Source organism: Xenopus tropicalis, chromosome 3 (assembly GCF_000004195.4).
Source record: "Xenopus tropicalis strain Nigerian chromosome 3, UCB_Xtro_10.0, whole genome shotgun sequence".
NCBI lineage: Eukaryota > Metazoa > Chordata > Amphibia > Anura > Pipidae > Xenopus > Xenopus tropicalis.
In genome coordinates this window covers 125,460,157-125,604,335 of record NC_030679.2, presented here as the reverse complement: position 1 = coordinate 125,604,335, position 144,179 = coordinate 125,460,157, and the positions used below count along the sequence as shown (strand labels likewise).

At 42.6% G+C, this 144,179-nt stretch overlaps 6 protein-coding genes across 17 annotated transcripts; 1 reads left to right on the top strand and 5 right to left on the bottom strand.

The window, feature by feature from the left end:
* Positions 1-36,813: 36,813 nt before the first annotated feature.
* Positions 36,814-59,905, bottom strand: sh2d6 (SH2 domain containing 6). Of its 2 annotated transcripts, none has more exons than XM_004912570.4 (14): positions 59,807-59,905; positions 54,529-54,554; positions 53,097-53,260; positions 52,605-52,621; positions 52,378-52,516; positions 52,104-52,162; positions 48,432-48,462; positions 47,777-47,914; positions 46,102-46,139; positions 45,420-45,447; positions 44,511-44,542; positions 43,674-43,757; positions 39,956-40,111; positions 36,814-37,585 (listed from the first exon to the last, which is right to left on the bottom strand). In XM_004912570.4, the coding sequence occupies exons 1-14, from the start codon at positions 59,822-59,824 to the stop codon at positions 37,469-37,471; spliced, it is 1,047 nt and encodes a 348-aa protein (XP_004912627.1). In that variant the 5' UTR covers positions 59,825-59,905; the 3' UTR covers positions 36,814-37,468. The 2 variants fall into 2 exon arrangements, with proteins under 2 accessions (XP_004912627.1, XP_004912626.1); XM_004912569.4 differs by lacking the exon at positions 59,807-59,905 and adding an exon at positions 54,888-55,411.
* Positions 59,485-87,719, top strand: polm (DNA polymerase mu). 10 transcript variants are annotated; one of them, XM_031897904.1, is made up of 14 exons: positions 59,485-59,608; positions 61,607-61,808; positions 62,575-62,767; positions 64,893-64,994; positions 65,216-65,386; positions 66,871-66,942; positions 67,078-67,198; positions 68,011-68,143; positions 68,621-68,723; positions 71,421-71,678; positions 73,443-73,526; positions 73,723-73,909; positions 76,223-80,184; positions 87,536-87,719. In XM_031897904.1, the coding sequence occupies exons 1-13, from the start codon at positions 59,500-59,502 to the stop codon at positions 76,261-76,263; spliced, it is 1,776 nt and encodes a 591-aa protein (XP_031753764.1). In that variant the 5' UTR covers positions 59,485-59,499; the 3' UTR covers positions 76,264-80,184; positions 87,536-87,719.
* h2az2 (H2A.Z variant histone 2) lies at positions 75,269-80,701 on the bottom strand. Its single transcript, NM_001016178.2, is given in 5 exon segments — positions 75,269-75,623; positions 75,954-76,083; positions 76,253-76,366; positions 76,462-76,539; positions 80,484-80,701. Coding segments are annotated over 5 exon segments (387 nt in total). The 5' UTR covers positions 80,487-80,701; the 3' UTR covers positions 75,269-75,561.
* A 10,765-nt stretch (positions 87,720-98,484) lies between the features above and the next one.
* purb (purine-rich element binding protein B) lies at positions 98,485-106,162 on the bottom strand. Its single transcript, XM_004912573.4, has one exon. The coding sequence runs from the start codon at positions 105,922-105,924 to the stop codon at positions 104,944-104,946; it is 981 nt and encodes a 326-aa protein (XP_004912630.1). The 5' UTR covers positions 105,925-106,162; the 3' UTR covers positions 98,485-104,943.
* Positions 106,163-125,853: 19,691 nt separating this feature from the next.
* On the bottom strand, positions 125,854-133,580 carry npy4r (neuropeptide Y receptor Y4). 2 transcript variants are annotated; one of them, XM_012958511.3, is made up of 2 exons: positions 131,942-133,580; positions 125,854-127,602 (listed from the first exon to the last, which is right to left on the bottom strand). In XM_012958511.3, the coding sequence occupies exon 2, from the start codon at positions 127,568-127,570 to the stop codon at positions 126,455-126,457; it is 1,116 nt and encodes a 371-aa protein (XP_012813965.1). In that variant the 5' UTR covers positions 127,571-127,602; positions 131,942-133,580; the 3' UTR covers positions 125,854-126,454.
* Positions 133,581-136,834: 3,254 nt separating this feature from the next.
* Positions 136,835-139,903, bottom strand: cox5b.1 (cytochrome c oxidase subunit Vb, gene 1). Its single transcript, NM_001016250.2, has 4 exons — positions 139,776-139,903; positions 138,321-138,391; positions 137,998-138,097; positions 136,835-137,054 (listed from the first exon to the last, which is right to left on the bottom strand). The coding sequence occupies exons 1-4, from the start codon at positions 139,870-139,872 to the stop codon at positions 136,942-136,944; spliced, it is 381 nt and encodes a 126-aa protein (NP_001016250.1). The 5' UTR covers positions 139,873-139,903; the 3' UTR covers positions 136,835-136,941.
* Between the last annotated feature and the right edge of the window lie 4,276 nt (positions 139,904-144,179).

Genomic DNA, 144,179 nt, shown 5'->3' with positions numbered 1-144,179 from the left:
CCTGACCAAAAGCATCCTGTGTGCACAATGGTGGCTTTAAGGGGGATCAGTAGCATAGAAAACACATGTATAGGGGGTAATTCACAATAATCTGATGGCTCAAGGTGGCTAGTACAAAGCTAGATCCTGGCTTTTAATCGTTGAGGGAATCATTTTGACAATGATTGTTCACACACAACTGCCATGCTGAGGTTGAAGCATTGGGGGGAAAGGTAGTCAGGTTGGTCAAAACTCTCAAAATTGGGTGATATAAAAGTGGTAGCTCATCTTAAAATAATTTTAGTTTGATGTACATTGCAATGCTCTATATCAATTTGCATTAAGTTTCATTTTTTTGTGGTTTTGGAGATATTTTCATGGCTTGGAGTTTGGACTGCTATGTAGGCTTTAGGGCTTTATTACCCAGCAACCAGGCAGCAGTTTGGAAGTCAGAATTCAAGAAAAGCCATAATGAAATCCACCCTGGTGTTATAAACTGGGAGAATGACTTCTACCAGTCTCTGTTTATAGTCTTGCACCCAGACATTGGCAAAGATGATCATTTTTGCTGCATCATGTATAAATAAACAGAGTAATGCTTCAGGACCATGGGGGTTGTTATCTGTAAACTCCCTGCAGTAAGATGACTAAAGCATAATTGTATTAATGTCTACTTGGGATGCTGCAATAGGTTCTGCAGTCTTTTAATGCTCTGCTGATATGTGGCATGCACATTTTGTGCTCTGCAAGTCACCCAGACCGGCATACTGCATTTTGCAGACTAGTCTGCTGGCTAATAGTGATCCGCAGACCTTTGTTAGACTTTCTGCCGTAGATCTGGGTGACCATGGGAAGAATCAATAGTGTATGCCCTTCAATGCTCACGGCTGGTGTACATGTAGATGCTTAATTCACACAGGAGGTTTTATAAGGGTTTTGCAAAGGGTTAATCAGTGCTTTTTTCTCTAGAAAGGTGTATGAGCTTTCCCCCTCCCGGCTCTGCGGATTTTCCTTTTGCAGAGTTGATGAAACAAAGAGCCGGCACGTGGTTCCAGAGGCAGACAGCGAGCAGTGACACTCTACACTGTATGTAACTGTGTCTGAGTCTTGCTTTCTTATGCTGCTGATGTAATTTTGATGCATATTGTGGCATACTGTGCTTGTGTATGTGTATACTATGAATTATAGGTATTTTTATTTGCCCTCAATCTGACAACACAGGCCAGGAACAAAGGGAGCCGGCATGAAGTCCTCGATATCATTTCTATAGATGCAATCGATATTTTATACCTTAGTATTTTGTGTCCACTCCATTCATAACCCTGTCCTATTAGCTATAATGGGCACATTGCCAATGCTGCTCTATAATAATCCCTTTTGCACCCAGGACTCACAGCATATGTATCCAGAAATGGTACCATTTTTCCTACACATTGATTGATCCATCTCTCAGTTCCACAGCATCAGCATACTGCAGTAAGTGTAGGTCATATTATACAGTGAATATTATCAATAACCTCTCGTAGTAATCGTCATTCGTTATTCAAACATTAAAAAAAAACAAAAGGCAATATGAATTCATGCAGCGTATTTACCATCAAGTACAAACTTCTGTTTTATTACATTTTAAAAAAAATCTGAATAATTTAATTAAAATGGACTTTATGGGAGATCGCCTCTCCATAAGCTTTCTGGATAATGGGTTTCCAGATAAAGGATTCCATACCTTTAGTACAAATGAAGGTTGCACCATTATAATCAGTAAACTGCTTTGGGTATTTTTCACAAATGCAGGCAGTGATTAAGAACGTTGGCCATTGTGCATTTGGTATATACAGTGCACATTAAGTTTTCTGCCCATAACAAAAGGTGCCACTCCTGGAGTCTTGGTACGTTAGTGCTGGCAACACTAAAATAGCATAAATTACATGACTTCTACTGGCTGCTTTGTAAATAACTACTGTGATACAGCATTTTTCAGTTCCTTACATTTCATGGTGACCATAACTTTGACTCATAGTACAGAGTCCTATAGCCCTACAGGGCACAGTAAAACAACACAGGTCCATGTAAGTCAGGAAAGACTGCCTTTATTTCATTGTCAGCAACTTTATATCTGACACTGGATGGGCTGGTGGGGGGCTGTTTGGTCCTCTTCGTGCCAGAGCCAATTTTGAATCCTAGTCTGGTCATGCCTAGAAGATAAATTGGTGTTCTATGGGGCTCAATGGCGTTCTATATCTAGTGGAAAGCCTTCCCAAAAACAGAAGCTACTAAAGCAACACAGGGTGGACTAGTTTCATAAAAATATGAAAATGATTTGGGTCATATATTGTATTTAAACTCCAAAACATGCTGAAAAATGTCAGTTTTTTGTTAGTAAAATAACAATGTACAATGTTTATAATTGAAGCTCATTCTGTACCTTAATCACACAATGTTTTGTCCCTATCTTTTCTTTCACCATTATACAATTTCTTATTCTGTATTTTTTACTTAGGTAAATGAAACAAATCTACAGTTCACTCTCAGTTTTTGAATTCATGTCCTTGTCGTGCCACTCATATCAGTATTAGGAACAGATACACGTTATCACTGTAACACATGGAAATATCGATGTTCAGAGTTCATTCCCACAAGGGGAATCTACCAAGGTCTGTATGATACTTTTTAAGAACTTAAAGGGGAAATGAATTAGTATTAGTAGGGTTCTGAAACTCCAAAATATTAAAGTATATAATAGCTGATAAATAATTTGTATATTTGTAGCCTCTGGGCCCCTACTAGCTGCTGATGGAATAGAACCCTTGGAAGATGTGGAAATTACAGTTGTGGGGTGCTGCAAACTAGCAGGGTAGTGATAACATAGGGACAGTGTTTTTGCAGCTGCTGCTACTTTGTATTACAGATTATAATTATTTCTGTCATAAAACTGGAGTTCAACAAGTTGGAAAAGAGAGCCACAATTAAGGCCTTCTTGCCAAAAACTAGTGTAAAGTGTAACTCAGGGCTCAACCATTTTCACTTTTTCTTACCATACTATGGTGCATTTCGGCCCTCGCCCCTCTGTGTTTAGGTTATTTGCATGGGGGGGGCATAGAGCTAGTGCAGAGAGTACAATAGTGCTCTCTGCACTATAAGAGCTAAAATTCCAATTTAAAAATAGTAATTTCAGTTCTTGAAGTTACCTGAATTAACTTTTTGTTTTCCACCAGATGTTGGACCATTGTTGGTGGGATTTGCTTCCATTCAGCCTTAACAGTGTAAGTGGGAATGAACAATGATCTTGTGGATCAGGCCTAGCTCACATATCTGATCCAATTCGTCCCACAGGTTTTCAGCTGGGTTAAGGTTGTTGCTTTGTGAAGGCCGGTTGTGTTCTTCCACTCCCATCACGGCAAACCCAATCGGCTTCCTATTGCCTTGACATAAGTGTGCATGAAAGTGCATTTCACTGACATCTGCCCCATCTCTGTAACATGGCCCTTAAATTTAAGGTGCCCTACTTAAACAACAACACACTAGGGCAGGGAGCTGAAATAGGCCCTGGCATTCCAAGCACAAAGAGGCCCAAACAGCCACCACAGGCCCAATAAATAGAGACTATCTAGGACATCTTGGCATTTGCCAGGATCCAAAGATTACCAATCTGGACCTGCACTAAGGTTAGTTTAATCAGTTTAACCTGCCTGTATGGTTTTGAAGGGACAAAATGAAGCCAGAGTACCAGTAGAAAAATCACACAGATACATGTTGCCTAAGTTAAGCTGGCCATACACACACTGATAATATCGTATAAAACCTTGTTTCGTACGATATTCGGTGCGTGTATGGCAATTCGGTGAGTCAACCGATATCGCAGGAAGCTGCTGATATCGGTCGACTCGCTGATCGGCCAGGTTAGAAGGTTTTGATCGGGCGCCATAGAAGGCGCCTGAGCAAAATCTGCCTTCAGAGCTGAAACGGCAGAAGGAGGTAGAAATACTATTGTTTCTACCTCCTTATCTGCTGTTTCAGCCCTGAATGTAAGTGGCCGATTGGTCGCACGAAAGATCGAAAATCACCATGTGTGTGGCCACCTTTAGAATTGAACTAAGGACCCCAACAGTGCAAACCACTAAGCCACCAGGAAGTCCTTTCATAGTGGCCTTTAGGCACATTTCTGCTTTGATGCCTTTAGTTTAGCTGAAGACTAATTGACAAAATCCTTAGGAATGCCTGGGTTCACCTAGAGCACTTACTGCAGATATTAGCATCTAGATTAGCGTAATAATTCAGTGCAGTGCAAAGAACTAGTGCACTTTCCTAAATCAAATACATGATAGCATTTAATTCCTCTTTCACAGGCCATTACCATTTTAGAAAATTGTCAAAAGGTGTAAACAATGGCTAGTGGAATGAATGGGCGTTGGGCTGTGTTTTGTTTACATGTGCACAAATACATCTGCATACAGAGCAAAAGTCATTCAATATTAGGGGTTGGGCTCGAAATAAAACTCTCCCAGAATGAATGATTTATTATCTTTCTTTATTTTATTAATAATCGGTTAGTAAATTAGAGTTTAATTATATAACAATAAGCTTCAGTGGTTGGAATCTTAATTAGTCATAGTGCAACCTTGCACCAGTGCAGGAATCTACATTAACCATGCAGAAATAGGCTTTAAAGGAATAGTTCAGTGTAAAAATTGAACTGAGTAAAATAAAAATGTTTTCAATATAGTTAGTTAGGCAAAAATGTAATCTATAAAGGCTGGAGTGGGCAGATGTCTAACATAGTAGCCAGAACACTACTTCCTGCTTTACAGCTAGGGCAAAACAATTGAATTAATCTGATATCGTCTACCTTAAGTGAGCATATCGGGCCAAACGAGCAGATCTTACCGTGTATGGTGCCACCTTAAAGCTGGCAATACACGCACCGATAATATCGTACGAAACCTCATTTCGTACAATATTCGGTGCGTGTATGGCAAGTCGGCGAGTCGACCAATATTGCAGTAGGCTGCTGATATCGGTCGACTTGATGGTCGGGCGCCATTGAAGGCACCCTAGCAAAATCTATGTTCAGAACTGAATTGGCAGAAGGAGGTAGAAATCCTATTGTTTCTACCTCCATATCTGCCGTTTCAGCCCTGAACGGTTAGTGGCTGATTGAACGATCTTTCGTTCGACCGATGGTCGCACGAAAGATCGGAAATTGCCACGTGTGGCCACCTTAAGTCTTTATTAGTAACTTGTCATTGATCACTTTCTCCTATAATCTCATTAGTTCTCTGTATTTGTTGCTACTCTCTTATTTTTTTGTTGTGGGGCTGGGGGATTATTATGCACAACAATGAATTCCACAAATAGATTTGGGATCACACATGGTATAAAACAAGTCAAACAGCTGCTTGTCACATTAGTCAAGAAAACCTTGTTTTGCGGGAAATGCAGATTAGCTGTCTATCAGCATAATTAGATGGGGTGGTAACACAACACCAACATAAAGGGAAACTAAAGGGAAAGTTGCTGCTAACATATGTTCATATTCTGCGGGGATGCAAGTAGATTTGTTTTCCTTATAAGAACTAAACATAGAGAGCAATAGAGGTGTGGTGTGTGCAGTGTGGTACTTATCATTTATGTACCAAAAGCCACACGGACAGGTCCAGACTTGGATTCCAAGTAGGCCCTGGCATCTCCAGTACACAGAAGCACACAAAGCCCCCCACCAGCTATGGTTGACACCTTTTTTGTTTTCTTAGAATACCGGCCTTTGGGTTTGGGGGCCGGGAAACGATCTCACTTGGGGGTGGACAATGACATCACAGGACAAGAAAATTGGCAGGCTAGAGGGGTGGAATGGACAAATGGTGTGGGGGCGGGTGGAGCAGGAAAATGGGCAGGGCAGACGCTGTCTATATTTAAAAGGGGACGAGCAGCAACAGAGAAAATCAGGGAAGGAAGGGATTTCTAGGTAGGGTTGCCAGCCTTACAAATTTACCAACAGGTACAGTATATTGGCGGTAAATTTGTAATACTGGCAACAGCCCTAGCTGGAGATTTGAATACATTTATTGAAGAATCTTGAACTGTTGCTATGGGCAATTTGCCAACATTGGCGCAACTGCACAGAATATTTACAATATCTGTCTGGAATCATTTCTGGTATTTGGTGTATGAGTGGCTTGTGTGCCATAATTGCTGAACTGCAGGAATTGACGCAGGGTGCTGAATGGACACCAGAGCTACCATCTGCTCCAGAGGTGGCAGTAGCTCCAGGGTTCCCATGCGTCAACAGGTGCAGCAGTGCTTAATTCGGAACAGAAGGCAGGAAGGACTGAGTGGTGCCGAACGCAACTATAAGGGAGTGCCAGGAGTGCATTTCGAGGCAAGTACCTTTAATGAAAGTGGTTTTACACACAACTGCGGGGAAATAGCAGGGACCTCAACTACACTTTTGGATGTACATGAACTCTAGAACCTTGAGTTGAAACCTACATACAATATTTTATTAATGGTTCAGTGAGATTACAACCAGTGTCGAACTGGCCCACAGGGATACCAGGAAGATATCCGGTGGGCCTAGGTGTCCTGCTTCTAGCCATTTGGCCTAATTCATGGTCATTACTTATTTTTATATGGGAACAAAGCAACTAAATATATAGAAGAATAAACTATAGCATGTAAAAATAAACAACTAGGAAAATATAGAGACTGAGTAAGAAGTAGATGAGAACTAGTTTGGAGAGTCGGCCCATGGTCTAAGGGCCAATTGAATTGTACCAGAGAGTCGGTGACCCATCTTGCCAAGTGCTTTACAGAGACTTTTTTGTGACCACGCCCATTTTTGTGACCACACACCCTGAATACCACTCTTTTACCAAACTTTTACAAAATTTGGCCAGTTATGTAAAGTTTTGGTTTTGTTCTATGTGTTATTAGAGTTTTGCTAATGAAGGTGAAAATGCCCTTTATAGGAGAAGGAAAGGTAAAAACTAAGTAAGCTTTATCAGAAAGGTCTATGTAAATACAGCCATAAGCACTCACAGAAAGGCTTCACTGAGTCCTCTATCAAAAGAAACACAGGATTTCTTTGTCTCCTGTTTTGGGAACATGTTCTTCAGTATCAGACTTCCTCTCTTTTAGGGCTTCAGGCTTGAGTCTGCTCAGTTCTCTCCTCCCTCTCCCCCTCCCTTCTCCTGTTCCCCCTCCTATAAGAATGCATAAGAACTCGCTTCCCCCACCCTTAGGAATGTGTGATCTGAGCTTCCAACAGCTATAACTGCAGCAGGAGGCTACCAAGACCAAGCTAAAATGGCAGCTTCTATCAGAGGGAGCTTCTAGGGCTCTTTACCCACCCATAAGAATTCATAAAACTCACGCCCGCAACCTTAGGAATGTGTAATCTGAGCTATAACGGCTAGAGCTGCAGCATGAAGCTATGAACACCAAGCTAAAATGGCAGCTGCTATCAGAGAAAGCTTTAAGGGGTTTTTACTCAGGTAGGATAAAACTTTCTGCTGAATAAATATAGTGTTCTAGGTGGCACTAATGTAGCAAATCTGTTGGCAGTAAAATGCCAAAATGACTTTCCTTCTCCGTTAGGGCTGTGACACACGGGGAGATTAGTCGCCATGCTACAAATCTGCCTTGTTGCGGGCAACTAATCTCGGTGCTGCATATGCCATCCCTTCGGCGATTTACATTTTAGCTTATCAGTTTTGTATCAAAGTGCAGTTCCGTATTCTGGGCTCTGCCAAAAGCTACTTATCTAATTAAGTTTGAGAGACTTTGTAGCTTTTTTGGCGTTCAGTGCAGATCAAAGGGGACCTTGAGGGCACTCCAGGACTGCAAGCTGAGATATTAAAATCAAGACTGTCCTGCGAAAATCGGGACAGTTGGGAAGTATGATCTAAGGTGCAGGGTGAATTTCATCAGGCACCAAGTAAGAAACATAATATTATGATATGTTTCTAAGGATCAAATCAACGTTAAGCCAACATTTACCAACTGCTTTGGAATAGCTTGGTTTTGGGGCATTGGTTTTCCTTTCAACATATTTTGAACAGGTTGCTCCTGCCTGACGTCGGAGACATTGTGTATATAAACAGACTGCCCCTAAGTTACACAATTCCTGTTGACAGTTCCAGGCCTGTGTGTTTGTGTGTAAAGCTATACTTGGTTTCATAATTCTATTAATTCCTCATTGGCCATGGTGCTTTCCTCCCCGACATAAGCTACATAAATTGGAAAATCTACCAATGAGGCTTGGGGGAGTGAACTCTCCTGCATTCTGATTGGTGGTGTTTGTCTCATAACTAGCACACCTACAAACATATCAATCAAAATATCACTTTCCCTGACATGCCAGGGCCAGCAGTAGGAATGGTACAAAGCACAGAAATTAACACTGCTACTATAGGCACCATCTCTCCCTACTATACCTGCTATCCCACAGCCACAGTCCCTTCCCAGAGGCTATTATCCCCCCACTGCTACTATAGGCACCATCTCTCCCTACTATACCTGCTATCCCACAGCCCCAGTCCCTTCCCAGAGGCTATTATCCCACTGCTACTATAGGCACCATCTCTCCCTACTATACCTGCTATCCCACAGCTACAGTCCCTTCCCAGAGGCTATTATCCCCCCACTGCTACTATAGGCACCATCTCTCCCTACTATACCTGCTATCCCACAGCCACAGTCCCTTCCCAGAGGCTATTATCCCACTGCTACTATAGGCACCATCTCTCCCTACTATACCTGCTATCCCACAGCCACAGTCCCTTCCCAGAGGCTATTATCCCCCCACTGCTACTATAGGCACCATCTCTCCCTACTATACCTGCTATCCCACAGTCCCTTCCCAGAGGCTATTATCCCACTGCTACTATAGGCACCATCTCTCCCTACTATACCTGCTATCCCACAGCCCCAGTCCCTTCCCAGAGGCTATTATCCCCCCACTCCTACTATAGGCACAATCTCTCCCTACTATACCTGCTATCCCACAGTCCCTTCCCAGAGGCTATTATCCCACTGCTACTATAGGCACCATCTCTCCCTACTATACCTGCTATCCCACAGCCACAGTCCCTTCCCAGAGGCTATTATCCCCCCACTCCTACTATAGGCACAATCTCTCCCTACTATACCTGCTATCCCACAGTCCCTTCCCAGAGGCTATTATCCCACTGCTACTATAGGCACCATCTCTCCCTACTATACCTGCTATCCCACAGCCCCAGTCCCTTTCCAGAGGCTATTATCCCCCTGCTACTATAGGCACCATCTCTCCCTACTATACCTGCTATCCCACAGCCACAGTTCCTTCCCAGAGGCTATTATCCCACTGCTACTATAGGCACCATCTCTCCCTACTATACCTGCTATGCCACAGCCCCAGTCCCTTTCCAGAGGCTATTATCCCCCTGCTACTATAGGCACCATCTCTCCCTACTATACCTTCTATCCCACAGCCACAGTTCCTTCCCAGAGGCTATTATCCCACTGCTACTATAGGCACCATCTCTTCCTACTATACCTGCTATCCCACAGCTACAGTCCCTTCCCAGAGGCTATTATCCCCCCACTGCTACTATAGGCACAATCTCTCCCTACTATACCTGCTATCCCACAGCCCCAGTCCCTTCCCAGAGGCTATTATCCCCCCACTGCTACTATAGGCACCATCTCTCCCTACTATACCTGCTATCTGCTGAAAATACCCAAAGTGCAAAGGATTGCATTATACTGTTTCTTATTCTGCTATTCCTGTGGAGGATGAAAAAATGTATACAACTAATTTTTCTAGACCATGTAACTCCAATTGTAATTTCTGTGGTCTTTCAAATGGGCAAAGCCCAGGTGAGCCTATGGAGACCATTTGATGCCCAAATGAGTTAGTGTATAGCAAATCAAGAAATATCATAATACTTTGGAATTAAAAGAATGTTACAAGCTAAGTGGGTCAGATAAGCTCTGTGGGTTTTTTAGAATTTTTCCTAGAGAGACAAACATACTTAAAAAAGAAATTAATCTTAGTTAAAGGAGACATATTGGATAAATGGGAAAACCCTAATTTTGTAGGCAATTATGAATAATATCCGGTGCTGGTTTCCCTTTGGGCTAAACATTAATCCTATCTGTAACAATGGCCCCTTTATTGGAGCTCCCTATAGATCAGGGATCCCCAACCTTTTATACTTGTGGGCCACATTTAAATGGAAAAAGTGTTGGGGAGCAACACAAGCATGAAAAAGTTTCCTGGGGGTGCAAATAAGAGCTATAATTGGCTATTTGGTAGCCCCTATGTGGACTGGCAGCCTATAAAAGGTTCTGTTTGGCATTAAACTTGGTTTTTATGCAACCAAAACTTGCTTTCTTACCAGAAATTCAAAAATGAGCACCTACTTTGAGGCCAACAAGGGGTTGGTGAGCAACATGTTGCCCCCGAGCCACTGGTTGGGGATCACTGCTATAGATCCTATCACTTCACTGTAGGAGTTTGAAATGGAGAGTGGGCGTGTCCTAATGGTCCCTGCCAGAAGCACAGTAGGAGGGCGATAGCCAATCACAGCCCTGCACTCACACAAGCAAAGACAGGCTTCAGTTCCCTATCAGGTCAGCCTAGCTGCTGATTGGTTCCTATCTTATAGTGCAGTGTAAGGAGGGACGCCGGCTCCCCAGCTCATTCAGAGTATTCAGCCAGCATGAAGTGGAACAGATGGGCGGGACTAGTGGGGTTTTTGTGGAATTTCTCAATAAATCAGTCTGAAATACAAATTTTTTAAGCACGATCCTTCTATATCTAGAGGAGTATAATTCACTGGCACATTCATCATTTTTATAGGATATGTCTCCTTTAAAAAGTGAACTCTGATTTGCAGTTTACTTACCCCTGAGTGTAACATAATAGCAGAATAATATATTTGAGAAGTGCTGATGGTGACTTTCCACCTTTATTCATACTTTCCCCTACACACAGTCTTGCACTAATGTAATGACTACTTACATATGAGTCTTGTACTTATGTTTGACTAATTGGAATTAATAGGGTTATCGTTACAAGTAGCCCAAGCACTGGGTGCACGCTGCTTCCGCAGATGGGTCTGCATGGGGCTACTATACGTTGTGATCATTAACAAAGGACTGTGTAGCTGAATCAGTATGGGACCCAAACACCTTGCCAGACATCACAATGACAGCTCTATCTTACCACCATATTAAAGGGGAACTCCTGAAATAAAATTTGTTAAAGAGTCCTACACAACACAGAAACCCCTAATATACCTATCACTGTAATCTCTTCCTTCAAAAAGTAGGAATAAATACAATTTTTACATGCTGAAATCCAGCTGCAAAACAATTATCGTTTTTCTGAATCATTTGAAATCCTGGCTGGGGAGGAGGGACTAAAACATTGACGTTACAAATTGTAAGAACGTCTTCACAGTTTACAGACAGCATGCTGTCTCAAAGTAGTCAGCCAGATCAGGAGAACAAGGGACCAGGCATAGGTAATTGTTCCAAATCGTATTATTACATTAATAATCACAAAAAGGCTGCACATTTTTCAATTGAGGTATATTGCAAAGTTACTTGAAATTATGTGTACTTTTCAAAAAGTTTAAGTTGTTTGGGTGGAGCTCATCTTTAAACAATCCCCACTGTTCATGGATGCAAATAAATTTGGACATCGCCTGAGTGAGTGAACAGATGGGCTGTGGTTTATTCCTTATAATTAAGGAGAAATATATTCAATTGGATATATTTTAGGCAATGGTGAAAATTTGTTTATTATAGAAAGAGTCTGCTTTGATTGTCCTGTTTCCAAAAGGGTTCAGGTCACGTAATAAAATGGTCAGAGTAGTAAAATAGAAAGGCAAATACATGCTGGGCCAGTGCCTGGAACTGAAACGTGATAGGCCTATGTGCCAAGTAACCTTTAGCCCATACAAATGATCCCTTGTTGGATTAGACTGTGGAAGCTACACAGCAGCTAGTTATAAATCCAAGACAAAAGGAAAATAATTGCTGTGGACTTTTGCCCCAGCTAAAAAATGTTCCCTTCCTGGGCAGAGCTATTGCCATATGTGATTCTGATGCTACTTATCTCTGCATTTTACTTTCTTACAATTCTCTCGGTCCAGCTCAGTGTTAATGGTTGGGGGCTGAGTTACTGGAAACTTTACTTGTTGGGAGAATTCCAAACAGAGGGTAGAACAGGGATGATAAACATGAAATGTTCTAGTTGTTTTGAGACTACATATCTCAGTATTCTCACCCAGCCAACAGTTGATTGTGGTTGGGTTTTCAGTGGTTTAGAATAGAGGGTTCTTAATTTTTTTTTCATCAAGGCATCCTATAGTCGCTGCCCAGGCTTCACCCACTTGAAATATCATCACTACCCTAACTACAGTGTTGCAGTGCATCAGAGGTATGGGATATGGGATCAGGAGCAACGAGCCCACCCACCTCTAGACCTGCAAGATGTGCCATTAATATACTGGCTTCACTTTCAAAAATAAAAGCAGCAATGACAACAAAATTGTAGTTTTACAGAGTAATAGGTCTTTTGGCTGCCAAGGTCAGTGACTCTCAGCAACCAGACAGCACTGTAGCAAAAAAAAAAAAAAATGGAAGGTTGTGCTCACAACCAGACAGCACTGTAATCTGCAAGCTGGAGAGTGGCAAAAATTGAATGACAAATCATTCAAGAACAATAAAACATGTAAAAACTGAAAATAAATGTTAAAAGTAGTATAATCTATAACATATTATCTATAGAAGGTTCTATAACATATTAAAAGTTATAATGCAGAGTGGGAGGCTCCCACGGTGGCTTGCGAGCGCTGCAAGGTATCAGTGGCAGGATTACGGGCAGAGTAAACCTGTTCTAGTATTCTGAGCCCGAATGATAAGTCCCTTCTCCTGACAGAGCTTTTCTTTTTTAAAACTCATTATCTGATGATGGACAGAAGTCATAATCCATGTCAAGGTACAGAATAACCAGCTGTGTCAGAGTTCTGTAGGGCACAGGGGAAGTGTGAGATCTTGTTCTACCTAGCAGTAGGGAGTCACGGGGGGCTCCTTCCAGTCAGGGTGTCTCCTCAGTATGGTCTTCGTACTTCATATTTCCTGGTTCTATGCGCTTCTCTGTGATATTATGTGAGAAACAAACATCCATTCATATTTCAGCTTCATGGAAAAAGCCACAAACTATTTGGAGTTTTGCATTTCTAATAGATATATTTCCTTTCTGGGAACCATCTTTGCAGAAGTCCAGAGATTCTAATGCTCTGGCCAAAAAATACACCAGAAACTCAAGACAGGAGAGCACATTGCTGCCTTGCTGACATCTTGAGTTTGGTTCAGAGCAATTACCAATGGTATAGAGTATGTAAGTTGTCCCATTGTGCTCACAGGATTTCCTCCAAGGATTCTAGTAAATAGGGAGTGTTTAGATGGTAAGCTCCACTGAGACAGGTACTAATATTATTAATGGAATACATAGTATACTATGGGGGCCAGATGTACAGCATGTGTACAATACTGCTTCTAATTATTGAAATTGAAATTTGCACATTAATTGTTGCCAACACAGGTGCCATACACTAACAATCTTGGAAATTCTGTGGTTCCTACTTTTTACAATCAGTTTGGGAAAGGCCCTTTCCTGTTTTAGCACAGTAATGCCCCCATTTACAAACCATGGACCATACAGACCATTGCAGAGATGAGAAGATGGAAGAACTTGACTGGCCTACATTGAGCCTGACATCTACCCAACTGAGCACCTGTGGAACCAGCTACAACACTGACTGTGAGCCAGGCCAGATCCCCAACACAGAGGCACAGAGCCACTACCCCACCGATAGTAATGAAAACCCATCCCTCCCACAATATTATGTGACAATCTTTGTATAAAAACTCCTCATCTGGCAGCCAGAAAATAGTGTATTAAATTACCAGCCTAAAAAAAAAACAGTTATGCACGCAGTGACATCAGCCTTTTGTGCGTGATAACATAGTGATGGCACTGTGTGCAGCTGATGCAATGAATACGTTATTTTACTTAGTCACATAGTGCTGTGGGCTGCCTACATTTTTATTAACATGGGGAGGAGGGATTTCAAGTCGGATGGGGGCCCCACAAGACCCAGGGACCCCCTACACCATGGGGTTTTCAGGGGCCTTTTTAATAAATGGGCATAAGAGTATTTGCCCAGTTCCCACCAGGACAGGGGGCTCATTAGCACACCTTTCATCTGGGATAACTTTTGGCAGAAGCATCCTACAGAGATGACGGAACCTTTTTTCTGGTGGCATCACCATTTTGTCATTTTTCTGCTCCCAGGGCTGTTGGTTCAGGGTGGCACACTCGGGCATCACGTCTGCTTCAGTAAGTGCAGACCATTTATTCACTGCCTGCATTACTGTATTGAATTTCACTTGCTTGAGGGTTATCCTATCACAAATTTTTTGGAACAGTGGGGGCCCACCAATGAATTTTGAAGGCCCTGAAGCCACTGCCCCAACATCAGTGCCCAAACTCAGTAAAGCTCTTATGACTGAATGAAGGCAAATCCCACCAACAATGATCCACCATCTAGTGAAAAGCCTTCCCAGTAAGAGCAGAGGCGGTTAGAGCAGCAAAGGGATTAATCTCATTGGTTTGGGAATGAGATATTGGGCAGCAGGTGCCACCGTACTTTTGACCTAATAGTGTATGATTGTGGTATATAAATAATATATGGTGATAGAACTTTTCTGTATATCTCTACACACTGTGTATCTTTGAAAAAGGAACAACATACAAAGTGCTGTACATAACTTCCAACAACTGTGTTAGATGATATCCCTGGTCCTATAATTCTTTTCCTCTCATACTGGAGTAAATTACCTTTCTGCTATACCCTAAAACCAGCTCTTCGCCTTTCAGAATATGTTTCCAATCACCTCTGAAAATGTCAGATGCGAATGAGATGAGAATAAAAGCAGAATGGGTTGGGGCTGGTTTGACCGATGTGACCAATGTCTTATGGTCAATGTCACCGGAGGCAAAGTCAAAATTACATTCTAAATCTGCAAACATGCCAGGTCAGATGCCCCTTGGACTTGCTGGCGTGTTTCCTTGGTTGGTACAACATTTCAGATGTACCTGTTAGTGAGTGGATGATTAGATTAGAGCGAGGAGGGAACAGGAGGTTTGTTTATGCCCAGAGCAAATTTCTAACATGATTTCTCTGTATCCTGAGTGGAGATAAGGGCGGTTGTGTTCTGTGCAGTCATACGCACTTACATCCAATGAGCCAAAGGGCAAATGCTCATCTCATGCTGCATATGGAAAACCAGTTACCATAATGGCAAAAAAGCCCTGAAAGTACACTCCATACAAATAATACCCACTATTTCACTGTACCTGGAAAAAACAGATAAATTCAACAGCTGTACAAGTAGGAGTCTTGAAAACAGTAATATTAAACACAGTACCATTCCTTTACTGACACTCATACTCTCTCTGTATCACACAGTACCATTCCTTTACTGACACTCATACTCTCTCTGTATCACACAGTACCATTCCTTTACTGACACTCATACTCTCTCTGTATCACACAGTACCATTGCTTTACTGACACTCATACTCTCTCTGTATCACACAGTACCATTGCTTTACTGACACTCATACTCTCTCTGTATCACACAGTACCATTCCTTTACTGACACTCATACTCTCTCTGTATCACACAGTACCATTCCTTTACTGACACTCATACTCTCTCTGTATCACACAGTACCATTCCTTTATGACACTCATACTCTCTCTGTATCACACAGTACCATTCCTTTACTGACACTCATACTCTCTCTGTATCACACAGTACCATTCCTTTACTGACACTCATACTCTCTCTGTATCACACAGTACCATTCCTTTACTGACACTCATACTCTCTCTGTATCACACAGTACCATTCCTTTACTGACACTCATACTCTCTCTGTATAACACAGTACCATTCCTTTATTGACACTCTTTACTCATGTGATTCTCAATGCTACAAGCATTTTCTCTTTTCCGTTTTATTTTTTTGGGGAGTGTCAGTTTGCTAACCAGAGTATTTTGTAGCTTGACCTTTACTTAGACACTCACAGGCAAACAGAAAAGTATTCTCTCTCCCCCCATGGCACAGAACTATTCCTTGGTACTCCCATTATATCTGATATCCTAATCCCACTGTCCTGAACACAAATCCAGTCACAGTTCAAAGCTCAGTGTCCACTCACAACAACAGCAGCTCGAGCTTCCCTCATGCACTATATTTTCTGGGACTAGAAAGCCAGATCAGTTCCCAGAGCCGCGTTGCTGTGCCAATACCTGAGGGTTTCTCCCTGTGCCCCATTTGTCCTGTCTGTCTTACTTAGCCACCATTACTGACAGGTACTTAATTACTTTTAACACTGCCAAATTCCTGGAAGAGATTTAAATGTAGGGGGCTTTCTTTCCCCAGGAATGCAAGTTCACTCCCCCTCCCATAAAGCAGGATCTGAGAGGCCCAGTGCCAAGAGAGGCCCCTCTCCCCCATAGTCCTGGCTGAACAGGCCTCACTTTGCCCCTTTCTGCTGCTGTAGTTTAAGACTGAGATCAGGAACAGCTGTTCCCTCATGAATATTGCTGAATAAGGAAACCTTTACTTTGACTATGAACTGGTGCAGAGATGTTCAACTGGTAATCTACTCCCTACATCCTCTGTATCAGTACCTCTGTTTCTGTACCATAGAAACACATCTTAGTCGTGGGGCTTATAATTCCAACAGGAGGTGGCGTAAAGCTGAGCTGTTTTGCAGCTGGTTAAAATGGCAGTCTGTAATTCCCAGTCCACTCTGTGCTTTATTGTGAGGAAAGGAGGGCCTTTTCAGCCACAGAGTAGATATTCAACAAATATTTGGAAGAAAAGGTAAGGGTACACAAATGAGGGTTGTAGTACCCCAAGCCCAAGTAAAATATATGTAAAGTATAATGAAAATATGGCTGATCTGGCTAAATTTACTGTAGTCACAGAGAAGGGATAGATCAGTGCATGTTTCCCTACCCCCTCTTTTAGTAATTTAGCCTTTGCAAAGGATCAATGACCATAAAAAGCTAAGCCACCATACCACATCAAGGCAAAACCCATATGGTGGTCCTCAGCAAGGAACCATTGATTAGCATTATTAGTGAATATGGGCTCCCTAGGTCACTACAACCTCTGAACCTCTAACCTCATGATTGTGGGGGTCCTGAATACAGGCCCCCATATTCCTTGTGTGCCAAAAGATGCAGATGAGACTGTGGGTCTGGCTCCCCTAGGGGGCTTAGAGTCCTGGCTAGATAGGCCAAGCCAAAAAGCTATTATTTACTGTCCTAAATACCCCGGGAAGCTCTTTTTATAGGTTCAGTATATAGCAATGGAGGTAAAATGACTGATAAAGCAATGTTTTATATATCTGTAAACTTGTTGTGAATAAAGAGGGGCTTGAGCAAATGTTGGGCCACCAAGAGAGGCCTGAAATGGAACCACTGGTGTAGTGATACCTTTATAAATTACATCACAGTCACTCCTGCATATTTAACCACAAATCTCACGCCTCATTTTTTCATAATTTGAAGGAATCTATGGATTAAATGTAAAATTCTCCATGTTTTTAAGTAGGGTTTACAACTTTATATTTATATTTACCCTAAGTGTGCAGTTAAAGATATTGCCATAAGCCTTATTTAATCATGAACAGGCCCGAGGTCCTGCTAAGGTAACCTTGGTGCTGCTGCCATGAAGCCCCCAAGGTTTCCAGGGGTGGCAAAAAGCAGCTCCTGGTAACTGTAATAGCCATATTTCTGTTTTTTCAAACCAGACATTTGACTCTGCTAGGGCAGAGAGCAATTCACTAGCAAAGTGGCCCCCCTGGACCCCCTCCAGCACAAGACAGTAGGCACTGGGGGCTAAGGGAGAGACGCATCACAGGAGCTGCCTTGGGGTGGAATTTTTGCAGAATCACATCTAATTCTCCATCAGTCTCATCTAAATTCACCATCTTTTGAAGCCAGTCATGCAATAAAGCTATAGGCCACTCGCAATGCTGCTGTGGTGTAAATGCTCATTGGTCATAGTTGAGATGGCATCACTGGCTCTAGCTCTGCCCACAACACTGGGTACAAGTGGGAATACTGTATTCTGATACATTCACTTCTATTAGTAACCTTGTAATATCACAAGCTGGTCAACATTGCTTGATACTGAGGGGTCCGGTAGTAGCCTCTAAACAGTTTGGGCATGTAGCTCTTGAGATTCGGAAGCTCTACAGTGAGATTCTGTATAAGGAACATACGTGTAAATGTAATTAAGCTGTTTATTGAGGAGCAGAACTCTTGATACTGTATTATAGTTGGTTTGTGCAAGGCATATTGGCGAAGGTTGGGAAGATTCTGTTTTACATACAACACGCAAGGAATTTATCTTGTTAGCATTGTAGAAGACACCTGCTTTAGTGAAGGAACTGGACTAAAGTGTTGGAAAGGACAAAAATCCAGCTGAATATGTAATACATCCATTTTTATCTGACTTCCACCACAAACTTCTCCTGCATCATAAGGTTAAGGACCCACAGAGCGAGTTAGTCGCCCGCAATAGATTGCTGCTACAGTGGGCGACTAACCGATCTGAAATGCATCACTTCGGCTATCAGAAGTCGCAGGAGGAACCTTACCACGACGACTCCTGTTGTTGCTGGTGGAAAGGCATTTCCGAGTGGTTAGTTGCCTGTGATAGCAGCAATCTATCATGGGCAATTAACTTGCTCAATGGGACCTTAGCCTAACAAGTATGTATGTAAATCTTTATTTATAAAACACTACTTATATATGCAGCGCTGTACAGTAGATAACTCCATTGCAATGGAAATCTGTTCTTCCTGTATTTATTGGTTCCCCCATTTAAAGATGGCTGCAGAACCCAAAGATGCATTAATCCTAAAGGTGTTTATAAGAGGACTGAGAAACTGTAAAGTATATTGGATGTTTTATCTCTGTGGAGCCTTAATCCTTACGTTTGCTTTTAATCAGGTGAGGCAAAGTAGGTTTTCAGACTCATGCTGAGTAATCCTTATCAAGCTCATAGGTCAGCGGTAACCTCGATAACTAAGGATGGACAAAGACTTGAATCTTGTGACTTGGTGACTTGCACTTGGGAAACGTATTATTTGCAACAGTGTGGGGCCCTCCTCCCACCTCCATTTAAATACAGACTTGGCATCGGTATAGTGTTAGGCCTAAAGTAGGCTGTTTCACATTTTTTTAAAAATTGTGGGATACATTATCATTATCCAGTTGCACTGGACCCTCACCTCCCAGCTATGCCATCAGATTTCCATTAGCAGATCTGCCGGCGGCTAGGGAGGGATTTTATTTTTAACTTTTGAACTTTATTGATTATATAGGCAACCAAGGGCCACCCCCCCAAGGCTTTCCGCATTAGGTACAGGCACCCAGGAGCATGTATATATAAATATGCCCTGTATTTGGTGTTATGGCAAATGCTATGTGTGTAGTATAAGGCATGTGAATACCTTCTGGTTCAAGGAGGCTTGCACGTCATTTGCTTTTTGGATCCATTGACCCGACTCACCCCAACCTTACTAAGGCTGGCCATACACGCACCGATAATATCGTACAAAACCTCGTTTCGTAAGATATTCGGTGCGTGTATGGCAAGTCAGTGAGTCGACCGATATCGCAGGAAGCTGCTGATATCAGTCGACTGGCCGATCGGGCCGGTTAAAAGATTTTGATCGGGCGCCATAGAAGGCGCCTGAGCAAAATCTGCCGTCAGGGCTGAATCGGCACAATTCCTATTGTTTCTACCTCCTTATCTGCCATTTCAGCCATGAACGGTTAGTGGCAGATTGACCATCGGTCGCAAAAGATCTAAAATCGCCACGTGTGTGGCCACCTTAACTCTTTATGTGCCAAACAGATAATGTTCCCTAATGTTTGGTGGATGAGTAGGAGATCCTAAATAGATTTTGATGTGAGACAATAAATTTATGGTTACTTTGCTGGATATATGTAATTATTTTAATTAATTATGCTCTTCAGCTTCACATAGGGTGACCTCCACATATGCAGGATACCTTGTCTAGCATTGGTCAGTCACCGAATCTGTTGCAGGCTTTTCAAATTATATTTAGGGGGCAGCCTACTGTACAGTTTTACCTTTGGCACGCCTAGCCCTATACCAGCACATATCTGGAAAGTTCTTTCACAATAACTTACTTTCTCTGGTATTTATTTATATTCAAACTGAAAGTTTCCTATTTTGATAACGTTCCTATGTTCAGTGCCAAGTTAAATCTTGGCTGTCTAAAGAGGCATTGTGTAAAGCTATTCCCAGAACTAGAGTTGTCACTTCTCCAGTTCAGAATTGAACAGTATGATTTTCCCTTCCTGTCATCTTAGCTTTCTTTTTACTATAAATAGTATTGACATTAAGCACCCATTTTATTATTGGGGCCAGTAAAATACCAACCAGGCGGCAACTGTATTTTATTGTATTCAGAAAACCAGACATGTCCAAATCTCAGCTATACCAACTACAACTTATTATGTCTAAACCCCACCATGGTATGTCCAAACCCCATCCCATTCCAGTTGAATATTTCTACCTATAAAGAAGCCATTTCAGCTGTTATGTTCTGCTCACTTCTTCCTACCTTGCATATCTGTTTTTCACAAGCCTTCCGCTGTTCCTAGAACTCTATGGAAATCAATGAAGTGATAATAATCAGCCTATCTCACTAATAACACAACATATATCTTTCCCCAGGCATGTCTTACCTAAACTACAGCTCCTGGAGACGTGTAATTCCAGCATGACAGAGATGAAGGTTGTCAGTGGCGCTATGGGTTGAAGTTCAATGGCAAGAGGGTCAGTTTAAAATAGCAATCACTGAGTCAGGAGTTAAGGTAAAGCATGGCTAAAGCTGGCCATACACGTGGCGATCCGACGATGTTTCGTACGACCATCGGTCGCACGAAACATCGTCAGATCCGCCACACACCATTCAGGGCTGAATCGGCAGGTAAGGAGGTAGAAACAATAGGATTTCTACCTCCTTCTGCCGATTCAGCTCTGAAGGGAGAATTTTGGTCAGGCGCCTTCTATGGCGCCCGATCAAAATTTTCTAACCTGGCCGATCGACGAGCCGACCGATTTCAGCAGCTTCCTGCGACATCGGTCGGCTCGCTGACATACCATACACGCACCGATTATCGTACGAAACGAGGTTTCGTACGATAATATCGGTGCGTGTATGGCCACCTTTACACATATATATCAGTGCCTGCTGCAACAGTCTTTAATATGTGTGGATATTCATTAAAGGAACCCCTGAACTTGATATTTATTTTGTATTTGTATATTGCTAATATTAAGAGGTGGCTATATAATGATGTTCCTCTTGCAAAGCTTTCCCTAGGAAGTTCCCCACTGGTGTTTTCCCATTAGGCTAATGGGCACTGCTGTATGTCTTCCATTACTCCTAATACTACTGAAAGCACTTTATCTGCCAGACACAAAGAGGTGACAGATGGAACTTGGTGCCAAAGTGCTGGTTTGAGCAATTAGGAGCCAATGTCCACATGCCGCCAGTTAGTGTGCATCCAGTTGGTCATTTTTTTTATTTCATTTTAGGAGCAGTGACAGTTGAAGAGAGTCATTTTGACTACCAATGTCCCATGTGCCATCCGTGTTATAAAACCTTTACTCCTTTCAAGACCCTTTGGTAAGTTTTTTTGGCTGCATTTTAAAATTTACCAGCTCCAAGATCAAGTATTGCTACTGCACAGAAAGCCAGGACTTGCTGAGAGTGGCATTTGGATGGCACCTAGTTGAGTAATTGTTTTGCCCAGTCTCTTAGGTCTGGACTGGGCTTCAAAACAGGCCCCCCACCCCCGCCCAATAAATAGTGAGTGTCTATGGCATCTTACAGCAGCCCCTCTGGCATTTGCCAGAACCCACAGATTACCAAGCCAGGTCTGGTGTCTCTATATTAATGCTTGTTGCTATAGCTTTTGTGGTCCCAGGTTGTACTCCAAATTTTTGGACTCCTGCCCTGCACAATGTCATACTTGTGCCTTTGAATAATGTACTAATAAAGTACTAATCTATTTTGGCTATTGTGATATCATATAGTTCAGTGCTGTCCAATTTCTGTTGTACCGAGGGCCGGAATTTTTCCGACCTACATGGTGGAGGGCCGATAATGGAAGCCAGTTTTGACCACTCCCCTTTTTGAAACCGCACCCACTTGAAACCACACCCATGTTATCACATGACCATACTCATATTAATGGTTGTAGTACAGCAAAAACCTTCCCTACCCTGCCTGTGTGTGCCATACTCTGCCTTCCCTACCCTGCCTGTGTGTGCCATACTCTGCCTTCCCTACCCTGCCTGTGTGTGCCATACTCTGCCTTCCCTACCCTGCCTGTGTGTGCCATACTCTGCCTTCCCTACCCTGCCTGTGTGTGCCATACTCTGCCTTCCCTACCCTGCCTGTGTGTGCCATACTCTGCCTTCCCTACCCTGCCTGTGTGTGCCATACTTTCACTGTGTTTGCCATTCTTGGCTGGTTTGTGCCATACTTGGCCTGTGTGTGCCATACTCTGCCTTCCCTACCCTGCCTGTGTGTGCCATACTCTGCTTGCCCTATGATGCCTGTGTGTATGGCACACACAGGCAGCCTACAGTGACACAATGCTGGCACTGCTCCTACAGTCTGCACAATAACTATATATTAAAAAACTTTTTAATTGCAGTACCACCTCAGTATATGTTCTTTTTGTAGTGTGCAGGGATTATTTGTGGGTTTCTACTGCTCCTGAGGTGTGAACAGGGGAACAATGGGGGTGATTACAGCCTGAGCCTGAGGTGTGAACACTGCAGGGGGTGAACAATGCAGAGATTAAAAGGTGTGAAAAACACAGGGAATTACATATTTAAACAATACAGAGGGATTACAGCCTGAATCTGAGGTGAGAACCATGCAGGGGGGGGCAGTTAATCACAGTACTGATACCATTTAATGCTTACACAAGAGTAAGCCATCAAAGCAGCCAGACAGGTGGGGGGCCACACAGAGGGGGGTCACGGGCTGCATGTGGCCCGCGGGCCGCCAGTTGGACAGCACTGATATAGTTGAATACTGCAGTTGAGGTTACAAGAAGAAAGTATATATACCTGTATATATGAAACCTTATCCCTGTAATAAATTTACCGGTGCGGCGGGGACGCCCGCCGCGCCGCTCGTCTTGCCGGCCTGCTGCTAGTGCGCGCGCCGCGCGTCTTCATCCTATTTAAAGGCGTAGGCACGCTGACGGATGACATCATGACGCATGGCGCATGACGTCAGCGCGCAATGGCGCCAAATTTGAAATATTTAAAGGGCCTTTCTTTTGCTACTCATTGCCCGTGATAGGTTTATTCCTGGTGCCTGTATTTGTGCTTAAAGCTTTTGTTTGTTCCTGTTTTTGACCCTGCCTGGCTTTGACGATTCTGATTATCTGTATCCTGATCCGTGCCTGTCTTTGACTACTGTTTCCGCCTCATCCTTCTGATTGATTACCCGGTTTGACCCTTTGCCTGCCTGACGATCCTAGTTATCTGCCCGCCTCGACCCAGCCTGTCTGACCACGTATTTGCCCACTCCTATCTGTACCGTGACCATTGGCCTTAAAACCTTTTACAGTCGTGCCCCATTGCTGGCCAGAACTCCTGCTCTGCACCTCTCGTATAAGTCCAGGTGGCATCCGAGTAGCTGAGGGCTCCTCCCAAAGCCAAAGGCGGTCACGCTACTGGTGAAGCACGAGCCGAGACCAGGGTGCTTGGCACTTGTTCTGGTATTGGGTGCCGACCGTGACAATCCCCCTCAAGCTGTGTGTGCCAAAGCTAAGGCTCTCCTGAGTGGGCCATGAACCCTAGGAACACAGCCAGTGACAGGAAAGTTCAACCTATTTTTATTCTGTGTTATATTTTGAGGGCATGGTGCAGAGTACATTATTTCTTACCAAGACCTATGGATGTGGTTTGTGCGTTTATGTGCATTAGTAGGGATGTAGCGAACATCGCCAAAAATGTTCGCGGACCCGTTCGCGGACTTTCGGCAAAACTCGCGAATATTCGCAAACTTTGCGAACCCCATAGACTTCAATAGGAAGGCGAACTTTAAAACCTAGAAAAGCCATTTCTGGCCAGAAAACTGATTTTAAAGTTGTTTAAAGGGTGCCACGACCTGGACAGTGACATGCAGGAGGGGGATCAAGCAAAAATTTCTCTGAAAAATACTTTGTAAAAAAAACGCCAAAAAAAAAACGCCAAAAAAAAAAACGCCAAAAAAATAACACCAAAAAAAAAAACGCCAAAAAAAACCGCAAAAAAATAAAGCCAAAAAAAAAACGCAAGCTATTCCTATGTATACGCAAAGGCGAAAAACCGAAGCGAAAAAACGCGGCAGAAAAAACCGAGGCGAAAAAACGCGGCGCAAAAAAAAACGCGGCGAACCCAAAATGGTGAACATCGCCAAAAGTTCACGAATTTCCGCGTTCGCGAACACCCGATGTTCGCCGGCGAACAGTTCGCTACATCTCTATGCATTAGTTATAGTTCCAAAACTCAACCTCAGTCTCACTGACATTCAGTCTGGGCTCTTTGCTATATCTAGAAAATTGCAATTCAGGTAGTGCATCTCCATTACTGCTCCAAGCCCTTCAGGGGGGGCAGCACCATAGTATGGGAACCACTAATGGAGAGAAGGAGAGCTCTAGATGTGTTTACCAAACTGTATCATTAGTCAACATAACAGAGTAACATTTTCAGTTAATTCATTAACCACAAAGAAAAATGAAATCACCAGACTGGCAAAGCACCGTGTGGCAAATTCCAGAACTCAGGGTTCAAACAACTACAGCAGAAAAGCTAAATAGACAAAGCAGCCTATGGTCTTTTCCGGAAACAGCTAACTGCACAGTGGGTGGAAACATACGCAAGGGCACTACTGGTGGCACAAAGCAACATGTCTCAGTATAACCAGCCATTGTGAAACCCCATTAAATCAGAGGTTGATATGAATAAAAATGTGACAATACATGTTAAGATTTTATAATCGGTCTAAAGGACTCAAATCAGCAGCTTAAATCTGCCTGTGTATGGCCACCTTTACCCCAGCCTGCGGCACACTAAGGCCTGGGCCCACCGGGAGATCTCTGGTACTCTAGGCAGTCTAACCCTGAATAAAGTTGTTTGACATGGACATGCACTCCCATGGTCTTCTTGTGGCCTGTAGGTATAAACATCACATGACTGACCATACACATGAATTGCCACAATCTATTGCTCCAATCAGCTGCTAGTGCATCCTCTATTGATGCACCCAGACATGGAACATCAGCAGATGAAATCTTCACTTGGGCCAGATTATCTATAATCTGCGTGGATTATCCTTTAAAATCTGTTAAGGGTTGCAGATAACATTTTATATATGTAAGTACTCTATTTATTTATTTTTTCTGTTGATAAACTCGTACTGTTGGCTTGAAACACTCAAACAAACATTGTGTCACACACAGGAAATAGTATTAATCAATATCACCCTCTAAACTAACAAATATTTACACTGGCAGAATTAGAAGCAAAATTACACTGGGTGACTTGGAAATATTAGATAAAGGACAAAAATATACAAGGTTGTTCCTAAAAAGAAGCATGATGAAACCAAAACATAGTAGTACAGAACATTACTAATTACATGGCGGAAGCCTGGGTTGTTCGACTCTTCCTCTCTTCATCTACTCATTTATGTTCAACCAATTCTTCTTCTCCTTATTTCATCTCATTAAATTCATCCTTGCAAATTCAGGGCCCTAAAGAGCAGTTTACTCAATTAGATGGGTACGAAGACCAGAATAAGACGAGCACACCAGTAAAGCATGTCACTTGTTAGCACATTACGTCCTGCTCTTCTATGTGAAACATGAGGGATGGCATGACAAGATATTCTTGCATTCTTGTGTGGCCTCTGAATTATCAACCCAATCATTTTTGTACCATGGAAATCAGTTGTTTGATCAATCGGCCAGGTTAGAAAATTTCGGTCAGCTAACAAAAAAATATGTGCATGTATTGTGTATCTGGCAATATCCTTGGGGGACCTACAATGGTAATCACTTTCGTACGATTGGTGTCTGCCAACTATTTCATGTTCAGAGCATCCTCCCATTTGTTACTTAGTACTTTAGCCTACAATTTCAGTCTGAATGTTAGTTTTAGATCGTTGCATTTAAATGTACGACTGATATCCCAACGTTCGTCAGAAGAAGACTAAAATCTGAACGTATATGGCCAGCTTAACATAGATACTGCATCTGTCCCTCACTAATCATCTAGTCATTTCTGCCCATCACCCTGTGCAGGTACACTAACAATAGCAGGTTAGGCTAGTAGGGTTGCCACCTCTTCTGGAAAACAAAATAACAGCCAATGTTTATCTTTCTGCCCTATTAATAACACTGACATGATGCAGCATTTTCTGGGGAAATACTGGCCAGGCAGCAACCCTGCTTACCAGTCAAGCATGTTCCTTTTCCCTGCAGTTTCTTAATAATCTGCCCTATTGTCTGTATGTACAGTGGTGTGAAAAACTATTTGCCCCCTTCCTGATTTCTTATTCTTTTGCATGTTTGTCACACAAAATGTTTCTGATCATCAAACACATTTAACTATTAGTCAAAGATAACACAAGTAAACACAAAATGCAGTTTTTAAATGAGGGTTTTTATTATTTAGGGAGGAAAAAAATCCAAACCTTCATGGCCCTGTGTGAAAAAGTAATTGCCCCCTGAACCTAATAACTGGTTGGGCCACCCTTAGCAGCAATAACTGCAATCAAGCGTTTGCGATAACTTGCAACGAGTCTTTTACAGCGCTCTGGAGGAATTTTGGCCCACTCATCTTTGCAGAATTGTTGTAATTCAGCTTTATTTGAGGGTTTTCTAGCATGAACCGCCTTTTTATGGTCATGCCACAACATCTCAATAGGATTCAGGTCAGGACTAGGCCACTCCAAAGTCTTCATTTTGTTTTTCTTCAGCCATTCAGAGGTGGATTTGCTGGTGTGTTTTGGGTCATTGTCCTGCTGCAGCACCCAAGATCGCTTCAGCTTGAGTTGACGAACAGATGGCCGGACATTCTCCGTCAGGATTTTTTGGTAGACAGTAGAATTCATGGTTCCATCTATCACAGCAAGCCTTCCAGGTCCTGAAGCAGCAAAACAACCCCAGACCATCACACTACCACCACCATATTTTACTGTTGGTATGATGTTCTTTTTCTGAAATGCTGTGTTACTTTTACGCCAGATGTAACGGGACACGCACCTTCCAAAAAGTTCAACTTTTGTCTCATCAGTCCCCAAGGTATTTTCCCAAAAGTCTTGGCAATTATTGAGATGTTTTTTAGCAAAATTGAGACGAGCCATAATGTTCTTTTTGCTTAAAAGTGGTTTGCGCCTTGGAAATCTGCCATGCAGGCCGTTTTTGTCCAGTCTCTTTCTTATGGTGGAGTCGTGAACACTGACCTTAATTGAGGCAAGTGAGGCCTGCAGTTCTTTAGATGTTGTCCTGGGGTCTTTTGTGGCCTCTCGGATGAGTTGTCTCTGCGCTCTTGGGGTAATTTTGGTCGGCCGGCCACTCCTGGGAAGGTTCACCACTGTTCCATGTTTTTGCCATTTGTGGATAATGGCTCTCACTGTGGTTCGCTGGAGTCCCAAAGCTTTAGAAATGGCTTTATAACCTTTACCAGACTGATAGATCTCAATTACTTTTGTTCTCATTTGTTCCTGAATTTCTTTGGATCTTGGCATGATGTCTAGCTTTTGAGGTGCTTTTGGGCTACTTCTCTGTGTCAGGTAGCTCCTATTTAAGTGATTTCTTGATTGAAACAGGTGTGGCAGTAATCAGGCCTGGGGGTGACTACAGAAATTGATATTGAAATTGAAAATTGAAATTGATAAACCACAGTTAAGTTATTTTTTAACAAGGGGGGCAATCACTTTTTCACACAGGGCCATGTAGATTTGGAGTTTTTTTTCTCCCTTAATAACGTAAACCTTCATTTAAAAACTGCATTTTGTGTTCAATTATGTTATCTTTGACTAATAGTTAACGGTTTTTGATGAGCAGAAACATTTAAGTGTGACAAACATGCAAAAGAATAAGAAATCAGGAAGGGGGCAAATAGTTTTTCACACCATTGTATGTATAACTTTATTTATAAAGTGCCACAAGGGTACGCAGCGCTGTACATCTTACAATATACAGAATTACACACAGGGAGGAAAAGTGTTATAATAAATACAATAAATTAGTATGAATACTCAGGGAGTAAAGGCCCCATACACCGGCCGATTCTAGCTGCCGATATCGGTCCCTTAGACCGATTCAGCAGGGGACTACCGACGGGCAGGTTAGAAAATCTAGTCGGATCGGGGACCGCATCTGCTCGTTGATGCAGTCCCCAAACCGACTGCCCCATTGCCGCCAATATAATTTGATTGTTTAGCCCCAGGGCCAAATGATCGAATTAGCCTACACGCTCCCCGATACCGCCCACCAGTAGGTGGGGGATATTGGGGGAAGATCTGCTCGCTTGGCGAGATCGCCAAGCGAGCAAATGTTAACGTGTATGGGCACCTTAAGTGCCATGAGACACAGTAGGAAGGAGGTCCCTGCCCCATAGAGCTTACAGACTAAGTGGTTGGGTAACATACAGGCACAAACTGGAAGGTAAGAGTGCCACTAGGTATGGGCATTTGCCCTTAAGCGCATGTGTATGTGTCACCTCAAAACAATCAATTTTTGGTTGATGAAACTCTGGAGCAATCACAATGGCCAATCACCGAACTTGGTCAGTTTGCTATTTGAGAATCTCCAGTCATCAGACACTGAAGGAATGAGGTATAGATGGAGGCTCCTGTACATGCAAGGCCTCTAGAATTCATTCCTTTTACACTTCATTTGATAAAGAAAGTTTTAAAAAGAATTAAGAGTAGGGTACTTTTTTATTTTATTTTATAGAGGAAATACGCCCCTACTTATTGCCTAGCTCTATAGCAGTGCACATAAACTTTATAATACTTCTACTTTTTTATTTCTTCTGCAATCCTGATCACTCCTTCTCCCAGAGGCCAATGGTTATGTCTTTTAACATGCTCACAAGATCTTACAATCAGGATCCTGTATGCATTCCATGCCCTCTGCAAACTCTCCCTTTTTCAATACTGCAACTCCCTGCGGCTGCAGGCAGAAAAGCGAAACCTGCTTGCTTTGTAAACAATACCATTAATGATAATACGTTCTTCTCCCCCCGTATGTGCATGGAAACATACTAATAGGATGAATTATAGATTTTGAAATAAACAATAGTTTCAAATAGCTTTTTATGACGATTAAAATAAATTATTGGAAGTTTAAAATTAAATTCAACGCTTTTAGATTGCGTCATTAATGACCTCCAAGGAAATGCAAAATTTTCAAAAACAGCAGTGCCTCCCCAGGTCTCTTGTGCTCAGTTTTGGGAAAAGCCGGCGCTGTGTTTGGAGCATTGCATTTATGAGCGACTGGTGGGGTGGGGGTGGAACAGGGGGCTCTTGCTCTCTTCTCCACAGTCTGTGGTAACTGATGTCTATGGTGTCCCTGAGATCCTGTGTACGTGTATGCTCTATGCTGGTATCTTTTTGCTTTTCCAGTTGCTACATTTTTGTGTTCCATTCAATATATGGCATTTAGTTTCAATTAAATTCTTGCCTGATGCCGATTGGCTCTAAATGAGGCCTCTGATCTGGTCAGCCACTCCCACAGGCAGCCTGCACTGGAATGCAGTTCGTCCTGCTCATTCAAATGGCCACTTACAGACATGGTTTTAAAGGAGACATCTACAGTGATAAGAGGAATGCACTGCATTATACTTTTGTGCTGTGCTTAAAAGTCTATATAAAAGATGACTAGGCAAATTAGGAAGCTAGTTATGCTGCTTGCGGTCTAACAGGCTCTCCAGCTATTGCTAAGCATGGGATTCCAGCATCTTAACCGGATGAATGGCCAACTTAAGAAGCTAGTTACACTGCTTGTGATCCAAAGATGGCCATACACTGTACGATCTGCTCATTTGGCGAGGTTGCTAAGCGAGTGGATCTTCTCCCCATAAGCCCACCTACAGGTTGGCGATATCCGGCTAATTCAATCGTTTGGCCCTAGGCCCAGTCTAAAGGACCAATATCGACAGCTGAAATTGACCCATGTACGGCCACCTTTACAGGCTCTCCAGCTATTGCTAAACTTGGGATCCCAACACTGTCACTGGATAACTGACCAATGTAAGAAGCTAGTTATGCTGCTGGTCTAAAAGGCTCTCCAGCTTTTGCTAAACTTGGGATACCAGCACCATCAGCAGCTGATGGAAAACACTGGAATTTGAGACTATCAGTAGCAATAGATCCAAATGCACTGTAAGCAAAACACATGTGTACCCTGATAAGAATAACCCACCATTCTACTTCTACTAGAAAAACTTATATAAATGTATATAAATTCTTGGGGCTGTGTAAAGTTTTGTTTGTAGTGATCATTGTGCTAAGTGTAGCTTTCTAATCTAATATTTCCAGGAATAGTTAGGATAGCAGTGTTCACCCTAAATGAAAGCCTTAACTGGCCTTCAGACTGGGCTTCCAAGAATGTCTAAGACAGCAAATTAGGATTCACTAGAAACTTGCTCTAATAAGCGTTCAAGCTAGGCCCCCACCCATTAACAGGAGGCCCATGAGTGGATAGGGCCCATATTTGCCATCTCACCCCTTTAAAATCAGCCACAGTACAGTTCCACATCTTTAATGGATAATTAGCCAGCCCAAAGTTTGGAAACCTAATCTCAACACTGGATATTGTTGTACAGGTTTGGGACCTGTTATCCAGAATGCTTGAGACCTGGGGTTTTCTGGATAAGGGGTCTTTCCACAATTTGCATCACCATACTTTGTCTACTAAAAAAATATTAAATAACCCAATAGGATTGTTTTGCCTCAGTAAGAATTGATTATATCTTAGTTGCAATCAAGTAGAAGGTATTATTTTATTATTACAAAGAAAAAGGAAGTAATTTATAAAATAATTATTTGATTAAAATGGGGTCTATGGGAGATGGCCTTTCCATAATTCGTAGCTTTCTGGATAATGGGTTTCCAGATACCATAACCCACACCTGTACCAGCTAAAGAACCAAAGGCAAAACATGGATATACCTGTGTAACCCATGCGTAGAACACATGGAGAAGAGAATATGGAGGCTGGGAAAGGGAAAGAATGTAACCTTGCAAAGGGCAGTTGCACATTAACATGTTCACAGTTTCCCAAATAATTCTGTACATGCCTCTTCTTGCTTTATTAAAGGCACAGCGTGTATGACATACCATAATCCTATTGTGAAAACCCTATGCTGCAGGGCTCTTTTAATTAGGGGTGTGCTCCGTGGAGCATTCACAGAGATATTTGGCAAAGGTTCCTACAACAAGGAAGCAAAATATTACCAGGCGGAACCTCACTGTGTAATCAAGCCTGGCTTGTTTATATCATGTGGTGTTTGAGGAGTTTGTGAGCCAACAGCTGATTTTATACGGTACGGCTGAGTTTATTTTTTATTTCACCCTGTGCATGTGATACTTGTACAGGGTTTTGTCGACTAGGCTTCATAGCCTCCAGTATTAGAATGAATAGGAGTAATACACTGGGATATACTCAATTATTATTATTGTGCCTATTATTTGTGAACATATAGACATTTATTTGGAGTTCTAGTGGTCAAACCACTCCCCAAAACAGTCCACTTATTTTTTGGACTGTCAGATAGCCAAACTGCATAGCTAATAATGGGTTGTTGTTGTATATAAGCCGGTGCCTAACGCAGCACACCTAGCCCCTGGCAGAGGCCCAGAGGGGAATAATTATTTTGAATCCATGGGGGCTAGGGTATGGCAAATAAGATGAACTGTTTATTTGTTAATGGGGAGAAGGCATTACCATATTTTAAAGCTCGGTTTTTGGCATAATTGATGTTATAACTGTATTTAAATAAATATGTGCAAAAATATAACATTTGACCAATTCTTCTGGGAAAGCAGAATTAATTTCCCTTTTTCTCCCTTATAGTAAACTGTGTTGTATTTTGGTGCCTCTATCGCTTTAATGTGAGTGTAAGTGGGATCTGTGCCCAGTCACCGTGACTCAGCAGTCAGCTCTTGTCTTTTCTCACAGAGCCGCATTATTGACCTGATCTACCCTGGGACTCCATTATTTATGTACAATGGGCGCTTACCAGTAAGCCATGCTCGCTGCACTGTTACTAGGAATAGGCCCATGGGCAATAATATCCTGCATGGCTGTAATGGCAGCTACATGGCTGTATGAGGGGGGCTTCTGATCAGATCCAGGTTACCTGTTTATTATCTGCAGCCAGAACAGGAAGGGTTAAGGAGTGACTGAGAGTATTAAACAAAGGCCTAGAGAGCAATCGGAGCGTCACAGTGTACATTCCCTCTGTGTCCTCCAGCAAGGATTAAACAGAGAAGGACGTGCCTGCCTTGGCTCCATATGTCTCACAATGACTCAGCCTTATCCTGAGCAGGACAAAAACACAGACCATTGACACTGACAGCACTGCGGCAGCGCCCAAATAATGGCCAAACACCATTAAATTCCCAACATTCCTGCAGATTTATCCGCTGTTGTTAGTGCTACTTTCACATCATATGGGGAAAATGCAAGCATTAATTGAAGATCTCCCCATCGTCTGTCTCCCTTTTTATTTAATTCTCTGATTGTCTCTTGCTGTCTACATAGAGACTGCTTTAGAGCAGTGGTTTTTGGACTTTTTCAGGTTATCCTTGAGAGGTCAATCATTTGTTCAGGCTCCCTTATCTTATACCAAGGTAACATATGCATGAAAATGTTGCAACAGCTTCTCATATAGAGTTCCTGGAATACCTAGGCCACCTAAGTTCAGCCTAACTGATCATCAGGGAGCTCTTCCGGGACATTGTAGGAAGCTTAGAACATTCTGTCCAAATCTCACCCTAACCAGGTTCCGTGCTGGTCCCCTAGCAAGGAAGCCCCACAAATTGGGAACCCATGCATAAGAGCCTCTACTGTAAGCTGTCCCAATTTAATTAGGCAGATTGGGTGATTTCAACCATCCTGACATGTTAACCCTGTGATTCTGGTGAATCCTGATGGACAATTTCCACTGCTCAGTTCAAAGGAAGTCTTGAGGAGCTGTTTTGACCCCTCATTCAGTTGGCCTGACCAAACAGAACAACACAGAGGTGGCCATACACGTGTATGGTGCCCACATTTGGTATAAATCCATTTGGCCTGAGGCTAATATGCGTTGGCCTGTGTGTAGGTCACCATTACAGTAACCTACTGTATATTGATTAGATCAGCTGCTAAAAGAATGGAACCATTAGAACAACGGTATTGGAGTCATTGTATCATTTAAAGGGACAGGTCACTTAAAGGGCGAAGACACACACGTCGATTAGTAGCCATGATACGTCTGCGGCAACGGACTTTTTTAAAAGTCGATACTAATCCGCCCATGTGTGTTCACCCTAAAACTGACTTATCAGTTCTGGGCTGTACAATTCTTTCCATACAGTGGGCCAATTATTTACTATACTCCATGTTTGGGGGCAAAATTGGAGAAAAGATCATAATGATGTCATTGACAGACATACAGTAAATGGAGTTCTTGAGCAGTCTGAGGGCCACACTGCTGTTGGAAAGCCCTGATATAAACTGTGGTATTTAAAGACAAGTTGAAAATGTCTGTTTTTGTAGCTGGTGAATTTTTGTTCTGCAGCTTTCCAGCTTGTAATTTAAGCCTCTTTGCTGTGGTGCCACTTGCCCTGGCAACCACCCAGCTGTTTGAATAAAGATGAATAGGACAAGGTATGAACAGATAGACAAGTAATACAAGATAACAGCTGGCTTCTGATAAAACTGACCCTAGCGTGTGCAAATGCTATAGGGACTCTAGGTTGTAAGCTCCACTGGGGCAGGGACTGATGGGAATGCTGTATAATCTCTGTAAAGCCCTGCCAGAAAGCACTGTCAGGACATTATAAATAAATTATATCAACAATAAAAGCAATCGGGCAGATTCACTTACTAAGGTGCAGTGAGCAAAGTGCTATTTTGTGTGCAATCACATTTTTTCTCCCCACATTATTGCAGACGCAATCACGCTGCATTTACCGATGTTGCGTCCAATTTGCCAATATGGTCACAACTGTGCATGCACTTCATTGCAAATCAGGCGCTATTGCACCAAATATTTTTGAAGTCCGTCTGGCATCATTTCTGGGGTTTGGTGTTAGAGTGACATGTGCGCCCTATCCTTTCATTGCAAGTGCGTTGCGCCTAGTGAACCCCTTCATCAAAAGGTGCAGCAATGCTTCATTTGAAATGGAAGGCAGGAGGGACTGAGCAGTGCTGAGTGTAACGATACAGAAGTGCAAGGAGCACATTTTGAAGTACCTTTTATGTGCAACTCACTGCAGGTAAAATCATACTGCCCACTGCGCTTGCTGTGCAAATGAGCCCTAATATCTGCTGGAACTACTTTCTCTAGCTCTGCTGCTAGTTCTTGCTTTATCAGAACACCCTGCCACAAAATAAATTCATCCACCTATTCTAAAGCATTGGTTATTTCCCCAGTTCTGTAGGAGAAAGAGAAATAATGATTGTAAAATAATTAAATCTCAGCTTATGACAGCAGTCAGTGAGAGGCATATGCTTGTGAGTGTGTAGGTAAGCACCGTGTTGTGCACTCAGCAGCCCCATCTAATTCCCTCTTTATCGCCCCTCTGTTCTCAGTCAGAGAGCGGAAAGTGGATTCTTCCACTGAGCCCCGTGCAAGGATGATGCAATAGAGTCTGATGCAAGAGCTGCCGGACGTTTCCAATGCGGCACAGCACACTTCCCATACAGGCTCAATGGGCTATTGGTACTTAAATGGGCAGTGTGAAAATACTTTACCATATCAATGTTTATATCTTATTAAACACATTTGAATATAATACATTCTCAATTTAGTGCTGTTGTATATTCATATATGAAACCCCATCCCCCCTTTCCTCATGATTAGAATTGCTTACCTGGTTCCCCAGGCTGGAAAACTGCACCAGCCCGAGGTACCACTATAGAAGCACCATACCGAGATAGTCTTCCACTTAATTAATGCTCAGTAGCATAAAAAGGCAATTTTTTGCTTTTAACTCTGGCTTTTCACTCTACTGCTTATGTTCTCCTGGCCCAGAACATAGAAGAAGGTTCTGAAGAAGAAGGTGGCAGTGTGGTGTGTTCCTGCAGAAGTACCCCAGGCCAGAGCACTTTTTAGCAAACAGGAGCACAAACCTGGGGTAACCAGTAAGCGATTATAATCACTTAGGGGTGCCTCCATGAAACACAAGTTAGAAATCAGAAGCAAAGATCTGATCGGTTGCTATGGGCAGCAACACCTGTTATATATTTTATCTTAATAAACACACCCCAGGCCTTTTTAAGACCTTATTTCATTTTATTGTTTAGTGTTAAGTCTAGCCTTAAAAAAATCCAGGACTGGGTCATTATTTCCCTCATGACATGGGGTTGGCTGACAGCTCTGAGAAACAGTATCTCGGGAAATGATGATGATGAAACAACAATCCATTGGCCGTTTCTTGCTGCTAATTTACAGATTTTCCATTCAAAATGCTGGTTGATGAGCAATAAGTGTGACATTTCTTCCCTGCCTTTATATTTGAAGGACTTTGCTAACCCGCGTTCTTAAGATTAAGGATGCCTCTCCATTTAAGCTCATTGAGATGAGGTTACACTAACAGTCAGGTAGGCGGGACGTCTGCCATGCTGATATGGGCATGTATTTATAAGGTGTAGTGCAATTGCTGATATTACATTTATTGACCATAATAGGCAGAAACACATGCAAAGGGGCTGAAATGAATTCTATAATTTAGTTCCAGACTCAGGTGTTCTAGGCACCTGGTTAAGGTTCCCTATGCTATTTCTTTAGGGCTTGTACACACAAGTGTTTCATCCTGTGCTTCCCTGCAGCGTCGTTTTCCCGCATTGCACCTCAGGGAAGCACAGGAAGAAATGCATTCCATTCTTTCTAATGGGGATGTACTAACACAGGCACATGTAAGTGCCAAACTCAGGGCACCTACGCTTGCAATGGGGTGCGTTTCTTCCCAGGACCTAAGCATTCCAGATAATAGATCCCATACCTTTATCTCTCATTCTGCCTGGCTACAGGTGTAATGCAACAATTAGTAACCGAGATAAACACCTCTCCTTATTATCTGTTATACAGACAGCAACAACCTTATTGTCTGGGATGATGGAGAATTACATTTCTTTTCTTCATGACACTAGAAAAAAATTGTGAATGATTTTATATGTTAACATGACCATTAATATAAACCAATGTTTGGCAAAAGAAACCCATCTGACTAGCAATGCACACTGTGTGCAGGTGTCAGTGGTTTTAGGGTGATAGTGCCCCTTTAAATGATGATGGGAATCCCACAATAAAATAGGCCTCATTCATCGGGTTAATTATAATGTAAGTGAGGATTTGCGACACAGCGTGGTTGTCGGGTGAATTACAGACCTTTGTGGGTTTCCTTTTTCTGCGTTAGACAAAGGTGAAGGCAATAGCACCGCTGCAGCCGACTGGCAGAAAACATAAGCAGACAATATGCCCCTCTGCCATTGCTCCTAATATAAATGAAAAGTGTTGCCGCTGGAGCAGGAACAGGCAGACAGCGGTATTTGAACTACTATTATTCTCTAAACCGAGAGCAGCGGTGGCCACCGCTTGTGCCCCTTATTGTAAGGAAAAAGGCGAAATATAGGCACAACTCTGCTGTCACTATGTGTTCTGAGCTTTTCTTAAATGGATTGATTCTATATTTTCACATTGTAAACCCTACAGCCCTTAGATATGGTGCTGAAAAGATATTCACTTTATAAAAGGGGCAAGAGAATACACCAAGAGGGTACAAACTGTATAATGAAAGGATAGGATATAACAATCTGCATGCGTTGTCCATACTTCCCAGGAAACCTTGAGATGGCCTCACACTCCTCATTCGGGTGGCTGTGAATATTGGGAAATGCAGTTTGAACTCAAGGATTTGAACTTGGTATTGATGATCTGACTGAGGCTGCTGGGAGTTGTAGTTTATGGCTGATGACCATGCGTATAATACTCCTGACACCCAGTGTCAAGTGACAGAAGTTTAATCTACACAAATTCCCATTCAGAGTAAAAGCAAAGGGGGGTAGTCAGAGCTTAAAGCATTGCCGGATACAGGAGACAGGTGGACTCCCTGCCTTTGGTCTGGCGGTTGATCAGGTAGAGTGGTTCCTGGTAGTAATTCTCAATCAGTTGAACAATGCTGGGAAATGTCTGCAGAGAGAGAGAAACGTGAGAGGCCCACGTGTGGTAAGGCAAGGAATTCATGGGGGGGGGAGTAGGAAGCAGAAGAAGGTGGGGATTGGTAGAAAGGGAGAAACGGAAGATAGAAATGGGAAGGGACAGGGGAGGAGAGAGGAGTGGGGCCATGTTAGGTACCGGATCAGTACATAGAACTTAGATTGTAAGCTCTACGGGGCAGGGACCTCCTTCCTACTGTGTCTCATACCACATGGCACTTATATATATATATATATGTATTTATTGTATTTATTTATTATATCACTTGTCCTCCCTGTGTGTAATTTTGTATTCTGTAAGATTGTACAGCGCTGCGTACCCTTGTGGTGCTTTATAAATAAAGTTATACATACATACATACATGTGCAGCCTCCTTAGGAAAAGCCTTGGGCTCTTGTCACATACCATTCACTATTACTTTAACACATGTTCATAAAACACCCATTTATTCCCTAGGAAAACAGATAATGACAGCGGGCAAAGGCCAATCTAATCCACCAATTAACCCCAATGACCTTTAACCTTGGGCCTGCCTGTGCTCAGTCCTGTGTTGCTCTGTGAGACCCAGGCCTGGCTGCATTGTATGTGTAGCCCCCAATACCTATAACTATAACCTGGCAATCTGTAGATTCTAGCAAATGCCAGAGGGGCTGCTGTAAGATGCCATAGACAGTCACTATTTATTGGGCTGGGGGGGGGCCAAATCCTGACATGGAGCCTATTATTCATTTAAATGGAAGCAGTTTGACACCAGTAGTGGCAGGCAGATTTTCTGTATATTTTCTGCCCAAAAGTGGTTTCCATTATAACAGGCCCCTCTGTAGGGCTTGGCAACGGATCAGAACACCCCATGTGACACTAGCCTGTGGCAAAATAATAAGCAGCCCCAGTGTGTAACATAGTAACATAGTAAGTTGGGTTGAAAAAAGACATATGTCCATCAAGTTCAACCATAATGCCTTATATATAACCTGCCTATCACTAATAAACAATGTATCATTTATACTGGAAACTGGTAGTAACTGTATAGAAGCTACTGACATGACAGTTCTGCTCAGAAAGGTGTATTTGCATATATATATGTGTGTGTGTGTGCCTAGTGGGAGCAGCTATGGTGGTACTGACAAGCTAGAAGCACAGACACAGAGACTGAAAAGTGCCCTCTAGTGGCCAGGCTATAAGGCAACATGTTAGAATGAGGAGCTGGCTTTAGCACTTTAGCATGCCTTCTGAATAATGCATTCTCAATGAAATAAGAGGGTGGAAAAAAATAAACTGTCACAGTGTAGGTCTTGTACACAGACAATTACAATAAAATGCCTTCTGCCAAAGTTTTTTTTTCAGAGGGTAGAAAATGACTGTTATAAATATATATATAAATATATATATATATATATGTGTGTGTGTGTAACAATCATTTATAATATAAATACAGGTATGGGATCCCTTATCCGGAAACCCGTTATCCAGAAAGTTCTGAATTACAGAAAGGCCATCTCCCATAGACTCCATTATAAGCAAATAATTCTAATTTCTAAAATTGATTTCCTTTTTCTCCGTAATAATTAAACAGTACCTTGTACTTGATCCCAACTAAGATATAATTGATCCTTATTGGAGGAAAAACAATCCTATTGGGTTTATTCAATATTTAAATAATTTTTAGCAGAGTTATGTTATGTTATGGAGATCCAAATTATGGATAGATCCCTTATATGGAAAACCCCAGATCCTGAGCATTCTGGATAACAGGTCCCATACTGTATATATATATATATATATATATATATAAAGAATGAGGGATCCTACAGGAACTGGCAGTAGAACTACAAGTGCAATTTTAACTAATTCCTGCCCAAGGCATCCAATCAGTAATCAGATTTCAACAATAGCAAAGCATCTATTGGCTGCTATGAGCAACATCACCGGTAATGCCTTACTCCACTTTTTACACATTGTGATAAATATATCCCTTAGTATCTTACTAAGTATATTAATAAAAAATTTGGCCAGTGACTTAGCCTGTGTTTTAGATTTCGGCCCCCTTATGTGATTGAGTTTGACACCCCTGGCCTAGAGACTGGAATGGAAAGCATGGAAGTGCAAAGACATTCTAAGCCATTTACCTGCACTTTCTTTCAACAGCACAAATCACCCACCAACAAAATCACTGTAAGCATCAGAACTTTCAGTGCTGGGTGGCTGCAAATCAGCTCATTTGTGACTTCACATTCTCACTTTCCCTTAGTCAGGACTTCACAAAGAGTTGAGCCTTAGCCCATGCTAACAAATGCCAATATATGGCCTACAGCTTTATCAAAATTAAGCATCCAGGCCACTAACCTCCTCATGGCGCTTGCCCTCCTTGCCCAGACAGTACCCACGAGGGCCCACTGACCGCACAGGGATGTTGTAGATGTGGTCTTTATATAGCACAGCCAGAGTATAGGGCTGCAGGTGGCTTTGTGCAAAACTCTGACGCACCAAGAAACAACCATCCTGGTAATACAAAGCAAAGGTCACATTGGAGGTGCAATAGGTGAGTTAATGGAACATACGCAATTTATACATGCAGATATGATACATAGATAGATAGATAGATAGATTGGGTCTCAATGGCGCAGCCCACTAGGTATGTGGCCAACTGGGCCTAGTGTCCCGCCGGCCCAGTCCGACCATGGCAGTATGCTTTTCATAAGCTTAAAACACACTGACAGCAAATTCCATACAGAGCAGCGATTATCTGTTATTTTTCCAAGTTATTTCAAATCTGCTAAGGATTTCTGCTTACCCTGACCTCATTATTATTACTGAGCAGAACTGCACTGATGTTAGTTGCCATTAACAGGGCAGAAATTGACTTTGTTCCCAAAAGTAAATGGCATACAGTTCTGTAAATACTTTTCACCAGTCAAGCCCAGGCATGCATGGGGAACCATGAAAGGGAACAATGAATGGGCTCAAAAGCAGCGATTTTCCAAGTAAATATACAGGCTGTTACATAACCAGAACCTGTGTACTGTATATCAGTAGTATAGGATAGGGATACCCTTCAGCAGCAGCGGCACCATCATTGCTGTATATAGCACCAGCAAGTCATACAGCACTTTATCAAACTGGGGTCTTAAATGAAAGGAACCCACATGGGTAATAGAATAAACCAGTAGGGTTACAGTTCTATTCTTTTGACAGGTAATCCTGATCCTGTGCCATTCTATCCACTGTATGATGTATTACAATGTGCCATGGCGTAACTAGAAGTTCATTACTTCCCCACAACCACTTGCTGCCCCAGTCACCTGTGTTATTAAATTTGACTGACTAGTTAATCTTGCCCCCTATATCCAGTCATATCCCACAAGCCCTCTGGATAGGGCATTTACTCTTTCCCATGTGACCCCCAATTATGTCAGAGCAAAAGTCATATACATGTAGTATTTAACCCTAAGAGAATGAACTGCAGAATAACTCAGAAAAATTAATGAGGAACAGGAGAGATGACTCAGATGAGTCAGAACAGCTTTCTAACTGGCCTAAATAAGATTTCTAGCAATAACAAAATGTGCTTAAAACCTCCCCAATTTTAAAGGGGTTGTAAACACAACTTCAACGCTGTCCCACTGCGCCCCCCTAGTTATCAACAGAAGTTGCAAAAAATGTAATTATAGATGCAATATAATTTACCAATGAGAAAAAAAAACATCATTATAAATGCAAAAGAAATGACCATTGAAAATGCACCATGTCAGCGACCTTGCAAGTAGAGATAATTGTCATTTGTAATGATGTAATTTGCTTCCAACTCCAGTTGCAGGAACATGGAGCCAGAATTACACAGATCAGCTGGGATTCTCATTGGAAGAATGTTTTCCCATTTTAAAGCAATCTCTTGCTGTGGAGATTTGGGGAAATGTTTGCGATAAGTTTTATTGTGCAGTATTGCTTTAAGAATACAAACCTGATGTTGCTACACTACAGCTCTCATCAAGCGTCAACCTTCATTACATATGACATTATTCTGAGATTTGTAGTCCAGCAACAAGTAAATAAAGTTTGGTTGAGCAGTGCAGAGCAGCAGTGTTTACAACCCCTTTGAGTGAAAGGGAATACCCTTTGTCCTGTCTCCCAAGATGCAACTAAATGCTAAAAATCTCCTCTTGTGCCATTTCCCTAAAGAGGAAGGAGCATGATGCTGATTTATATATATTGCTGTGCGAAAACTCGTACAGTGTTTTTATCCCCTTAGTTTTTGGGAACAGTAAGTACTGTACAGTAGTCAAGGTAGCGAGCCATCTATGATATGCTAAGCATGCTGTGGTACGTGACTTCTCCCTGGTCACAAGGAGTTGCCACTGGGATTCAACCCTGGTTCTCTAATTTTAGATCCAGTGTCTTAAGTATTACCCTTATCCTGTAAGCCAACCCCTACTCCTAAATCTGTCTAGGTCTCTGGGAAGGACTTCAGTTCAGTCGTCAGGCTGTGTTCTAAACCGTGTTTATTTTTTAAAGCTATATGGCAGGGCCGGAACTTAAGCTGGCCATACATGCACCGATAATATCATACGAAACCTCGTTTCGTACGATATTCAGTGTGTGTATGGCAAGTCAGCGAGTCGACCGATATCGCAGGAAGCTGCTGATATCGGTCGACTCGCCGATCGGGCAAGTTAAAAGATTTTGATCGGGCGCCATAGAAATCGCCTGACCAAAATCTGCCTTCAGCGCTGAATCGGCAGAAGGAGGTAGAAATCCTATTGTTTCTACCTCCTTATCTGCTGTTTCAACCCTGAACGGTTTGTGGCTGATTGTACGATCTTTCGTGCAACCTATGGTCGCACGAAAGATTGCAAATCGCCACATGTGTGGCCACCTTAAGGGTAGGAAGAGGCACCTGCCTAGGGCAATATGATGGGGGGGCGCCAGGCAGGTACCGCTCCTGCCTACCACTAGTCCACGCTCCCTTGCCATTGCCCCCACCATTTGTCATTGCATCGTGAGGGCAATGACCCCCTGTGATGGCACTGTGCATGCCACACACGCATTGGGGGGAGGATGCCTAGGGAGCCTGGTTGGCTTGGCCCGCCCAGTGTCAGACTGGCCCACCAGGATACCAGGAAAACTCTTGGTGGGCCCAGGTGTCTTACGTCTCGTAGGTTTCCACCAACAGCATAGCTAGAGGCTGTACTAAAGAACACTTGTGCCTCTGTGGCCAGAGTAACTGAATATCATATCTTCCAAGCCAAGACTGCAGCTAATGGATTTTCCTCTCTTGGACATAGCAGCCTGAGCCTGTAAATAGCAACCACAGGGCATTCCTTGTATTTGCGCCATCCCCTCTCTCTAGTAACAGTGCGGCCGGTGTGACATTTGGACAAGTATATTTTTACCCGTTCTCACACTCTCACTGGTTTCACTTTCCCAGAGTCAGATCTGTTCACGTGTTTCCTTCCTCAGGTCTTATCCTGTCCATAGACAGATGCCGAGCCTACTATAACTATATACATGGACTATGTTTCCCCTCTTTATATCCCATAGTGTATTTTATAGAATTTGGTTTCAAATTCAGCTTAAACTGGGAGATTATTCTGCCTTAGTCAGTTACTTTTATGGCTTAGGGCTGCTTTGCCACTTCCCATAGACAGACAATTGAGAAGCCTCAGTATAATAATCTGCTCCTTATTTCACAGCCTAACAGGCCACAGCTGGGGTTAGGGACAGGTTTATTTGGCATTATGTGGCATTATTTGGTGCAAAAAATGGCATTATGGATCATATGGTGCAATTAGGTTATTTAAAGATATTATTATATGGAACAATGTAAGGGGTTACTCTCAGGCCCGGACAGGCAACCTGTGGAATGGTCACTGTAAGATGCCATAGACAGTCAGTATTTATTGAGCTGGTGAGGGGCTGTTTGGGCCTCTGTATACTTGAAATACCAGGGCCTGTTTTGACTCTCGGTCCTGGTTACTGTAAGCAGGTTTAAAGCAGTGAAAGTTGCACTTGGGATAGAATGCAGCAGATCCTTATGGTAAGGGTGTGTGGAACAGTGAGAGGGTACCTTGTTCATTCTGCGCAGAGCTCCTTCTGCCTTTCTCCGTTCCATGTCCCCTGCATACCAGGGCTTGCCCAGCAGTACCGCATCCTGTAACAGTGCAGAATGTGTAAGTAGGGGGAGAGCTATTCACTATGATATTGTGCTGCCTGTGTATGGGGCCCTCTGACAGGCCTCCCTGACCAATATCTGGATGAAAATTGTCCAGATGTCATCTGAGCAGGCTTAATAATTCTGTTGGATTGAGGACTGCATTGGCTCATTGATGTGGTCCTTGCTCCAACTGCTCCTATCCCCTTCATTGTAATGTGATTGTTTGGCCCTAGGGTCAAACGATCACATTAGCACGATATTGCCCAGGGGAAAGATCAACTCGTTTGGCAACCTAGTGATTTTATAGGGCATGGCCACCTTTAACTGATAATGAATAAAAAAACCAATACCCCACTACAGCACACATTATATGCTGTGAGTCACTGACTGTTTTGTTGTTTTTTTTGTTTGTTTTTTTGTAGCATACAGATTCCAGCATGATTTGTCTGCAGCAGGAAACATTGCAGGTTGAGAGGACTCACAAATAAACCATTTATATCTAAAAAAATATTTTTGGTAATTAGATTTATTAATAATAACGATACGGATACCCCCAGAATATTCTTATTAATGTAAAACATGTGTCACTATATGTTCTCACGTTTCCAAATAACACTTTTCTGGGAGGTTCCGCACTCATAATATCTGTCTTAATAAACCACTCCTCAGTCTGACCCATGAGGGGTCTCTGAGACCTACAAGTCTGGCACACCCCAAAAATGATAAAACAGACCAAGCCAATATTCTCACCTCTAGCCCTCCCTTGTATTTGGCAAGGAAACCTGCAGGAAATCAAGAGAGAATGTAAGGAAATCATTTTACAAAGGAAACATTACATTTGAAAAGACAGTTCTCTGCTAATGCAGGGACTTTGCATTTACTATTTATTGGGCTGGTGGGGGGCTGTTTGGTTTTTTAAGTTCTTCAAATGGCAGGGCTTACTCCCAGTCTGGACCTGGTACACACACAGATGCTATTAGGGGCAGATCCAGGGGCTGTTGGGTCCCAGAATAGAGAGATCTATAGTAATCCACACTTTAAGTTTTACTATTGTAGGAGCCATAACAATTTCTCTCAAAAGGCAGCAACATTATAAAGGGCAACTGCTTGATGCACATTGGTAAATTTCCCAAACTATGACCAGTATAATCTATTTACACTTGAACGTGGACCACATTAACTCAGGCCTTTGAGCAGGACATTGGGAAGACCCCTATCTGCCTTGTGGCCCAACTGCAAGGCACATGTACAGTATGTCAGACAGCTGAATGGCTGGCAGCAGTTATCATGTTTGTAAGTATGTATATCTTTATTAATAAAGTGCTACTTATGTACGCAGAACTGTATTTATGTCTCAGCACTAAACTGCCCAATTGCTCCTTATGTTATAGACATGGAAACACTGACATTAAAAAAGGCTTTATAAACTTTTGTTGTGTAATATCTACATAAAAAATAATATCAACATTGGCAAAAGGCTGTTGTTCAACTGGCACCTGGGGCTGAATAAAGCTGGAGTCCTGGAGCCTAATAAGATTCTAGTTCATCTGTACTTCTGATTTATTTTAGTAAATCTGTCACCAGTCACCAGACACATGTTCCTATCTGTGCTAACAACCAGACCGAGCACCACAGTGGGTAGCGCAGAGATGTACTAACCTGGGCCAGTATCATCTTGTGAGCCAACCTAAAGAGAGAAGCAGAACCTGTGAGACATACACCATCTTCATGCTCTGACCTGAGCCTTTTATCAAGGTATCTTTGGGAAAAAGAGTCTCTTGCTTTTTGGACTACACTGCTGAGGTATCATCAAAAGCAAACCAGTCTTCCCCCATGTCTTTGATTATTGCAATTCATCATGACTTATTCATGGTTTTGTGTGTTGTTTTTAAATAAAAGTCTGTTGAGATTCTGTGCACTGCTGGCTTTGGCTACTGAAACAATGTAGCAGAAGCCATCTGATTGACAGGCAGATGAGGAAGCATGTAAGATACTGTGGGAAATTGAGTCTTGGCTGGAAGAGAGCTGACCCCTGCTACATTATTTCAAGAGACCAGGAGTGCAGAAAGGGATAGCCTGCTATAAATTGCAATCTTAAAGCCTAGAATAAATATTCCCTGATACTGAGTAAAGTGTAGAAAGATTTTTAGTAAGTGCAGCCCCCACAAAGAAGGTTCTTTCTCTCCAAGTTACTTTCAAGGTTCTTTCTTATAGTCAAACTCCCAGTTACTTGCATGCATTTCCTTATTATCCATTTGTTCCCCAGATCCTTGGTGACTACAAGACTGCAGGCCCATTTTGAGAAACATCAACACAGCATTATAGGCATGCAATGCATTACCTTTGTATCCATCATATCCAGGATGGTCACATAAAGATCTGCAAGAAGGGAAAATACTCTGAGAATGTCACATGTACCTCACATATCCAGTTTTTTGCTACTGTTTGATACAAAATTAACCAAAACATTTACCTGCTCCCTCATCAGTTTCCCCCCTAGATTATAGCAACTAATAATAAGATGACACCAATCCTGCAGCTTTATTTCTGCTGTGTCCCAATGCAAATCCAATCATCTCCTTTCAAATAAAATTCAGACTATTAACATTGGGTCCAGAAGAACTACTTTACTGTCGTGTTTAATTACCAAGAGAATGTAGCAAACACAGCTAAAGGCAGGCTCCAATGTCTGGCCCCTAAACAGTGCACACAGTAATTTCCCTAGTGAAGATTGCTTATTGCTGTGGAATAACGACAGCCCTATGTGTACCACCAGCTAGTGTCATATCTTTCCATAGCAACAGACAAGCAATGGAGGACAGTGATCATTCTACGGTGCAGTGCAATGCTGTTCCACTGGAGGCCTATGGGCCATACATGGCCTCCAGGAAACTTTTTTGGCCCTCAGCCTCCTCAAGAGTTCAGTCAACTTTCTTGTATGATATATTTTATTGTAATTCAGCACTTTAATATTCGTTATGACAAATATTTGGCCTGCTATGTGGAAAATTTGGGCAGCACTAGTTCGGACATTTCCTGGGAACCTCTTGAGACAGCAACAACTATGTTTCTGGGCTCATTAAAGGAGAAGGAAAGTCATTTTGGCATTTTACTGCCAATAGATTTGCCACATTAGTGCCACTTAGAACACTATATTTATTCTCCAGAAAGTTTTATCCTACCTGAGTAAAAACCCCTTAAAGCTTTCTCTGATAGCAGCTGCCATTTTAGCTTGGTGTTCATAGCTTCATGCTGCAGCTCTAGCCGTTATAGCTCAGATCATGTGTTTCTGTTGATAGAGGACTCAGTGCAGCGTTTCTGTGAGTGCTTATGGCTGTATTTACATAGACCTTTCTGATAAAGCTTACTTAGTTTTTACCTTTCCTTCTTTTTTAATCTGTTATATTTTGCAGGTACAGTTGGACCCAAAGAATACTACATCAGATATAGCCACTGTCTTCAAAAAATACCTCTCTTCCAACTTTGTTCTTGTCTCCAAATAGAATCCTTCAGCCAACCCAAACTCCGACTTCCCTTCTATACTCACAACCTTAACTCATACTTGAGGGTATGGATTCTTTAAAGCATCTTGCCTGTCTGGAATCCCCTGATATAGCCTGATTAGACTTTTCTCTCTTGTCTCTCTGGGCTCAAGAAATCTATCTGACACATCTTGCTTTGCCTGATGCCATTATATAATAGTAAATAATCACCACTTATTTAAGGAATACCTATTACCAATTACTCCCCTAGCCTTTATGTTGTAAGTTCTTGGGAACAGGAACGAAAATCCACCAGTTTCATTCTCTGACCTGTTTTTGTTATATTATTGTAAAGGGCAGTGCAACTTTCTGATGCTTTATGATTACTGTACATAATAAGGTATTTGATGTAGAAACACATATTGGAATGTCACTGCATGCCTGTATTTAGGCAATCTAGGTGGAACCCTTGTGTGGAGCAATAGTATTATAGAAGGTGGATGGAGAAGTGTTATGGACACCCAGCTATCTTACCATCCTCGCCTTGTGGGGATTCTGCGGCACCAGGTGGGGCTGAATGCAGAACAGGGCATGGAAGAGACATCCTGCGGTCAGCAGGGGGCAGCGGGGGAGCTCGTTTTGGCAGTACTGCAGGTCTGGGTGGGAACAGAGCTACAAAGAGTAAAACAGTTATCACAAATGTGCTTGTATGATAATTCCACGCAAAACATATCCTCTTCAAATTTACAATTTCTGGTGGAATTTCACCAGAAATTGGGGCCAAGCCCATCAAGTTGAGATCACATTTCAAAACACAAATCTTCTAGGATTGTTGAATATCAGGGCAATGGCACAGGTCATATTGACTGTTGCATTTCATTAAACAGAAATCACATGAAAAGTGAACATGTAAGGATTTTACAGGAGACGATTCTCACCTAAAAAATAAATCCTGTGTTTACGCTGATGAATGTTCTAATGTTGGGATCAAGTAACTGTGTGCCTCTGGTGATGGTGCACATGGAGACAGCTTGTTTGTGCACCGATAAAAGGACAGACATCCCCCCCCATTTAGTGACTTCTGTATTTACCAATTAGGTCCTGCGGGCTGCTCCCCTAAAGATCCAACTATACACGGGCCCTACATGGTAGACACGGCCCTGACGGCAGTCTGGAAGCGGTCACTTACCTCCATATTTTGCTCCTTGTGGCCAGGGGTTCTGAAAAAAGACAATAATATTTAAATAATTAAGATTCCTGTTTGGAAATTAGAGATACTGTGCAGCACTAGTGAATCCATTAATTCACACATTATGTCCTGAATGCAAAGCTATGCATTGGAAATGGTCCCATTAGGCAGATAAGCACTTTAGGTGCCTTATTACATGCTGGTTTCTATTTCACCTAATGCATTTAAGTGCTCTGATACATTCTAATCTTTTTTACCCATGAGCCACATTTAAATATATAAGTTGTTGGGGAGAAACACAAGCATAAAGGGCCCATTAAGGGCTGTGATTGGTTATTTGTTAGCCCCATGAGAACTGGCAACCTACAGAAGGCTAACTGGCAATACATCTGGTCTCTATGCCTCCAATACTCGTATCCAAGCCAGAAATTCAAAAATGGTCATCTGCATAGAGGTCACTGGGAGCAACATCCAAGGGGTTGGTGAGCAACATGTTGCCCCTGAGCCACTGGTTGGGGATCACTGGTCTAATGTATCCTCCACATTAACATCATTAGTACTGAAACACAGTATATGAAAATATACGTATAAAGCAGGCACAAAACAGGACATTCACGTAAAATTCCATTTTTAGCATTTTATATATGGAACTAATCTCTGCTGTTTTTAGCTAGTCTTTTATTTTTCTGAATTATTGGCATTTCTATTAAATAGTCAGCCATTAAAAGTTTATTGGTCTATTTCTATTGCTCTATCAATAGTTCTATTCTAAGGAAGAAAACAAATCCAGTTGTGGGCCTACAGTTCCCCTAGGGAGGCTCTGAGATACCAACACCCTTGTTTCCCAATCTGCTTGACAACGCATAAAAAGCAGTAATAATTTGGGATTATAACATCATGTCACACCCTTATTAGCCTCGTTACTTTACTCATTTCATAATGGCCTCACTTGTTTACCAGGTTTTAGTGACTCACCAATAAAGAATAAACTAAATAAAATTATCTTCCTGGCAAATATCAACTTCAAATTACGCATGATATGTGTGTGCTGATTAAGGGAGGCTGTTTGTTGCCAAAGTCATTCAACCAGATAAAAAATGTTTCTGTTTTTCCTCTATATTTTATGCACAAATTCAAAACAGGTCCTGGCATTTTTAAAGATACAGAGGCCCAAACAGCCCCCACCATCCCAATAAATAGTGACTGTCTATGGCATCTTACAGCAGCCCCTCTGGCATTTGCCAGCATCTACATATCGCCAGTTCGGGCTTTGATGAGAATCCTCAGTGACTTTTGGGAAAGGTTACTGTTGGGGCAGTTGCTACCCTGCTGACCCAACCTCTAGCTTGATAATATTTCATAAAGAACATTAGAAAATGCGTTGTTAGCCTGGAGGCCTAAGCAAGATGAAAGCACATGCAGTCAGCTGAGAATTTTGTAGAGATAAATTGGGAAAGGTTGTAATAATTGAGTTAGGTCAGACTGCCCAAATATTGCCTACTTCCAGTTGATAGCTTTACCCTGACTCTATTTTAATCCTTTTTTGATTTCTTGTAGGAAGCCCTTTCCTGTAATGCTAAGACCTTCAGTGTGCTTACTAGAATAGAAAAAAACAGCTGAGCCGCGCTGACATCTTACTTCATTTTGGTAATCAGTGCACTTCATAGGGTTATTCACCAAACCAGTATTCTAGGGTACACATTAGAACATTGTGTGGCTCCCTAATCAAATAAATCATTAGCCCAAGGGCACAACAACTGAAACAGCCTCTTCTGGCTTACCTGTTGGGTGGCCAAACCAAGCAATGATCCAGTCTAAAAAAGGTCTATGCATGGAGTGTATGCCCAGCTTTAGTATAAGAATAATGAATTCATGCTATCCTAGCATATTTCCAGCTACTGTGACTGAGGATAGGATATATTTCTCTATAGTACTATATAAACTATATAAAGTCGTATATAAAGTCATATAATATAAAGCTAATATGCATTGGCATTAAAAAATAAACAGGTTTCCTGCTGTGTTCTTCTGCTCAGGACAAAGCAGGTCTCCAACTACACAGAGCTGTCAACTGAAATTTTTCAGCGAAACCCGGAAGTGACATCAGGCGCGTCGCGGACACGTCCGGGAGTAACGCCACACACATGTGCAAAATTGCAGCTGAAGCCGAAAAAATTCTACCTGTGCATGCACAAATGCATCAAGTGATGTCAGCTTACTGCACATGCAATTCACCAGAGGAATTTGTTAAACTTTGGAAAAATTGTGAGAATGCTGCTGGCGGATGGGAGAGCAACCAAATCTGGGTAACTCCCAAAGAAATAGGGGGGCTGACAGCTCTGAACTATATTCTGGAGCTGGCTCCTTTAGCTAGAATGGTTGGCTCATAAGTTAACCTAAATGATTGGGTTCCAATGAAGAGTTTCCATCAAAGGAATTTGAAAACAGGACAATTTAGAGTACACCCTGTTCTGCTGGGGCCATTCACAGTTAGCCCTAGGCATGCCACAGTCCACCAAAAACCTTAGCCACGTTCTAAGGGTCGTGGCAGACGGGGAGATTAGTCGCCGCACAACAAATCTCCCTTGTTGTGGGCAACTAATCTCCCCGAAATGGCATTCCACCGGCAGCGGCGCCGCGTATGCCATCCCACTGGGGATTTACATTCTCGCAGGTGGGATGCCATTTCGGGGAGATTTGTCGCGCGGCGACTAATCTCCCCATCTGTCACGGCCCTAATATGTCTATTTCCTTTGTGAGGTCAGTGATTCTTATCAGTGGAAGGCTTCTGATAAGCCCCATAGTTGCAATATAAACACCTTGCCCCCCAAAACAATAATAGGCTTGGCATGAACCAAAAATTCTCTAACCCCTATTTTTGCTTGTAAAAAAAGCCACACACTAAAGGGGAACTCCGGCTTCTGAATCTGAATTTGTTAACAAGCCCTGCACAACACAAAAACCCCTAATATACCAATTATAGTAATCTGTTGCTTCAGAAAGTAAGAATAAATTCCATTTTTATATGCAGAAATCCATCTGCAAAACAGTTTCTCCCTTTCTGCATCATTTGAAATCCTGGCAGGGAAGGAGGCAGGAGGCTGACAAGCAGCGGTGATGCACAATAGGGCCCAGACTTAGGGGCAATTCCATAATATCATGTAATATACTGATAAAGTAGGAAGAAGAAAACTGTATGAAGCTTGCGTGATAGTGCCACTGAGTGGTCAAATGAAGGGAATGCAGTCAGCTGCGGCATATGCATCAGATCCCTCTTGCATGTTGGAAGTATATTATATATATGTACTCACTTTATAAGGGCAATTCACCTTACAATTAAACAGTATATTCTGAGATAAAAAAAACAATTCCTCACCCAATTTCAAACTAGAGAACTGTAGAACAAAATGTAAATTCATTTAAAAACATAGACCCCTGTCTACCTAGTAACCCTGTGGCTACTAGTGGCCATGTAGGGGGCTCATAATTGGCCTGTACAATGTAATTTCAGTATATCTTACAAAACCTTCCCTTATTAACTGCTTAGAGGCCCAGTAACTTCTAGTTATGTCATATAATAATGAATATAGGAAGCTTGATTTTAAAGTGAACTGTCATTTAAAATACAGTCCTGTATCAATAAACAGAAACACTAATATAAAAAAGTCTTACCTTTTGGGCTTGTTCTGGTTTGGGTGGAACTTGAGGTATGGATCCCCCAAAAGAACGATCTAGGTAGAGAATCCATCACCACACAGGTGATATTAACACTTTGTTAGAATGGGTTGTCACGATCCCACAATTATCAGATGATTAAAATGCATGGCTAATTAGCACTGTTCAGTGTACAACAGCTAATTTACAAATGATAAATAATTGCACAAAGAAAAAAATCCATGTTTTAGTGCCTGTCATGTTGCAATACAGTTTGCATTTACCCTCTTACCTGAATACACTCTATGTTGTCCTTGGGGCATCCATATTGGAGGAAGTTCTCTGCTTTGCAAATCACAGGGAGGGGGTTCATACAAGTCTGACTCTTCTTCTTCTATATCATCAATATCGTCATCAGAGTCTTCCTCCACCTAAAGGCAGCATAGGGTAAGTAAAAAGAGTGTGAAATGATTTCAGGTTTGGTATGTAGGGGTGGGCTATGACACTGAGCCAACATACCTCCTGCCCCTCACCACCTGCAAAAAGACAAAGAGAAGATTATAGCATGGTGCACATAATGGCAGTAATATATCCCTACATGAGCCAATCTTCCCTCCTCAGAGCTGAATGCATCATCAAAATTCCAAAATACTGTATATATCCTTATAGCAGTCAAGCTAAGCCAGAGACATTTACACACACTATGGTCAATTTAGTCAGAAGTCAATTGACCTGCCTGTATGTATTTGGAGTAAACCAGAGTACCTTGAGGAAACCCATTCAAACATGGGGAAAACATGCAAACTCCTTGCAGATAGTGCTCTGGTTGGGATTGAACTCAGGTCCCCAGCACTGCAAGGCAGAAGCGCTACGCTAGATTGTATAGATACAATCACTAGAAGCCTATATCTATGCAATTGGTTCTTATATGCATCTTAAAGGGTTATACTGTCCCTTACTGAGCATCCGATCTTTAATACGCTGAAACTGGCAGCAAGTAATGGTTTGTACCTCCAAATCCAGGTCCCTTTAATTTGAGGTTCTCCAACTGTTGCTGAACTACACCCTCCAGCATCTCCCGACTTCCTTTCAGATATAGAATTGGGTTTGTTAATGAAGTTGGCAATGATGTTGTCTTACATGGCTTGCTTGGGGGTAGAGGGGGTAGGCGAGACCTGAAATGATTTAAGAACAAGTAGGCAGGCCGTCACACTCCACAAGGCAGCACAGAAAAAACAGATCCATTAAATGTATGCTACTATAGGCACCATCTCTCCCTACTATACCTGCTATCCCACAGCCACAGTCCCTTCTCAGAGACTTTTATCTCCCCCCTCTGCTACTATAGGCACTGTCTCTCCCTACTATACCTGCTATCCCACAGCCACAGTCCCTTCCCAGAGACTTTTATCTCCCCCCTCTGCTACTATAGGCACTGTCTCTCCCTACTATACCTGCTATCCCACAGCCACAGTCCCTTCCCAGAGGCTATTATCCCCCCACTGCTACTATAGGCACCATCTCTTCCTACTATACCTGCTATCCCACAGCCCCAGTCCCTTCCCAGAGGCTATTATCCCCCACTGCTACTATAGGCACCATCTCTCCCTACTATACCTGCTATCCCACAGCCACAGTCCCTTCCCAGAGGCTATTATCCCCCCACTGCTACTATAGGCACTGTCTCTCCCTACTATACCTGCTATCCCACAGCCACAGTCCCTTCCCAGAGGCTATTATCCCCCCACTGCTACTATAGGCACCATCTCTCCCTACTATACCTGCTATCCCACAGCCACAGTCCCTTCCCAGAGGCTATTATCCCCCCACTGCTACTATAGGCACTGTCTCTCCCTACTATACCTGCTATCCCACAGCCACAGTCCCTTCCCAGAGGCTATTATCCCCCCACTGCTACTATAGGCACCATCTCTCCCTACTATACCTGCTATCCCACAGCCCCAGTCCCTTCCCAGAGGCTATTATACCACTGCTACTATAGGCACCATCTCTCCCTACTATACCTGCTATCCCACAGCCACAGTCCCTTCCCAGGGGCTATTATACTACTATACCTAGAGGAAAGATTTATCAACGTTCGAGTGTGGTTTTTATTCATGATTCAAGTTTTAAAGAGCTAAAACTCCCTCAAAATTTATTAAGATCAAAAAACCCGAAAACTTTGCGATCTGAAAACTTGCGAGTTTCTATTGATGAATAAGCCTATGGAAGTTAGCTAGCAACTAAACTGCCAAATTAATGCTCATGGTTCCCAGTGGCACACATGCAATGCAACAAATCAAGGAGACATACATTTTGACACACTACTTCTTTTGGAGCTACAACTCCTAGATTCAGCTGATTCCTTCATTTGGAAGTGTAACAACTGCCATCAGAGTTACCTATCCATGGAATAAAACAATGAAATGTGTATAATACTCACAGGTTTTTCCCATTACCAAATGTGCTCTAGAAAGGAAAAGTAGAAATCCATTACCATACTATATTCATTCCATATACTCTACCCAATACATGCACTATGGCAGCAGTAATCAAGACCTCACTTGCAAACCACTGCGAGCCACAGGGTTTCATGTAGTTAGGTATAAAACTACCTGCTATAAGTTCCTATTACATGCCATCTTACATGGCTCCTGTTGTTGGATTACTGTTACCAGCAGTCCCAGTTATTCATGGTCAAAGTATTGCCAAATTTAGGGGTATACCCCATAAGCCAAGTCATATTTCCAAAATGTATCGACCCCCCCCCCCCCCAATCCAAAGAGAAGGCCATTGTCTCACCTTAACCTCACTCTTTTCGCTCTGGCACAGGTTGGCGGTATAACACTGGCTGGATACGGCTATCTGAAGGTTCCTGCCGCTATCATATGTATAGGTGTGCTTGTAGGTCTGCGAGTCTTTATGCATGTCTGAACGTGTATGGTTGGGTCTGGATATATCTGTATCATTCCCTGCTACTAGGCTGTCAGTTTGCCTTTGTTTGTGTTTTTAAACAGCTAGCCAAATATATCCCCCTGAATTTGCTTGCTATTTGCATGTACCAGTAAAGGCAAAAGGGAAGCGGCGGGTGCAAGCAGACAATGTTTCTTTGTGTGATATTTAACTCTATCAGTCTGATAACTAAAATGTCGATTTGCTTCAGGATGTGCAGGGATAGTTTTCCATTAATTTAAAGGGATACTGACACTTATTTCTTATATATGTTGTGCCAGGGCTGAATTTCCTAGAGATGGCACATTGTTTTGTTCTGCAAAAAATAGTTGACCGGCACAACGAGTGTAATGCAAGCAGGGTTTAGCCCCTGTGTGTTTTAATAAACACTGAGAGGCCAAGCCCCACTTGCATTACACTCATTGTGCCGGTCAATTATTTTTTGCTGGACTGTGCTGGGAGAGCCGACTCTCTGGGCTGTGCACCGAGTAAGAGTTTTTGGAGGAGGTAAGGGTGTGCTGGGTAAACTTTCTTTGTTACATTGTTTTGTTCTAACAGCTAGATTTGGGGGTCTGCATTAGTTCTAAAATTAATCAACCAAGTATCTAACATGCCCTTTGGACAGTTGGGCTACTGTGTGCTCCTATAACTTAAACAAACTCTGGAATTCTAATTCTATAAATTTCTCAATAAGGAACACTCTGAACCTAGGGTTGCTCGTTTTTCCCAATGTGAGATTTCCGAGCAATGATCGCCACTTCATAGTCCCACCCTATCACATTTTCGCCCACATAGCGTCATTGTCCCACCCAGTCCAGAGTTATGGACAGGGAAATGTGGCAACCCTATCTGCACCCATTTACAAAAATACTCGGAACCTATCTTTTGGAGCTCTAGAACACTACCTGCCCAGTCCTGGAACTTAAAGGCAGATGCCCTTCTATTTGTGCCTGTATGTTGTCCACCCACTTAGATTGTAAGCCTAAGTACACAGCATGGAGACAAAAATTCCTAGGTGCTAAGCAGTCCCATAAAGTTTAACCCAGCCAAGTGCTGCGCATGTTTAGTTAGGAGGGGTGTACTGTTTCATTTTCCAGGGTAAAGTGTTCCCTGGCAGGTCTATATTTGGCCAGGGGTGTCAGGAATCCAGGGTTATAATCTTCTGCATGCACTGGGCATTGAGAAGAGGCGCTTAAGAGGTGACATGATAACTATGTATAAATATATAAGGGGATGATATAATAATCTCTTTAATGGAACCCACTCCGTTTAGAAGAAGGGAGGTTCCATTTAAATATTCTGAAAGGATTTTTTACTGTGAGAGCTGTGAAGTTGTGGAATTCCCTCCCGAATCAGTCGTGCTGGCTGATACATTATATAGCTTTAAGAAGGGGCTGGATGGATTCTTAGCAACTGAGGGAATTCATGGTTATGGGAGATAGCTCTTAGTACAAGTTGACTCAGGGACTGGTCCGATTGCCATCTTGGAGTCAGGAAGGAATTTTTTCCCCTCTGCGGCAAATTAGAGAGGCTTCAGATGGGGTGTTTTGCCTTCCTGTGGATCAACTAGCAGTTAGGCAGGTTATATATAGGCATTATGGTTGAACGTGATGGACGTACATCTTTTTTCAACCTAACTATGTTACTATGTAGAGGGCAGGACACATCAGTCATCCTCAGGCCCAGACTGACAATCTGTGGATTTTGGCAAATGCCAGAGGGGCTGCTCTAAGATGCCATAGTCAGTTGCTATTTAGTGGGCTGGTGGGGGGCATTTTGGGTCTTTATATACTTGGAACGCCAGGTCCTATTATGACTCCCAGTCCAGACCTGGTTATCCTAGTATGTGATGGATATATAATATGTCAGGGCTGGATGACAAAATTAACTGCATAGGGGCAGGAACAACCAAATACTGATGCACATAAACAAGCCAGCAGGAGAAATTTGAGCTGTGAAAGCTCAATAGACACTGGTGCACAGCAGCTAGGGCTAGTGACTATAATGCATAAATCCCTTACATACTCAGATTTAGACACCGAGGAATCCAACATTGAGGGTAAAAGAGACAAAGCACTTACAACATGTTCTGAGATGCTTTAAAGAATCATAGCAGGGGTACTGAAAAGGGCCTACCCTAATGGGGTAGAAAGGGTGTAAATAGGCTTAAAGCAGCATCAACAGGTGATACTTATGCATGCAACATATATGCTTTGAATAAGCACCTTAAGAAAAAAGTGTTAAGTAAAATTGTTGCAGGTAAATTTGTGGTTGTGTTTGATATAATAAAAGAAGCGTACAGCAAAAAAGATGGGAGGAAGGAAAGGGGAAAGAGAAATCCATATTTGATTGGCTGAAAGAGTTCATCATTTTGAGAGCAGTTATCTAGATCAACATCTTAAACATTGTGTAAATATGGTTAAACAAAAATATTGAGATGTTTTTGATTTAAGAAGGGTCAGCATGGGCACGGTATGTTCAGAAATTTAGGGAGAGATTAGTGGGAAACAACATAGAAGGATATGGAAATATCGATGTACTTGGCAGTACAACCCTTTAGATCAGAGGAATGGAACTTTAATTTGAAGCAGCGTAGGGGGAGGGCAGTGAGGTTGGGGAATGCCCTTCCTAGTGATGTTGTAATGGCAGATTCTGTTAATGCCTATAAGAGGGGCTTGGATGATAGTATAATAGCATAGTATTCAAGGCTATTATGATACTAAGGCTGATGGCAGACGAGGCGTAGGGCGGATATTTTCGGCAAGCGGAATGAGATACGCTTGGGTGACATGTAGGAGGCGTAGGGTGGAATTTTCAGCAATTGCTTTTCCGCTTGCCCAAAATATCTGCCCTATGCCTCGTCTGCCATCAGCCTAAAATCTACAGTTAGTATTGATGCTGATATATGTATAGTTTATGTATGTGAGTGTATGGATAGGTTGGTATGGGTCTATGTGTGTACTGGGTTTGCTTGGAAGGGTTGAACTTGATGGACTTTGGTCTTTTTTCACCCTAACTTAACTATGGCTATGCAGCGGCGTAACAATTCAGCACCAGGTTCCCCTGAGAAGACCATGGGCTCTGTTTTAGCTAAGCAGAGTTTGAGGTGGCGTTGGTTCATCCAATAGGAGATAGCTAGGAGGCAGTTAGCAATCTGGGTTTTAAAATCAGTGGGTTTGAACATCAGTGGTTAGTGAAGGGGTGAATCAGGATGTCTTCTGCGAATAAGTGATATTTAAAACCAAATGAAGAGAGAGTGTACAGGGAGAACAACAAAGGACCAATTACAGAACCCCGAGGTACTCCCACATTAAGCTGAACCAGAAAAGAGGATTTATTAGCAAAAGCAACAGAGAAGGAGCGGTTAGAAAGGTAGTAAGAGAACCAGAATGCTGCTTCAACCCGGGGAATAGAGAATTTGCATAAGGACAGAGTGGTCAACAGTATCAAAAGCAGAGGATAGGCCCAGGGGAATGAGAACAGAGTAGCGTCCTTTGGCTTTGGCAGTCTGGAGATCGCAACTCTGCATAAGGCTGTCTCATTAGTGCGCAGGCTGAAAACCAGACTGCATTGGGTCCAGCAGATTATGGGTGCAAAGAAAATTAGTGACACAAGAAAAGACAAGACATTCCAGGAGTTTAGAGAAAGAGAGAGACATGATTAGATAGACAGTCTGGGTCCAGTGTTTTCAAAATGGGCTTAATACAGGCTTGTTTGAATAGAAAGGTGTGGTGTAACTCATCTGTGAAACCCATTCCAGCACTGGTCTTCACTGCCCTTCTGGCCCTTGAATATTTAGCTGCGGAACTGACAGGGAACCTGCACACTTTGGAGTTAGGACAAGATTACTTTTGGTTAATTTCACCCATTGGCTTCTCCTAAATTAGCCCATGTTTGTCTCCAAGTTATGAAGACTTGGCCCTTGTTTGCACAAACTCTTTCCTTTTTTGATCATATTGAGAGAGGAGGCCCTCATGGCTGCAGGTATCGGTGGTTACCATGAAAGTAGAAATTGTGAGCATGACTTCCGATGAAAAGGCAGCTATTGGGCTATTGCCACCCTGCAAGTTGGCACAAGCAATGAGTTCCAGTGAGCAGAAACAGTTGAATTACTTAACATTGGTCAAGCATTGGCAGCAGAAATCGCTAGCAATAGCAACCAGCACAAAAAGCAAGAAAAAAACCCCGAAGTCTTCTCTTTCCTGACAAAAGTTGGAGCAACAAGCTCAGAAACTAAAAATGTATCTGGACACCCATGGCTTGCTCTACCCAATAGCCAATGACACTGGGGCAACTGTGTCATAGACACTCACTATTTGGTGGGACTAGTTAATTAAATTGCCAGAGCCCATTTTACTTTAAAGTCAAGCCCTGTTACCATGTTGCTACACCGCCCCGCCCAGCAACTGGGCCGCGTCACTTTCCCTTATATAAGGGTGCTGTGACGTCATAGTCTCGCGAGATGAGATCCGTGACGTTGCGCTGCTGTACGGAAGGAGTCGAGGAGCGAGAAGTTACCGCCGCTGCGGGACTTTTAAACAGTGCCCCGGGAAAAGAGAGACTATTGGGCGGTATGGAGTGAGAAATGGTGGGGAGGGTACATAGGGCGTGAGGGGAGAGATCAGTACATGTGCAGGGCTGAAAGGGAGGGGGTGATGCGTATGAGCGACCCTCGCAGGTGAAGCTCTGTCTGGAGGGGGGAGTTGGGCTGAGGGATTGGGGAGGTCGCGGAGAATTGGGAGAGGGCTGGTTAGGCGTGAGGGACTTACTGGTAAACGCTGGCACATGTGGGCAGGGATATGGAGAAAGGGAGTGGGATGAACTGGGAGTTGGGAAAAGAGCTGTGGGGGAGGGGGGCATTGGCTAGCTACGGGTGGGGGAGGGGGCATTGGCTAGCTACGGGTGGGGGAGGGGGCATTGGCTAGCTACGGGTGGGGGAGGGGGCATTGGCTAGCTACGGGTGGGGGAGGGGGGGCATTGGCTAGCTACGGGTGGGGGAGGGGGGCATTGGCTAGCTACGGGTGGGGGAGGGGGGGCATTGGCTAGCTACGGGTGGGGGAGGGGGGGGCATTGGCTAGCTACGGGTGGGGGAGGGGGGGCATTGGCTAGCTACGGGTGGGGGAGGGGGGGCATTGGCTAGCTACGGGTGGGGGAGGTGGGCTTGTGAATAGGAGGGTGAGGGGTAACTGGAAATGAGGCAGCTGTTAGAGAGGAGTATTGGGAAGTGGGGGAACTGATTCAGTGGGACAGTTGAGTATAAAGAATGGGAAGTTGGAAAAGAGAAATAGAGGAGGAGGGGTGAAGTCTGAATAAAAGTATTTGGGGGCACTGGGTAATAAAATTGGAGAAAACTTATAGGATGGAAGGGTGACAGGAGGTGAGAGGGCTGCCTGGAAGTGGGGAGAGGGACAAAATGTGAAGGATGGAATGAAAACGGATAGGGAGTTGAAATAGAGGAGGTTGGGGTGAAGGTTGAGCAAAGGTAATTGGCAGTGGGGGGGGGGGCACTAAGAAGAGAAGCTGGAGAAAGCTAATTAAATAGAGAGAGGGGCAAAAAGGATTCCTAGAAGTGCTGAGAGGATCAGTGGGTGTGGATGGAAAAAGAAAGTGGGATGATGGGGTTGGACATGGTGGTGGGGGGGAGGAAAGTAGCAAAGGTGAGGTATTGGTTAGAGAAGGGTGGGAGGGAGAGGAATTATATTAATGGAAGGGGGTTTTATTTAGAGGAGAGCGGAAGAAAGGAGGTAGGATGAAGGGCAATGGAAGAGATGGGTTATTGTCAGGAGAGGCTGTAGGTAGGGTGGTGTTAGTTGAAAGTGGAGAAGGGCAATAGATAGCAGGAGAACAGTTGGTGAAGGTGTAGAAAGGGTAACAAATGGGAGGAGTAGGGTTAGTGGGAGGCTAAAAGAGTAGTAGATTGAGTTTACAGTAAATGTTTAATGTGATATTGATACAACTCATGTTGCATTGTGTAATTTAGGTAAAATGGATTTTGAAAATGCATATAAAAAGAAAGTTGTGTTCCCTGGGATGATGGGAAGATTCAGCGGGGCTCATTACTACACAGTGGTCAGTTTTACAGCAGAGCAATAATCCATAGCAACTGGTTACATATTCATGGTTTTTACTCTTCCTGCAGCTGGCTGAAGTTTACTAATCACTGAATGGTGGCTGTGAGTTACTGTCCGGGTACTAATTTCCCAGTGTTAGTAAATGAGCCCTAGAGGGTTGAATAATAAAGTGCAGTATAAAGCAGGGAGTTGGTGAGGAGTGGTGTGCATTTCACTACAGGTATTTCTTAAAATATTTTCTATGCGTTTTTGATTCCCAAATAATGGGGATGCCATTAATGGACCTAGAAGTGTGACTGTAGGAAAGTGCCATTGCAGTAGCGCAGGAAGATACATACAAATGACTGAATGCTACCTTTGTGACACACAGGCCTTTTATTGCAATTGTTACCATGGCATCTGTGTGTTTGTAGATACTGACAGTAACATTGTCATGTCATTCTGATAGAATCATTTGCTTAGTGTTAACTGAATGCTCTGATGAATTTAACCCTTAAGGTTTTTGGAACAAAGCAATGTCGTTTATCCCTTTGAAAAGGAGGCGCGCGGGGCCTGTGTCTGAGGAGCCTTTAGATTCTCTTCAGAGTCTCTTTCCAGATGTCTGTCTGTTCCTTGTGGAGCGCAGAATGGGCTCAGCACGGAGGAAATTCTTGACAGGACTGGCACAGAAAAAGGGATTTTGTGTGACACCCCAATTCAGGTACAAGCACCGGTAGTAACACAGACAACTTTTATTCACACTGGGGCTCATTTATGAATATTGGGCAAATGTGCATCTGGGCAGTAACCCATAGTAACTAATCAAATGTTTGCTTTCATTGTTCTATCTACATCTTACTTAAAAATCACTGGTTGCTATAGGTTACTGCCGATGTGCTGGATTACAGGTAATATTGATATGAAACCACACACACATGACAGCAGCCATATAGAATTCATGCCTATAGTGTTTGATGTCATCCTTGTTCAGGAAATCTTCCAAGCCATGCATAGTGTTTGCTTAGCCAAAGTGTTCGCCTAAAGTGCAGCTTTAAAAGTATCAATAGTAATTTGTCCATCATGCACCCATAGCGTTTGGTTGTTAACCATGATCAGTAAACTATATTAACATTTTGCACCTTCTGGGAAACCCCTTGTATAATAATCTCCTGAGACACAGACAACAGTTGGGAGAAGGAGGGGCCAAGGGGCTCTTTAAAATAGGGGGTCATTTACTTTAGTCTGCAAGTTTGTTATAATTATAACTCATGTATAATGTCAGTTATCCTCATGAATATACCATTCTCTTAGCACACACAGGGATCAAAATTTAAACTGCATGTAAAATACTTTTTAACATTTGTTGGTTCTTGAACTTAAATATTGGCAAGGCAAGCAGTGCCAGAAAAGATCCAATTGGCTGCGTTATAAGTACACACAAAATACAATCCCTTTTTAGTATCTTTAATTGAATGTATTCATTGCAGTGACCAAGTGACACATGTGGTGTCAGAACAGAACTCGTGCTCTGAGGTTTTGTTATGGATTGAGAGACAGTCGGGTCAGAAGGTGCAGCCTGGTGGAGCAGAGATGACTCCCCATATTTTGGATATTACCTGGTTCACAGAGAGCATGAGCTTAGGCAAACCTGTAAAGGTGGAGCCCAGGCACTGTTTGGGGGTGAGTCATTGCATCATTGATGTACTATCTATTTCCAGGTATTTGAAAATAATTGCTTTATACGTTAGTGAAAATATAAAGTGTTTCTATGAAGGGTTCACATTCTTTCTTTTATAAATGTTCATATGCACTGTGGCAAAAGTTGTCTTAAGGAAAACTATACCTCCCAAACAATGTAGGTCTCTATAAAAATATATTGCATAAACAAGCTCATATGTAAAATCCAGCTTCATCTAAATAAACCTTTTTCATAAAAATACTTTATTAGTAGTATGTGCCATTGGGTAATCCTAAATAGAAAACTGCCATTTTAAGAAGTAAGGGCCGCCCCCTGGGATCATAGGATTCACAGTGCACACAAACAAGCCAAGGCACACATACATGCTAGGCCCCATCAGCCAATCAATGGGCAGAGTTCTGCCCTTTGCTTCCACACTACTTCCTGTGATAGAGTTGCATTATTTCCTGTCATGTGATCTCTAAAGGAAGCACACAGCCCATCACTAAATGGTGGCTCATGGGAAAGGATGTAAAGGGCAATATTTACTGATATATATATATTCCAGTTTGGCGAGATTATTTAATAGTTTATATCATATTAAGTGACCTATCTGTTGGTTAAGTATTCATTCTGGGGGTATCGTTTTCCTTTAATTATCTGCATATTTATGTTTATAATAAATTTGGGGATAGCATGTATAGTTTTCTTGTCAGAACGACTCGTCCATTGACTTCAAAGAAAGAGTGGCGTCTGGTGGGAAAGTTATTATGAATTGATGCTAACATGGCTTTTTAGGCTAATTCTTTTATACACCATTTCTCTAACCTGTGGTTCACTGGTTAATATGTTAAAGGGGGTGAGCTGTCATCCTGCTAAATTTAGGGACTGTTAGAATCCATGAAAAGATATATATAGAGTGATAGCCTCCGCTTCCCCTGGCACCTCAGACTGCCCTACCCCAGCCTTGCATAACACTGTAGGGCAGGGTGGAAATGGCAAACAATGGTTGCAATTTACCATGCATCCGGGACTTTGCACCCTGTCCTACAGGTATAAGAATTGTGGGATTCTGTTCTTTAAATTAGTACAGAGACCTGCATCCTCCCCAGGAATACAGCACTGCCTGTGTTTGCAACACTGTATAAACAAGAGATATCATTAGGATGCACAAGTTGAGGGAGCGCAGGCCGCAACGCAGTCCCGTACTTATTGCTGGCCCTGTTATAGGGCTGCCTTGCACCCACCAGAACTGCGCTCTGCAGATCTGCTCCCTTGTACATTTTAAAGATTCCATATAAGGTTTCTTAACGCTCCCTGCCTAACCTTTGTTAAAACCCCAGAGTTCTTAATTTTCCAAAAGGGTAGAATAGTCGCTGAAGTCAGTTGTACATTTGTTTGTGTCATTCTTCTAAAGGAAAGAGGCTTTTCAGACCCCACTCTTCAGATACTATGGTGGTGTTAGGGGGCAGTGTAATACTCCTCTCTTTAGCATAAGCTGAATGGATGTGCTTGGTGCTGAACATATTTTATGCCCATTATAATTTAAGATATATCTGAGGTTTGTGTCTTGCACTTAACAAGAAATTAAAACCACTTTCCATGTCCAACCTCCTGGTTTTGCAGAGCCACATTTTGAGCAGGAGTAGCTGGTAAAATAAATTACCAGTCAACAGATAATGTTTAAAAGGCTGCTGCTTAGGGAAGGGAGGGGTGTGTATATAAAGAGTTTTACATTTCTGTTAAAACAAATGAAACTATTTATATAAGGGGGGGTCGGGTAAACAATTGTGCTTTATAATAAATTTGGATAGGATTATGATACTATTACAAGAAGTCAAAAGGGTGTGGTCAGTTATAATGCTGCACTCTTCATAGAAGAAGTGCTTCCTAGGCTGTATCATACACATAACTGAGTGAAATCATTAAGCAAGCACATCGTAGGTGTTTCCAATCAATGAACACAATTCCACAGGAAATATTTGAGATTATTGTGGCCATTTTAAGGGGATTGTGAGGCAAAATGTAACATAGCAAGACTTCTCTTATTTGTGGGAGAGCTACAGTTACATCTGTGAGTGTATGCTCCCTTATATACTATGTTTCTAATAGTATCTCTGCTCATAGGTTTCTGACTCCTCAGTTTCACGTGACAAAGCCACACAGGAGATCCCTGCTTATGGCTGCCAGCGCCGGACACCACTACATCACCATAACAAGGAGATTACGGTACATGGATAAATCTTTTAAAGCAATAAATGTCCGTGTGTGTGCATAAGTACCTGAGCCATTGTACTGCATAGTGTAATGTCAGAGGTGCTGCACTTGCATCACTTTTTTTCATTTTTATTTGAACTGCTGATGTGTTAGGGTGATGACTGGATGTCTTGTATAACACTGCAATTTAATCTTGTGTACTGACATGTTAACAACTCTTGGTACATTCCCAGGATGCTCTTGAGATCCTTGCGCTGTCAGCTTCCTTCCAGGGCTCTGAGGCCCGCTTTCTTGGCTTCACTAGAGCATCTTCTGTGCTGAAATCCTTGCCTTTTAGGCTGCAGTCAGTAGAGGAGGTTAAGGATCTGCCGTGGTGTGGGGGTCACAGCCAAACAGTCATCCAGGTAATAAGGGGCCAGGACACTTGACATAGCCTTTTAGATTAAAAGTTACATAAATAGGAATGAAGTAGACTGAAAAGGTAATTTATGTACCTTGTGCGGAGCACTAATGGGCTGCAAGTGGACCCTCGGGTTTGCTAGTCTTAGGTGTGTTGAATATACAGGCACATTGACCCTACAAAAAGTTTTCCTGTTTAAAGGAACAGTAACACCAAAAAATAAAAATGTTTTTAAGTAATCATAATACAATGCACTGTTGCCCTGCACTGGTAAAATTTGCACATTTGCTTCAGAAATGCTTCTATAGTTTATATAAAAAGCTGCTGTGTAGCCATGGGGGCAGCCATTCAAGCTGGAAAAAAGGAGAAAAGGCACAGGTTACATAGCAGATAACAGATAAAACACCATTGTATTGTACAGAACTTATCTGTTATCTGCTATGTAACCTGTGCCTTTTCTCTTTTAAATGGCTGACCCCATGGCTACACAGCAGCTTCAGTTACTAAACTATAGTAATGTTTCTAAAGCAAATACACCAGTTGCACCAGTGCAGGGCAACAGTACATTATACTGTAGTTCCTTTTATACACTTGGATTTTTTGGTGTTACTGTTTCTTCTTTCAACTGTTTTTTGTTACAAGGAAGTACCCTATAAATATATGCTTAGGCTTTCTTGTACATTGGTATTTTAAAATAGAAAAAGCTGCCACTATGTATATTCTACCTATTGGCCTTTTTTTTTATTTTTTTTATTTAGTACATTTCACCAACTGAAATTGGGAATTTGTTTGCAGTATGGCAGTGGATTAATGCAACCTTTATCTGAGTTCTAAATAAACTGCCAGCCTTGTGGTGCTGCATCAAACAACTATCCACCCTGCACTTTGTGTTAAAATCATTTGCATGTGATCCTTTCCCTGCCAACAATACTGAATGTACATGGCTGGCAAGGAATCAGTGTCATCCATGTAGAATTGTACAATTCTGGGTTGTATTTAAAGGGGTTGTTTACCTTGAATTTAACTTTAAAGGGATATGGTCATGATTTTTATGGAGTACTTAAATTCTAGCTGTAATATTGGTGTGTAGGCGCCATCCCAGTGCATTGTGCCTGAGTCTGAGCTTTCAGAAGGAGCCAGCGCTACACATTAGAACTGCTTTCAGGTAACCTATTTCTCCTACTCCCATGTAATTGGAGGAGTCCTAAGCCAGACTTGGATTTCTTACTATTGAGTTCTATTCTGTTATCTACTAGGACCTGCTATCTTGCTCCTTTTCCATTGTTCTGCTGATCAGCTGCTGGGAGGGGGGGGATATCACTCCACCTTTCAGCGCAGCAGTAAAGTGTGACTGGAGTTTATCAGAGCACAGGTCACATGGCTATGGCTAAACCCCATGTGACATTTCAAAATTAAATATAAAAAAAAGCAAGTGATTTCGATTACCATTCTAATGGGGACATTTGTTGCTGTTTCTTAATTCTTCAGGAAATACTGGAAGATGGAGTGTGCAGGGAGGTTGAGACAGTGAAGAACAGTGAGCACTTTCAGAGTATGAAGGTGGGTTTTAAGGAAACTGTTTTATGTGAATTAGCCAAATAAATGCAAGGCATTCAGCCCGATCAGTGTTTTCATGCTGGGTGATAATCAGTGGCATATATTGTCACCCCAATATCACCATCTCCTTTCTTCTAGGCACTCACAAGTATCTTTGGTGTTGGAATACGCACTGCAGACAAATGGTATCGGGACGGAGTACGGAGCTTGAGTGATTTGAATAACCTTGGAGGGAAACTGACTGCAGAACAGAAAGCTGGTGAGAGAAAGCTTCATTTACTGTTGGATTGAATAGATGTTTTTTGTGATATAAGGTGTGGCCTTCAGCTCTCTGGCACAGACTTCCTTCTATTGTGTAAATCCTATTCAGAATCTGCACAGAATTCTTCTCAGCCTGTCATGTTCTTAAAGGAACAGTAACACCAAAAAATTAAAGTGTTCAAAAGTAATTGAAATATAATGTACTGTTGCCTGGCACTGGTAAAACTGAGGTGTTTGCTTCAGGAACACTATAGTTTTATATAAATAAGCTGCTGTGTAGCCATGGGGGCAGCCATTTAAGCTGGAAAAAAGGAGAAAAGGCACATAGCAGATAACAGATAAGACACCATTGTATTCTACAGGGTTTATCTGTTAGCTGCTATATAACCTGTGCCTTTTCGTCTTTTGAATGGCTGCCCCAATGGCTACACACAAGGGTTTATATAAACTCTAATAATGTTTCTGAAGCAAACAAACAACTTTTACCAGTGCAGGGCAGCAGTACATTATAGTTTAATTTCTTTAAAATATATAAATTTTTTGGTGTTACTGTTCCTTTAAGGAACAAAGAAGAGTTGCACAATAATGCTTGAGTTTGATTGGTTGACAAACGATTGTGGTAGATCCACAAATCCTGGCGGAGAATTTTGAGGGCTCATTATTTATACTATTTACAATGGGGGGTGGTGTTGGCCATATTGAAGAAACTTTGCCTCCTGTTGTGGTTGGCCCTGCAGTATCTAAGTCTGACTACACATTGCCCTCCTCCCAGAATTTAGACAGCACTGATGTAAGGTGTCTCTTTTGCAGGACTGCTACACTACACAGATCTACAGCAGTCAGTAACAAGAGAGGAAGCAGGAACAGTGGAGCAGCTTATTAAAGGAGCATTGCAGAGCTTTGTCCCTGATGTCCGGGTCACCATGACAGGCGGGTTCCGCAGGTACTAAATCGCAGCTTGCTTTGCTATAGTGGACATTATTGCATGCTAGGACATGATTATACTGTTAATTAACCCACAAGGCAAACTGAGATCTAGCAATCCTTGCATTTCCATGTTGTGAAAATCCACCATATGGCAAACACCAGTGTGGCACGCCAGGAACAGATTTATGATATAACCTGCTCCCCCATTACCAGATACTGGGCCAGAGCCATAAAAATGCTAGAAAATAATATTGTATTTACTGCTAGATTGTGTGTCTTGGAAGTTCAGTATGATTTAATAACTACAAATGTATCCAGAATAAGATGACATACATTGTGCTTTATGGCATTCATAGAGGAAGCAATTGGTCACTTCCACAATCCATATAAATATATTTATATTCATAATTATTTGTTTAGACAAAAAGTGCATAGTGCTCTAGATGCACTTTTATTTACTTACAGTCTAAAACTATTACTTCTTCCCTTGCAGGGGCAAGCAAGAGGGACATGATGTGGATTTCCTCATTACACATCCTGATGAAGAAGCATTGAATGGGCTTCTGAGAAAAGCTGTGGCGTGGCTTGACGGCAAGGTAAGGTGGCAGGATGTAATGTATTGAAAGATGGCAGAAACAATAAATGAGGCCTGGGCATTTACGTTGGGTGGTGTTGCCCTGATATAGATAGATACATCCAGTAACTGTTTGGTTCAAGGTACCTCAGTGTACCTGCAGCATTTGTCAGCAGATTAGTCTTAAAGAGCTTATCACAACTAAATATAGCTGAGATAAAAACTGCTTCTGTCGCCCCCATCTGTGTTAAGGCCAGTTTTCTAGATCTCACTGGACTGATATTGGTCTAATATTCAGTTAGGCCGCAACTGTGCTTGGCCAGATAGGTCAGACCGCATTTATAACTTTATCAACTTTGAGTACTGCCCATTTCATCTCTAGTGCAATTTTTTGTCATTGAAGGGGTTGATCGCCTTAAAATTACATTTTAGTATGATGTAGCGCAATGATCCCCAACCAGTGACTCAGGTGCAACATGTTGCTCACCAACCCCTTGGATGTTGCTTCCAGTGGCCTCAAAGCAGGTGCTTATTTTTGAATTCCTTGGGGGCAAGTTTTGGTTGCATAAAAACCAGGCTGCCAGTCCACATAGGGGCTGCCAAATAGAGAATAACTGTTCTTTTTGGCACCCCCAGGAACATTTTTCATGCTTGTGGTGTTCTACAACTCTTTTTATATTTGAATGTGGCTCACTGGAAAAAAAGGTTGCGGACCCGGATGTAGAGAGTGTTGTTGAGAGAGTTTTTGTCTAAAAACTATAAACTGTGTTCTATAGAATGTGAAACATCGTCTGCCAAAATTGTATTGGAATATCCTGTACAATTTTGTATCTTGTAAAATGTTTGTTCACACTTAAGGTAGCCATACACACTGATATTGTTAATCGGTGTCTGTATGGTGGGAGATGAGGTGACCAATATCAGTAAAAGCCTTGGACATCAGGTGTCCCGAACATTGTTATGTTAATGCTGAATCGACAGAGAATCGACAAAAGAATTCCTTTGTTTTTTACCTGCATATCTGACCATTCAGCTCTTAATGTTAGAAGAGTGGACACACAGTCTTTCTTACAACCAGTGGTATATGGCCACTTTTAAAAGCTTGTATTTAATTTGAGGTTTAATGGCCATTGTAATAGACATAGCTGCAAAGCAGAATTTCTTTGTTACACATGAAACAATCATTCTCCTCCAGGTTCTACATTTGAAACTGCTTTTACCCTGTTTGGAATGACCCTCTGTTTTCCAATGAAAATCTTTTGCATATCTGTACAGTGGATTGTGCAGAGGGCATTTACATTGGCTGTGTATCATTTCCTGTTTACCCTAGCACATTGTCATGCTTCATTAAATGCAGTATTAACATGTGTGTGTAATGCCACAAGAGATTCGTAGGTCTCAACCCCTCAGGTACCATACTACTGATCCAGGAGAAGTTACTTTGCATTTGTTCATACAGTATGCTAACGCATTGAGAGCTATGTGGCAAGCTTTCTTTTCTTTTATATAATATCTAGTTCAATCCCTCTTTCAACTAAATAACTGGGATTAAGGGAGGGATATCATTAGAGGGGTTGTTCACCTTTAAATTAACTTTAAGTATGACATAGACATTGATATTCTGAGACAATCTGCAATTTTTTTAAAAAAAAAGTTTTTTTCAGTTATTTAGCTTTAACTATTACTATTTTTCAAAAATAATTTGTAGCTTGTTTATGCATTGATTTGTGAGCTCTTATATAGCAACAACTAGCACACTCACGCTGCGTGTCACACATTTCACTTGACCTGATTTCAGCGTTATTTTTTCATTTTGCTTACTTTAAAGAAATGTTTATTTATAAAAATAAAAAAGCATTGGGCAAATACATTTAGTTTCATCTTGGTAATGCCACCCTATTTAACCAGAACCTCCCCAAGAGCACCCCCCCCCCCCCCCCCCCCCCATATCTCCTCATCCACATCCAAGATATTTCTTTCTCATCTTACATTTGCTTTAGTTGGAGGATTAGATTTTCATCCTGTGCAGAAGCAGGATAGGGCCTTACTAAGGTCTTGTAAATGTATATACATCAACTAATTCAATCGGCCTGCTAGGAAAATGGGTCTGCAAGGCATGTCTGAGTGGTACGATGTGCCCGTTGAAATTCTTCCCTCAAAGTATGAAATGATTTAGTATATATTATCTGCAGTGGGTCCGGGGCTGCCACCTCGAAAGCCCCCCACCCTGGCCACGGAGGCCCCCACCATCACAAGCCATTTTCCCCAACGCATAGCTCCAAGCTGCAATCCTTCTCTCTAGCACCTTCCTTCTCTCTACACCATATACTTCCTCTTCCTTGCTGCTACCTGCCTGTGGCCGCTACAACTTACTCTTCTCACAGGGCAAGAAGCATGTTGGGGTGTTGGGAGCCTGCGAAGGCTGGGGCTCACTGGGTTTTCTCATGGTGTCCCACTGACCCAGTGCAATGCTGACATGTTATGTCCTTCAGTAATTAGCGATGAACTCCTGAGACAGTTGTTTGCAGTAAACATATTAGGTTGAGCAAGCAGACTCATAACTCGTATCCTATTGGTGAGGAGTTCTTGTGCTCTATCCAAAAATGATTGGAGTGAAGAAAAGTAATGTTATGGGTGCAGTATTAAATTGTTCCCCCTTTTGTTGTCCGCTTAGAAACATTAAGGAGTATTAGTTTAACGGACTACTCTAACGTTTCAGGGTTCCGTTTTGTACTACCATGTAAGGGCACGGTCTCAGAACTTTTCAGGATCCAATACTATGGATGGCCATGAGACGTGTTACTCTATTATAGCCCTTCCAAACGTTTGTCCCGAGAAACCAAGTCCAGATGCAGAGAAGATTGAACCGGATCTGGATAAAAATTCCTTGCGTAATTGGAAAGCCGTCCGAGTGGATTTGGTAGTCTGTCCTTACTCAGAATATTTTTACGCCCTCCTGGGTTGGACTGGATCAAAGGTCAGTATGATTGTGGAGCTGAATGCGATTGAAAGGACAAGGAAAGTCTAAGTCACTTGGGGGTGCCAAAATGTTAGGCACCCCCAAGTGACTTAAATCGCTTACCTTGTACCCCGGGCTGGTGCCCCTGTTAGGAGAAAACAGCACCAGCCCGGGGTACCTGTAGCGAGCGCTTCCTCCTTCCTATTCGTGCTGCTGGCAAATGTCCGGGACAGGCGCATGCGCAGTAGAGTGAAAGGCCGACTTCTCTGTTCAAAGTTCGGCTTTTCACTCTACTGCGCATGCGTGCGCAGCGAACAAGGAAGAAAGAAGCGATCGCTGCAGCTACCCCGGGCTGGTGCTGTTCTCTTTGTACAGGGGCACCAGCCCGGGGTAAAAGGTAAGTGATTTAAGTCACTTGGGGGTGCCTAACATTTTGGCACCCCCAAGTGACTTACTTTCCTTCTCATTTAAGTCCATAAATCGGAGAAAAGAGGAATCTGGATCCTTCTAGGTGTATTTCAAGTATTTGTTTTTCTTTTGTTTAAACGAGTCCAGAATTCTACTAATTATTATTTACAGAAGTTCCGAGTTGTCAGATTGGCTGTAACTCCCCTTTTCTCTTGACTGCAGAACATCATGGGCATCTAGAATCTGGTGGGATTAACAGAGCCAGTGTTGTAAACTCAAAAATCACTATCACTATCCACCTATTCCTGACCCCTGCTCCTCCTGTTGTACAAATACTCGCCTGGGTTACTTTGGTTCAGAGTACACAGCTGCCATCTTTTTGTTCCAGGCATTCCCTCTGCAGTCCAGGGCAGGCACATACACAGTATAAAACTTAGGAACCTACTATACCAGGATGAATTGGCACAGGGCATACTTGAGAGCAGGCAACAAGATGTTGCAAAAATACCTGGGCTAGGGCATTTTAAGGAGGAGGTGCACCAGTCTGTGGTGCAATATTAGTTTTTTCACTAGGGGAATGCCTAACAAATTGCATCCCTAACAATTATTCTTTTTCTTGACGGAATGGAGAAAATGAGCTTCAATTGATGCAACAGTGTTGTACAGGCAGGTTCGGGCCGACATCTGCACATCAGAAGCAGGTCATAGAAGGTTCGGGCTTAGTGTTCATACCCTGCAGGGCAGCACTGTAGTAGGCTATAGGTTCAGGCCAAGCTCTTCCTGAATTCCTTGCCAGTGTCACATCATTCCCTTCCCATGGCGCTGGTGCAAGTTTTCTTGCGGGTGATGTGATGTTCCAACCTGTTTAAAGTTAGCTGTACACATAACAATAAAAAATGTTGGGTATGTGTGCCAGTGGGAGCAAAAATGTCACAGGATTCCCATCACTGTTGCAAGTTCTCTTGCGGGTGATGTGATGTCCCAACCTGTTTAAAGTTAGCTGTACACATAACAATAAAAAATGTCGGGTATGTGTGCCAGTGGCAGCAAAAAATCACGATTCCCATCGTTGGTGCAAACTCTCTTGCTGGTAGTCCAAACCTTTCTTAAGTTAGCCATGCGTGTACCAATAAAAAATGTTGGGCATGTGTGCTGTTGGAAGTAAAAGTGGACCCCCCCCCCCCAAAGAAAATGTGCTTTCCTTGTTCTTGTCACTACGTATGATACCTGTCTGAAAAATATGAGGCTTCCAGCTTAGTGTTTGTACCCAGCAGGCAGCATGGAGGCGTTCTACTCTGAGGGGTGCATACTTTGCACTTCTGCCCCAAGATATGTTAACTTTAATGTATCCATTTGTTCTCTCCCCTCCCACAGCACTTTGAGAGAGAGTTAAGGCGCTTCTCACTTCATGTCAAGAAAATGTCTCTAAACAGCCATGGACTCTTTGACATTCAGAAGGTGAGCCGATGCTTAATAATTGGGAGCAGTAAGCTGAATTTTATGACAAGGGGGTAGACTTTTTTTTTCCTTGTCAGACTAAAATATGTTACAGTAACTATTTCTATATAAATGTGTTTTTACACTAATACAGTTAAATCCTTGAGGCGTTACTCTTGCTCTCCACACTAAGGGACTGTCCACTTCTTTCTTCAGAAATGCCACCACCCTGCTACATCGGAGGAGGAGATATTTGCACATCTTGGACTCCCATATGTGCCGCCCTCCGAGAGAAACGCCTGACCATAGGACAATAGAAGCTTCAGGGATAGATCCATTTGGCCACACAGCTGCTCATAAACCTCTCCATATGGGAAAGGCGACACCACCAGCCAACAATGCAGGTATTCATGGGAATACAGAATACATTGTAGTCCTTAAGCTCTTCTTTTCCTGATGCCTATACAGTGACTGGTGTACTGGCGATCTGATCATGCTTGTGTGTAAAGTTATTTACTAGAAGACTGTGCAATGAGGTTTAGCCCGTGTACTTAAGTTAGCAGGTCGTTGGCCTGGTGTGGGGCCCAAGCAGCTCAGAGAACCACTTGCATTTCATTTGGATGCATGGGCTGATCACTGTGGTTTGGCTATCCCATTGTTTGAAGGCTACCATTAAATGGGTAGTTTACCTTTAACATTTTTAGTATGTTATAGAATGGCATACTTGTGACAACCTTTTCAACTGGTGTTTATTTTTTATGACTTATAGTTTTTTGAATTAATGTTATTGGCCGCCATAAAACATTTGGGCACATTATTCCCATGGCGAGGTGCGAGTTCTTGCTCAGGTGATGTGTTCCAAACCAGTGTAAAGTTAGCCATACATGTACCGATATTTAATGTTGGGTGTGTGCTGGTGGGTTGACCATCTCAGCTGATGTACATGTACTGTAGATAGCAAGTCAGTTCATTGATTGGCCTGGTTTGAAAATATGATCTGCCAGTGTATGGTGGGTCGGCAGAAGTGATAAGGCAGCATGAAAGCGTTCCATTCTGAGGGGTGCATATTTGTATCTTTGCCCCAAGACATACTAACTTTAAATTATTGTGCATGTTGGCTCTCCCTGACCTTTTTGTTGTATGTGCATTTTGATTTGTGGAGACCAATGACTGGCCTGGTTCTATAGTGAGCCCAATGCACAGGGAAGGTTGTGGACCTTTTAAGCTTTCCGTTTATATAGGAAATAGGCAGTTTATGTGTATGTATTTGATCATTTAGCAATGCAAGTTTTTTTTCTTTTGTAGAAAGATTAATTTCAATCCCTGTGAATTTAACCATTTACATTATATAGGTATGGCATCAGTTATTCGGAATCCTGCTATCTAGAATGTTCTGAACTAAGGCTATCTCACACAGACTCCCATTAGAAAGAAGTTATTTGATTTTTAAAATTGATTTCCTTTTTCTCTGTAGCAATAAAATAGTACCTTGTACTTTATGGCAACTAAAATATAATGAATCCTATTGGGTTTAATTAATGTTTCGGTGATTTTTTTTTTTTTTTTAGTATGGAGATCCAAATCATGGAAAACCCCAGGTCCCAAGCATTCTGTATAATAGGTCCCATACCTGTAATTTTTGTTTTGTTGACTGCCCCATTTATCCATGTATGCTTCCCCCCCCCCCCCCTCTCAATTTGTGGTTGCATTTTTTTTTTTAGGAAAATAACCACCTTGTTGCTAATTTATGAGACAGACAAGAATATGTAAAAAATGGTTTTATCTCTTCCATTTTTGTATAAAACACACGGGAGAAACCTAGCCAATCAACACATGGATTCAGTCACGTGACTCAAGGAACTTTCTTTATCTGTGAAACTTAACCTAAACAACATACAAAGGTTTTCTTAGTCTACACTGTGGCACCTATTCTCTTCCATTAAACTATTTCTTTAAAAAAGAAACTTTAAATGAAAATAAACAAAACAAATTCCACATATCCCAATTTTTTCTTCTGTTACAGTACAATATTAGTGGGAAGCAGGGCACAGGTTCCTTATGCGGTTTTTTGCTGTCCCTTCTTTCCAATCAGAGACTTGTGGATATGAGGAATGACACCTGTGGAAGGAAAGATTAAAACCTAAGTAAGCAACTCTAGCAAAACACTGAGGCGGCAGAAAACGCCAATATAAAACTCTTTAAGATGTAAAGCTAACATGTAGTCAACAGCCAATCTGACAACTATTTAAGTTCTTTGCTAAACTAATTTTTGGAAAAAACAGCTAGGTTTGTAGGACTTAAAATATATAACAATTTGTATATTAGCTATAATCTTAAAATAATTCTGGATCAATATAGGACTTAATAAACTTTTTCACAGTCCTACCCAGTGAGCACCGAGCAGTAAAGAATGTGTGGAATACAGTATTGTTAAACAAAAAATGTTACCTCCTCCAGCAATGGTCGCTTTGATCAGAGAATCCAGCTCCTCATCCCCACGAATGGCTAGCTGCAAGTGCCGAGGAGTGATACGTTTCACTTTCAGATCCTTGGAGGCATTTCCTGCCAACTCCAACACCTAAATAGAAATGGAGATCTAATTGACCTACTTACTAAGAGAGAGCGATCTCTTTGCCTTTAGTTAAAATTGCACACAACAGTGCACAGCTACTAAAAGTCAACTTATTTAACTTTATTCAACTTTATTTTCTGTGCAGATTCAATGTATATGCTGAAGAGCATCAAACCTCAGCAGTAAGATATTCCAGGATGGCAGCACTGTAAACAGCTGCAGTAGCACCAACTCTTCCGTGGCTTGTGGTACGGGTCTTCAAGTGTCTGTGGATACGGCCCACAGGGAACTAAAAAAGGTACAAAGGAGATTAACAGAACATTAAACTCAAGCTCAATGGTTTATGAGTAACTGCTGTCATGAAAAAATCTAAAAAAAACCCACCTGCAGTCCTGCCCTTTGGGAGCGAGATACTGCCTTGGCCTTAGCTTTTCCACTGTCTTTCCCAGCCTTTCCACCAGCCTAGAAAAAGAAAAAAAAAAGATGTTTAGCTAGTTACTAAATATTCTGCAACTTTCACTTTTTATGCTCAACAAGGATAACCATGCAATGTTGTTAAAGATACAGGTTAGAAAATCTTGGTTGGATAATGCTAAAATCTGCACATGTATTGTATATCTGCCAATATCCTTGGGGGACCTACAATGCACTTTCATACGATTGGTGTCTCACAACTAATTTATGTTTAGAACATCCACCCATTTGTTTTTTTTATGACTTTATCCTGCAATTTCAGTCTAAATGTTAGTTTTAGATCATTGCATTTAAACATACAATCAATATCCAAATGTTTGTTGGAAGAAGACAAATCTAAATGTATGGCTAGCTTTAGCTGGGAGCTGTCTGGGCATTAGCTTCATGTGAGATAAATAGCAATGCAAGAAACCAGGTCACCTTTACCTTATGGGACCCTAACTAATGTATTTAGCGCTTATTAGCAGAAACTTAAGTGCCTACATACAACTGCTTGTGGTTGTAGCACTTTGGCACATAAACAAATGGTATGTAAAAGGGTTGTACAACCCTTGTCTGTTTTTAAATAGGATAAATTAAATCAAGTCCATTTGTGGAAGACTATGTTCAAATCTTATTGCAGATAAAGTATGGAATAGCATTTCTTTAATAATCTGTATGACTGGCTGCTGAATCATAAACCTGCCTATGCATCAGTGGTCTCCCCAAATGGAATTAATCAGAATGGCTAGAACATCCCAAAGGGTGAGGACCACTTTCACAGTCCTTATACTAATAGTTTGCTTGGTCTTGCCCTCTCAGCCATGACTGTACCGGGCCAATTGTGCCTGCTGAATTGGTGGCCAAAGGCAAAGACCTGCTCTATAGCAACCTGGTCAGAGTAGAATATCTACCTACTATTAGTCTCCATCAGCTATGATAACTCCTTGATGTTTGAAATGGTTGACCTTTTGCATGATGCATAACCCAGCCTTTAGAGGTTCCATTTTAGTAAGCATGGAGACTTTTGCAGCATTTGTTCTGTTTGCATTATAAGAAATAGTCCTTTTAAATGCAGAAAAATTATTTACAACCTGTCCCCCACCTTGAACCTGGCAATGAAACAAACCATGATAAGCCAAGGGGTGGAGGGGTTGAAAATGAGAAGGGGTTAATCCTAGGTCTTATGGAAGGGACAGGTGACAGAAAAGGTAGAAATAAGGCAGAGGAAAGGAAGCATGATTCCCTGTACAAAGCAGGCTGTGTACTGTACCCTTATATTAAGGGTTGTAATATGAGTTCTTATGTGTAGTATCTGAGTGCCTGGTCAAAACCCAATATTGTATTTACAGGGGGTTCTGAGAGTTAGTTGGGTAGGCTTAAACACTGTGGCTAGAAGGAGGTGGATCTAGTGCAATACAGACTAATATGTAGGTACAAAGATTTTAACACATGTTTAAGGATCCTCTACAATCAATGGAGCAGTTCAAATAATGGAAAAGTGAACATATAACCAAGGATTTTTTTATTTCTTTTTCAGATTCCCTTCAGCTTTAATGTTATAACAGCTAACTGTATTAATCTGGCAATGACTCAGATGATAATTATATTAAGCACACTTTAAAGTTTTCCATAAGAAATAAAATACTTTAGTGTTAAGATAATATACACGTCTTTTCCTGCCTTCCATGATATATATTAGGTCAAACTATGGCTGCACTGAAGCTTGTGTTCCCAGTAGAGATTGGTCATACACAGGGATAGAAAAATGCAACTTATTCCCTCCGCACACCAGTTGTAATTGCACTTCCTTTTCTGACAATCCATGTAAGGTTGCAGTAGCAGATTATATTAATAGAATTTAGGCAGGTGTAGCCAGCTCCACATACAGCCACTGTTGCGCTGGGGATTTGGGCCTAAATTTAAGGCTGGAGCCACAGCTTACTGATGTAGCCTGCCCCTTTTGAATGAACAGCCTTCAGATGTTCATGTTGGGAAAGAAGAATGTTGCTGCAGTGATGTTCCTGGAAGGCTCACTCTGACTGACCCCAAATACGGGGTGCGTGCCTCTCAATTACTCGTTCATGCAGTGGCCTGTATTAAAGTGATGTTGAGGGAGTTAATGTTGCTGGATCCTGTACCTAGCCTAACACTGCCATAACCTTTTTCCCTGGGGGGGAAGGAAAAGTTTTTAGTAGTATATATTCCAGCTAACACTAGAAGCTATAACGGTGAGGCCTCTAAGCCATGACTGGTTATGTGACAGATGTAAGTCCACCCAAAAATATGCTAATAAATAACATAAGCCTGGTTAAGTTCAATAGTACTTGGTAATAGTTTTGCTGAAACCACAAATAATTCTTTACTTTACTCCCATGGCCCATTTATCCTTTCCAGCCCTCTGCAAAAGCTGCCCCTGCTCAGGCATAATTCCTTACAATCTTTTTAAGAGGCTGTCATGTTCCACAGTGCCTTATAGAAATTGTCTATAATGACCTGAGCCCCAGTCTGTGCTGCAAGACCCTAGCATTTATGTCACTTATGGCGACAGATCACCACATAACTTGGAAGTGACAACATTCTAAGGGGTTGAGCAACCAGGTGGCTAGGGACTTTGCAGTTGAAGGTTCGAGCATTCCAGGTAAATGACCTGATGCAGGACTACCACAAATGATGTCGGGGGAATCTGCCATTCTCTTAGGAAGAACTTTCATATAACTAAAGGGAATGTGAAGTCCTACGCAAACCAGCATTGTGTCCTCATTTAGCTCCCTTCTTAAACCATAGGTTAAGAATCTCAGAAGTAAATAATAAAATTTACATTTCCAGATCTTACACTGCCCTGCAATTGAAATTGTGGTATTCTACAACCCCCCCCTTTCTTGTATCTTTCTGCCACCTTCTTTGCGCCCCCCCCCCCCCCCCCCAAAAGAAAAGTTTGGGCCTGGCTGTAGGGTGCCCCTTATATGCATTATTGTTACAAACTACTTGGCTGCTGTAGATCAACTGATCGGATATAAAGTAGGGCAACTGTGCTCAGTCCCTTAAGTGTAGCACTGTCAGCTCATATTATATCCAACAACTGCTTTTCCCTCCATCTCTTGGGCCAGGCTTTATTACCAGTTGCCCGGACTCAGGGCCATAGCTTAGCAAGTTGAACATCCAAGTGTGGGGTACGCAGAGAGATAGACCCCTGACTAACTGCAGTGCTAAGCTGGGATTCAGGTTTAGGGTAGCCCTGTTTCTGGTTCCACCTTGCAATAAGCAATGCTTGGGTTCAGCTGGCTATAGAATCAGTAGCTAGTGGATGGAATGCAGGGAGTTGACGAGTTCACAGCAGCTGGATGGTTGCAGGCTGGAACCCCCTGGTGTATAGCGAACGCTACAAGTAGCTCCTCCCCATATGGGGCACTTGTCAGGCGGAGGTGACAGGGATCCCTAGCCTATTAGTATAGGGCAGCAGTCATTACCCGCACACCCCCTCCTTATGGGCATGTCAAAAGCCGGCCTAGGGGGGGGGGGGGTCGCCTCCAGCGTCCCTGTCTGAGAGCTGTCACCCCCGGGCTGTTAGCGGCTCCAAGTCCCCGACCTATAATACATGAAGCAGAGTCCTACATGGCTGCCCGGTCCCACAGCAGCAGCAGCAGTTCCTCGGTAAGTTTATACCGCCCCGGCCCTCTACCAACACAAACAGCCGCATCGGCAAACGCCCCGCTGAAGGGATTTCCTGCAAGCACCGTGTCGCTCCGCGTCCCACTGGGATCCCGGGAACTTGCTGTCAATTCCTCCACACCTCCCCCCATATTAAGAGTTCTACTCATTGGCAGGTCAGTGAAGCAGGAGTATAAGCTTCCCGCCATTTCCCACTCTGGTATTTACGTTGGGTAATTTCTCTCCTTTCCAAGGGCTGCCGAGTACAGTGGGCGGCTTCTGTTTAATGGCCAAGTATTTACCATGTTCCGGAGGTCCGTGCGTTGCCGTAGAAAAATCCGGAAGAAGTTGTCCTTATGTTTGTGCTCAGCTGTCCTGCCGGTACCGCGCACTCCTAGCTTTACACACACACAATAACCCCCCCTACCCGTCAGGCCCGAACGAGAGGACACCCTACAACCAATCACAAGATGTCTTCCTGGTTTGAAACTAGCGTACCGCCAATCAAGTCTACCCTTCTTCCTGAGGTGCCAATGATGTCCCGCCCACACCCCTTAACGGCCGTTTCCCTCCCAAGGCCCTTCAGCTTTATTTTGCACACGGCACGCAAGGCGGAAGGTGGACCCACTTCACGTCAATCAGTGAGAATTGGCGTATCACGGAAGTACTTTAACTCTCATTGACATTTACAATAACCAATCAAATGCAAGATTCTGAGTAGTCGGTTCTGATAGTTTGTGTGGCAGGGAATGTAGCCAATAGGATGAATGGGTTAAGGAAGGGACGTACGGCTCCATTTCCCGCCCTCTTCGTCTTGTTTGCTTTAGAAAAAAGGTACAATGGCGACCGAGCCCTCGTTTGAGGGAAGCAGTAGGGTGTCTGAGTTTCGTTTTGTCTCGATCACTGTTCACTACCGTTTAGTCGAATATTTACAGCGCGATATGTAAAGTAAATGGATTAATATAAAATAACTTATGACTGTGCTATTTCTTGTTTGTTGGAAACTTTTTATGTAAAAACCCTCTAAAGAATCATTTCTGTCATTGAAGTTTTTGCTTATTAAAACTGCGTTCAGTCGAGGCAGAACCCTTGGTAGAATGGGAAGGCATTCATTGATGTGTCAGTTTCCGTGCAGAACCTGATGCCATTCCTACAGTAATGTTTGTAAATAGAAGCTTTCGGTGCCGGTGGGATACAGAGAATGCACAGACCCAGCTGTGGCTGCCCAGTAACTAAGGCTGGCACTGCTGTTTAATGGGAGAAGTGCAGAAATGAGTACAAAACCATTAATATTAAGGGTTTATGCCAACTGGCTTCCATACAGTAAAGCAGATGCACTATGATTCCCCCTATATTCCCTACCCTTGGATATAGTACATACCTACTGTATTTATTCTATATCTATACATATTTTTATTTTTCTTCCCTGACTGTTATTACTTTGCCAAGTCAATATTTTCTTTTGTATAACACTAACATAACATTCTGCAGCAATTGAAAAAAATTGAATATCATTCCGTGCAGCAGTGAAGGTTATAGGCTACCTGTGCGCTATTCCTATCAGTCAGCCCATAGGCCGGTACTTAAAGGAGACATATCCTATAAAAATGATGAATGTACCAGAGAATTATACTCCTAGATATAGAAGGATTGTGCTTAAAAAAAGTTGTGTTTCAGACTGATTTATTGAGAAATTCCACAAAAACCCCACTAGTCCCGCCCATCTGTTCCACTTCCTGCTGGCTGAATTCTCTGGATGTGCAGGGGGGCCGGCGGCCCTCCGTACACTGCACTGTAGGATAGGAACCAATCAGCAGCTAGGATGACCTGATAGGGAACTGAAGCCTGTCTGTGCTTGTGTGAGTGCAGGGCTGTGATTGGCTCTCCCCTTCTTACTGTGCTTCTGGCAGGGACTGTTAGGACACGCCCACTCTTCATTTCACACTGGACAGAGAAGTGATAGGATCTATAGGGAGCTCCAATAAAGAGGCCGTTTTTACAGATAGGGTTAATGTTTAGCCCAAAGGGAAACCAGCACCGTATATTATTCATAATTGGCTACAAAATTAGCGTTTTTCCCCATTTATCCAATATGTCTCCTTTAACGTTTATGTTTGCTCAGGTTGAGCAGCCAAAGATAGGAACAGTAGAAAGCAGAGGCACAAAGCTGTGGCTCCTTTTAACTCTGGCCGACTGGTCAGCCAGTGTGGTCACGATCAACCTAACCCAGCGGTTCTCAACCTGTGGGTCGGGACCCCTTTGGGGGTCGAACCACCCTTTCACAGGGGTCGCCTAAGACCATTGGAAAACACATATTTCCAATGGTCTTAGGAATCATTTTATGGTTGGGGGTCACCACAACATGAGGAACTGTATTAAACGACCGCGGCATTAGGAAGGTTGAGAACCACTGACCTAACCAAATACAAGCATGCACTGCCAGCTTTAGATTTAAAGGAACAGTTACACAAAAAAAATACGTGTTTTAAAGCAGGGCTGTGGAGTCCGACTCCTCAGTTTCTGATACTTCCGACTCCTCTGTTTTTAATATGCTAATGTGTTTTATACATTCATTGAAGGAAAGGAAGGAGACATACATGTCATTTAACCACAGAACTACTGGCTAGGAAGCCAACACTCTACTGTATTGCCCAATTAAAGCAAAAGACTTAATTAGTTATCAGTGAGAGTTAGGCTAGGTTCCCAGTGGGCATTGGGTTCCCTGTAACAGAGGAACAAGACGCAGTGGAGCTGCCGCACCGTAACTGTGCGTTACATCTCATTTAGTGAAGCATACAGTCAATGAAAAGCTTCATGGTCACTCAACGTGTTCGTTTATGCACTGCATGCATTGGGCTTTATTCTTATAGCAGAAAAGTAATTAATTATGACTGTTTGTGAATTGGGACATTTAAACTTGCTTTTTTTTTTTTATTCCCATTTAAATTTAGTAGGAGTCCGAGTCGGTTCATTTTTTGCCAACTCCGACTCCAGGTACCCAAAATTGACTCCGACTCCACAGCCCTGTTTTAAAGGAGAAGGAAGGGCTAGGAAAGAGTTAATCTCAAGCTTCAGTTGTCTCAATAGTGCCCTTAAGTCTCCCCATATTTCACCTGTTCCGAAGATCTGAAGCCAAACAGGAAGAAAAAATGCCGAGCTGTGTAAAGAAAGTTCCCATAATACCTCACTCCTGCACAGACACCCAGACCAAGTGAACATGCTCAGTTAGTAAGACTAAGCTTCCTACTAATTGGCTCAGATCCACATTCCTAAGAGGGGGGGAGCAGGAGAGAGCTGTGGCACAGGAATTACAGACACAAGAAATCTTTTTTTCAGAGAAGTCAGTGCAGCATTTCTGTGAGTGCTTATGGCTGTATTTACATAGACCTTTCTGATAAAGCTTACTTAGTTTTTACCTTTTCTCCTTTAAAGTAATGAAAATATAATGTAGATTAGCCCTGCACTGGTAAAGCTGATCTGTTTGCTTCAGTAATACTACTACAGTTTAGGCAAATAAGCTAATGTGTAGCCATGGGGCAGCCAGGAGAAAAGGCACAGGTTACTTAGTAGATAACAGAAAGGTTTTGTAGAATACAATGGGATTCTGTCAGCCCCTTTCTCCTTTTTTCAGACTAAATGGCTGCCTACATGGCAGCTTGTCTACCTAAACTATAGTAGTATTACTGAAGCAAACACACCAGAGCAAAACTACATTCTATTTTCATTACTTAAAAATACTTTTATTTTTTGTGTTACTGTACACACACACACACTATGGTTAGTTTTATCAGCAGCCAATTAAACTGCCTTTGCAATTAGTGTTCTGGCTGGGATTGAATTGAAACTGGGACCCCCACCTTTGCAAGGAAGTGCTGACCATTTTGTCACCATATAGACAAGTACAGTTGCAACTATCTAATTTTTCATTATTTATAACAGTGCAAAGGCTCCTAGAGACATATTTATGTAGGGAATAATATTCCCCACCATTAATTATAGTAACATAATAATTTGGGTTGGAAAAGGACACATGTCCATCAATGGACTGCCTAACTGCTAGTTGATCCAGAGGAAGGTAAAAAACCCCATCTGAAGCCTCTCCAATTTGCGGCAGAGGGGGGAAAAATTATTTCCTGATTCCAAGATGGCAATTATTATCACGTCGTTATATTCCACATCACTGTACAATAAATGGGTGTATACACTAAACATAGAGATTACATACAAAAACAACCAGTAACTTCCACAAGAGGTAGAGAGGGCCCTGCCCAAAAGAGCTATCAATATAAACCAGTCCATGGATAAACTTTGTCTAGCAGCTAGATTCAGTAACTGTATTTTTTCACTTGCTAAAAAGCCATCCATAAGGATATTAGAACATACAAAGGAGTTTATGCCTTATAAAAGCATGAGGCTGCAAGACAAGTGATTTTATACAGATCATGGAATTCCAATGTTACGTAGGTTGGGATGAAAAAAAAAAAAAAACAAATCCATCAAGTTTAACCCCACCAAAATACTCCAGTGCACATATATACACACATCCAAACCAGCCAATCTATATACTCACATATACACACTATATATTGGTTCTATACTAATTGTAGATTTTAGTTGTAGCAGCCAAAAAAGGTATTGCTCTGTGAGGCTACAATTGTTATTGTTACTTCTTTATTACTTATCTTTTTATTTAGGCCCTCTACTATTCATATTCCTGTCTCTCTTTCAAACCACTGCCTGGTCTGCCTAGGTTAAATAATCCCCCAGCAACCAGTTTGCTGCTGAAATTCCAAACTAGAGAACTGCTAAACAAAAAGCAAAATAACTCAAACCCCACAAATAATAAAGAATGAAAATCAACAGCAAATTGTCTCAGAATATCACTCTCTACATCATACTAAAAGTTAATTTAAAAGTGACAAACCTATTTGGATCCATATGGCTCCTCCCCCCTGGGCAGTACATAATTACACACCTTAGGGACTCACTAACAACTATTTCCAAATTCTAACAAACTCCCATAACAAATTCCTGCCAGGTTCACCTACCACAGGCAGAATAGGGCAGGCACAGTTTGGCACACACAGGCAGCATAGGGCAGGCAGAGTATGGCACACACAGGCAGTATAGGGCAGGCAGAGTATGGCACACACAGGCAGCATAGGGCAGACAGAGTATGGTACACACAGGCAGCATAGGGCAGGCAGAGTATGGCACACACAGGCAGAGTAGGGAAGGAGACAGGGAAACCTATCATGACTACACAAAAAACTAATCATGACCACTCCAACATGAACAGTTTGTACTGGACTACATACAATGACACAATGCCAGCACTGCTCCTACAGTCTGTCTGTGGTGTGAACAATGCAGGTGTCTGAGTCTGAGGTCTTACAGTTGTGAACAATACAGGGGCTTACAACTCCTTGAACCTGAGGTGTGAACAGTGCAGGGGGGCAGTTAATCTCAACACTGATGTAATTTAAATCTTACACAAAAGTAATCAGTTACAGCAGCCAGACAGATGGCGGCCACCAATTGGCCTCCCTATCTTTCCATAATCCCCTCTAATGTAAAGGGTAATTATGTCCCTTCACAAGCACCGTTTCTTCAGAGAAAACAAGCCCAACCATGACAGTCTAACCTCATAGTTAAATTCTTCCATACCTTTCACCAGTTTAGTTGCACATCTCTGTACTCTCTCCAGGATACTTCCTAATATTTTTTAACAGTGGGTAATAAACACGTTCTACTGAGTCGTGACACATTGCATTAATAAGCACTGATTATAAGATAATGTGGTAATATCAGTATAGTTAATGTGCCAAATTATATAGCTGAAGGGCCTTTAACTTTTTGTGCCAGACAAATTTCCAATTTGCCAGACAGCAAATACAAAAAAAATGTGGGTTATGCCAGACAGTGAATACACTCAAACCAAAATCTACATTGCTGGAATTATGAAACCTCTCCATTGGAATACATTTGTAGTGTAAAGGCCATGACAGTACTTGGCAAAGTCTATTAAAATGTATGGGAACAGCTGTGAAAACAAAATTTGGTACAAATTGTAAGAAGTTATGTATCTTTGTTTTTGGCGCAGTATTCACACTGGCTTTATGTGTATTGTGACAAGCTGAATGCCTGTACACGCAATTTTGGGGTAATTAGCATTGGTAGGCAGGCAGGCATGCAGAGAATCTGGAGCATAGAGACAGGGACACCAAGTCTTCAGGCAAAAACTCAGGTTTATTTAGGGCTAATTCTTCCCAACAGAAACATAAAGACAGTTCATACACAGTTCAGGGTTTTGAGATGTCCCTTCTTCAGGGTTCTCACCTTCCAGGGTTATTTTCCACGCTCTGGAACCCTCAGGCTTCACACTAAGCCTTGCTGAGCCCTCTCAGCACTCATTCATTCGGTCAGCACTCCCTCTGCTTCCTGGCAGTGGCAGGTGGCACCCCCAGCTCCTCTGGGAGTTCCTCACACAGGCAGCCCTCCTGCTCTGTGCCCTGCTCTGAGAGTGACCTTCACTCAGTCAGCGTTCAATTCCAACTCCAACCCCTGTGTAACTCACACAACCCTTTTATTGGCTGCTCACCTGCAGCCTAATCAGGCAGCTCCCTACAGCTGGCCAAATCAAACCTTAAAGGAGATTTACTCCAACACAGCATTACCTGCTGTAAAACCAGGTATTTTACCTTGGGCCATTTGTATCCCACCTTAAACACTGGTGGAAATACACCAAATAACACTCTTTCCCATTGCATCTCTCACAGTATGTTTGCATTGTACAAAAATAATGATAATCATTTACTTATTTTTTTTTATTAAAAGTACTAATGGATCATTATTCTTTCCCTTTACTGCCTCCCCTATAACCAGAAATGTTTCCATATAGATAATGAGGGTTTAACTGAAAAGAAAGAGTATTAGAGTTAAAGAAAAGCTCAACTGAAGAAGTAAGGCCAACGACAGAGCAGATTAGTCACCCTGTGATTAATCTCCCATAATGGTGGTGACTACTCTCCTCAAATGCTTTCCAACGGCCAGAATGTAAATCACCGCTACAAAAACATATGTTTCACTTCAGCTTTCTGAAGTGCCGCACAAGGAAGGCCCCATACCTAGGCCAATAAGCTGCTGAATTTTTAAAAAGGTTGAATTGTTCATTATCCCTTGTACATCTTATTTAAACAATTACTTTAAAGAACTAATAGACTGACAAATGACAGTTCATTTGATGTCCCTTTTCAGCACTATACAATTTAACAAGTAAGACAAACCTTAGAATTTTGTTTAAACAACAGAAAAAGTAAATCAAATCTAATGATGTTTTGCTTTTTATTTACAGTTGCACTTATGAAGAAATATAAAGGTCTGCTGGGCCCTCCAAGTGTATGCTGGTTGGCTACTCATTGATTGAACATCTGGATCTTTTAATGTTTGTCAAGCATTAAAGATTCCCTGGAAACCAGCTATAACCCAATGTAAATATAAAATACAACAAGTACAAACAAAATAAATTGAAAACTGAACTTTCTCAATATTCTTAAAAACTTTTCACCACTCATCCAAGTGACTTCTTCACTTCAACTGAGTATAAAACTTTTTCATACTTAGAATCTGACTGTTTTAGACTCTACACTAGATATTGTATTATAGTGACCTGGATGAATGAAAACCTTTCTAGACAAGACGAAAAATATTTAACAACCCATTTGCCCACTCTAAAAGAAGCACAGTGTGGATCCCAGAGAGAATATACAGTTGTAGAAAACAAACTGGACCAACCCAACCTCCTATTACCCCTCACCCACCACAAAAAAGTAAATAACAGTCTTTATAGAAAACTTATCTTTATAGGTTAAGAGAGATCATATGTATTATTAATGTATATTACAAGGGAACAGTGTGATATATATTTTGATAAAACATCCATACATACAAGGGTATCATTACTGGGGAAATGAAAAGTGTACTGTATTTTTGTAGCTACAGTTTTATTCAGTGGCCAGCAGAGTGAGCTCCTACTGCACCATAGTGTTCTATTATAATTCATAATAATAACTGCATGGTAGTTGTGATTTATATAGCACCCTCCAGTGTTCCCTCTAAGCCATGTTCTCATGTTCACACAGAAGGACAGCACACTTCAAATTGTGATACACAGAGAATATTGTGTGAATATGCATAATTTACAAGTATGTCTAAACTACCCGCAGAATTGGACTGGCCCAGTGGAATACTGAGGACAATTTGGTGGGCCCCGGACTGATCTGGCAGCCTTTATTAATCTTTTCCCGTGCACAGCTGCTTTTTTATTTATGTCCATGTCTGCCATTGTTAGAACGTACAGTACTGGAGAATGGGGAGCTTAAGGTGTGACTGCTGCATATTTCCCTTCTCCCTATTCAATGTTGCCTCCCTCCCACCCACCTCTGCAAGAATATTATTAGTTTATCCGACCAAAATTTTCTAACCTGTCTGACTGACTAAATTGATCGATCGATCTCCATGGTAAGAAAATTATCAGAAACTAAGTTTTGTACATATATATAGTTACATAGGATTGAAAAAAGGGTCCATCAAGTTCAACCTTTCCAAGTGAACCCAGCACCCACAAACCTATACTGACCTATCTATACACTTACATACAGACCCACACTGACCTATCTATCCACTCACATACAGACCCATACTGACCTATCTATCCACTCACATACAGACCCATACTGACCTATCTATCCACTCACATACAGACCCATACTGACCTATCTATCCACTCACATACAGACCCACACTGACCTATCTATCCACTCACATACAGACCCATACTGACCTATCTATACACTCACATACAGACCCATACTGACCTATCTATACACTCACATACAGACCCATACCGACCTATCTATACACTCACATACAGACCCATACTGACCTATCTATACACTCACATACAGACCCATACTGACCTATCTATCCACTCACATACAGACCCATACTGACCTATCTATCCACTCACATACAGACCCATACTGACCTATCAATCCACTCACATAGAGACCTACACTGACCTATCTATCCACTCACATACAGACCCATACTGACCTATCTATCCGCTCACATACAGACCCACACTGACCTATCTATCCACTCACATACAGACCCATACTGACCTATCTTTCCACTCACATACAGACCCATACTGACCTATCTATCCACTCACATACAGACCCATACTGACCTATCTATCCACTCACATACTGACCTATCTATCCACTCACATAGAGACCTACACTGACCTATCTATCCACTCACATACAGACCTATCAATCCACTCACATAGAGACTTACACTGACCTATCTATCCACTCACATACTGACCTATCAATCCACTCACATAGAGACCTACACTGACCTATCTATCCACTCACATACAGACCCATACTGACCTATCTATCCGCTCACATACAGACCCACACTGACCTATCTATCCACTCACATACTGACCTATCAATCCACTCACATAGAGACCTACACTGACCTATCTATCCACTCACATACAGACCCATACTGACCTATCTATCCGCTCACATACAGACCCACACTGACCTATCTATACACTCACATACAGACCCATACTAAACCCTATATACCAACATCAATACTAACTGTAGATATTAGCATCACAATAGCCTTGGATATTATGCTTGTTCAACAACTCATCCAAGTCCCTCCTATAGGCATTAACAGAATCTGCGATCACTAGGAAGGGCAATCCCCAACCTCACTGCCCTCACCGTGACATGTCATAAGGTGCTCCTTGCACTGAATAGTTGCACTGTGACGCAGGGGAAATCTGGAGCTAGTTTAGAGCTCTTACAGCTCACTGTTCCAATCGCTGTGGCATCTAAAGAGTCAGGTGCAGGCGTCATTTTGAGCACTAAACTGACCGATTTGCATCAAGACAATTGCATCCGACCAACACCTTTGTTGGTATTATGGGAAAAACCCTTTACTGCAGGTAATAAACATGGATGCACTCATATTAGCTTGTAAATAAGACCTAATGCTTATTTGTTGTTCTATATACTCGGCAGGTCTGGAAACAGGAATCTAAAAAATGTTGTATTCTTATATTTACATCACAGCTCAAATATAAAGTAAAATCAAAAGTACTTTATTAAGTTATACACATAAATGGTATCAAGCCTATTCACAATTTAAAAAGAAAGCGAGTTATCCAAAGTATTAAAGAATATATACGCAGTGCTTTAGGCAGGCAGTGATCAGGTGAGTCAGGAACAGGCCGGAGGGCCAGAAACTGGAAATTAATTAAAATCACAAATAACAGCACACTCAGGAACTTACTAAGAATACTAAGAAGGGCGTATTAATACGCATTTCTATACCCAGTTTCCCAGTCTCTCCAATTATTGCCATGTGGGTTGCCAAGTTATTTTGACCAGTAGGAGGCAATCCTGCCTTAGAACATATCCTGAATAAAGGTGGGGTTACAGCTTTATAGCAAAACATATAAATAGGAGTGTTGCTGTTGGTCTGTTGTGATCCAAACAGAAAATATGCCACACGTGGAGTTTGTTGGCATAAACACCTTCATATACACACACCCTTTCACACCCCTGTAATACTCTCCACGGGCTGGTTTCTAAGCTTTCTGATATCTGCAAGAATACATAAGCAACCAACTTGCACAGAAATACATTGTTCAGAAATAAAGTAAACTCTTAGCAACTTTTATTTATACATTTATTGGTATACATTAATAAGTCTGTTCTCCTCCAGCAAAGACTCCATTTCCCACAATGCCTTGCATGCTTTTTTTTATTTTTTTTTTACAGATCTTTTAATTCATTGGCTTCTGCCACATTTATTCAATAGTCAGAACCAGCAGTGCAGATATTAGCAAGCATTTAAAAAAAAAAGTTGGGTGTGACAAATCTACATGCAAACCTTAATTACTTAATTACTGCCTTTCAGATCAGACCAAAGCAAGCCTCCTCATGTTGAGACACTGGTTTACCATTTAACAAATTAAATTTCAAGTCTTTATTGTCAGACCACATGCAGCATTTCTACACTGCATTTTAAAAAATTCCCTTATATGAAATGGCCCAGTGCATAAACATGAGCAGATTCCAACTGATTTCAGCCAGGCTTTTTTTCCCCAAACTCCATTGTAACTTCTTATTCCCCAGGATGCATTAGGCCATTGTATTTGCATAACTGTGTAGGCATAATAACAAGGGGCACCATTAATAACGAGGTACCATGCTGCTGGAAACCACAGCATATTTTAGCCATGCGTGGTAGTTACTATTTTGTTTGTACTGCAATCAATGCTCATTGAAAGTTATTGGCATTTTTTAGCCATTGCCAATAAGTGCGCCTTTCTGCTTTGTTGCAGTTTTTCCTGCTTTGGTGTTTTCATGGATTCTAGGGGAGATGGCCTTCCTGTAATTCTGAGCTTTGTTGGATATCTGGTTTCCAGATAAGAGATCCCATACATATATGTATATGTATACTGTCTGTTCTAAAATACAAGGATTTCAGAAAGCACTTTAAAGGGGAACTCCACCCAAACACAACTTAAAGAAGAAGGAAATATAATCACTAACACTTTGGCACCCCCCAGTGATTATTTCTTTCTTTCGCCTTAAAGCTTTTTGAAAAGGAAACATAATTTCAAGCAACTTTGCAATATACATCAATTAAACATATGCAGCCTTTTAATGGTTTGTAATGTATTAATATGGTTTGGAACAGTCCCCTAAGCCCCGCCCCCTGTTCCCCTGCTGATCTGGCTGACTACTTTGAGACTCAAATAGAATGTAACAGTAGTCGACTGTCCTCAGCCTGCCTCCTCCAAATCCCACAATTCCCTGCACATGTGATGTCAATAAGAGAAGGAACATCACACAGCAATGCATTGTGGGTCATGTAGTTCCGGCATGTTGTCTGTAAGCTGTGTAAGTTATTACAATTTGTAACATCAGTTTAGTGTTTTAGTCCCTCTTCCCCTGCCAGGATTTCAAATGATGCAGCTAGATTTCGGTATTTATTCATACTTTTTGAAAGAGCAGATTAAAGTGATAGGTTTCTGTGTTATGTGGGGCTCTGTAACAAATTTTGGCCCAGAAGCCAGAGTTCCCCTTTAAGTTCTACCTTGCGGCTTTATATGGTCATGGAACTTGTCAGAGGCTTAGCTTCATGTTTTTCCCTATAGAATTTCCCCAGAGGCTTGTAATTAATGCCTACCTCTTCTTTTAGTTTGTGAGCACAAAGAGTTGTGCCTGTCAGGGTCAGAACTAGGGGCAGGCAGAAGAGACACGTGCTTAGGATGTAAAGTTGGGGGTGCTAGGCATGTACCTCTTCTGTGTGCCTACCCCTAGTCCAGGCCCACTCATCACTCCCCAGCCACCCAACCCTGGTCATCACTGGGCACTTTTCACCTTGCCAGCAATGATACTTTTTTTCATTTAATGTTTTTGTTCACAGGAGTGTGTAGTAGGCAAAAGAAGGGTGTAGTAGGCAAAAGAAGTGTGTAGTAGGCAAAAGAAGGGTGTAGTAGGCAAAAGAAGGGTACTTACAGGCCCTGACTGGCAATCTGCGGATTATGGTAAATGCCAGAGGGGCTGCTGTAAGATGCTATAGACACTATGAATTGGGCTGGTTGGGTGCTGTTTGGGCCTCTTTGTACTGGAAATGCCAGTCCAGATGGGTGCTTTTATATCTGAGCAAAGCAAATGATATTATTTGGCACCGTACTTTATATGCTCCAATGAAAGCACGTGGGGTCTGTTTATGCTGTACACACTCTACTTACCTACCTCATTGACCCATTTTATTTTTTATGGAGGTTGCATCTTCCATTATTTTGGGGTTTGGTCATCTTCATTACTTTGTTTATTAGGCTAGATTAGGGGAGAACCTGGAAACTCTACATTGGGTCAGAATTGGACCATAGCCTTTTACTACAGCACCATCTATAGCTGTGTGCCCAGTAAGGTGCTCAGGAGTGCTGGGGTGTAGCCATTTACAATCAGGTTGTTAAACAGAAGAAAAACAAATTGTGGGGATAACAGTATCTGGCATGACATGATCCAACTAGGCTGCCCTTAAGAAATAAGTGTTCTAGTTTACAAGAATGGCATCGGTGTTGTGGCCTGATATGAACTATACTGTCTGCGGGTGAGGCTTTGCTGTGGATCTGACATGGGCTGGTTTGTACATTGCTAAAATGGAGCTGAGAGGAGGAGGAGGAGGAGGAGGAGAGAGCAGTAGGCGCACAGTTGTGAACATGTTTAGCTCCCACCCCCCTCCTATAACAAAAGCTATATATAGATATGTCTCAGGCAGCTGCTTGCCCCCCCAGCTGTCGTTCCCTTGCTCCCAGCATGTCCGTGTGGGGGAGACAATAAATAGGAACATGTCAAATATTTTCTGTGCGCACCACACCTGGCAGTGTGTGATTTAACTGCACCGGCAATGATTCATATACAGCAAAACATACTGGACATGGGCAGTGTCAGAACTGGAACCTATGGGCCCGATTGCCTGCGGTAAATGCAGCAATTACCTGAACCCCAGTAGTAAATAAGCTCCTTTCTGGGGGGTTTTGTGTATGCAGTGTAGCACGTCAGCCAATCCCCATCTAGTTGTTGGGTGAGCAATCAGCAGCTACACAGACCTGACTGGGGGGAACTAAGTCTATCTTTCCCTGTGTGATTGGCTACCCACACCCTACTGTGCTCAGGGACGGATTTGTCTTCTGGGCGCCCCGTTGGTCACCCCCCCTTGCCGCACCTAAACTTCTGCCGCCCTAGCCCTGGGCCGTTGTGGCCTTGCCACAAATACGGGCCTGACTGTGCTTCTTAGGAAAGAACCATTAAAAGATGCCTTCCGCCCAACTGAAAGCGGACACCATGTATGAGTTATCATGATCATGGCGTTGCCCCCTTTAATGAGTGTGTAGCTTTCAACTCGCCTCGGCTACCCTTGTCTCTTAGGCTGCTAGTGATATTCTAGAGACAATTTACAGCTGGTCTTTGTTTTTTATTATTTGTGGTTTTTGAATAATTAAGTTTCTTGTTCAACTCTCCAGTATGGAATTTTACTTATCTAATAGTGAGTGTCTAAAATACCTAAGCAGTACAAATAACCCTAGCAACCAGGCAGTGGTTTGAATGAGAGACTGGAATATGAACAGAAGGAGAATATAAAGATAAAAAGTAACAATAACAATAGTTTTTTTTTGTCTTCCAGAGTCAGTGACCCCCATTTGAAAACTGAAAGAAGGTAGAAGAAGAAGGCAAATAATTCAAAAATTATCAAAAATAAAGACCAATTAAAATAAAGCCAATTCTATCACATACTAAAAGTTAACTTAAAGGTGAACTACCTCTTTAAAGAGGTAATCTAATACACGTGTCCCTTATCCAGAACCCCCTTAGCCAGAATCCTTCGAATTGCTGGAAGGCCATGTAACAGAGTCCAACTGAAGTATATAATTCTAAAAAATATGGAGATCCAAATGATGAAAAACCCTAGGTTCCAAGCAATCCATATAATTGATCCTATACCTCTACTACTAAAGGTGGCCACACGTTGGCCGATCTGCCTGGTATACTGTGGCTAATCATGGGCTTAAGGCCACTACGAGTGCATCTGATAGGAAGGGAAGATGAGCTTCTTGTACTTCCTCATCTGAAAAGAAACTATTTACCACCTAGATAGTACAGCCATGTCAGCAGATTCCATTTTTAGTTGGGACAAGCAGATTACAGGATGGTCTGTCCCAACTGCACCCCCCCAAATGTATATGCATAGCCAGATGGTCAGGCACTATGGTCAAAATTGGTCAAAGTGCCTAATTAATTGTGGGCATATATGGGCAGTTATAGATGATGCCATCTTTCATTTCCTTAGTAATTTATTTTTTTTCTAAACAAATATGGAGAGCTAGACATATTCCCAGCCTGCAGGATACTTTGCTATAATGAGCCTTGTCCCTTAATAAGAGCTTGAGGCTCAGCTGCTCCGGATTAAGGGACAGGTGGATGGGCCAGCGAACAGCTGCAACAAGGGACATAAACGCACACATTATACTTAGCCCAGACACACACATAGCTTATACTCTGTTGGTCATGTAGGCCCGTAACTACAGTTTATTATACAGCTTACCCAGTTATATTTTTAAAGGCAATATAAAAGCTCTTTTGGGCAGGGCCCTCTTCACCTCTTGTATCGGTTATTGATTGATTTATATGTTACTCTGTATGTCCAATGTATGTAACCCACTTATTGTACAGCGCTGCGGAATATGTTGGCACTTTATAAATAAATGGCCTGGTATTATTAGCAGTCTAAAATCTCATATCCAAGAAACCACTAAAATTAGCACATTGATGTAAATTGCAAAAATGCTCAGAGCCCTTATACTAGTTCATTTTTGCAGGGTGCAAATCATCTTTAATAAACAAATGCTGCCAAGGAATTATCTTAGACTCTCACCTGTCTTTTGTACCACACATCGTATTAACCTGCGCAACCTGCCGAAAATGCCCTTACCTCAGTTTAGACACAACTAAAACACCCATCCAGTTTCTCATCATTTCCCGCCTTGACTACTGTAACTTACTCCTTACATGCATCCCAAAACATTGCCTTTCATAACTCCAATCTGTTGTAAATGCTGCTGCCAGACTCATTCCCAAAATACACTCCTTCATGCAACCTGCGTTCTGCCTTCGCCTCTCTTCTCTTAATTCTTCCCATTCCCGACTGCAAGACTTCTCCCGGGCTTCTGTCTGTCTCGACCCATCATACTCTCCCCTTCCTTCCAAACTCTCCCTAAAGACCTATCTGTATAGGGAAACATATTCATTGTATCTAAACTGATCAGACACTTCTATGTGTATCATAAATAATCAATCAGTATCCACATTCCTTTCGATGTACCCCTAACCCCTGTAGATTGCAAGCTCTTGTGAGCAAGTCCCTGCTGGCTGGCTGCCCCCAATTTGTGGCTCCTGGAGAGAATGTTGCACTGCTCCTCACCTACAGGCTACTTCTCCCTCCGTTTGCCTGGGGTGCGCCAGTGGTATGGCCCGCCCCTGAACTCAACCCCCGTTGCTTTTCACTATGGTAAATTATGCCCTAACCCTGACTTTCAAATAAAGGGCACATTCGCTAGCCTAGATTAGAAGCCTCCTATAGATTAGGATTTGCTTTTCACACCTTTCTGTTGTACATCACTGCAGAGTAGGGTTGTGTTCTAAAAATACATATATATAAATGAGTATATATTAATAGTATATAATAAAAATGACTGATTAGGGTAACATTCAAGAGTGAATGCTTATTTTCTACCTAGGATATCCCTGGAACAAGGGGTGGTTTACCTTTACGTTTACTTTTAGGATATTATAGAATGCCCTATTCCTAGCAACTTTGCATTTGGTCTTCATTATTTATTTTTTTATAGTTTTTGAATTATTTGCCTTCCTCCTTATATATTTTTCCAGCTTTCCAATTAAGGTCACCGACCCTGGCAGCCAAAAAAAAAACTATTGCTCTGTGAGGCTATAATTGTATTGTTATTGTTACTCTTAATTCCTTATCTTAATATTCAGTCCCTCTTCTATTCGTAGTCTCTTATTCAAACCACTGCTTGGTTGCTAAGGTAAACACAACCCTAACAACCAGCTTCTGAAATTCCAAACTGGAGAGCTAAAGAACATAAAGTAAAAAAGCAATTTGCTATGTCATAATAAAAGGTGAACAACCCCTTTAGGAGCACATTTTCATGTATCTGCTTCATTCAGCCAAATGTTTAAGGGCAATGGAAGCCCAAATCCAAGAAGTCTGAAGACATTATACCAAGGGTGCAGCACACAAATATATCTGTGTATAAGGACACAGACAGGCATCGTAGCACTGGTATCATGGCCTTCCACAAATTATTCTCATTATACTGCAGTTTTGGGGGGGGGGGGGGGGTGACCTAAAAACAATGCAATGTGTCCTTTATTTCATTTTGTGGTGTTTAATAAATGGGCCTTCGTTCTCTATGTTGTGTGATAACTGCCCCCAGTATAGCTGTGCGCTGCCTGCCCAGAGTGCTTCACTAATATTACAGGGCAACCATAGCCTAAAGACTTGCTTACACGGTAAAACAAATATTTATAGAGCAGAAAGAGCAAATGACAAGCGCACAATGAGGCGAATGACTTGCTAATTACTGCGTTAATTGCAGCTTTTTCCCTACATTATAAGACTAATGTCACATAGAGGTTATTAACTGCTTTTAGATGCTTACTCCCTTTAATCTCTTTCACACTGGCTTCAGTATGCCTTTATTGTACAGGTAGGGAATCCCTTATCCAGAAAGACCTAAATTATGGGAAGGCCATGTCCCATAGACACCATATTAATCAAATACAAATAATTAAAAATGATTTCCCTTTACTCTGTAATAATAAAACAGTACCTGTACTTGATCCCAACTAAAATATAATTAATCCTTATTGGAGGCAAAACAATCCTATTGGGTTTCATTAATGTTTAAATGATTTTTTAGTAGACTTAAGAAGATCCAAATTACAGAAAGACCTCTTATCTGGAAAGCCCCAGGTCCCAAGCATTCTGGATAACAGGTCCCATATCTGTATTACATGCTTAAAACACCAAAGTGCATATTTTACACGTATTGTAAGTTCAGTGTGCTGTTCTCTATTATGATATATTCTGCTCTACTGTGCACTGGTATTGGCTACTGCTTGTATGGAATCTGTATTATTCTGTATATATATTCTATGTATAGCACCCTTCTGTTGTACAGCACTGCTGAATATGGGGCTGTATAAATATATGCTAATAATAATGTTATACTTGTTTTTGGGGTGTGTTTTTACATTTTCCTTTGCATATGAGGTGAATGTCCAAAGTCAAAGGCAGCCACGATCAGCACCCAGGAAATGTAATTGTAATTTTTATCGCATTTACATTTAATTTATTGTGGTAAACCGGTTGCCCAGCAATACAACTAGGGATGTAGCGAAGCCTCGACAAAAGATTTGGTCAAATACCGACCCTCAATTCCATACTGAAACTTTAGTGGTAGGATTTGATCCACCCCTATCTACAACCCAGCCTGTAATCTTTCCATTGCCCCTGTTGTATAGTAAAGCACCCGCACCAACTGCCCCGACCCCCCCCCAGTTGAACTAGGCCTACACTACTAGGCACACAAAACAAGAGCCAGACAAGAGAACATAGTTTCATTCACTTTTCCGCATACTTTATTTGTTACAAACATACAATTCTTTTAAATATATAGATTGTAAAACTCAATTTGCAAAAATCTGTTATTGTAAGGAGTGCTGACTAGCATGAGCTGGAACAGTTTTACTGTGTTCTTCGTTGGTCTCCCCCCCCCCCCCCCCTGCTGGGAAGATAGTGGTCATTCCAAGACCTGCTGTTATAAAAACCAGCAACACCTTGTTTGGCTTCGGAACATCTTTGTTGGCGAGACTCAGCAGGGGACAGAACAAAGCTCTCCAGTTCTGGAGGGAGATTTCAGCCAGAGAATTTTTATAATAACCAATAAATTCTTAGAAATGCTTTTTTTTCATACCAGGGGTCAACACCTGCCATACAGCCCAACGGCATGACCAAAAATCATCAAAACTTCCGTATCTAAAATATTGCAGATATCCCTCTATGTGAGAAGTAAAACTCGGCAGGTTGCTGACCCCTGATTTCTATCAAGAATTTTGGCCTGGCTATCTTGGATGGAAAAAAAAAAACTGAACTAGGAGCTAGCATCAGCAGTCAGAAATGGAAGGAGCAGGGAACAACTAATAATCATATTATCTCAAGTGATAAACTGAAGGATATATTCCTCTGGTAGATGTCAAGGGAGCAGCTGGTTAAGCTGGCATTTTACCATTTAAAGTGCTTTTAACAGAAACAAATATATATTTCTTGATATAATTCTCTATTTGTCAGCTAAATGACTTTGAAGGCTATGTTGATTTAATGCCTACAGCAGAAATGTTATTTATTTTTATTTTTTTGTTAAACAGAACCAAGCGTAATGTGCTCAAACTGCCATCCCAAACCACATGTGATCTTGCTTACTGAGCAGATATTGTCTTCCTATGATCCAAAGCTTGGTAGTGCAATGGGCTTGATCGTTAAACTGTGCTTTCCTATGAACTACTTGTGTGCCCAATACCCGTTCTACATGGAACTTCAAGTCTGAAAAAAATAGGCAAGAAATGCAGATTTTACTGCCATGCCTTCCAGCAAGAAGCTTGACCTCGGCCCACCACTAGTGTCTCTGTGGTGATAATGCATGGAGAGTTCTGACGCTGCATTTATTAAGGCCATTATATATATACAAGGATTGTTTTCAACCAAACACCATGTCTTCAGACATCAAAAATACTTTGTTGTATGTCAAAGTGGAGTATAAAGAAATAAAATATGAATGGGCACAAATGGGATAAGATGTTAACCTTTTGATCAGATGAAGTTGGGAACCAGAATCATTTCTGCCAAGGCATTTAAACCACAACTCCCGAGTTGGGACCAGAATATTGAAGACAGTAAGCCTTTTGAAACCAGTCTTCTACAGAAGGTCCTCTCTGGAAGTTATCAGATTATTCTTGGGAGGTGGTGAGGGAATAATCCCGTTATTAATCACCACTAAATGTAACACCCCCACCCTAGAAGTGGTGCAGGAGGTTCCGAGAACCGGCTCTGTATAACTCTGCCGTTAGCAATACTACACAATAGCATGTAGTAGATACACCAAAGTAAGCTAGAGGAGACTCCTTCCACTTTAACTGCCGTTTAAGGAGCTGTACTGTGCATTTAACAGTTTTGTTAAAAAATATGACTTCCCTTCACTTACTTGGTAAGAATTTAAAAAATTCAAGTCACCCCTTGCTCTACACCTTTTCTACAAGTAGGTGACCATATGACAAGGAAGAAGAAAATGATCCTATAAAAATGAAATAACATCCTATATGCCCTTACCAATGGATGCCAGACAGATTTCCATCAGATTTATTGGGATAGCTCCCTGGTAGCAAAGGGCAGGAAGTGACAAACATTCTCCAATGACAAGATGGAGAGAAGCAATACCTAGATATCTATCTACCTTATGTGTGGGGTTTAGGTCTGCCAATGCATCACTAGCGCAAAAATAATAACACATGGGAGTATTTGTTAACTGCAGGAAAATGTGTAAGAAGCAGTTTGGGATAGAACTAAGCACTTTGGTTGAAACATACTCTTTAACAAAGGAGGATGCAATATATTATCACAATAAGCAAGGCCCTAAATGCAGCTGAGACTCTTACACGGTGGGGGTAATGGCCGTGGGAGTTCTTGTCACTCCTAAAGGATTGTATCAGACATACCCACACAAGCTTGTTGCAAAAAGGATAATACACTATTAACCACTTAGATACCTCTCATCACCTCTTTATATTCATGTACGGATAGATTTAAAAAAAAAAAAACAAAAAACATTTATAGTTTAAAACTTGCATGTCATTTCTGTGCAACCGATACTGCAGCTGCCTGGGAAACCGTTTAGTTAAACATTAGAAATATTTAAGAATAGGCTATTCCTTGCCTTATGATCACCTGTCTAGCCAAAAAAACATTTTCTTTCCAACCCCCCATATAGATATATATTTGCTTGTTCATTTATAATCCCTTCATTAAGGATTTCCATGGCAGTATCGCATAACTAGCACCTTTTGCCTTATACTAGCATTCTGTTGCTGCCCCAATGAAGCTGTATTGCCTGTTATGGTAGAGTTAAACACGGTTGCCCTCTCTGCAGGAGGTTTTATTTAGCCATTCGTGCCCCTAAAAGACAGCACTAGTTTCTCACTGTACCGCTTCTCAGAACAGAGTGACCAGCCAAGGTTCATGCTGCAAACAAACCATGCTTATAATGGAATAACTTGAGAATGAAGCATCTACCAGAAACAGCACACTTCCAACCTTACAGAGCTCTGCAGCATTATAGTTATACTTTTCCTTCCAGTTGTGGCTTGAACTTGCCACATATCTACCCACATATCTCAGAGCTGGTATTTACTTTCCATTAGTGCTAATTCAGCTTGAACTTTCACTGGTTGCTTAGGTAATCTGAGAAGAGTTTAGAATTGGAGAATAGGATATGTCACAGTGGAATTTGGTTGAAATTGCCTGGTTTTATATTTCAGGTATCTGCTGCGGGTGTCAGTCTGTCAGCCATAAGTTACATGAATTCCTATGTACAAACATGAAGAGGGGGAAAAAAAACAATTCAGTTTGCTAAGCAACATGGCCTGAAAGGTAAAGTGGAAGAGGGATATAAGTTCTGCTCCCACTTTTAAATACTTGTCAGGACTCTCATTTTAGCTTATATATCTGATGGCAAGCCATGTTGTGCCTCAGCAACCTGCAACCTCCATAGTAAAGAGGTTCGGAGAATCCACTTATCTACTGGCAGAACACTGCACAGAATAAACAAAACCTATGCCCAATTGGCCCTATTTCAGATGCATGTGTATCAGTGAAGAGAGCAGGACATGGCGCTGCTGGATTCTCTGTGCACGTGACACAGAAGTGGAAGGATGCGTTAGCGGAAGTTTGCTATCCAATGGCTAATGCAGGCATTCAAACAACTGCCACAAAGAAAAGCAGAGGGAGACACAAGGTTGATACAGCAGGACACTTAAACAGCTGCCTTGCAGGTACAAAAATACAGTACAATATACTGATGTGATTAAAACATCAAGAAATACTATTGCTCCCATACAATTAAAAAAAAAAAAAACATCTAGATAACTAAAAATATAACTTGGGGATTAACTTGGATGTGGCTGGAATTAAAAACAGCAGCAAATATACTTGCCCTTAAATCATCTATTTCCACAGCAGCCTGCAACACATTGCCCTGCACAGAACCACACGATTTGTGACATGCTTTTCAAAACAAAAATATCCCACCCCAAAATCAATAACCCCCGTTTCCTTTTTTCAACCAGAGGGCCCCCAGAATATACTGCAAACCATGCATTGCAGGCCCATCTTTCAGTCAAAGGATTCAGTATGTCAGATAATAAATTAAAAGGCCTACAGAATTTAGACAAAGTGGTGCGACACTATATAAAGGCAGCTCATGTGAAGAAACCTTCTGGCTATTAGAAACGAATGAGGAGACCAGCTTGGCTCCATGTTACAGACGCGCTACGCTTCCTCATAAAGAAGGTACTGCGTTCCGTGGCATGCCCTTACTGCAAGGACATCAGTAATGCGTGTTGCAATAATTGCATACCTTTATTAAAAACTAGTAATGGATTTTTTTTAGGATAATCTGGTTTAAAACGAAAATACATATAAATATAGGCATAAAGAAAAATACTATAATTTCATTTAAACTCTTTTGAGACAGAGGCGGCTCCTTAAGAGTCCTGCACCTCTATGCCCAAAAGACAACTTTTTTTTTTTTTTTAAGTGTATAAGCAAGGGAGCGATTCAGTATAGTTAAAACCATCTGTAGACAATTCATGATAAAAGTACAAGTGGAGAGTGGATTACAGGAGCCCCCTATATCTGTGTGGCGGAAGGAGGCCAGAGGGCAGTCAGTCCATCCATTCATTTGTGTTTGCTAACAGAGTGCCCAGATGGAAGCCGACTCTCCCCTCCCTCACTGTTCTTGTACAATAGTACTGCTTTGGGTTTTCCAACACAACCAAGTTTCTTCTCAGCATTTGCTGGGAGCAGTTTAGAGGCACCTTCATCCTCCGAGGTACTGAATTTCATGCAGGTCTTTTATTTATTTATTTTTTCAATAAAAAGCCTGGTAAGAGAATAATTATGGACCTGAGCTTATACTTTTGTTTTTTGTCTTATTTTAATGTGTCTGTTAGCATGAGCCTGAACTTGTAGAAACTTTTACTGGAGATGTTCTTTCACAGATTCAGGATGAACAATTTCCGCATTTTGTGTTTTATGATATCCTCTTGTCTGAAGAGCATTTATTTTGACTTGTGTTAGTGCTGGTATTAAAATAAAGGTGACTTACGGCAGTCAGAAATAATCCATTATTGGCTGGAACACAGTTCTGTCCTGTAGGAATGGTAGCTGGTTCTGTTACGAGATACTCTGCTGTTGGTAAAGCAATTAGCAAGCAATCCAAACGGCTTCCTTGTGCTTTAGGAATGGTGGTCTTTTATGCAATTGCAGAGTCAGATGAACCGAACGGCTGTCTTTTCCCGGGGGCATCATTGCAAGCCCCCCTGAAAACAGAATAAAACTGAAGGTGGTGGTAGTGGTGGTTAAGGGAGACAGGGGAGAAAGGAGTAAGACACCTACCCATTTCCCCTCATTTGTAAAACTGTATCCTACAGACCTATGATCTCTTCTGATGTGTGCAAAAGGCCTAGTCACTAAATTGCTCCCTGCTTGTGTTACATAGATATTTTGGTTGTGAACTAAAAGCTGTATGTGCTTACAGTAACACTAACTTGGATGCACGTTGTCTGTCTCTAACATCTGCAGAAGGGAACAGAAAAGAAATATCGGGTTTATCTTGCATATCTCAATGGTGAAGCTGCGTTGTGAGCTCAGCACAGGAGAAGCCAGAATCATATTACTTAAGCACTCGGGTCTGTGCTTACCAATACAATGCGGGCAACTCATGTACCGATTCATTTATCGCAATAGAATCATAGGGAAGGTCAGAGGATACTGATGACAAAGCTGCTTTGGTAGATTATCCTTTTTAGAAGAAACTTTTTTCTGAGTGGGCCACTGTCAGGTTTTAATAATTCCACCGCAATCCTTGGCATAGCTGCCATACATTCAGCGCCCCAGCAGCCCACTCAGTGGCTAGTGTTGTCCCACTATACGAGTAACTCTGGGCATCATCCCCATTGCAGACCTTAGAAACGACTCGCGTGCGTTGTAGGATGACTTTCTTTGAATGATGCCCAGAGCTAACTCAAGGGCAAATCTGCCCCTTGATATCTGAAACAGTAAAAATTGCAGTTACTCAAAGGTTGTGAAACAAAGCCAGCGTTGTGAGCAGTTCACTGCTTTGGGATCTAGCTTTTCCTTTAAAATAGGGAGATTAGAGCAATTTTTGAAGTACTGCTTGTTTCCTTTCTGATGCACAGGTATAGTAACAGAAAATACGTCCCTAACATGTTTGCATTCCGTGTACTATGTGAGGGGCCCTGGGCCAATCCCTCAGCTAAGGAAATTAGATAAGTTTTTTTTTACATTTCTGTTTGGAACCGGTTAACTTGAGGGGTCTTAAACCTGAGTGGGATGTCCAATCTGGATCTAAGAAGCTGCTCTGCTCCCAGAATCCCCAATTCAGGTTAAACACCCCCCCACAACTGTTAAAGAGGCCAGCAGCAGTGGCAGAGTGTTAGTGAATGGTGAGCCCCTGTACAAGGTGCCTTTCAGCTGATTTGCAGTGTTGGCATCTCCCTTTAGTTAGCGGATGCTGGGCACTCAGAGCGCCATTAAGTAAAACTCCCAGCATGATGGTTTAACAGTTGCCCCAGGTTGAGGGCCCCCTGGCCCCATACCCCCCCCCCCCCCCCTTTCTGTGCTACTATGCTTGCTATGATTATGTGTGTGGATTACTGAGCTACCCCCCCATCACCCCAATCCCTCTCTCCCCCCTTCTCCACTGCCTCCTTTATCTCATCTTCAATCGTCATCCACATCCTCTGTCTCGGAATCATCGCCGCCGCCGCCCCCGGGGCCCAGGCCGCCCCCTCTCTCTCCGGGCCCCCTCCTATCGTACATCTTGTCCCGCTGCCTGTCCTGGATCTCCTTCATCTCCTCGGCGTACCGGCAGAAGGCTCCCCCGAACTTGCCCCAGGCCTTGAGGGGCACAGTGATGGAGTTGCGGTAGCTGGGCTTCACCTCGCTGACCCGCAGGAACACGCCGTACTTGTTGCATCCCACATCGAAGAAGAAGCGTTTCGAGTCCACAGTGATGGACGTGCCCTCCGGCAGCTCTCCGTACATCCCGCCGGCTCCTCCTCCCGCTCCGCCGGGGCCGAGCCCCACGCCCTCATCATCCTCTCCGCCATAATCATCGATGAGTTTAGCCAGGGCGTCGCGGAACTCGATGAGGCCTTGGGCCGGCAGGGCGATAGTCTGGCCGCTTTGCAGGCCGGCCCCCCCGCCCGCTCCGCCGCTGAAGCCGGGGCCCCGGTTGATAGTCTGACGGATGCGCAGGAAGCGGCCCCGCTGGTTCTCCTTCAGATCCAGGTAATACTTGCGGTTCTCCCGCACCAGGAATTCGCTTTTGAGGGCGCGCCGAGGCCCGCCCGGCCCTCCAGCCCCGTCCTCCCCAGAGGATTGCGCGATCTGCTCCGGGCTGCTGGGCCCCAGCTGGGCGTAGTGCTCAATAAAGTCCCCGAGGTAGTCGCGGAACTCCGCCGCCACCGCCATTGAGAGTGTCAGGCGGCTTTTGGAGCCCCCAGCTCCGACCTCTGCGATCTTGATAAAGCGGCCCTTGGCATTCTGCTTTACATCCAGGTAGAAGCGCTTGTTCTGGATATCCAGCCGCTTAGAGGCGAGCTCTTGGGTCTCCTGCTCCCGGGACATATGCTGGGAAAAGCCGCCGGGGCCTCCGCTGCTGCTGCCCCCTCTCTCACTCCCGCTATCCCCGTCCGCCATCTTCTTCTCCTTCTGCTCACACAGCTGCTGCAGCAGCACTCAGCTCCTTAGCCTCCCGGCTTCCGTCCGTCTCCTGCCCCGGGGCACCCTCCTCTCTCCAGTCCGTGCCCTCACCCACCGCCTCCTCACTCTCACCCACACTCGGCCACTCTCCTTCCTTCGCCCTCCTCAGCTCACCCCTCTTCTTCCCTCTCTCTCAGCCTCAGCCCAAACTCTCCACCTCTTCCTGCGCCACTACGGGAAAGTGCGGGAACCTGAGAGGATGCACCTGACGCCATCTTTACTTTGGGCAAATCGGGAAATAGAAAAATGTGTTTTCGCGGTGTCCAAATTTTTACCATTACCGTCCATTTTATTGTATAAACACATTGCTGACTTTTCTGAGACAACTGCAGTTATGTTTCACTAATCTGTAGCTAGAATGTAGATTTCCTGCCTGTGCTATGTAAGAACAAAATGGAACCTATGTCTGCAGCACCTTTAAATTATTTGATAGTAAGGGGTAAAGCCCTTCAAATGGGAGTGCTGGTATGATTAAAGCTGCCCATACACGTGGCGATCTGACAATGTCAGATCCGCCACACACCATTCAGGGCTGAATCGGCAGGTAAGGAGGTAGAAACAATAGGATTTCTTCCTCCTTCTGCCGATTCAGCGCTGAAGGGAGATTTTGATCAGGCGCCTTCTATGGCGCCCGATCAAAATTTTCCAACTGGTCCGATCGGCAAGTCGGCCGATATCAGCAGCTTCCTGCTCGCCGACATACCATACACGCATCGAATATCGTACGAAATGAGGTTTCGTACGATATTATCGGTGCGTGTATGGCCACCTTTAGGGAGTAGTGTCTGTTCAGGTGTGTCCGATCAGGAGGATTAAGGTGGCCATACACGGGCCAATTGTAGCTGCCGACATCGGTCCCTTAGACCAATTCTGGCCTGAAATTGGCCAGATATCAATCGGGCAGGTTAAAAAATTGGATCGGGGACCACATTGGCTCATTGATGCAGTCCCCGTACCGACTGTGCCTATTCCAGTCATTATAATTCGATCGTTTGTCCCCAGGGCCAAATGACCAAATTAGCCTACATTCCCCCAATATCGCCCACCCGTAGGTGGGTATAATGGGAGAAGATGATGCATGCAATAGTAAGAAAATAAGTAACAAAGCCAGACATTATTCATGAAAATCAGAGGCTGCAGACAACTATGCCATGAAAAATGTAAGGATAATGATATGGGCAACCTGGGGTACATTATTTCTTGCACATACACAAGTTTCTGTGAGTCCTGACATATCACAAATGTAATATTAATTGCAGATTAGTTGCTATGGGTTCCCTTACTGGTTTAACAATTCCAGAGCTAGTATTTGAACCTTAAAGTTGGCCATACACTCGCCAATATAATCATACGGACTGTGTGTGGGCTCCATATTATCGTCCCGTGATTTTTGTACGACGGCAATTGGTGATTTAGCTAATATCGGTCGAATAACGATAGAATCTATGCATGTACTGTGTATCTGACAATATCCTTAAATGACCTACAATGCATTTCTGGGACATCACTTTCATAAGATTGTTGTCTGGCAATTGTTTTTATTTTTAGTACTCTACCCTACAATTTCGATATGAATGCTTTAGATTGTTACATTTAAATATACAATTGAAATTTGGACATTCGTTGGAAGAAGACTAAAATCTGAATATATATGGCCAGTTTAAGGGTCTCAAAGGTCTTTAAAGGAGAAGGCAAGGCAAATTTTATAAATGGTACCATTGCATAGTGCTAGTATAGATAAAGAAAAACGCTATACTTTGGGCTCAATTATAGTAAGAGAAACTTATAAAATCTTACTGTAAAGTTTGAGCGTTATCTAAAGAATGGCGCGGCCATCTTTGAAGTTGTATGCCCACTTCCTCTCCTTCGGCGTCTTTACTGCGCATGCGCAAGCTTCCTCCCTCCCCCAGCCTAGGCGCGCGTCCTTCTCTGCGCATGCGCTTACTTCCCTCCCCCCTAGCCTAGGCGCACGTCCGTGTGGGCGCGCCTCGTAACAGATCCCAGCAGCGTAGGCACGGCCGGCTCAGAGGGCGACGAGGGGGAGCGTGCCTACTTGTGTGCGCCCACTGCTGTACCACATTGCACATGCGCCGCCTCATTCTTCAAGTCCTCAAGTCTGCAAAGTAGCAATGCATCCTGGGAACTTAATTTACACAGCTCGCCGTTTTTTTGTGCAGTTTGCCTGCAGTACATCTAAACCTTCAGTATATGGGGAGACTTAAGGGGAGACTTGCAGTTAAGGGTGGTGAGGCCAGATATAACGCCACTCAGTCAAGGCACAGAGGCAATTGTTTTATTTCTTAAATTAAGCTATATGCCATGTTAATTAAGCATACTGCCTGGGAGTTATCTGTCCTTCTCATTCTCACCTGCTGCTTTTTCCTCAACAATATTGCCAAGATACATCTTTCTTTCACAAATCACAGTGAAAGCACTAATCCATGCCCAGAGACAGGCCTAGCCAACCGGACACCCTAGGCAACCCGTCCGGCCACCTTGCCTCCCCACCCCCACTCCATGTGCACAGAAACAATGCTGTTTAGGGGTATGCAGAAGAGGTATCCGCTTGGTGCCCCCTAATCATTGTGCCCTAGGCAGGTGCCTCTTCCGCCCCCCCTAATTTCGGCCCTGTCCATGTTTTTATCCTATCCAGTGTAGATTACCTTCTACTATCTCCTACTAGCCTGTCTCCCAGACTCCCACCTCTCTCACCTGCTACTAGGCAACCTGTTCAGCCACAAGTAAAATCTTTAGCATGGCTTTAGCATAAGCAAAGCATAGCATACAAAGTCATTTTGCTAACATTCAAAGCCCTCCCTGTATGTTTCCTGGCCATCTTCTCCGCTCCTCTCAGAGCCTCCGTCTTTTTACACCAACCATACCCACTGCTCTCTCCTCTTAATCCTTTTTCTCACTCTTTAAGAAAAAACTCAGATTCTACCTTCTGGAGCACTTAAACATATTTTGTCTAGTCCTGCACTTAAGGGCCAATGCATGTATTGTGTATCTGTTGATAGCCATGGGGGACAATGTATTTCCAGGATGTCACTTTCGTATGATTGTTGTCTGGCAATTATTAATGGTCAGAACATCCTCCGATTTGTTATTTTTAGGACCTTAATCTTACAATTTCCATCTGAATAAACCAGGCTCAGATGTCATTTGCCCACTGACCACTGGAGATGATGCCAGACGGCCTTCTACGCAATTTCATCCAGTTAAGGTGGCCATACACGCACCGATATTATCGTACGAAACCTCGTTTCGTACGATAATCGGTGCGTGTATGGCATGTCGGCGAGTCGACCGATATCGCAGGAAGCTGCCGATATCGGACGACTCGCCGATCGGACAAGTTTGAAAATTTTGATCGGGCGCCATAGAAGGCGCCTGACCAAAATTCTCCCTTCAGAGCTGAATCGGCAGAAGGAGGTAGAAATCCTATTGTTTCTACCTCCTTACCTGCCGATTCAGCCCTGAATGGTGTGTGGCGGATCTTACGATGTTTCGTGCGACCGATGGTCGTACGAAACATCGTCGGATCGCCACGTGTATGGCCACCTTTAGCAACTAAATTTGCATGCAGTTCGGTTAATTTGGTGAATCACAACCAATTGCGGTAGGCACAGTACAAATTGTGTCAAACGCATTACCCCCTTGTGACCGCAGTGTTAATGGCGTTGTGGCAAACATTCTGCATTATGTGAATAAAAACAACTGTGCTCAAAATTGCATTTGCGGAGGTGAGGTAGCCATAGACGTTTAGATTTTAGTCATATGACAAATGTTCAGGTATCAATCGTATGTTTTAATGCATACATCCAACATCTAAAACTAATATTCAGATTTAAATTGTTGGATTAAAGTCTTAAAAATAACAAATCGTAGGATGTTCTGACCATTAATAATTGGCAGACAACAATCATACTGGAAATGCTTTGTAGGTCCCCCAAGGATATTATCAGATATCAGTACATGCACAGATATTATCGTTATCCGACCCAAATGTTCTAACCTGTCCAAATGTTTCATACAAGTATATTGGTGTGTGTATGGCCAGCTTCAGTTTCAGCCTCCATAAACAAAGGGCCTCAGTGGCCATCGCTACAAATTTCTTGCATGCCCTTACCCCCTCCCACCCTTTAACCCCAGTGACAGACTTTCTGCTGGTTAATGTGTGTCAGATTTAGTACACATCCCTCATTCATACTCTGAATGCCACTGAAGCCATAGTTTCTGTCTGTGATTTCTAAGTGTGACTAACAGAGGGAGCTACGGCATCACACACCTTTATACTGCCTTAGTGCCTTTGTTGTCTCATATGCCTGTAGTCTGAGACCCCTAAAAACAAGTGCCTTTTGATGGTACAATAGTTGAAGGGCAGACCGTGAGCAATTAGGAGCCCTTTAAATACACTGTCAGCTGTAAACTCGCATTACCAACATTATTGGCACCAAAATTAAAATCTAAGAATGGCCAATTGTAATTTCTGCTGGATTCCATTTTCAACCAATGAATTGCTGCTGAGCTAGGGTTGCAAAGAAAAATGTAATTAAGTGGTAATCTACATAAGGAAATACTGAGAGAAGTTCCGCCGGTCTATTAAAGGGGCGCTGATTCATTTAAGACGTGCTTTGCAACTTTTTATCATGTCATTTTCTGGCACACTGCAAGGGCCAGATACATAGACTGGAGGTATGTATAAATATATTATATATAGATATATATATCTTTTAAAAGTTAAACAAAGGATAAACCTTATAAAAATTGATGGCATGCGTTTAATTAACGAGCACCTAGAGAGTTTGTCTCGTTGGCTTGCCTCTGAAAAAGTCACAGCAACAAATGTTTATACACTGCTCAAAAAAATAAAGGGAACACAAAAATAAGACATCCTATATCTGAATGAATGAAATATTCTTATTAAATACTTTGTTCTTTACATAGTTAAATGTGCTGACAACAAAATCACACATAAATTATCGATGGAAATCAAATTTATGAATTTGGAGTCACACTCAAAATTAAAGTGGAAAAAAACACTACAGGCTGATCCAACTTTGATGTAATGTCCTTAAAACAAGTCAAAATGAGGCTTAGTAGTGTGTGTGGCCTCCACGTGCCTGTATGACCTCCCTACAACGCCTGGGCATGCTCCTGATGAGGTGGCAGATGGTCTCCTGAGGGATCTCCTCCTAGACCTGGACTAAAGCATCCACCAACTCCTGGGCAGTCTGTGGTGCAATGTGGCATTTATGGATGGAGCGAGGCATGATGTCCCAAATGTGTTCAATTGGATTCAGGTCTCGGGAACAAGAAGGCCAGTCCATAGCATCAATGCCTTCGTCTTGCAGGAACTGCTGACACACTCCAGCCACATAAGGTGCCAACCGCACCAGCATATGGTCTCACAAGGGGTCTGAGGATCTCATCTCGGTACCTAATGGCAGTCAGGCTACCTCTGGCTGTGCGGCCCCCAAAAGAAATGCCACCCCACACCATTACTAACCCACTGCCAAACCGGTCCTACTGGAGGATGTTGCAGGCAGCAGAACGTTCTCCACAGCATCTCCAGACTCTGTCACGCCTGTCACATGTGCTCAGTGTGAACCTGCTTTCATCTGTGAAGAGCACAGGGTGTCAGTGGCGAATTTGCCAATCTTGGTGTTCTCTGGCAAATGCCAAACGTCCTGCATGGTGTTGGGCTGTAAGCACAACCCCCACCTGTGGATGTTGGGCCCTCATACCACCCTCATGGAGTCTGTTTCTGAGAGTTTAAGCAGACACATGCACATTTGGGGCCCACTGGAGGTCATTTTGCAGGGCTCTGGCAGTGCTCCTCCTGTTCCACCTTGCACAAAGGCGGAGGTAGCGGTCCTGCTGCTGGGTTGTTGCCCTCCTATGGCCTCCTCTACGTCTCCTGATGTACTGGCTTGTCTCCTGGTAGTGCCTCTATGCTCACAGACACAGCAAACCTTCTTGCCACAGCTCGCATTGACGTGCCATCCTGGATGAGTTACACTACCTTTGCCATTTGTGTGGGTTGTAGACTCCGTCTCATGCTACCACTGGAGTGAAAGCACTGCCAGCATTTAAAAGTGACCAAAACATCAGCCAGAAAGCATAGGAACTGAGAAGTGGTCTGTGGTCACCACCTGCAGAACCACTCCTTTATTGGGGATGTCTTGCTAGTTGCCTATAATTTCCACCTGTTGTCTATTCCATTTGCACAACAACATGTGAAATTGATCTTTAATCAGTGTTACTACCTAAGTGGAGAGTTTGATTTCACAGAAGTGTGACTTGGAGTTACATTGTGTTGTTTAAGTGTTCCCTTTATTTTTTTGAGCAGTGTATATGATCGTGAAGTATTTATGAATTGAGCTCCAACCTGCAACCCCTGGCTGTTGCTGAACTACATTTCCCAGAATTCCTTTGGCTATTTTGCCGAGAGCCTGCTTAATGTTGAAATGCCAATGACTTGTAGTTCACCAATTAATAAAATACCCCCCCCCAAAAAAAATTATTAGACATTGTAGCAACCTCCATGTTGCTGGTCTCCAGTTTTTACTCCTCTCTTTGTAATAGAACCAGGCCAGATTATTTTGGGAAAGCCATACAGTATCAACTGGCTCTTGTCATAATGATCCCCTAGCAATAATGATAGTTACTGCACATAGGCGCAGGTATCTCTTAGTGTTCAGGTTCAGATTGGAGTTAAAGGTGGCACCCCATCACTGGAGCACAAAATATTCCTAGCTCTAAAATATCCTTCATCCTTGCTTCATAAAGCCCTGATCTCCTGCTAAATCGCTGGGACACAATAGATTTCCTGTACAGTCATTGGCAGAGGTGGTTCGATCAGGTGCGACACTCAGCATCCCCATGATGTAATGCTGCCAACCATTGGATGGAAGGGAGCGCAGGAGGAGTGGGGGAATGGTAACCAAGGTTACCATAGGAACTAAGGAATGCATAGCAACCGAGATAAAAACGACAGTGACAAAACAGACATAGGAGATGTATGTGAGGCTGGAGGAGAGTATTAACTCATTCACTGCCACAGTATCCAACAGCGTGCTGTAACCTTGTTACTGTACATTCCTCGCTTGTTCTTTATTTCAGTAGCATTTTCAAAATCATGACTATTGCTCCTGCCTTTACATTTGCTTTCCAACTGAGCTCTATAACCATGACATTAGGGGTCATTTACTGGGCTGTAACCCTTAGCAACCAGTCAGTGAATAGCATGGTTCAGTCAGATGCAGGAAGAATAACGGAAGCACAACTGGTCACCACTGAGGGGCAAATCAGTCCACTATTAGTAAATGAGCTTCGGTGCAAAAGTACAGAAAAGCACCAAACACTGGGCCAAACTCTGCCATCTGCTGTCCCTGTCTGTGACTTTTTTTTATGTCCCACTTCTTCCACTGGCAGTCTGTATTAATAGGCTAGAGCCTGCTCTGCCTGCCCCCTTCAGTTAGGTGTATCCTTTGCTGTGGACCCTGTACTATGTATGTTGTGTGAAATGCATACAAATCAGGCTAAAGTGTGGATTGGTGATATGGAGCAAATTACAAGGACTCTACATAGGTCATAATACCTTCTTTTAATCACGTTTTTTGTTCATGATTTTGTAACAGGAGCGCCCTCTTCTGTTCTGGCCTGGCTGACCGGAAATTCCAAGGGCCTGAGTCATGAAAACTAAAGTAAAAGTTGTAAATTGCCAAACTTTTCAGAATATGTTTCCTTATGAAAGAAAATATGTATTGCATATTTGTATTGGTTATTTGTAAATGTAATGAGTATGGAATTAATTTTGAAAGCAATATTAATCCGTCAATCTTGCCTATATCTTGGTGTGTTAAGGTCTGTTACTCTGCTGGCTTCTGATACATGGTTTCTACAATTCAGAATCAGAATCAGAAAGACAGAATAGAAAGGAGAAGACAAATTTTGATTTCCCCGGCAGTTTTGTTTTCAAATAGCTTTAGAAGCACTGAGAATTTGTGATGACTGCATATTGGAAAGATGCGTAGAATTACACTTCTTTTGTGTGGCAAAATTGTATTTTTGGGTTTATGTCACCTTTTAAGTTATTTGAGTATAGTTCCCCTTTAAGCAAAGATAAACACAGAATTTTCTAAGAATTCTTAGCAGCCAACAACTGTGAGTGCTAATTATAACCACATGTATGTAAAGTGAGAGCCTTCCCTAAATGTAAGGTGCGTGGAATGTAAGGGAAGTGTCGCCATAGAGTAGTCTTAAAGTGACCCTGATGCAGGGCCTTACTTACCATATAGGTGCTTGAGGGCTGGTGCATAGGGCAGCAATATAGGGGGTGGCCTTTGGATGTCTATGTGTGAAATTATAGATGTTTATACACAAGCTCTCTACCCAACCCAAACAAGCTCAAATGTTTTTATTGTGTAACTGGGATTAGCTGGCAACCCTCCCTTCTACACAAATTCAGTGAAGCCCTGTCAGATGCATTTTATTGTATTGTATTGTACTGTATTTTTATATGGGCATTAGCGTGCAAAGCTGTCAACCAGTCCAATGTCATGAGGGATATAATGGTCCTGTGCTGGTTTTTTAGGCCTGAATGTGATTTGATCATGAATAAAGGTATCAAAAGTGCCTGGATTGGATCATTATCTCCCTTTTAACATGGGGATGTTTGACAGCTGAGAGCCGTGTTTATTGTGGCATTTTTAGAGAGGAGGCCCTTGGTCATTTGCTGCTAAATCCATTGGTGGAACTGAGGTAAGGGAGAGTACATGTACAGACTATACTGCATATGCACTGGTGAGGGGAGTGGGTGGTTGCAGGTCTGGTTCCTAGGGCAACACTGGACCCATGGGAGGGGTTTACTGTAGAATACACTGGTATTAAAGGGATGAGGGAGTAGCATAACATGTTTTTGTAGCATCCTTTATACTATGGATTAACATAAAAGAGAAGGAAATTTAACATTTTTGACGGAATGCCAATTTGTTAGACATTCGACATGCATGCCTTAAAACCCTGGGCCAGCTTACCTCTTCTATCAACAGCGCACTAGCCTGGTCTACTGTTATGCACACTGGGCCTCCGCCATCTTGTCCCAGGCTCCCAGGTGCCTGAGTTCAGACTCAACACTGTATTCAGTGTAGCCACCTTTGCCAGCAACTGTTACTAGCCAGAACTCTAGGTGGGCTGAAACAATGATGCAAACATTATGGGGGTAGGATGATGACATAGCAGGGCAGAGCAATGACATCACAAGTTGCATAACTGTGCAGGGAGGCCCTATCTGTACTACATATGCACTTTGTCTAAACTCACACAAGAGGTGCCTGGGAGCCAGGGGAAAATAGAGGCAGCCAACTGTGTAAAAAAATGCCCTGGGCTGGTTCACTTTTTAGGTAGGAGGTATTAATATGTGTTATTATGGTAATAAGCAGTATCAATATGTGTTAATGAAATATGTGTTATCTGCAAAGTTTCCATTTGAACCATTCTTCCAGTAATTTATAATGTGTGCCTATATGGACTTACAGCTCTGCTGAGGGGAAGTAATTGCAGAGCCCTACTGCAGGAAGGATTGCAGAGCAATGCACAGGCAACGTGCTGCACTTTCGGAGCAGTGTGTGGGCACAGAGCGTGAAGCGTGCAGATTGCTCTCCGGCATCCAAAGAACGCTATAACCTGCAAGGACGCGCTCAGGTTTGTTAACAAAGCACGAGGAGATTATATAAACAGCAAAGGCCGCGAGTTACAAGGCTGTAAACTTGTTGGTTTTATATTATTTCATGGTTACCATGGGGATTGATGATTGTGTATGTGGGTATGAAGCTGTGAGGCCTGGGGGAGTGTGGGAAGGACACGCATGGGGGTTGGAGGAGGCTGACAGGGAAATAGCCAACATAGAATACAGTCCTGTACTTGTATTTGACAGGGCCAGAGGCTGTGGGACATTTTCAATATGGTATCCTGTGACTTCAGTATCAGTACAGGTATGGGACCTGTTATCCAGAATGCTCAGGACCTGGGATTTTCTGTATAAGGAATCTTTCTGTAATTTGGATCTCCATAACTTCTGCTAAATATCATTTAAATATTGAATAAACCCAAGGATTGTTTCGCCTCCCATAAGGATTAATTATACCTTAGTTGGGATCAAGTACAGGTACTGTTTTATTATTACAGAGAAAAGGGAATCATTTAACCATTAAATAAACCCAATAGGGCTGTTCTGCCCCCAATAAGGGGTAATTATATCTTAGTTGGGATCAAGTACAGGTACTGTTTTATTATTACAGAGAAAAAGGGAATCATTTAACCATTAAATAAACCCAATAGGGCTGTTCTGCCCCAATAAGGGGTAATTATATCTTAGTTGGGATCAAGTACAGGTACTGTTTTATTATTACAGAGAAAAGGGAAATCATTTAACCATTAAATAAACCCAATAGGGCTGTTCTGCCCCAATAAGGGGTAATTATATCTTAGTTGGGATCAAGTACAGGTACTGTTTTATTATTACAGAGAAAAGGGAATCATTTAACCATTAAATAAACCCAATAGGGCTGTTCTGCCCCCAATAAGGGGTAATTATACCTTAGTTGGGATCAAGTACAAGGTACTGTTTTATTATTGCAGAGAAAAAGGAATTTTAAAAAAAAAATTATTTGCTTATAATGGAGTCTATGGGAGATGGTCTTTCTGTAATACGGAACTTTCTGGATAGGTAGGTATAATAAAGGTATAATAAAATACATGACATCGTGATTGAGGCTTAAAAGTACATCTCACCCCACGGGGCCCACAAAAAGTAAGGCAGGGGGTTAAGTGGGGCAAGGTTGGAGGTGCTGGCAGGTAAGTTGGTAACTGTTCTGGGGTGCACAGAATATGTCTCTGAGTCTTGGTCTTGGGCATAAGATCTTTACCTGATTTGACCACCAATGGTCTGGACTTCATCAGGATGATTGTTTGACACCCCCACCAACTAGCTAGTGATTGGCTCATACTGTGGCCCTTGCAAACACATCATAAGAGAATTGTGTCATGGAAGGTACTTTGAACTAATTGCTCAACTGAAACCGTAATTAAAAGAAAATAACTTTTTTATGTATATCTATTTACTTTACTTTAACTGAAACTCTAACTGGCCCAACCTCAGTCACTGGGTTTTTCTCATGTGCTCCTCTAATTAGCCAGTGAATATGATGGGCCCCCATTGGCTACTGGACTTCAAAGACCCCATTCACTGTGAGGATAGGCTCTGTGAGATTTTGTGGATCTATTTAGGGAAAACCTTGTGCCGACTGCAACCATTATACAACTATATATGTAAATAAATGACCCCTGGCTACTGCAACTGGGGCACCCATCACAGACCACATCAACATGCCAATAGGTTGGAAATTTCTAATCTAACCGATAGCTATCAGGTCAACTTTCTGCCAAATGTCAGTCTTTCTGGCCATCAGGAAAGCCCCAAAAAAAACAGTTAGCTTCCAGCTCAGTATGGCTACCCTTAATATAAGGTACAGGGAAGCACAGCATGTACTGCTATCCATAGTACAGGTATGGGACCTGTTATCCAGAATGCTTGGGACCTGGGGTTTTCTTGGATCTCCTTACCTTAAGTCTACTAAAAAATGTAAACATTAAATAAACCCAATAGGATTGTTTTGTCTCCAATAAGGATTAATTATATCTTAGTTGGAATCAAGAACAAGGTTCTGTTTTATTAATGCAGAGAAAAAGCAATTCATTCTTAAAAATCAGAATTATTTGATTAAAATTAAGTCTATGGGAAATGACCTTCCCGTAATTCTGAACTTTCTGGATAATGAGTTTCCATACATATGTATATATATATAGAGAGAGAGAGAGAAAAACACACACGCAATATATATATAGATAGTCCAATCCTGGGCCCTCTCGAATCTGCCAAGTTGGGAAAATAAATCATTTCTGAGCTAAAATCAATAGCAGGATTTGCTGAGTTACTGCCTGGGCAGAAAACAAACTAATACTGTTGACCCCCTACCCCTTCAGCACAACACAATGCTATAAGGTAAATATGCCTGATTCTTTTGTTTTATATAGTAATGCTTTCCTGATGTTTCCCAAGGCTCAGTCTAACTTTTTCAGGCAGGATAAAAACATTCCTCTTTTTACTCCATTTTGCTTCAGGCAAGTCTGATTTGTATAAACATATTTATTTTTAGGCTTTTATAAATTGGGAAATATCTTGTCATTATTCCCAGTCCAGACTAAAGTAAATATGCACTGCATTTAGTACATCTGATAATACATTTATTGTAATACTTGGGGGGGATTGCTGATTTCCTTTCTGTGTTTTGAAACATAAATGAAAAAAAAGTGGAATTTAGCCCTTTTAGACCATGCCACATCCCATACACACATCCCATTATAGAATTCGTTTTCATTTATTATTTCAAATAAGCTCACTGACTCCGGCAACCAAAAACTGTTACTTGTGAGGCTACAATTTAATTGTGATTGTTAGGGTAATGTCCCATGGGGAGCCCATGATAAATTTCTGTTACTGCAGGAGAATAATCTTCCCAAAAAGCCTTTAAACCTGCAGGCAACTTTGTGTGATTTTGTAAAACCTTTGTAGGTGGAAAGGCCTTACTCTTTATTACTTATCTATCTATTCTGGGCCCTTTCCTGTCCAATCTCACATTTAAACTACTGCCTGGTTGCTAGGGTAATTTTTGACCCTACAGTCTGTATGAAAAAGGAAAGTCATGTGATGTTGCTCGCTTAGAACTGACAAGTCAAATGTCTGAGGACTCTTCTCTGGTCACTAACGTTGTTTTCTAATTAGACCAACATCACAACCTGTTCCTCTACTCACTAACCTGTTGTATCTGAAATGAACCGCAGGTATTGCGGTTGTTTCTAATTCTTATATTAGCAACATTAATTATTAATTAATATCTTAAAAACTAGAAAAAAATTGGAAACTACAAAAGTGCTCATTTCTTAAAGAGATAAAAGTAATAATAGAACAGATTTATTAAACATTTGTTAATTTTGCTAATTAATTTTTATCTACACGAATACATTTAAAGGATTCTAGCTCTCCATAAAAGAGAAAATTTAGGCGTGATCAGAGTTTTTTTTAATGTAAATGAATGTGTAGGGACCCATAGGGTTAAGCTCCCTATGGTGTTATCCCTATTTTTCCTTATCTGTACTGTTATAGGGCAGAGCCCTCTACACTCAGGTTACAGTTCTTAGGGTATCCCTAATAGGTTTAGCCCAGGTTGACCACTCCCCTTGAAGACTATATAGTGTCTTGCAAGGAGGAGTGTCTTCCTCTCTGGCTGCTGTTGTCTCAGGCTTCACACCATTGAGCCTGGAGGCATAAGGCCCCAGTAAAGAGAACCATCTATTTACTAAGTCGGGGACAGGGCCCCGTGAACGAGGATAAGCCAGCACAGTCAGTCTTATTAATAGCACCCTCTAGGAGTGGTGAGCATAGTCAGTTTATTTAGTAAGGGCAGCATATAGCCCCATCAAGGAGTTTGTAAAAGGGTTTAGCCTACCCCGGCTCTGTTGTCTTTCTGTAGGGACTGCTTTAGACGCAGGATTCAGGCAGGTGCTGTGCCCCTGGACCACAGTCGACTGGAACACTCCCTACTGTAAAGGTCTTCATCTCAGGTATCCAGCTAATACTCTATGCATATCCTTTAAGTGGGTTATACTGTTCCTAAAGGTCACATCTGCTATCATCCATTGTGACTAAATTCCTATACTGCTGTGTCTGTGAGTATATACCCTGCTTGCACTATTCCATATGTGTATTATAAATAAACCTGTACTATAGTTCATCAGCAAGAACCTTTCTGGCGTCCATTGTTACATCTGCACCACACAAGCTCTATCTAGTTGTAGTTTAACTACACCCTCAGCTCCATTGATACCTCCCACTTAGCGGAGGCCCACTCCTGTGTATTAAGGTCGCATGTAACACATGCTCTATACCAATTACTAGCCTGGGTTTGCCGTATCTAAGCCAAACAAGTGTTACAAATGATTACTGCCTTACAGCAGACATCCTCAACCTTTTTACCAATGAGTCACATTCAAATGTAAAAACAGTTGGGGAGCAACACAGGCATGATAAATGTTCCTGGGGGACCAAATAAGAGCAAATAGAGCTATGATTGGCTATTTGGTAGCCCCTATGTGGACTAGCAGCCTACAGAAAATTCTGTTTGGCAGTACATCTGGTTTTTATGCAGCGAAAACTTGCCTCCAAGCCAGAAATTCAAAAATAACTACCTGGCTTGAGGCCACTGGGAGCAACATCCAAGGGGTTGGTGAGCAACATGTTGCCCCTGAGTCACTGGTTGGGGATCACCGTTTTAGGCTGGGTTTTTTAGGGTTCTATACAAAAGAACAAAGTCCACTGCTTCCTGCAGTCTTGTCTAATTTGGCAATGAAGGCAAATCTTTTGCCCTTAATCACCCCACACAAAATGACGAGCGGTGGGATGACATCATATTCCCCTGTTCATCACCATGGAGAGCCTATAAATTTCCCCACTCCCTCAGCTGGCTGCCTCCAAACTCACAGAATGGTTGCAACTAGCAGAATGTAGGCAATTGCCTAGCAGCCCCCACCATAACACTCTAGGCACATGTCTCTTTTACCTACCCCAAGTGCTGGCCCTGTGCAGTAGACTGGCCATTATGTGCCAGGATATATAGATGCTTATGCACCTTTTACTGACAAATCTACACAGCAACTAGAAAACTGAGCATACTGGCATCCCCCATATGTAGTTATTAACTGCAATCTCACAAGCTGCTCCATGAAATGCATTTTTTTTATTTTAAGTTTTCATGATTTTATTTCCTTATTCAATTGACTTCTGTTCTTTGCAGAAAAGTCAAAGTCTAGGGCAGGGATCCCCAACCTTTTACACAAATCCAATTTGGGTCATTTATGGCCATACTCTGCTATACCCTGGCCATGGCCGGTTACACCCCAGCCATGCCTACTGCTCTGCCCACACTGGGTATAAATATTAGTAACTCTTGAAGAATCCATGTGGTTTGATAGATCTTCTATTAGCAGTAATATATTTGTATGTATAGTGAGTAGCCTATCTATTCCACTAATAGCAAGCAATCTCTTTGGAATATACTGATGGATCATACACCCAAAAGCCTGGCCTTTATTCTTCAAAACATTTCACTAATTCACAACAATTATTTCATTATTTAGTTGAAACTCTTCTATTCCAGCATCTACATAGAGGTATGTGGGACTGGAGCTGCCTGTAACTGTAGGCAATAAATCCATGGATATAAGGGAATTCAGCATTTAGCTAGACACATTTTACTTTCCAGCTCATTTACCTATAGACTTTGTTCATGTCTTATATATTATAGTTGTTATGGTAGCACAGAATAAGAGATTCCAAATCCCAGCAGGGGATCATACCTTCCCAGATGACTTGGACTTAGTTGATATCTCTGCATTTTGCTTGGGTTTTTTTTTTTTTTTTATAAAAATCAAGTGTATTTGATGGAGTGTAGTGACACACAGCAACCAATCAAAGGTATGCTTTCATTATTCTAATAGATATCATTCTAGGACAAATTACAGTGAAATCTTGATGGGTATCTGTGGGCTTCTATGCATAAGCAAATCTGCACCAGGTTACTAAACAAGTCAGTGTTAAGTGGAGATACAGAAACAAGCTTGTCCAAAAATTGCGGGATTAACTCATGATTCTAAAGAGTGTTAGAGCTTAGTGCTGCTGATGAGCTTTAACAGCCCATTGAACAGAATGATGTTTGACTTATCCAGGACAGTGTTCATTAACTGAGAAATTTGAAATGCTGGGAATGCTTTAGGATTCCCAAGATCAAATTTTAGTATATTTGCCCCTAAGTTAACATAAAATAAGTTATGCTTTTTTGTGGGAATGGCACATCAATATGTTAAAGACCATTACATTTACATGGTGAATTATTCATAGTACAAGGGAATACTATGTTGGAAAAGTTCTGTGGTATATCTGTTCAGGCTGTAAGGAAACCTAGAGTGTTGTCTGTGCAAGAGAAAGCTCCATTACAGCCCCTCAGATTAACCAATAGTCACACCACAAAGTGGGACTTGTACACCAAAAATTCTGAAAAACACTCTAGAAGGGGACTACAGCAGGCTGGGGGAAACTGGTGGGCAAGGAATGTTGTAGCCAAACACCCTATGACAATGGCAAGCTGACTCACCTTCATACAAATAAAGGGGTGGGGGAATATTAGCCTTAGCAGGGAAAATAAAATGTATGCTGGCCTGTTACAACTCTGGTCATAATGCAGAAAAGACATCTGTTAAATAGGAAACAGTTCAGCAACTAATAATTTCCATTTTTGAAAAATAGAAGGTTAAAAACCTCAGTTGCACTTTTCCTTGACTGGGAAACAGATTCCTTCCTTACTCCATGCTGGCAGTCAGACTGGACTTTGGATGAACCTTCAAACACTCTATGATTTCTATAACCCAGTATTTATCCTTCTTTTGTAGCTCCACAAAAGTCTTTTGGTTTCTTTTATGACACAAGGGATCATATACAAATACAGGTGCAAAGCACAAAATCTTGCACAATGTCAGCTCATAGACAGGTCTGGATTTGAATTCAGGCCTGGGTTTGTGGCGAGGCCATTCAGAGGCCCGGGTCTAGGGCGGCACAGATTTAGGGGTGGCATGCTGTCCAGCCGCACTATAATTTTGCTCACATACGGAGTGTGGGCGGGGTAAGGGGGCAACCTCGGGGTGCCGGGTTCTCAAATCCAGCCCTGCTGGGATTCAAATTAGGCCCTGCCAATTCAAGTACATGGGGGGCCCCCCACGAGCCTACTAAATAGCAGCAGCCCCTCTGGTATTTGCCAGAATCCACGGCTTGACAGTCCGGGCCTGCTCACAGGTTTGTCATGGCAACATGCGGCACATTGTGAGCACAGCTAGGACCCTAAATGTGTGTTATGCTCTTCTGGTATAATTACATTGTGTGACCAACTTAGTATATGAGCCCTGTTATGTTCTAAGCTGAATGATTAACTCTGGGTGGAATCTTATTGCCAGTCCCGTAGGAATTTCCTTGTAGCTGAAGCTAGTTGGCACGGTTTCATACCCCAATCTTGGAAAATTCTAACTGATGCAGTAGCGCCATCACCATTTGTTTTTTTATCATCTTCCATTCAACTCCTCAATAAAGCTTTAGGTTGTATTGTTGGATTTCTCCAACTCTAAATTTACAGAGATTCACACAAAAACAAGGCATCATGCTTAGAACATGGGGCCCTGGGTGTGGTACTACTTAGAATTTTCAAAGGTAGGGGTAAGTATCACTTTAATGCAACCTTTTTCCTCCCTAAGTGCCAAGAATGCTTTATATATCAGTAGAGTATTCATTCTGCAGGGCACTAATCAGGATTGCTGCCTAGTTAGTATTTAGGATGCCAGAGATGAGATGCCTGGACTTTTTCAACAGAAGACAGCAACCCTAGATCTGAATGTGATAGAGTAATGATTCACTCTAGCCAATCAGATGTTTGCACCCATCCCAGCCCAATGCAGATAGTACTGATGAAATGCACATTGCTGCCAAGGGAACATAAGGCAACCAAAGCCCAACCAGCATGGTACACACACACACACACACACACACACGTCTGGCACTTGAATAACACACAGCCCACTATCACATAGAATTTCCTCAGCATATGACTGTAAATATGTAAACATAAAAAATCTGGTATGTACATCCTAGGAATAAATCCAACAGAGAGCTGTTAAGAATCTGGCTATTTGACATAAACCTTTATTTCTGTAGACATAAGGCGGTTAGAAGCTCAGGGCATTTAAAGTTTCCATGCTCTGCTTTTTTCTGTATATACCATATTTACACAAATATAGAACTATGCATTTATGCATGAACCAATATGTTTTTTTCTTCATATAAATACTGACAAGTTAATATTTTGAAGGATCTGTGTCCATCTTATTCTCAAGGTGCAAAATTCAGCGTAAGTATCCCTGTATTTGACACAGCACAAACAGTGCCAGCTTCCGTGTTCCAGATGCACATATTAACGTACAGTACGCACACTGTCAGGGGCAGTGCCAGACTGCCCTCCTCACATGTAGGCCCAGGCAAAACAATCTATGCATAGCACAGGGCAGTTGGAATGGACTTGGCCAGGGTACCTCTATACATTCATATTTTAACAGCAAGGATAGAACTATTGGTACACATGGAAGGTCAACTAGTGGGCCTATTGAACCCTAATGAAAATATTATATTTTGCAGTAATTTCCTGTTTAAAGGGGAACTCTGGCTTCCGAAGCAAAATTTGTTAAAGAGCCACACACAACACAGAAACCCCTAATATATCTATCACTGAAATCTTCCAAAAGTATGAATAAATACCAGCTGCCATACAGGTTTTTGGAGGATACAGGCTAAAGGCAGGCTGAGGACAGTCCACTACTGTTACATTTTTTTTGAGTCATAAAGTAGTCAGCCAGATCAGCAGGGGAACAGGGGGCGGGGCTTGGGGAACTGATCCAAACCATATTATTACATTAAAAATCATGAAAAGGGTGCATATTTTGTAATTGATGTATATTGCAAAGTTGCTTAAAATTGTTAACTTTTCAAAGAGCTGTGTTTGGGTGGAGTTCCCCTTTAACAAGTATAAGCAGCCTGTGGCTCTCCATATGTCGCTAGACAACAATTTATAGCAGGCCCTACTATCCCCGATTCTAGGACTTAATAATGGCCCTCTGCAGTGTTGGACTGGGACGCCAGGGGCCCACCAGAAAACTTTAAACCATAGGCCCACTCTCCAAACTATTTTTCATCCACTTCTTACTCTATATTTTCCTAGTTTTTTATTTAGTTTTCATAATATAATCTATTCTTCTATATATTTAGTTGCTTTGTTCCCATAGAAAAATAGGTACTGACCATGAATTAGGCCAAATGGCTAGAAGCAGGAGGGCCCCTGACACCTGGGCCCACCAGAAATTTTCCTGGTATTCCTGTGGGCCAGTCCGACACTGGCTCTGCCATCTTGTCCTGCCCCTAACAAATACTATTTTATGTATGACCAGCACAAATACAACATAGCAGTGCCAGTCTGCCTTTAATAGGCTACTACCTTACCTGTACCAGTATCAGTAGACTAACACAACACTGGCACGTAGCAGATCTCACCAGCCTTCCCATCGCACACAATTTTACAGTTCACCAAACTCACTTCCTTAGAATCTGCAAGAGTAGTAGGAAGAGCCAGCTTCCCTCACACATGCACACCCACACACTAATATACCATAATATGTAACTGATAATTAGAAATGTGCACCAAGCTTGCCCCAGGTCAGTAACCCAAAGTAACCAGAAACATTTATATTACCGTAGACCTGCTAAGCTAACTAATCATTGGTTGTTAGGGGGCTACAAGGCCATAAACTCCAGTGCCTACCAAAGAGCATGATGCCCCGGCTCTCTTTTTACAGCAATTACATCTTAACAGTGCCATAAAGTATCATTTTCATGTAGGCGCATGATGGTAATAAGTATTTTCTGATGGGAATTCTGCTCCCACTCTGGTAGGCAGATCTGACAACTTTTGCTGTGACCTGGGGAGGAAGGGCAGCAGGGGAGCGAGGGCGGAGGGCAGGCAAGGATCGGGTCTGGGTAGGTGGGGCCCACGAGAGCAGGGGCAAAAAAAAACCTTTGCACAGTGTACAGTGAAGGGGAACTCCTAGGACATTTGTTCTAAAATTAGTAGCAACAAATAATTCCTAGCCATTAGCAAATAGCAATGACTAACAGTTTAGCAACAAAAAACAATAATAACAATAACGTTGTTTGATATCTACACCTGTTTGGATCATTTGCAATTACATTCACCTTGTTTTGCTCCCAAAGCCCAGTAAGTAAAAAATGGCAAAATCTATACCAACTCCCATGGCATACGTCACTTGGGAATTCAATTTGACAGATTTTATAAAAGGCTCTTATTAGAATACATATGATTGGGTTCAAGGTCTGTAGGTCTTTAGAACTATGATGGTCCCAAAGAACAGAACATAGAGAGAAACAAGAAGCATCACAGGCATTTGGCCCTTTGCAGTATCACAATGTTGTTTCTGTATATCACTCCGTCTGTTTTGTTGCTAAGCCATAGTACATTATCATGGCGGCATGACTGGCTTTATTTAATCCACATAGACTTTGCCTTAGTGAGCTTCACACAAGAGTTACTTTTCGGTTGGAGCTCTGAATAAGAACCCAATCAATAAATGCAGCATTATACATGACACTGGCCAGGATAACTGAGATGTGGCCTCACAAGAGGAGGTAGATTTCTTCTCAGTACTGGTGCTCCCACTCGCTCCATCAGTCATTCCAGTTGGCTCATACATTGTTTCCATTGGTGATGACACTCTGCAGAGATGCTTTGGACACCTCAGTGCTGACAGTGGAGAGTGGGAAACTCTCATATCGGTCCCTACCCCCAGCACAGCGGCAACGCAGTAAAATTGTCTTCACTTCCTTCTGGAAGTTGCTGTTGAGAAAGCCATACATGACTGGGTTGACGCAAGTAGATGCCATTGCCGCCAGGTGACACAGGGAGAAGATGAGGTTGTGGTAACAGGCTGAAATTTGCTCATGGTCCCAGTCGAAGAGAGCATTGAAAACAGTTAGTGGCAGCCAGCACAGCCCAAAGGCCACAACAATGGAAAGCAGCATGACATTAACCCTGCGGTGGCCTCCCTTGCGTCCTCCTGCATCTCCACCTCCTGCCCTCTCTACCACGTCTCTCCTCTTGCGAAGCCGAAGAAAAATACGCAGGTAGCAAAGCAGGATGAGAAGCAGGGGGAGGCAGTACTGGAAGAGCAAGAGGCAGGTGGTGTAGGCAAGGCGGTGGTTCTCGGAGGGCCAGCTGTCTGTGCACACAAAATGATCAATGAATGGGTCAAAGGGAAGAGAAAGATTCTGAAATGGGTGTCTGGTAAGAATGGTGAAGGAGAGAAAAGGCAATGAGATAAAGCAGGACACAGCCCAGGTTACTGCCACTGCCAGATAGGCATGCCAGGGTAGAGGCTTCCAACCTGTTGGGTGAATGATTAGCTGGTGCCTTTCCAAAGCAATGAGCACAAGGGACAGCACTGAGACTGTGACTGAGATGCACTGCACAAAGTTTGTAACCTTGCAGAGCGCCTCTCCCAGGATCCATCGGTTCATAAGAGTGTAGATAACAGTCACGGGCAAACACACCAAGGCCATGAGGATGTCTGAGCAGGAAAGGTTGGCGATAAAAATGTTTGTAACATTGCGCATTTCTCTCTGACGAGCAATGACAAAGACAAGGCAAGAGTTTCCAATGAGTCCCACTGCTATGAGGGCACTGTAGGCCACCACGAGGAATGTCACATTGCCCACAGAGTCTGTGCAAGGGTCCTCGCCCTCCCAGCCAGGGCCCAGCCGCCCGGACAGATTAAGGTACAGGAGACGCAAATAATCTTCCATCGTTACCGAAAAGGCTTTTCCTGCAGACGAACCTGCAACATACAGCAAAGGCCAGTTATTTGGTTCATTTTTACTGTGAAAGCTACATTCTCTAGGGGTAAGGATGGAAATAAATGATAAATGTGCTCTTAAAAATGCTACAAATGAAATTTCTCCATGATGAACTGTGGTGAAGCCTTATTTTTTTTCATAAATATACCCCACAAGATCTCATTCACTAACAGCGAAGTTGTTTATGGTAACCAATCAGGACTTTACCTTCATTTTTTAACTTGTAGTAGACTGTTCAAAACTAATTGCTGATTGGTTGCTACTGGCAAATGCCTTACAGAAACATAGAATACTAGGAATCCACAAAATGTCTGAAATACAAATCTGCCATATAGAGGTTCCACCCTCTTCTAGTGCAGTTCATTTAGTGCAGCCTTTAAAGGAAAATGATACCCCTGAACAATGTAGGTCTCTCTACAAATATGTGAAATCTTTATCTAAAAATAGCATGTATGTGCCATTGCAGGGGTGGACAAACTTTTAGGCTCAGGGGCCACATTGACTGTTAAAATTTGACAGACGGGCCAGGCTGGTGCTTACATGCAGTCTTGACGCCAAGTCTCCCGTGATGAGACTTGTGGAGTCGGGACAAAGCGAGACACACCAATCCTCAACGGGACGGATTAAAAAGACCAACAGGCCGGACATGGCCCGCGGACCGTAATTTGCCGACCCCTGTGCTACTGGGTAATCCTAAATAGAAAATTGGCATTTTAAAAATGAAGGGCCGCCCCCTGGGATCATACAAGCCAAGGCACACATACATGCTAGGCCCCATCAGCCAATGGGCAGAGTTCTGCCTTTTGCTCCCACACTACTTCCTGTTCCAGTTAGAGCTGCATTATTCTGTTCCTGTCAGCTGATCTCTGAGGGAGCACCCAGCCCATCACTAAATGGCGGCTCAAGGGAAAGGATGTAAAAGGGCAATATTTACTGATATATATATTCCAGTTTGGCGAGATTCTTTAATAGGTCACTTAAAGGGATTCTGTCATGATTTTTATGGTATACTTTTTATTTATAAATTACACTGTTTACATAGCAAATAACTCACTCTGCCATTTTAAATTGTATTCTTGAAGCAACAAATGTATTTTTTAGCTGTAATATTGGTGTGTAGGCGCCATCTCAGTGCATTGTGCCTGAGTCTGAGCTTTCAGAAGGAGCCAGCGCTACACATTAGAACTGCTTTCAGGTAACCTATTGTTTCTCCTACTCCCATGTAACTGGAGGAGTCCCAAGCCGGACTTGGATTTCTTACTATTGAGTGCTATTCTGATACCTACTGGGAGCTGCTATCTTGCTCCCTTCCCATTGTTCTGCTGATCAGCTGCTGGGAGGGGGGTGGATATCACTCCAACTTGCAGCGCAGCAGTAAAGTGTGACTGAAGTTTATCAGAGCGCAGGTCACATGGCTGGGGCACCCTGGGAAATGAAAAATACAGCTAGCCCCATGTGACATTTCAAAATTAAATATAAAAAAAAAATCTGTGTTTTTGAAAAACAGATTACAATGCAGGATTCTGCTGGAGAAGCTCCATTAACTGATGTGTTTTGAAAAAAGCATATTTTCCCACGACAGGACTCTTTTAACAAAATATAAACTATATGTTAGTTAAGTGGGAGAATGGTTTTCCTTTAAGGCTCATTACAAGGTTTCAGGTATAGGAAGCATTGCTGTATCAGCCATTGTTCTAACAATATAGAAAAGAGCAAAAATAACGTAAGTGCCCACCCCCAAATCCCACTCAATGCAACCTTCATGCTGAGCTTCTAAAAGTATCTAGAATAACCAACAGGCAATCTTCCCAAATGTCAGCCTAATTGGCCTTCGGGCTAAGCCCCCACAACTACTATTTTAGGTAGGGCCGACAGTTTTGGAAGCACAGCTCTTGTGCTATTCTGGAACAATTCAATCTATTGATGATACAGCTCAGAGCTGCTCTGCCATAAGCAATGTATTAGCAGCATAAAGCTTAAATATGGGAAAAGCAATCAGTGTAAATTGCAAAAGTGCTCAGTCGAGTTCTCTCAGCTGAGAAATATCACATTCATGCATTTGGCCTTATGATCCCCTTTCAGTACTTGTGATTTCTGTGCGCACACATGCAAACACTGTACCATTCCTAGGATCCAGTTTCTTGAGGCGGACTGAGATGATAGGTTGGGCAACTTTGATAATCTGACACAATTTGCAACTAGTTTTAATTTTTTATTTTATATGGTTTTTCATATCTAGTATAAATAAATCTAAAGCAACTGGACTTGTTAGGTAATCATTGAAGACGTTTCACTTCTCATCCGAGCAGCTTCTTCAGTTCAACTGACTGGTATGGGAAGTCCTCAGAATATATACTCTTCCACTAATCCAATCACAATGGCACTTTTGGATTAGTGGAAGAGTATATATGATGAGGACTTCCCATACCAGTCAGTTGAACTGAAGAAGCTGCTTGGATGAGTAGTGAAACGTCTTCAATGATTACCAAACAAGTCCAGTTGCTTTAGATTTATTTATACTAGATATACCATGACCTGGATGAATGAAAATCTTCATAGACATATGGTTTTTCAGTTATTTATCGTTTGGTATTTCAGAAGCTATCTGATTGCTAGGGTCCTTACCTTAGCAACCAGGCAGTGGTTTGAAAGAGAGAGACTACAATATGAATAGTAGAGGGAATGGGAATATAATAACAAAAAGTAACAATAACAATAAAATTGAGGCCCCACAGAGCATTTTTTGGCTGCTGGGTCAGTGATCCCTTTTGAATGTTGGAAAAGATGTAGCAGAGGAAGGCAAATAATTCAAAAATGATAAAAAATAAATTAATAATGAAGATCAATTGCAAAGTTGCTGACAATCTATAAAAGTTAACATAAAGGTGAATCACCCCTTTATCAGTGTTTGTATCAATAATTACACTAATGGGGTTATGTGATTACAGGCAAGTTTGCCCAGGAGCAACAAATCAGCATGTAGAATTTACTCATCATCTGTTTAAAAGCAAACATCTTATTGGTTGCTATGGGTTACTGCGCCTAGTCAAACTTAGTGCCTTTTATTACATATGGGGGTAAAACGCTTCTTCTATAGCTCTGTAATTGCCAATACAGTAGAATGTGCAGATATTGATTAATGTGCTTATGTGTTGCATTCTTTTCTAGGATTTATTCCAAATAAATTTGTCTTCAAGTTACGGATTAATCCCCTTTGGTCAAGCCACTTGTCTTTGTTAAACTTGCTTATGTCGATTCGACATTTCGTGGCCTATTTATTAAGCTATGTAAAATGATGTATTTATGTATGTATGATGAGAAAACTGTTAAATACATTGCACATTTATAAAGCTATATACTTCCCTTATCCATGTGTGGGGTATTGCATGGATATTATAAAAAGGTCCCTATGGTTACAGTCCTAGAAATGTTCCCAGTAGAACCCACTTCCCATAACAAATTTCAAGTGTCAAATACATTAATATGAAAAGCCTTGTGTGTAATACACTCAGCCATGTATAACCATGAATCATGTAGCTATATATATATATATATATATATATATATATATATATATATATATATATATATATATATTTAGCATTATTATATTTAAGAAAGAACAAACCTGTTGCTCACTAGGTCTGCCTCACTGTTGCACTACTATAGGGCTGGCCACTGCCACCATCTTGTAAGAGATGTTTAGCACTGTATATATGAGTTAAGGGCATGAAGGGGAGGAAGGAGTGGGCATCTACAGGACATGCTTATTTAAAAATTCCCAATCTCAAATTGTTACAAATCTAATTTATAGTGGGCCCACAATGCACTGCTTATAGCCAGAGAGAGGTGAGAAAAGCCCTACACTGCGTGTCCTAGTTCATTTAAGAGCTACAAGTCTTGTGATGATAGAAGACCTGGAAAGGCCTAAGCTAAAGGCTGGGGCACCCTGCCAGCATATACTGATAAATACAATGCTGAAGGCAACATGCTGGACATCACTAATGGTCATACAGATCATGCCTAAAAATGAGTGCGCATAACTACTTATCCTTTACTGAACTTTTGGTAATAGTGTATTCTGGTTAAAAGGGCTGGATACAGATACAACTGGATACAGAGGCAATACAGACCTTCTTGGATGTTCTAGTACCAGCCACAGAGAAGGGGGATAATGAAATGACACTCTACTGGCATTTCAGTAGAAATTGTCCCCCTGTGACAGACACCCTGAGGTGCCTCCATTGCAATTACGCAGAAGGAATAGAGTGTCAGAGAGGCACAGAACTGATGGAATGCAGTTAGAGTGGAGGCACTTACCTGTGGTGGGTAGGAGAGTCTCACATGTAGAGAGCAGGTACCAGGGGCAGATGGTGTAGAACTGCCAGATGCCGGCACACTCACTGTGTGAGGTTGAGTATCTCCTCCACTTTCCTTTGGTCTCCTTTATTCCTTGCCACCCCCGTTTGTTTTTTTCTTATTCCCTGTCTCAGCCCAGTCACCTATTCAGTGGTCTGGAGCTCTTCTCATCTGAGCGCATCTCTTCTGTCACCCCTATCTCATGCTCTTTTTCCAGACCCCCTTTCTTCTCACACTCTATGCACCCCAGCTGTCCCTCTGCCAGTCCCCATGCCACCCTCACTTGCCTTTTTCTTAGGGTTTCCCAAACCTCTTCCCACTCTCCCTCTTTCTTAAGCTTCCTCTGTTCCCTCTCCTACCGCCTCTCACCTTCTGTTGTTTCCTCCTATCCTATTTGCCAGCAGGACCACTCAAGCCATACCAGCCAGTGAAAGAATGGGGGGGGGGGCAGGCAGCTGCCGGACATGTAGGGGTACAGCCGACCCTGGAACACTGGAGAAAAAAAAATCTCTCAGGTTCTGCGGGAGAAATAAAGAGATGTCAGTAGACGGACAGACTCATTATGGGAAATCAGCTGCTGTTGCTAGGAAACCAAATTCTTTTTTATCTGGTATCTGCCAGCAGCAGAAAACAAATTATTCCAAACCCTTCACGCAGCCCAGCACCTTCTGCTTTTCCCATGCACCCTCCTGTCACTTTCCCATCATCTATTTCTGTTCCCGCATCACTCAAAGGAACACAATTGCCATTCGTGCACACACACAAACACACACACACTGTGATATCACTGGGTCGGCTGCGATTCCTCCGCACAGCCTTGCATAGCCCTCATTCCACTGCAGTTTGTGTGGAGAAATGTTAATAGCGTTGGCTCCACTGCAGTTCCCTCACACCGACTTGTATCACTGGGTCATTAAATACATGCAAAGTGATTATGAAAATAAATGTAATAAAATACCATTTCTGGGAGATGTTGAATTCCGAACTTATTGAAAACATGAATAAAAAATAAACCCAGTAATAAATGTTGGAGCTGCAGTACCAGTGCTCACCAGTTGCAAGGATGAATAATTTTCTGTGGGGCTGCAACAGAACAGCGCCACCTTCTGGTACTACATTGATGAGGAATAATGTATGGAGCTTCTCCCAGAAAGGGTTTCTGGAAACAAGAATCCTCTAACATCACTAGTTTTTTTGCAATGCCCTCAAACATACTTACATATCTGTAGGTTCTGTGTAATTACACCCTCTGATATAATATGGCCATGTTGTATGCACTGTTATATCCTTAGCTCCACGGGAATATGTTTGCACACTTCCTAGTGTTATTGGAATTGCTTTACAGATACTTCACTATCCCTCCAAAAAGTTATTTTCCTTTGCACTCAATCTAATATCTGTGGACTTATGTCCCGATATGTTTAATCAGGCCCAGGCAATCTGTGGATCCAGGCAAATGCCAGAGGGGCTGCTGTAAGATGTCATAGTCACTATTTATTGGGTTGGGGGGGCTGTTTGGGCCTCTGAGTACTTGATATGCCAGGGCCCAGGGGCGCTGCTAGCAGGAGGCGAGTTAAGAAACTTGCCTCAGGTGGCAGTGCCCCCAAAGTTACCAGGGGCAGCAAAAAGCCGCTCCTGGTAACTTTAAGAGCTGAATTTCTGTTTTTTAAAATGGAAATTCGGCTCTGCTAGTGCAGAAAAGGAGAATTTCCCTTACCTTCTTGACATAAATTCTATTTCTTCTAGTCCCGACATGTCAGTACACATGGGTGGGAGGGGCGATGCTACCCATGTGTACTGACATGGAGGGATGCAGAAGAAAATGCAATTGCGCTGTCTACACTAGTGATGCTGTCCCCCCTGGACCCCCCCTCCCAGCACTGTAACAGTAACAAGTGCGGGGGTCCAAGGCAGGGGGCGGCATCGGAGGAGCCACCTTAGGCAGCTTAGGGGCCAAAAACCAGACCAGGGACTATTTTGAATCCCAGCCCAGGCCTGTGTCCAATTCAATTTATTTTTACATCATATCAATAGATATATTGCATTTAGTTCTACTTTAGACATATGACTTGATAAACCTATTATCTAATTGCAGTTTATTTATATGCATGTTTAGAGATGGGTCTGTGCGTGCAGGGTGTGCTTTTCCTCATGGCTTTACCTACTGGGTATCTTGCCCATGGTCTGCTGTAGATGTCTGTTGCTAGCTCCAGTGTCACATAACATGCCTGTTTGAAAATGATCCATCTCTTATACTCAGATTTTTAGAGGTCCTTCTGCCATCTCCTTTTGGTCCGCTCTTTCCCCTGCAGCTTGGCCCTGTTTTAGTCCCTACACTTAAGGTGGCCATACACGGACCGATTTTTTACTTACAAACGACCGATTCCCGAACGATCCGATGCTATCGTTAAGTTATCGTATAGTTGGTGGTGTACGAACGATCGTCGGCCCACTAAACGAGCCGACATTATCGTCCCCTGCATGAAAAGTAAAAGCAAGAATAAAGCTCCTTATAAACCGACTGCATGTTTTTCTCAGCATAGATAACACAGTTTATTGATTTTGTTTTAATAACAGGATCCCTACAGCATTGAGAAACCACAGCAGTATGCCGGGACCAAAGAGGATCCTCATATTGTCCCTTCTATAACAAACAAGAGGATTGTCGGCTGCATCTGTAAGTAACTGTAACTTACCCAGAGATGCCCAACTCCAGTAACTGGGATCCAGTCAGTTCACAGTCTGGTTTTTGGTGTCATTCAACCTAAATATGAAACAACAGATCTTCAGTGATGCTAAAACCATGAACCCTGTTTGTTAAAGGAGAACTAAACCCTATTAGTTTAAGAATAAAATTTAGAATTTTAATAAAAGGTAGAATCAATTATTTGCAATATACACAGTGTCATTTAGTAATAAAACTACACTATAAAAATCATGTCAGGATCCCTTTACCTTTAATGTAATCAATACAGCGTTCTTGTTTTACTCATTGCGGTGTTGCCTTTATATTTTAGTCTTGCAACCCTGCCCATATCATTGTTGTGTATTGCCCCCTACCATTCACAATTTACAAACCCTGCATCTTGATCCTTGTCCAGAAATATACCATTGCCATGCAAGTCTGCCATGATTACCCATCCTGTCTTCAAGACTTATCTCGTCATTACTGTATTCCACTCAGAAGTGCACTGTCCAATTTGGTGTTTCTGCCAAACACTGAAAGGTTCTGGTCCATATGTTCCTGCTTTCTCAGGCACCACCCACCCAAGTCAAGTCCCAAATAGAAAGCAAGAAGCTCTGTTACTTAATCTGCTAACCTGTTCACAACCACTGTAAATTTGCTGGGTCAGGAACACAGTACATTCTGGCATTACACTATTGATGGAGGACCCATTCAGAGGCCAAAGGTGGTTGCTTTTGGCACATAAAATGTTCCTGGTTTGAGTTTTTGAGGAAGCCTCTGTAATGGTTGGTCTGACTCAGATGCCGCTGTGTCTACCAGGAACTGCTTGGTGGCTACAACTGTCTTTCATGAAATGCATGTAAAAATTGTGTTTTTGTTAACTGGATGCGGGATTTTGGTGCTGTTACAAAGTTTTTTTTTTTGTCAATATACTGTATGCACTAGCATGAAACTAACAGACAATTTACTTATGAAACGGGACCAGGGAATGTGCATTGATCAATCCTTTTTTCTTTTTGTAGTTAATTTGGCCAGATCAGTTGCACTTCCATTGTATTTGTATACTTTATTTAGCCTTGGAGTGCTCCCACAACCTCTTTTTCTGTTACAAAGTGGGTATGGCTTAAAAATGTGTGGGTAATGCATACCCACACCCCTTATTCATCCCAGCCACTCCCCATGACTCATCCATACCCTGGCCACTCACCACACCCATTTCACAACCAGTGAATCAAGGTTTTCCATCTCCGGGATCTCGTCTGCCACAGGGCCCCTAGCTGCAGTACCCCATCTACCCCCCCCGATGGCAGACCTAAAGCTAATTTGGTTGGAGTTAACTAATAAGAATGCAGATAACAATCAATAGTACAGATAATTAATAGTGCAAGAAAAGCTAAGCACTACAAACACACAGGACAAGGAAAGATACCACTCCCATCCCAGCATGACCAAAGAAACTCGCTCTATCTCCATATATCCTGCAAACTCTTAGTAGGTGGTTTGGGAGTACTTTCCATAGAATTAAAGAGTGCATTGCTCCATGATTAGCTTTAGTTTTAATTGTTTAATTAGTTTTAAATGAAGTCAGCGTCACTTTAGTACTTCCTGATCCAACAGAACATCAGACCAGAGGAGCTGATAAAATGAATTATCAGTCTGCAGAGAAGCCCCACATAATAAGCTGCTTAAAGATGGGAAGGGATTGTTTATTCGGCGGTAGATAGGCTGCTCTGGACAAACTGCCCTGTTTATAAAGGAATAGGGGTTATGTTCAGTGAAAATAGCCTAACTTTAAAAGTGCTTTATCATGACAAAAAAAAAGTTTTTTTTGTATTAAAAGAATAGGCAAGTTTTGTCCACTTGCAGAAAAACACAATGGAGCAAACTCCAATAAAGTCCAAATATGCCCTGTGTCTCTCAGTACCATCTGACTGTCACTGTGCACAAGGGAGGATATTAGGTAAATGTGCTCACATGTGTGAAAGCCATATAGTCAGACAGATGCTACATGCTGTCCAAAGTTTAGTCTTCGTATGGTCACTTTAGCTGAAAAGGCTAGCTGCACTTGTTTAGAAACATGAGATTTGGTATCATTTGTGTAGCCCTTAGATTTAAGCATGAACAACCATATCCACTTGTGGCAATGAAGATATTTAATAACAGGCAAATGTGAGGGCTGGACAGCTGACTTTATTCATGGTCCCACGCCAAAATATACAGTACACAGGACAGTGTAAACTTGGAATAAAAGACAAACAGCAAGCTACAGTGCCGGTTAATGGGGGAGATGATGGTGTACAAGCTTGTAGTGGGAGCCACAGGATGGGCAGCGCTGGGCTTCTCCCTCATGCAGCCAGAACCAGATAACAGCGGTGTTGTCTTCTTCACCTACAAAAGAACAAGCATATATTAAAGCAAAGCATATAATATACATATTTTTTTCTGCTCTTTTCATTCTGTAGTGCTATTAAATCTGGCGATTACTTTTTTTTTTTTTTTCAAGGTTTAGCACCAGAATCAGATATTTTTGTAAACTGGAGGCTATAGAAAGAATACCATGTACCACTGACTTTAAGACTCACAAGGAAGCAGAATAATTAATGCCATTAAAGGAGAACTAAAGCTTAACTAAAGAAATAGACTAGAAATGTTGCACATTATGATTTGGGCTTCTTTACCAGCCCAAGGCACCCACAGCCCTTGCACAGGGAAGATCTGTGCCCCCAAAGATGCCCCAGTAGCCCCATCTGCTTTTCTGCCCATGCTCTGTGGTGCTGTCACTTACCTGAGCTTAGGAACCCACTCACAATATACTATATATATATATAGAATATAAATGTAATAGTATAAGCCTGATTAGTAATTCACATAACATGGCAGCTCTGAAACCAGGGCAATTAGCATCAGAATGTAATAATCAGTCCTATAACATCAGTTTATATGACAGAGAAACCTCATTGTCTGCTTGATAATTTTCTATAACCCCTAAACTCAGCTTCTTAACAGCTGCCCAGAGCCCACTGAGCCTGCACTGTCCCAGACAGTTCTAACAGAATCTAAGATCAGGAGCTCCTGTAATAACTGTAAAGAACTATATCATTACTACTATAGATAAGCTAGTGCAGTCAGTTTAGTATATAAAATATGGAATTTCTAGCCATATTAATTTTTAGGGTTTAGTTCTCCTTTAACAAACAGGGTTCATGGTTTTAGCATCACTGAAGATCTGTTGTTTCATATTTAGGTTGAATGACACCAAAAACCAGACTGTGAACTGACTGGATCCCAGTTACTGGAGTTGGGCATCTCTGGGTAAGTTACAGTTACTTACAGATGCAGCCGACAATCCTCTTGTTTGTTATAGAAGGGACAATATGAGGATCCTCTTTGGTCCCGGCATACTGCTGTGGTTTCTCAATGCTGTAGGGATCCTGTTATTAAAACAAAATGAATAAACTGTGTTATCTATGCTGAGAAAAACATGCAGTCGGTTTATAAGGAGCTTTATTCTTGCTTTTACTTTTCATGCAGAAAGGAACTTCCACCATTGTCATACAAGGAAATATACTTATTGATAAACATTTCTATTTTTGCTGTGCCAATAGAATATCCACCCAACAGATGGAGAGGAGTGAATGCAATTAGATTACTTACAGTGCCCTTCTTTATGGCGGCCATGACCTTCTTTTCTAGACCTGTGGCTTGCTCTTCATCCGTTGGAATGCCTGCCAAGAAACCCAATGCAATACATGGTGATTGCAGGTACCCACATTTTCATTCAGCAGTGATTGTCAACTGTAACCCCCTAGACTGGTTTAGACAGTAGGCGGTGGCAAAGCAAACCAGGTGACTACTAGGAAACAAAGGGAATTAAGGAATTTGAAATGACAAAATTCACAAAGTTGTTTAGACAACACAAGCTCCTTTTACACAATTTAAATGGAAACTATGACAAGAGTGAATAAGTGATTAAAATCAAAGAGGGCTCACCAAAGGCATGACAAGAACAATTAGGTCAAAGTAGGGGTCAAAAGCATGGAGGTGAAACACTCCATGGAAAATTCCTTGTTAAAGGGCTCATGTAATATACATGGCAGCACCCAGGTGTCCAATGACCGATACATGTATTACACTAATAATGACAGCCCTGCAGCACGACACCTGCGCCACCAACGACCTGGTCAGTCTCGGGCTGTCACGCGGTGCTGGGAGCGCATGTTGGGCAGTCCTGTGTTACCAACACCATCTTACATTGCACAGGGGGAGAACACAGTGTGTAGGCTTGCCATATGGCCAGGACTTTACTAACTCAACTGTTACAACTGATACTTGCTGCCCATGTTATTAATAAGGAAAACAGAGAGACACATTAAGGTCTGTATGGCAACCCTATCCATTTGGCAAAGAGGAGCTTCCCTGCGTTTCCGAGGCTGCTCTGCTGGGGGCCGAAAACCCATAAAAAACACTCTGTAGCCCCTGTTTCATAACCTTGTGTCCCACAAATGTAATCCCAGAATTGCTGAACACAAAAACAAGAGTCAGAGCAGGCTTCATCCTCTAGTTCAGCAACAGGTTCAGGGCCTGAGATTAAGAAGCAGAGTTAAAGCAATAAAGCAGAGTCTCTGTAATAGCCAATCCTGCTGCAACAGTAGAATTCCCCCAGAGACAGTAAAAATGCCCCCTAGATGAAAGGTGGCAAATTGCAGATATAAATGTAAGAAATGAGCCATCTAATAGGAAGTGAAGGAAATAACCTCATTATTCAACTACCAACAAATGGCTGTTGTGTATTGGAAGGAGAATGTACAACACACACAGTATAGAGCTGAAGACACACAGAGCTACAAGTAGCAGCTACTAGAATAGACAGTTCTGATCATTTACTAATATGTGTTTTAGCAGAGGCAATTCTCAGTATAGTCTATGGCAGGGTATTTTCTGGAGTTTAGCAGCTGCTACTAGTAGTTCCGTGTGTCTTCACCCTTAAGCACTTTCTACTCTTCCCTTATCCTCAACCCGACCATCCCGCCCATGCTGCCCCGCACTCCTACTCTCCCCATACGGCTCTCCCCTGGGCTTCTCTCCCCGCACCGCCGGCCCCACGCTTACCTCCAGCAGACATGCACCGGGATGGAGCCGCCAGTCTCACAGCCCCGACCCTAGTGACAGCCTGGACGGCCCTGCGGAACAGTAACCTTGAAGCCATGACAGATACGTGCTTGCGGGAAGGATGCCGGGGACACAGTGACCCAGTCAGGAAACCAAAGAACTACTTCCTGCTGCAGAACTGCCGGGGGCGGAGCCTGCTGCCATTTTGTTTGGAACGTTTCCTCTGCAGCCTCTGTGTGATGCGCATGCGTGTTAGAGATTATTCTGCAGCACTAGGAATAGTAGGTGTCAGGTAAGGGTTCTAGCGTAGAGTGGAGAGGGAGTTTGCTCTGAGGCTCATGGTGATAAGGATAAAATAATTTGATACTCAATAATTGATACTTAAAAGATACTTTCAGTGTATACCTGGGATTCCCAGGCAGCACACGTCACCTATAGTATCAGTGGGGGGATAATAGCCTCTGGGAAGGGACTGTGGCTGTGGGATAGCAGGTATAGTAGGGAGAGATGGTGTCTATAGTAGCAGCGGGGGGATAATAGCCTCTGGGAAGGGACTGGGGCTGTGGGATAGCAGGTATAGTAGGGAGAGATGGTGCCTATAGTAGCAGTGGGGGGATAATAGCCTCTGGGAAGGGACTGTGGCTGTGGGATAGCAGGTATAGTAGGGAGAGATGGTGCCTATAGTAGCAGTGGGGGGATAATAGCCTCTGGGAAGGGACTGTGGCTGTGGGATAGCAGGTATAGTAGGGAGAGATGGTGCCTATAGTAGCAGTGGGGGGATAATAGCCTCTGGGAAGGGACTGTGGCTGTGGGATAGCAGGTATAGTAGGGAGAGATGGTGCCTATAATAGCAGTGGGGTAATAGCCTCTGGGAAGGGACTGTGGCTGTGGGATAGTAGGTATAGTAGGGAGAGATGGTGCCTATAGTAGCAGTGGGATAATAGCCTCTGGGAAGGGACTGGGGCTGTGGGATAGCAGGTATAGTAGGGAGAGATGGTGCCTATAGTAGCAGTGGGGGGATAATAGCCTCTGGGAAGGGACTGTGGCTGTGGGATAGCAGGTATAGTAGGGAGAGATGGTGCCTATAATAGCAGTGGGGTAATAGCCTCTGGGAAGGGGGTGTGGCTGTGGGATAGCAGGTATAGTAGGGAGAGATGGTGCCTATAGTAACAGTGGGGGGATAATAGCCTCTGGGAAGGGACTGTGGCTAAGGGATAGCAGGTATAGTAGGGAGAGATGGTGCCTATAGTAGCAGTGGGGGGATAATAGCCTCTGGGAAGGGACTGGGGCTGTGGGATAGCAGGTATAGTAGGGAGAGATGGTGCCTATAGTAACAGTGGGGGGATAATAGCCTCTGGGAAGGGACTGTGGCTAAGGGATAGCAGGTATAGTAATAATATAATAGCCTCTGGGAAGGAGAGTAACAGTAATTCCTACTTTCTATAACTGGGATCCCCAACCTTTCTTACTCGTGATTTACAGTCAAATGTAAAGAGTTGGAGAGCAACACAAGCATCATAAAAGTTCATAGAGGTGCCAAATATGGGCTGTGATTCGCTGTTTGAGAGCTTTCAATTAGCCAATCACAGCCCTTATTTGGTACCCCCAGGTAAATTTTTCATGCTTGTGTTGCTCCCCAATTCTTTTTACATTTGAGTGTGGCTCACGGGTAAGAAAGGTTGAAGATCCCTGCTCCGGACTATCAGCCTACAGGAGGCCTTGTTTTTTAGTTCATTTATTCAACCAAAACTTGTCACCAAACCAGGAATTCAAACAAGAGAAAAAGACCCTACACACTTTGCCCTCTGTCGGGTGGGTGTAAGGACCACTTCTTCCCCTTAAAGTATAGCATTTGTTTTCTCACCCATAGTATAAAGCTACTCTAACCCCTCAGTTTATGCTTGTAGGATATATAGCAGGCACAGAGTCTCCTTCCCCAGCAGAGCTCACCCTGAGGCCTTGTGCTGCATATACTCGCTGGGCTCTGCTCCCAACACTTCCTGGTGGGGCTATTTGGCAGAAACCCTCAGATACCATAGGGGTGGCTACTCACCCACCTCATCATGCCTGGATCTCTAAATTGTGCGCCCCTAGGCTGGATGGTCCCCGTACACGCTCTGCCCCAGCACCCCCCTCCTCAACAGGTTTGCACGCGTGCACATATACAGGATTCCAGTCCTGAGTGCGGGGGGTTTCTGTGGAGTCGGTAGATAAATTCTCCGACTCCGACTCCTCAGTTTCTGATACTTCCGACTCCGACTCCACGACTCCGACTCCTCTGTTTTTAATATGCTAATGCAGTGCTGTCCAACTGGTGGCCCACTTTAAATGGTATCAGTACTGAGATTAACTGCATGGTTCTCACCTCAGATTCAGGCTGTAATCCCTCTGTATTATTTAAACATCTAATCCCCTGTACTGTTCACACCTTTTAATCTATGCATTGTTCACCCCCTGCATTGTTCACACCTCCTGCTCAGGCTGTAATCACCCACATTGTTCGTCTGTTCACACCTCAGACATTGTAAGTACTGCCTGGCCTATGCTGCCTGTGTATAGGCAGCATAGGGAAGGCAGAGTATGGCACATAGGCAGCATAGGGCAGGGAGGGTATGGCACAAACAGGCAGCATAGGGCAGGGAGGGTATTGAACACACAGGCAGCATAGGGCAGGGAGAGTATATGGCACACACAGGCAGCATATGGCAGGCAGAGTATGGCACACACAGGCAGCATATGGCAGGGAGAGTATGGCACACACAGGCAGGGTAGGGCAGAGTATGGCACACACAGGCAGCATATGGCAGGGAGAGTATGGCACACACAGGCAGGGTAGGGCAGAGTATGGCACACACAGGCAGCATATGGCAGGCAGAGTATGGCACACACAGGCAGCATATGGCAGGCAGAGTATGGCACACACAGGCAGCATATGGCAGGCAGAGTATGGCACATACAGGCAGGGTAGGGCAGAGTATGGCACACACAGACAGGGTAGGGCAGAGTATGGCACACACAGGCAGCATATGACAGGCAGAGTATGGCACACACAGGCAGGGTAGGGCAGAGTATGGCACACACAGGCAGCATATGGCAGGCAGAGTATGGCACACACAGGCAGGGTAGGGCAGATTATGGCACACACAGGCAGAATATGGCAGGGAGAGTATGGTACACACAGGCAGGGTAGGGCAGAGTATGGCACACACAGGCAGCATATGGCAGGCAGAGTATGGCACACACAGGCAGAATATGGCAGGGAGAGTATGGCACACACAGGCAGGGTAGGGCAGAGTATGGCACACACAGGCAGCATATGGCAGGCAGAGTATGGCACACACAGGCAGCATATGGCAGGCAGAGTATGGCACACACAGGAAGGGCAGGCAGAGTATGGCACACACAGGCAGCATATGGCAGGGAGAGTATGGCACACACAGGCAGCATATGGCAGGCAGAGTATGGCACACACAGGCAGCATAGGGCAGGCAGAGTATGGCACACACAGGCAGGGCAGGCAGAGTATGGCACACACAGGCAGAATATGGCAGGGAGAGTATGGCAAAGGCACACACAGGCAGGGTATGGCACACAGGCAGCATATTGCAGGGAGAGTATGGCACACACAGGCAGGGTAGGGCAGAGTATGGCACACAGGCAGCGTATGGCAGGGAGAGTATGGCACACACAGGCAGGGTAGAGCAGAGTATGGCACACACAGGCAGCATAGGGCAGGCAGAGTATGGCACACACAGGTAGCGTAGGGCAAGCAGAGTGCTGCCTGTGTGTGCCATATACTCTTTCTACCCTATGGTGCCTGTGGGAGGTGAACCTGGCAGGGGTTTGTTCTGGGAGTTTGTTAGCAGTTGGAAATAGCCATTAAATGGTCCCTAAGGTGTGTAATTATATGCTGGGGTTGCTGTGCTATCCACAGGGGAGGAGGAGTCATATGGATTTTAGGGTGTGTCTTAATATGACATAATATAATTTTTTCACATATGAATGATGGTTGATATCCCTGCAGTGAGGACCAAGCCTTTGGGTTTTTGCTGCACTACCACCATTGTGATAAAATGGGTGTGGTTTTAAGTGGGTGTGGTTTAAAAGGGGGAGTGGTCAAAACTGGCTTCCATTAGCGGCCCTCCACCATTTATGCGTGAGAAATTCCGGCCCTCGGCACCGCAGAAGTTGGACAGCACTGTGCTAATGTATTTTATACATCCAGGAAGGGGCAGGGGGGAAGGGGCACTTAAAACACGACTGAACTGATAATAAACTGATAGACAATTTTATCTATACTCCTACTTCTAATGATTTCCCTAGAATCCCATAGTCATGTTTAAAGTTTAAGCTAACGTTACAGCTGAATTACAGCAGTTTTTCAAATGTTTTAAAGCTTCAGTC

Bases quoted from the DNA above. Each gene is read 5' to 3' on its own strand.
- npy4r (XM_012958511.3), bottom strand. From the start codon at position 127,570: ATGGAAGATTATTTGCGTCTCCTGTACCTTAATCTGTCCGGGCGGCTG.
- cox5b.1 (NM_001016250.2), bottom strand. From the start codon at position 139,872: ATGGCTTCAAGGTTACTGTTCCGCAGGGCCGTCCAGGCTGTCACTAGG. The intron at 138,392-139,775 runs GTAAGCGTGGGG...GTTTCTTGGCAG, and splicing joins CCGGTGCATGTCTGCTGGAG to GCATTCCAACGGATGAAGAG. The intron at 137,055-137,997 runs GTAAGTAACTGT...GTTCTTTTGTAG, and splicing joins GAGGATTGTCGGCTGCATCT to GTGAAGAAGACAACACCGCT.
- purb (XM_004912573.4), bottom strand. From the start codon at position 105,924: ATGGCGGACGGGGATAGCGGGAGTGAGAGAGGGGGCAGCAGCAGCGGA.
- polm (XM_031897904.1), top strand. From the start codon at position 59,500: ATGAGATCCGTGACGTTGCGCTGCTGTACGGAAGGAGTCGAGGAGCGA. The intron at 59,609-61,606 runs GTATGGAGTGAG...TTAACCCTTAAG, and splicing joins AAAAGAGAGACTATTGGGCG to GTTTTTGGAACAAAGCAATG. The intron at 73,910-76,222 runs GTATTCATGGGA...TTTTCTGTGCAG, and splicing joins ACCACCAGCCAACAATGCAG to ATTCAATGTATATGCTGAAG.
- sh2d6 (XM_004912569.4), bottom strand. From the start codon at position 55,013: ATGCATAAAGACTCGCAGACCTACAAGCACACCTATACATATGATAGC. The intron at 53,261-54,528 runs GTGAGTATTATA...AAATCATTTCAG, and splicing joins TTTGGTAATGGGAAAAACCT to GTCTCGCCTACCCCCTCTAC. The intron at 47,915-48,431 runs GTAAGTGACCGC...TACTCTTTGTAG, and splicing joins ACAAGGAGCAAAATATGGAG to CTCTGTTCCCACCCAGACCT.